Source organism: Adiantum capillus-veneris, chromosome 27 (assembly GCF_014529385.1).
Source record: "Adiantum capillus-veneris isolate H3 chromosome 27, ASM1452938v2, whole genome shotgun sequence".
Lineage (NCBI taxonomy): Eukaryota > Viridiplantae > Streptophyta > Polypodiopsida > Polypodiales > Pteridaceae > Adiantum > Adiantum capillus-veneris.
In genome coordinates this window covers 2,732,020-2,876,198 of record NC_140957.1, presented here as the reverse complement: position 1 = coordinate 2,876,198, position 144,179 = coordinate 2,732,020, and the positions used below count along the sequence as shown (strand labels likewise).

The 144,179-nt window shown below is 40.1% G+C and overlaps 1 protein-coding gene across 1 annotated transcript; it reads left to right on the top strand.

Annotated features, from left to right (window-relative positions):
- The first annotated feature begins 113,558 nt into the window (after positions 1–113,558).
- Positions 113,559–114,191, top strand: LOC147421410 (ras-related protein RABA4c-like). Its single transcript, XM_086503259.1, has 2 exons — positions 113,559–113,736; positions 113,809–114,191. Exons 1-2 carry the CDS (start codon positions 113,559–113,561, stop codon positions 114,189–114,191), a joined length of 561 nt encoding a protein of 186 aa, XP_086359385.1.
- The last annotated feature ends 29,988 nt before the right edge of the window (positions 114,192–144,179 follow it).

Here is a 144,179-nt window from a genome sequence, read left to right as displayed (position 1 = left end):
ACTCTGATGGCTTCAAATTAATGTTGTTGATGAAGGAGAAAGTGTCCAAATGCTTTGAAACTTTGTGTGGTACATGTGCATAGGGTATCCAAACTTTCCATATGGTTAAGTTTCATAATCAGGCCAAGTTCACACTCTGCCGAGTCTATCGCGATAGACTCGCTATCTTCTCATAGGAGAGTTATTCTTCACATGTGACTTCACACTCAGATTCCCCATGGACTATATATGAATGGATCCCATTTCCATCTCAAATGGATGTCAAGTGACCCCCTTTTGGATCAACTTTCATTTCTTCAGAATCCCTCCAAGGAGTTGTTGGTCTTTCTCCCTCTTTTTTGTTGTTTTGGGCTCAAACTTTGTGGGTAGCCTTCTTGCACCATGCTGAAGCCAACTGTTGATTCCAGTTTTTGGATCAAATGGCCCTGTCATTCTGCTTAGTCTATCGCAATAGACTGTAAGTTATGCTCAAATTACCCTCTTTTTGATCTGTGGTCCATTGTCTGCCTTCTTCTAGTTGATATAAGGTCTCTTGGCCTCTCACATGTGCATCTAGACTTTATCTGTCCTTGATATTGTCCTGTTCTAACTCTGAGCCATCTGTCAAGTCTATCTCCCCTTACCTTAAGAGTCCATCTTGTTTCAAATTTGGTGTAGTGCCTTCATCTGCTGTCATAAGCCTACCCCTGAGAGGATTTTTGAAAAGGGCCTCCCCAAGATAGATTGCTGAGTCTATCGCGATAGACTCATAAGTTTGTCAAGGTGGAGCAATATTTCCAATTTTACTTGATATCTGGGGTTAATAGGCCTAGTTAGTCCCATTGGTTAAGTCAAAATCAATTTTTCCTGTTTCCATGTGTATTGGTGAGTCTATCGCGATAGACTCACTAAGTTGTCATTTTTTCCTCTTTTTGTAGTTTGTTAGTTCTCCTGGTGTTAGTAGGCTCTCCTAGACACACACATTAAGTCTTAACCAATTTGGAAAAGTGTACTCCCTGTTGGTAGCACTTAGCTGTTTCTGGAGTCGGAGTAGACCACTTAGGTGATGGTCGTCGTACTTTCTGGTCATTCTATGACTCAGGCTGAACTTTTCTTTCCTTTTGACCTTTCGTCGGAGCAGTCGGTTGTTCTTTTGGTGCTTACGTCACCAAGAACGATCATTTGGATGCTTTTCTAGCCTGTTGTTGGCGTTTTTACTCGTGGAAGTGCTTCTTCTTGAGTGGCAACATTCCAACTCGTAGTTGACATCCTTAGGATGTACCCTGTCAAATTTGGTGTCATTTGGTCACCTGGTTGGCCCGTTAGAGCTTCGTGATGCTTTGCGCAGTCTTTGTCAGATAGAGGCTCTAAGTCTAGCTTGGATTAACTTTTCCATGGTCTAACCCTTCGGTTGGTTTGTCGAGGTTATTGGCCTGCTACCTATGAGTTTTAGCTCATTTCCGATCACTTTGGGTCAGCTGCCCTTCTGCAAGCCCTGTGAAATTAGGGTTTTTTGGGATGCTTCTTCTGCGCTATCCGGAGTCATAGGTTTGTTACCTAAGCTATAGGCATTGTGACTTTCAATTTTGGTTCCATTTGGTGGCCTCTAGGTCTTCCTAACAACCGGTCTACAGTATGTGTTCACAGGTTGTGATGGTGGTGCTGGCGAGGTTTTGCGACTAACTGAAGTAACAACACTTGGAGTCAATGTTGACGAGCATATCTCTCATATCTTATGTTGATCTGGTGACCGTGTGCGATGAATGAGCTCCTGGAAGTCTAAGATGCTGTAGGGAGCTCTCTCTCTCTCTCTCACAATGGAAATGACTCAAATGAGAGATTTCTTGCCTAGCCTCCCTATATGTGAACGAGGCTCTGACATGAAATTTTTCCATCTTTTACCTGTGGCCATAACTTTTTGCGAGATGCACTTTAGGCTCTCAAATTTCCTGATTTGGACCTCGTTTGCTCCAGTTCTACAGTCATGACGGTGGCCATTTTTGCCCTGTCAAATTTGCACTCCATATTTTTTATGTGTCTTCTTTACCTTATTCCGATCAGGTATCTCTTCTGTTGTGTTTTTATCTGGATTATGGATTTTTTTCTATATTTTGTGCTAGAAAATGGCTAAAATAAAGCAAATAAATCCCAAAATAACCCAAAAATAGCAATTCTAACCTATAAAAATATCAATGAATAACAAAACACTTTGTAGCTCACTTTTCTCTCGTCAATGTACATTCTCGCTCTCAATCGTCAACCTTGGCCTTTTTTTTTGCTGTTTTTCGACGGTTTTTGGTCAGTTTTGACTCGCTTTACAGTATATACACATCCCTAGGGGCCCATATATGATCATTTGGTCCCCAATCTTGATTAATTACGAGGGCATATTCTTTTCCCAAAATCACACAATAAAACGCAAAAATGGTTGAAAAATCAATCACAAACGTTGCCCTTCTAATATATGACGTGAGTCTGCATTTGGAATGCCTCCCCCCCTCCTGGTTGGAGTCCTCCCGGACGACAGGGTATCGTCAAGGGTATGTGCTATGCATGGGCGTTAACTCGTGCTAATGCAGGCCTTGTAAAGTAGCCTTATATGCATGCACAGTCAATGCATTTAGAAAAAAATTATGCCGTGTAAGAGGAAGGTATAAGCGATACGTTTATTGGCATTTGTCGTTGAGGTTTCCTATGGTAAGTTGGATGGTAGATTTTCTTGGCGATAAGAAGTTGTAATGCTGCCGCCCTTTGTTTGATGGTCTTCCAAGGTGTATGAACTTTTGGTTGTGCCTCCGCTGAAGTCAATCTGGTTGTATTCTTTGTTGCATGTTCTGGTTGAACTTTCTTTCGTTTCCATATCTTTTTGTTGACTTTGGTTGTACAGATCCTCGTGTTTGTTGTTGTGGATGCTACGTGTTTTCACGTGATGGCTGTATGGTCTAGCTTGTCATTGACAGTTGTAGACAACTGTTCGTTGGTCTTCTTCGGCATCCATACCTGTGTTGTTGGCTTGTTCTGAATTGGTAATTTTGGACGGAATACCAATATAGTGCGTTGTTGATTCTTCTTGTTAATAATTGTTCTTCGAAGCTTTGCTGCCTTTGGGTGTTTTGTCTTTTCTTCTGTCAACTCCTTTACAGGAATTAAGCTGTCTTGCTTGAGCCAAACTTGATATTTCCGCCCTTGATAAAATTGTGCCTCGGCTAGATCTGTACGTCGCACCCAAACTTGCCTGGTTCCCTGCATGATTGTTGGTTTTTGATAATACATTTCTTGCCATCCAAACTTTGATTGTTGTTGATTAATGCGCTGCGGATGTATTGACTCCTTTCTCCACATTGACATATATTTATCATATGATAAGAAGGGTTCTGAAAAGTTTTCATTTCTGAACAGTGCTTCATTAGTATCCAAATCAATGAATACCCTATTAGCTTTCATCCACGACACTACTAAGATACACGGCATTGCTGATCTAATTGGTGACAACACATGGAACTTATGAGTGTACGTGTGCCCTTGCACTGTGATTGGTAACATAATAGACCACAACATGGTCACCTCATCACCCGATGCTACTTTCAACCCGTGTGTATCTGGGAATTTCTTCATTGGTCCAAGTTTTTGAAAGAGCTCAAAGCTGATGACACTCAATTTTGCCCCAGTGTCAAGCAATGCATAGATTTCTACTTGTTCTGTGCCTGCATATGCTTTTATGTAAGGACTACACCACGTATTTTCTAAAGTGTCAATAGTGCTCTCGTCCTGAGCCATAAAGTTTGTGATTGTCTTTGCTAATTCTTTGCTTTGTATATCCGCTTCGATTGTTTGGAATGTTGGAAGAGGATATTCTTCAGTCATCATTGGTGTGACCATGTTTATTGTCCTTAGAAACTGCTTTCACTTAGCAATGCGTTCCTTGGCTTCTTGTTGTGCTTGGTCATGAACTCGTTGCTGTTCCTGTCTATAGGTTTTGCCATAATGCACTTGAAACAACATCCCAGGAGTTAGAGGTAGATGATATTTTTTCGAACGACACCCACTAATCCAATTCGGCATTTCTTTTCCATCTAGTGTCGACAGTTTTATTGCTCCGCTAAACGAGATTTCTTGGATCAAATAAGGCCCCAGTCCTCTTTTCTTTAGCTTCTTGGCATGCTGTTTAAGGGTGTATACCAAGACATAGTCCTCCATTTTAAAGTCCTTGTTTTTGACATGTTTGTCAAAAAACTCTTTTTGTTGTCTTTATTTTGCAAAAATGGCTGCTACCGCATTGAGTCGTAACTCATCTAGTTTTTCTAGGTCATCTAACCTTTCTGAAAGCTCATGGCCCGTCTAGTCCAACCGTTTAGGTACCCTTAGCATTAGAATAAAAAATTTAATATGCAGTATTGCATTTAACCCATACACCATATTAAACGGTGTAGCATTGAGTGTTGTTTTATATGCAACTCAATAAGCCCACAATGCTGAATATAGCATTTGATCCGAGTCCGTCCTTGTTTCACTAACCAGTTTTGTAAGAACTGTGCACAGTATTTTGTTGGTCGCTTCTGCTTGGCCATTGGCTTGTGGATGGTAGGGTGAATTACCATAAACTCAGTCAAGAGATGTTCGATAACTTCATTTACAAAGTGTGTCCCTCTATCACTCACCAGCTCGATTGGAAGGGCATATCGTGTAAAAACATATTCATATAAGAATTGTGCCGTGGTTCTAGCATATGCTTTCGTCGTGGCTTTTGCTTCCACCCATTTGGTCATGTAATCAGTGGCCACTATGATGTATTGTGCTTGTGAACGATAAGCTGGTGGAGTAATAGGACCAACAAAGTCCAATCCCCATTTAGCGAATTCTCGAGCACTCATCATTGGTCTTAAGGGCATGTCGTCTCTTTTAACTGGCACCTTAGTGCGTTGACATTCATCAAACCTTTTCACGAATTCTGCTGCATCTTGAATCATGGTCGGCCACCATATGCCTGCAACCATAATGATTTTTACGATTCTCTCCGCTGAAAAATGACCTCCTGCTATGCCTGCATGGGCTTGCTCCAATAATGGAAAGTAGCCATTAAAGCCTTTTGTTTGGGTTTAGACCAATCTTCTGGCAACTCCTTATTAGTCAAATATTCCACAATAGCATGACTCCATGCGGGTGCTATCGTCACTTGATATAATGTGGCATAATCCACAGTGGTATTGGTTGTGCAAAAGTTGCATTTCTTGATGTAATTAGCTACATCGCCTGCCATTCCAGGCCAATACACTCCAAGTCTTCGTAATTGTTCATAGGTTATTTGATTTCCTCGATGGAAACCCCCTGTTTGTGTATGTGCCGAGATGTTGTCACTTAGTGCTTATCACAGACAATTGCCTTTGTATACAAGTATCACAAGTGAAACTAGAAATTTGGTTATGAAAATCCGAGACAAGAGTTTCACCTAGCAAAAGGGATGTCTGTAAGCACATGATTGAAGCAAAATGTGTCATCAAACATCCCATATATATTCTAGACGACTCTCAGGTAATATGTTTTTTCTACAATGAAATCCTTGGTGGCCTTGGTTTTTTGTTGAAATATTATAACATTTGTAGTCTTTGGGAAACACTCACATTTGGATGTACAATACCAAATTGTTAGTTTTTTTAATACCAAAAATCACTCTAGGACAAACAATATCAATTTATTACTTTTTGGGCAGCAATCATTGTAGATACTAATTCCCAGCTCCATAGTACCATGGTACCAATTCCCTGCTCCATAGAATCTCTTAGCAGGTCGCTGTGATCGAACATCTGTAGCATAGCTGTGTGGCAGTAACATAATATCAATACGCAGGGAAGCGACTCTTTGAGGGTGTCAAACTCAAGAAGTGAACCTACAGAACAAAGCTATGTCTAGCTAGAAAATCTATCACGCTCTACTAAGGTAATCTCTCTATGTCCCATCTCACCGCTCTCGATCATCACGCCATTTTGGTACTGAAACAAAGTCAAAATGCAACGAAACTTTAGGAGGAGGTCTAAGATGTCTAGGGGCAGTATTCTACCAATTCTGGTCACAATTCGGCAAGGTACCAAAATCACGATCCATCATGATCGAGTTCCTAAAAAGTGTAGCAGAACTATCCAAAAGGATCTCCCTATGGTCTAGGAACATTGTCCTATGGTCAAAATGTCAAAAAACAACCATTAACGACCTCAAAATAATAGATTTATCTCACCGACATGTAGTCACAAACACAACAAAAATGAGAATGGTTACAATTAAATTAAAGAGCACTAGACAAGGAATGTAATGCAATTGTTGGAAAAAAAATTGGATTACGAGAGCTCAAGAAAAATGAATTACAAGTCGCATGAGAGTAGCAGCTCTCAGTCGTACGCTTCAAACTCTCCAAAAACCTTTGATAATGATAAGTGTTGTTTTCAAACTTACAAAATTAGGCTTTACACCTAGGGCTTCTTTTGTTTAGTGGCCGACTTACAAGGCTCAGACTCAGAATCAATCATTACAACTCAGATTTTACAAATTTCGGGCTTAATGATCACTCGGCTAAAAATCAGAGTTCCTCTTATTAACAAGGCTTTTCCCAAAAACTAATGGGGTACAAAATTAGTGGCTTTATGACGAGATGGCCAACTAGGAGGGTGATTGTGTGGTTCATCTACTAACAATATCATTGTAGGTACCAATTTCTACCTCCATAGTACCAAATTTGGTGCTTCTCTGGATTTTGCATAGTACCAAATAAGATGCATAATACAATTTTTTGGTTGCAATGCCCAAAAGTATGGATGCACACTCCCAATTTGGTACCTATGATCACCACTCATTCTTGATAGTGTATTACCAAACTGGGTTTTGAAAATACATATAGTACTTTCAATGCATCTTGCAAAGTACCAAAGTAGATGCATAGTATCAATTTTGGCGCTTTTCTATATCTAAAAAAGTTCCAATTTAGTATTATGGGTACAATTTTGTACTATATAGTATACAAAAAAGGTATCCAATTTGGTACTATACAGGGTACTTTAGGTTTTTCTGCATAGTACCTAAGGGCATCTACATTAATAATTTGATAACTTCTAGGTACTTCTTGCATTTGGAAGTAAAATACCAAATTGGATTTTGAAAATGGATTTGGTGCTTAGATCGTTTCCTGCAAAGTACCAGACTAGATGCATAATATTAATTTTGAAGCCTTTTTTGTATACTAAAAGTACCCCATTTGGTACTATTGATCCAGTTTGATACTACGTAGTATGCAAAATGTTTTCTATTTGGTACTATGTAGTGTACAAAAATGTAGACAATTTATTGTTATGGATCTTGTTTGGCACTATGCAGGGTGCTTTTAATGTTCCTGCATAGTGCTTTAGGGATCCACAATCCCAATTTGGTACTTTTGGGCACCACTCACACTTGGTAGTATAATACCAAATTGGATTTTGGAAACAAATTTGGTGCTTTCAGTGTATCCTGCAAAGTTCCAAACTGGATGCATAGTACCAACTTTAGCGCTTTTTTGTATCCAAGAAAAACACAATTGGGTACTATGGATCTAGTTTGATACTTATGCAAGGTGCTTTAGTGTACCTATATAGTACATTATGGAATCCATAGTACCAAATTTGGTGATTTTACTCAGCATAGTACCAAAGATTATATACATAGTTGAGCAATTTAATTCTTTTGGGGCCCAGTCACTCTAGGTAGTATATTACAAAATTGGGTTCTAAAAATAGAGTTGCTACTTTTAGGTACTTGCATAGGTTAATATAAGCAAATTTGGTGCTTCTTTGCACCATGGTTTGGTACTATAGTCTGATTTCTTAAAATATAGTGCCTAATTTGGTATTTAGAATGAGTGGATGGTTTACAATACCATGTTTGGTATTGTAAACTCCTTTGTTACTTTACTCTTTTTTTGTAATATTTTGAACTCTAACATGGATTCTTTTTTTAAATAGGTGGAGCTCTACAAATGATTTGAGAGCACGTATCCTACGGTGAAGTTTTCACTCAGGTCCTTTGAGACACTCAAGCCATTCCTTGTCCAAAAATTGAACGAGCTACTATATTCACCATGTCTAGATGGTATACTTTAAGGATTCTTTCAATCAAATGTGCCATAGTAAGTTTGGGAATCACACAAAAGAACATCCATGTAGATGCTCCATTTGTGAATCCTAAAGATTGGCCGGTTTGAAGGAAACCTAGGGATGGATTGGCTAAGTAGAAATGATGCAAAAATACATTGCAGTAAAGGAAGCATCTCTTTTTCAAGTTCAAAGGGCGAACAAGTTTTGGTACCAGGAAGAGCAGGAAAAGATCCCTTAAAGGTGGTTAAAGACAATTGTTTAGTTAAAGGATTAAAGAAAGAGATTGCCGATCTATGTTATAAAACTCAATAATCCAGAAATAGAATTAGAAGAATCAGAGCCTGAATGGCTTAACTAGTATCAAGATAATTTCCCTGAAGAATTGACAAATCTTCCCCCTGCCTAGATATCTAAAGCACAAGATCAAGCTAATTCTTTGGTGCCCAGCCAATAGCCAGGACCCCCTGCAAGATGTCGCCTTCTGAATCCATAGAGCTGAAGAACCAATTGACTCAATTTTTAGAACAAGGCTTCATCAAACCCAGTGTCTCTCCTTGGGGAGCTCCTGTGCTCTTTCAAAAGAAGAAAGATGGGACGTTCAGACTTTGCATAGATTTTTGAGGCTTGAATTAGTGTACTATCAAGAACAAGTACCCTTGCCTCGCATAGATGAGCTACTTGATCGGCTTGGTGGTACCAAATATTTCACCAAGATCGATCTTAGATTAGGTTATTACCAAGTAGGGATAAAAAAAGGAAATATTCCTAAAAAAACTTTCAATACATGGTTTGGACATTATGAGTTCATCGTCATGCCCTTTGGCCTAACCAATGCCCCTAACACATTTAACCGTCCCATGACTGACCTTTTTAGGACAGAGATAGATGATTTTGTTCTAGTCTTCTTTGATGACATCCTTGTGTATTCAAAGACCAGAGAAGATCATGAACTGCATGTACGCCATGTCTTGGAAATCCTCAAAAAAACCCAACTCTACACCATTTGGGGCAAATGCTATTTCTTTGTAGAGAAGGTTGCATATTTGGGATTTATAGTCTCTAGGGAAGGTGTCTCTCCCAACCCAGCTAAGGTGGAAGCTGTAGTCCAGTAGCCCATTTCCAAATCTATTTTGGAAATTCGGGGATTCATCAGCCTCACAGGATGGTGTAAAGTATTTATAGAAAACCATGCACTCATCACATGCCCTCTCATTAAACTCACCAGGAAAGAGGAAACATTTATTTGGTCAGATAAAAGAGATACGACCTTCAACAAATTAAAGGAAAACTGTAAGTGAACCTGTCCTCAAACTCTCAAACTTTCAAAAAACCTTTGAGCTGATAGCGGATGCTTGCATACAGGGTATAGGTGGGATCCTACAGCAAGAAGGACATCCCATAGCTTATGAATAATGAAAACTTAGGATTCATGAGAAGAATTATCCCACCAATGACCATGATTTACTAGCTATGGTTCATGCCTCAAGAAGTGGTGGCACTATCTTTTAGGTCAGATGTTCGAGCTTGTTACTGACCGAAAATCCTCAAGTGGATTTTTACCCAGTCAGATCTCAATATGCGACAAAGGTGATGGGTTGAATTTCTACGAGAATTCACTTTTGAAATCAAATTTAGACCGAGAAAGGAAAGTCAAGTTGTAGATGCTCTAAGCCGATGGGTAGTGGCTCTTGCCATTTCACTAGTTCATTCAACCCTACCAAAAGAAGTTCAAAATAGCCTCCGGACTGATGAGAAATTTGGTCCATTGATTCAAGAAATCAAACTCAAGTTCAAAAAAGATACCTAGAAGATTATTCATATAAAGATGGACTCTTATTCTTCAAGAACCGGCTATGCATACCTACATGCTTAAGGATGCAAATTCTAAAACAAACTCATGAATCTCCTCTTGCAGCTCACTAAGGTTATCACAAAATGTTTGATTCCCTTAAACAAAATTTGTGCTGTCCTAAGATGAAAAAGGATACCCTAGAGTACTTCAAGAAGTGCTTAATATTCTAGAAGAAGAAAGCGGAAAGAGTCAAAATACCTGGGAAGCTACAACCATTAGATATACCTGCAATGAAGTGGGAATGCATCAATATGGATTTTGTAATAGGGTTACCCAAGACTACTAGAAATTTTGATTCAATTTTTGTGGTGATGGATAAACTCACCAAAGTAGCTCACCTTGTCCCAGTCAAAACCACTACCTCTCCAACTGATATTGCTCAAATATTTGTAAAAGAGATTATCTGGAATTCCTCCTAGGATAATCAGTGATCGTGATGCCAAGTTTACCTCTAAGTTTTGGAAGGCCATGTTCCAATCTTTAGGCACTCAATTAAACCTATGTTTAGCCTATCATCCAGCAGAGACAGATGGAAAAACTAAAAGAGTTAAATCAAGTTATAGAAGATATGTCGAGATCATATTGCCATTAGGAAGAGGATGGGGTCTAGGAGGGCCTCTTTATTTTCCATGAGATTATGGAGGTGATTAGCATTTTGACAAATAGGATCATGCCATGTGTGCAAGAATGGTGGGCGTGTAAGAGAGGTGTAAGAGTGGTCAAAGGATACACTTTCCCCCCCAAAAAAGAGGGGAACTAATTTTTTTATTTTTGACCTTCCATAACTTCTATATACTATTTCTGATTTGAGTGGAGATTATAGATCCGTAATCTACACATTGAGCTCTTTCCATAGATATGTTTCATGATATGATTTTGCATGCTAGATTTTGAATTTCATTTTGGGGGGAAATTTGAATTCAAATAAACTAGCCGTTTTGCCTGTTTGAATTCAAAAACTGTCCTTTGATTACTTTCTTAGTACTAGAGTTTTGACTCCCTTAAACTGCCAAATAAAGAGACCCTCCTAGACCCCATTCTCTTCCTAATGCAATCAATAGCCTCGCCTTTGGATCAAATATTTTTGCCTATAATTCTTCCTACCATAGAAGTTTGGGAATGTCTCCATTTAAAGCTCTTTATGGACAAGATTCTCTCATTCCTCTCAAGATGGATGACCCAAGTCTCCCAGTGCCTACAGCTAAGAATACCCTTGAAGAAATGGATCTCCAATTAAAAATAATACGGGAGAACCTTAAGAGAGCAAGTGACATGCAAAAGAGTTATGCTGATTTGCATAGATCTCTCAGGATCTTCAAGGCAAGAGATAGTTTTTTTCTTAGGTTCAACAAAACAAAGAGAAGTTCAATTAAATTGGGAAAATACAAGAAGCTAGCAAATAGATATTGTGGACCCTTTGAGGTTTTGAGAAGGATAGGGGACCAATATCACGAACTTGCTCTACCCCCTCACTTGCATGTGCACAATGTCTTAAATCATGTTGGCTTGATAAAGGAATAATGTTACAGATCTTCTGCACATCTTAAATAATGAGGATACTCTTCTTATCACACATGAAGAATTCTAGATGGAGCTTGAGCAGATTTTAGACATAAAGGAGTGGAAGCTATGACACCAAACAATTCGAGAAGTTTTGGTCCAGTGGAAGGGTTATCCCATTGAAGATGCCTCTTGGAAAGATTGGGAACGTCTTATTTATCAGTTTCCTCATCTTTTTTGATAAGAACTTTCCTCTTTTTGTGTCCAAATTGAACCTTGCCAGCTCATGTTATTACAACTACAAGCTCTAGCTTACTAAACTTTTGGTATCACTCAAGCAATGTATCCAGACTGTTTTATTAGGGACGAGATTAGTGCTATCATTAATCTTCTAACTCACTATATGGAATTGAAAAATAAATATCATTTGCTATATCTTATTGTCTTTATCTTGATTTTTTCTTTCTTAGAGACTTCACTTGATGGATATAACTCATGTTTACAAGGAAAAACTATAACAAGCAGAGCCTAGGTAATAAAAAAAGCTACGAGATGAAAGAATAGGATAACAAAGGGAGTAACTTGGATAACCTTATGGGGCCAAGAATTGGAAATTCAACCCTATTCTTTAAATTCATATTAAGAAGGAGGAAAAACTTACAAATCAACCATACCTTCCATTGCATGGTCATATAGCAAGAGTCACAAGTTGGACACATGTTAGGTCTTTCTTCCATCGGAATGACCCAATGAGAAATGGCTTCACTAATCTCTCTGGTATGAGGGGAGAAGAAAAAGGGACCCCTAAGGGGTAAACCAAAATGCGGATACAAGTATATCTTAAAAGAAGGGATAAATTGAGTCAACAAGAATCACCTTTTGAAGAAGCCATGATTGAGTGGTCTTATTACATAGTAAAATTGGGGATCGAGGCCCAAAGCTTCAGCAACTCTAAAGAGTCAAACCTTGTTGCGAAAGTGTTCTCAACCCTAGAGAGTCACCCTTATGCTATTTTTCCAAGGCTTCCATATCGTCTGACTGACCAAAGAACCTTACTGTGGGAAGAGTAGATGTTTGTAACTCTCTAAGAATGCCCTCTTGACGGCTTCGGTTGAATTTTGCAAGTGCAAAATTCTTAAGGATAAGACCAAATCCTGTTGCCAAGATTCCATAAGAACAAGGGTAAAGGAAGTAAGGAAATGATGGACTACAAAGAGATAAAGTCTATAAGGAAGTTGAAGACTGTTTAAAGAAAGAGCAGATATGTCATAACTTATATAGAACAATGGCTTATTGATAAAGACAAACAAGGACAAATATTTTATATCAAATAGTGGTAGCTTGTGGGGGAAGCCTAAACTCCTTCATTTATTGTTACGAGCTGAGGGAAGCTCTTTCTTTTTGTTGGGGAGTTTGTAAGGGTCTCCTTCTAGCTCATGACCAACACCTCAAAGTCATCGACTTGAAAGAAAAAGAGTAAACATAATAATAATAAGTATTGGGGAAAAAAAATATTTGGGCCAAATCCCAACACCAAAGTTTATCCATGTGACATTTTCAATTGACATAGTGGAAACATGGACTTAACCAATGCATGAGAAATTAGCATATTTCTTCAAGAAAATTTGTAAAGAAAAAATAGAGATGAGGATAAAGAGAAGATAAGGATAAGGTGAGTAAGTAACTTATTGAAGAAGTTTTGAAAAGTAAGAAAATTTATCCTGATAAGGTTGAAAAGCTATCAATGATAAACTAAAGCACTTATCAAAAAAGCATAAAAGGAAGCCTTTCTCTGTTTTTTTTTTCTCTTTCATTTTTTGGAAGAAAAGCTTGAGAGTAAGCTTGGCGCAATCCATAGAGTTAATCCTTCTTACACACACACCCTCTACGCGCACATGGCCAAAACGTTTATTGAGATTTTCATTATGCTCTACCTCTTCTCTCCCTTAACATTCAAGCTTTCCATAGCTTGAATCACCCTTATCTCCTTTTCTCCTCTCATTGCAAATGATGAATTGGTGGTCTTCAAGAGAAGGAAAGAAGTGGAAAGAGCCGTCTATAACAAACATACTTCTTCAAATACTCCCCAAAATCAAGGAGAAGACTATCGCATACACCAAAGTAAGGTTTTGCATGTTTCTTCATCAATGGAGTTATTTCCCATCCTAAATCAATTCATGCTTAAGATCTTGAATTTCCTAAGCAAGATTTCTTTTTGTTCGGGAGAATAATTTACTAAATAACCACGTTGCTAACCGGAACTAATCGGATGTTATTTCAAGTTCCATTGTTTCAAGTTCTCTAGATTACCAAATTAACGGGGCATAGAGAGAGATTAGAAAACAATCTCTTTAACCATAGGTGACTAGAGATCATACTTATATTTCAAGTTCCGCTCTCTAGATTACTAGACTAATATGGCATAAAGAGAGTGGAAAGCACTCTCTTTAACCATAGGTGATTGGAGATCATACTTATATTTCAATTTCTGTTCTCTAGATTACCAGACTAGAAAGCACTCTATTTAACCATAGGTAACTAGAGATCATATTTCAAGTTTTGTTCTCTAGATTACCAGACTAATATGGCATAGAGAGAGTAGAAAGCACTCTCTTTAGCCATAGGTGACTGGAGATCATACTTATATTTCAAGTTCCGTTGTTTCAAGTTTTCTAGAATTAACAGACTAATATGGCATAGGGAGAGTAGAAATCACTCTCTTTAACCATAGGTGACTCAAGATCATACTAAAATAGCATGCATGTTGGATGATGATTAATATCTATGAGTAACCTTAAACCCCTCCAGAAATATCTTTTTGATTTTCAAGATGCACGAGATAATTTCCACATAATCACGGGCACTTAAGTATTGGAATTTTTTGGAATCAACCATTCTATGCCAAGTGGCATTATAGTTTACTCTAAAAAGAATGCTCTTATGAAAGGTTCATAAGTTTTTCTTTAGATTTAAGAAATAGGAATTTCCTTCTTTCAAAGAGAAAACGAGCATGTATGTAAGATCTGTTTAGTGATACAAACAAGTTAATACTAATTCTCTCAAGGAGAGTTAAGTTTTGAAGGGTAATTCTATCTTAATCAATGGAGTTTTTCCTTGGAAGTGGGAATTTCCTTCCAATTAAGGTTATCCCCTCTCTTATCAATTGGAAAGTCCCGAAACCATAAGCCTCTTCTTGCTATAAGTTTAATCCTCTCCACAAGAACAAAGGTAAGCCTAAATCCCATCGTACAAGAGGTTTTTTTGAGCTTTCTCAACATGAACATTTTTCCCTACACAAGCTTGTCCACTCTTAGGAATGTCACATTTTCTTGTCTCACTATCACTCATAAAAAGGGTCCTGCTCATGCATAATAACTAATCATCTCTTGCATAATCTATCAAAGAAAGTTTAAGATTATTTGCCTTAATAATTGAAGTCTTGCATTCTAAAGTCGAGTATTGACAACTCAAGAAAGGGCCAATGTAGAAAGCATATGCATTGCTCATCTCAAGTTTGTTTACTTTCAAGTTTTCTTTGTGATTGGGAAGGTGGGAGTAAGGGGATAGCTTCACAAAAGTGATGACCGTGTTTCTTGAACATAAAACTTGCAAGGACTCCATGGAGATGCCCCATGTATTGCAAATGATGCAAATAAAACCAATGGGACTCTTCCAAGACAGGGTTAACTTGAAACTTACATCGAGACAAAACTTTAACTCTCAAGAGACTCGTGGTTTTTTTTCATGACATGTTTGAGTAGACATTAAAAGGATATTGAAACCAAAGGATTTACCTAGGACTAAGAATTTACCGAGAAGGTTGGAGGTGGATAGCCTAGCATAACATAGAAGTTTACGTGTATAATTTTCTTCTACTGCTTGGTAAAAGGCCGGTGCAAGTGTTTGCATGTGGGATACAATGGGAAATGGTCATTTTTGCCTAGGACTAAGAACCATTGGTCTATATTTTGAGCTCACGATCATTCAATGCCCTGAAATTGGGAATAAATGGTAGTGAGTCCTGGCTAGGTGATAGGGACCCGTAGATACGTCTGGAAATCAGCCTAGTCTAGGTAGCCTGATGGCGAAGGGATAAGGAAAGAAGGAAAGGATCTTGGGAATGGATCAGATAAGGAAGGGAGTTGTGATAAATTAAAGAACACTTGTTTTTAATTTTTTTTGGTAAAAATGAACCTTGAAAAGGCTAGGAACCTAAATGGGCTATCCCGCACTCGTCCACATCAGCCGGACAGAGCTCTACTTCTCATACATTTTATTTAAAGGAGCCTAAAGTAGAATGTTTTAATGCCTTTTGCAAACAAAATAACCCAATGGAAATTGTGTGAAGGCGCCGCCTCAACATGTGATAGAGGAGATACAATACCCGAGTCCTAGGATGAGGATTGGGATATTCTTGTCAAGGTTTTTGTGATTTCTTGAAAAATAACTAGATATCTTTAGTATCACTAAAGGAAGAAGGAAATTAAAATATTTAAAAGGGTAAAGAAAGGTGGGAACAACCTGTTAAATTCACAATTGCAAGGCTATGCAATAGTTTGCATGCTGTTGTCAAATGCTTGAAATGTATTCTTGGATTGAAATAACTAGAAGATTGGTTTCTAGTATCATAGTACTACCTTCAAAAGGTATAGTTATCAAATGGTTTGGTGGGTGGTGGACTCCAAAGTGCTAATTTTTTGGCCGAAAAGTTGAACCCAATTTTATGTTGTCCAGTTGGTCGAGTCAAGTATGGGGAAAGGGAATCCGATCTACGGAGTGGGAACCAGCTTGGGAATGAGGGATTTGTGTTGCCAGTAATTCCACTCATCTTAGGGGAACGCACTGACGACTGTGCTTGGTCCTAATCAAGAAAAAAGCGCTAGTGACCTTGAACCACTGGTGAATTAGAGAACTCCCACTAGTTGACCCTGGTAGGTTGATGTTCTAATTTAATTTGATGATTTTGAATGGTAAGTGGAATTGATCAGGAAAGGTGTTTTTGGGTTAAGGGACCCAAGTGACAAAAGTGAATGTTAATACCCCCTTGAGTTGGCATCAAATAGCAGGAGGACCCCTGTCTTTGTGTCGGTCTCAAGTGGAAGGGATGTTAGGAATTGTGGTGTAGTTGAGGGAAGGAATTACAGCCGGTACCTGGCATGGCCCTCACAGTTTGCATTATCATTGGATATGGTCAAATGGTGCTGCTTCATAGTTCAAAGCACGATGACCACACTGTTTTGTAGCTAGGTATTGTCAATTGACAGGATTGCATAGGATGCATAACTTCTCTACTTTAGGACATGGAAAATGAGAGCATGATGGTGTAGGTGCTATTATCAAGAGAACCCTGACAAATGAGGAGCTAAAACCCTATGATTGGCCCATGAATTGTGCAACTAATGTGTTTAATTTTTTGAATGCAAGGTTTCATCCAACAAGGGAAGGTGAGAGTATCAACACAAAGAGGGTGTTTTGGTTGCCTTCACCAAACGATGTGCTGCATTCTTCACTTTGGGATTTATATACCAATTGTAGGATTTCAATCATTCTATTGTGTTGATGGTTACTCAATGCTGAATTAGAAACCATAAGTGATGATCCACTCCCATCTTGTTAGATCCATATGGTTCTCGATGGAGGCTATCCGTGGCCTGCATAACCACTTTAAACTATCCTCAATGATATATGAAAACAACTACAATAATATGCCATATGAAGAAGGAAGTGAGTAGAACGGGAGCTATACAATGTTTATCCCAACTACAATTCCAACCATATTGACAACATTTTTGATTCTCTTGAATAGAATCTTACAGGTGATCAACGCTTTCTAATGCTATTACTATGTTATCAATCTGGTACTCTATAGTACCAAAAATTGATACTATGCTTTATAGTGTTTAGCTGACTACTGTGTTACTGTAGTACCAAATTTTGGTATTGTTCTTTTTTGTTTTTAGATGAATGTTGTAGTACCAAATTTGTTACTTTATATTACCAAACTTTGGTACTGGTCCTACCAAATTTGATACTCTATAGTGTTTGTTGTACCAAATTTGATACTCTATACTACCCAACTTTGGTACTATCTACTACCTGTACAATCATTCACTTACTACTACGTTACACAATACCAATCTTTTGTGGTAATATGCCACCAAATTTGGTACTGTGCTAAATGGTTTTAGCTGAATGGTGTGTATAATTCTTTTTTAGCCAGAGTTAGAAATCCCAAAAATATGGTGGTAATAAGTAGCCTTTATAGTACTTTGCAATAACTATCCACTAGCTCTCACTCATCCCCCTTGTTTGGTAGAAATACTTAAGGAATACCCTCCTAGCCGACTACACCACCCCAATGCCCATAATTTTGTTATACTCATATTAGTTTTCCAAAAAGTCTTTGTATAAAAGAGACATCATGATTGAGAGGCATTTTGGGCATTTTGTACACTCTAAGATGTGTTTCTTTTATTTTGAGCCTGACAAGCCTTGGAAGCTGGCCATGGCCAAATGAGAAGCCCTATGTATAAAGCTCAAAATCTCTAGTATGAAAGGATCACAATAACATTATCTAATGTTTGGAAGAGCTTTGTACATATGATTGTGAGCGGCAACTCTGTAGCAAATTGTAATTCATTTTTCTCGTCCTCTGGAAATCAAAATTCAATCACATAAAGTGCATGTTCCTTGTTGCTTGCTCTTTTGTTTAAGTATAATCATTCTTAGTTTTGCAATGGTTTGTGACTACTTGTTTGCGAGATAAATCTACAATTTTGAGTGCAAAAATGGTTGTTTTAACACATTTTGGCCATATGAAAGTGTTAGTCTTCCTAGCAACCTATCAGAATTGTTTTGTTGTAATTTTTAGGACCTGGACCACGATGGATTGGGATTTTGGTACCTATTGAATGACCTCCAAACTTTGTAGGATAGTGTCCTTAGGACTATTATAGCTCCTTCTAAAGTTTTTTTACCTTACCAGTTCATTTGATCGACAAAATGGTGTAATGACCAAGAGTAGTGAGAGAAGAAATATACATATTTCCTAAATTAGAGGTGATAGATTTACAAGTGCTGATGATAGCTTAGTTTCTTAGGTTCACTTCTTGAGGTTGACACCCTAAAAGAGTCTTCATGCCCCATCCGAGTCACTTCCCTGAGTATTAACATTATGTTAGTGCGAGACAGCTATGCTGAAGACGTTCGCGACGACCCACTAACATTGCCACCATTGCCGAGGAATGATGCTTAGGTGGTGAGTGACCTAGTCATATTTGTAGCCTTCTATTCCAAAGATTTTGTTACCATTCCGTTTACACCTTAGGAATGAAGCAGCTAGACACAGGGTTTAGTGCTTGGTAGAAGCTAGGAGTCAAGGACTTGCTAGATCTACTCTTGATAGGCAAAGAGAGTTGTGAGTGCCATTCAAAAGGCATTTCATTCTGCAATTTTCTCGATTCTTTGAAAGTATTGTTCCACAATCCATTTCACCTTCAAATTGCATTGTTTTGTCTATTTTGGTCCGTAGATTCATTTCAACACCTAGGAGTAGGCTAAGTAATAGCTACTCATCAATTTTAGCCTAGAAGTTCAGGGCAAAAATGGTCAAAAATCATACGTTGGTTAAAGAGACCATAACTCTAAAAACTAGAAAATTTGATGGTCAGAGCTTGAAAATTGATCAAAACCCAAAAATTTGGTGCAAAAGGGGATCACCAAACTCACAAAAATCAATCTGAAAAATTTCATCCTGTTCGGTGGAGGAACATGGATCACGATCCATGAACCTATGTGACAATTTGACCAATAATTGATACGCTGGGATTGAGAGTGCTTCCAAGCAACATGGTCTAAAACTTTGGAGACACCAAAAACACTCTCTAAATCAACAAATTACATAAAACCTACACAAGCTTGGAAAATTCACCTAAAATTGTGGGTTTTCCAAATTTAAGGGATCCAAATTCAAAAAGGTTGGAAATTAGCCTGTACACGGCATAGACAAACAATTGACCAAATTTCATGCCAAAGTGAGGTAAAACATGGATCACAATTTATGTATCTTTTTATGATTTGGGACTGAGATTTGGGTAGTAGGTAGCTGATACCATTTGGAACAACCTTTCCAAAAGACACAAATTTAGTAAAAAGTAAAAAAAAGTTATTCAAAATAGCAAAACATTAAAAATTAACAAAAAATCGCAAAGCAGAGACTAAATTTTACTTTTGATTCGCAAAAAGTTGCCCAAATCCATTTTTTTTTGGGAGTAGACTATTGCATAAGTAACCAGGATGATTAATTTGGAGTCCAGATCTGATGGAAGATGGATTGCGATGGTGTGCACCACATTCGAGCAAGTCACTAGAGAAGTCTGTATCTACTTGACAATTACAAAATTTACGAGGAGGTATTGAAATATTGAGACACTACTATTAGAATGTCTCTCCAACCACCAATGAATCATCAAAAAAATGTAGTGCTCCTACTTCAATCACACCAAATAATGATCAAGTGGTTGAGGAAGTGATGCGAAGGATGAACCAACCTATCGACAAAATCTAAATCTACGACAACAATCACCACAAGAGGTAAATATATGTAAAGCATTGAAGTGGTGTGGAATCAAGAAGAAATACACCAACCATGAGACAAATAAGTGTTTTTTCCAACCAAAATTACTTGAGGAAAAGGCCATATGCACCTCTATGGGTGGAACCTTTTCCATCACCATTGAGGTACCAAATAGACCCAAGTAACACAGCACAAGTGGAAGATAAGCCACAACCTATGTTGGGCCAACAACCTCCTTTACCTCAAGACAATAGGACTATTGTTCAATATACATAGCCTATAGAGGCACTCACAAGTCAAAAAAAATTTCCACCAACTTCTTATTATAAAGAGCAATTGGAAACATATGGGAGAGAGCCTAAAGGAGTCGCATATACTATTAGGGATTATTTTTCTTGGGTAAGATCATATGAGGATGTACAACTTTCATACACTTCTAAACAAATAAAAAATCATTATACGATGGATGAAAATATGCTCATGTTCATTGCAAGTCAAAAGTACAAACCTAGAGGATATCCTTCTAGGATAGAATAGCCAATGGGGATACAACGAGCCGCTCACATTAGGAACGGAGTGGGATCTTAGGGGGCCTCTTTATTTGCCATGGGGTTTAAAGGGAAATTATGGTAGGGACAAATGGGTGGATGCCATGTGGAGTAAAATGGTGGGTATGGCAGGGCTTAAAAGTAAGTGGTCAAACTTGTGCTCTTTTATAAAATATAAAGAGAAAATCTCTTATAAATCCAAAAAGCTGAACTTTTCTCTATACAGATGGGTAAAAACCAATCTTTTCTCTCTCTAGTGGCTACTAGTTTCTCCCCCCCTCTCTCATAAAAAGGGGTCCCCCCAAAAACGTGCTAATCATTCCCTCCCTCTCTCTCTATTGTACTATCTCTCTCTTCTCTTCACTCAAAAAGTTGCTTCTCTTTCCTTCCTTTCACTTTTCCCTCCCAAAAGCTTTGCAGCAGAAGTTTGAACCTCCTTTCCCTCCTCAAGCTCATTGCATTCTACTTAAGATGAAGTTCTCCATTACTCCATGACCCTCACAAACCACCTTTACCTAAAACTAAATATTTGTAGCATATCCTTTTGCTAGATTTTCCCTCTTTCTTTCCTCAACCGGGTTACTGCTCCTTCTCCATTAACCTCTCTAGGGAGGATCTACTTCCCTTTCAAGATTTGCAACATTATATTTCCCATTAAGCCAACTTGCAAGTGGAGCAATACAACAATAAGTGACTTAAAGTGTCTTTGGGCACCACCAAGAATCTTGCTCTTTGTGCAGCTGAGAGCATGGATGTGCATAGGTCAATCATAAGTGTTTCTATGCAGGTTGTGCCACCTTTTTCCATGGCATCATCAGGTACTCGACGACCTGGGAGTGTCATTGACTCCATTTCATGTAGCAATGTACAAGACGACAATGGATGCTGGGTGACAATGGAGTTCAAATAATTGATATGGGTGACAATGAAGCCCAGCTCAAGAGGTGCACACAAGGTCTCAAGGAGACACATGGATTTTTGAGAACACCATTAAAAGGGAAAGATCATGGATTTAAGCAAACCCATGATGGAAATTGGCTTGCAAATGTGTAGCATGTGTATGTTGCTTCACAACTGAAGCTAGAGACAGTAGTGGCTCCATCGAGGTTTCTTGCAAACTGTAATTTCACTCGTCTGTCAAGTTTTTGGATTGTATATTTTGTTATTTTTCCATATATATTGCTTTGATGTCTATAAGGTTTTCATTGTTTGTTCATGTTTGGAGATGTTTTTCCATCCAATTTTGTAGAGTGGGAGCCAATAGAGTCCTTCACACGAACTTTTGAGGCCATCCACATTGACCTTGGCAAGCTGCTCTATGGTGGTTGTCCATCTTCAGATCTTGTCTCATAGGAGTCATCTCCTTCAACATGGAAGCGTTTGATTTTTCTTTCTTGCTTCTCTGTGCGATTATTTAGGCTTTTCAAGTAGCGGATTTTTATGTAATACGGGTCACGAGTCATACCTTCTCGAATAAGGTCAAATAAAAACGTAGTAGAGGTTGTGACAACCGCTACAATACTCTTCCTGCTCAAGCATCGGCCACAAGATTTTCCTTCCCAGGTTTATATTAAATTCCAAAATCATATTTGCATAACAAATCCATCCATCTTCATTTCCTCATATTAAGGTCAGGTTGGGTGTAGATCCACTTCATTCTTTTATGGTCAGTATGTAGTTCAAATCTCCTTCTAAGAAGATAATGTTACCATAGTTTAAGAGCATTCACAACGGCCAATTATTCCAAGTCATGTGTAGGATAATTTAACTCATGTATATATAACTTACGAGATTCATAAGCTACTAGTTTTCCTTCTTGAGACAGAACGCCACCAATTGCTTGTCCACTTGCATCATTGAGCACAATGAATGTCTTTGAAAAGTTTAGAAGCTGTAGTATTGGAGCATTCACCAAAGCTTCTTTGAGTTTCTCAAAACTAGCTTGAGCATGTTCATTACAAGTAAACACTTTAGCTCTCTTAAGAGTATTAGTCAATGGAGATGTAATTTTAACATAACCTTCAATAAATGTACGATACCATCCTATCAAACCAAGAAAGCCACGTACTTCTCGTACCGATTTTGGTATAGGTCAAGCTATAACATCTTCAATCTTACTTGGATCAGTAGAAACACCATCCTTAGATACAATAAATCCCAAATATTCCACCTAGTCAGTAAAGAAGGTGCATTTTCTACGTTTGGCATAAAGTTTATTTTGACGGTGTCGTGCAGCTCCGCTGCCATGATGAGAAAAAGAGCAGAGAAATGCAATCTAAGCTTATTGAAATCCTACTTGATTAATGGTCAGTGATGAGGGCTTGTTAACAGGCCAAGTTTAATGATTAATGTATGCCAGATGCGGCTTACAAGGGCCAACATATGCCTTAATGATTCCAAAAAGGAGTATGCTTAGAGTGAACACAGATGGGATATTATGATCTAGAACTGCAGTGCTTGAAGTGCTCTACCGGCCTGTCTTTACGGCTCGTCGATAGGAGCTACGGTGAAGATGTTATGGCAGTTTAAAGTTCAAGTCGATTGCAGATCCGTACCGGATTGGGCAACTGCAGCTGAGGTGACATAAATGAAATGAATGCACGGGCCTGAAGTGCTCACTTTGTGGAGCGCATCGGTGTTTACATATCAGTGATCAGAGTTCTGGTTGCCAAGATATCGCCAGTTTAAGTTTCCCCGGGGGCCGGTTCCGTGCCAGGTCGGTCGCCTCTGTCGGAGCGCCATCTAGAAATTTACAGCCTTAGCAGAGTTTGTATGCATTTTATGCAGTTTGAGAAGTCTAATGGGATTTACGGCTTGACAGGCAGAATCCACTGTCAATTGTCGCGACACTGCTGAGTTGGGTGATTTCGGGATTATTCGAGATGCTGTTACGGACAATAAAATTCACGATGACATTGTCAATCGAGGGCGGCTGAAGAAAGATGTGGTGATTGGTGATGCTTTAATCGATACGTATGCCAAAATTGATGCCTACTGCATTGCCTTGACTAGCATGTACGCCAATGCCGCCCTATGAAGGAAGCGCAGCGATGCTTAGCCGATATGTATGCCAAATTTGATGCCCTTCATAGGGCCGCCCAATGGCCGCCCAAGACAATCAAATGGCCAATGATTGCCCGCCCAAGCCATTAAGTCGGCCGCCCAAGCAACATAACAATGGCGGCCCGCCCAAAGGCTCACTGAATGGCCGCCCAATACCTTATTAAGCGTGTGAACAAAAGGAAAAAGGGGGACATGGCATCGTGCAACAGAAAACGAGAGGGTGGAGGGAGACATTTTTGCTCGCAATGGCCAGGGGACTACTCAGACGAGCGAGGCCCTGTGACGAGAAAGAATCAGCATGTCATGGCGTAGAATTTTGCAGCTGCTCCCGCGCGATTCCGTGCCGGTCGAAATCCCACCCTGCCACATCATAGAGACGATTCTTGCCACGTCAGTAGCGGTGGCGCTATTGGCTAATAATAGGACGATGCCTTTTGCATGCGGGGATTGCAAGCCAACGAGGGCAAGAGGGGGTGGAAGAAAAAAACGGGGAACGAAGGCAAGATAAAGGAGGTAAGCTCGAGGGAAGCTTGAACGAAGGCAAGGCAATTAAGGAGGAGCAGGAAAATGAGTGAAGAGGGGAAGCCGAGGAGGTGAAGGGAGCCAAGGGAGGAAGCATCTCTCTCTCTCTCTCTCTCTCTCTCTCTCTCTCTCATAAGCCAAGGCAAGGAAAAGTCTCTCACTCTCTCTTTCTCAGGACCTTGAGCCATAAGAGGAAGCCAAGACTCGAAGGAGCAAGAACACGGTGTTCTCTCCCTCTCTCGGCCATAATCAAGAGGAGGCATAAAGGAACTAGGCTCGGCTTCAAGCTCACAATTGAATCGGAAAAGCTACGAACTCTCTCACTCAAGAGTAAGAAGATCTCGGCAAGGGAAAGAGTGAAGTTTGGCAAGAGAAGGTAAGGTAGATCTCGGCAAGGTAAAGAGTGAAGTTTGGCAAGAGCAGATAAGCAAATTTCGGCAAGGGAAAGGATGCTTGGCAAGAGCAGATAAGCAGATTCCGGCAAGATAAGGTACTCAAGAAAAAGAGAGTCGGAGGACCAAAGGAGATCAGAGCAAATGGATTAGAGGAGATATAAAAATTCATAAATGACAGATAAGTAAGTGCATGCACACAAAGCAGGATAATTAATAACTACTGAAGCTTGATGATTGAGGTAGTGAGCAGAATTGAAGACTGCAGAATCTACGGGGCATTTGAAGCAGATGAAGCAACATGAGGAAAATTTCCATAACCGTCATCACCTAGAAATTGATTTAACATTCTGATAAGTCCTGTGTCGTTAACGGTCCAGTTAATTCTGTAAAGCGGGAGCTTAAACTCCTAGTGGGCAGATGATCCAAGTGACGGTGCTGTTAACAGCCCGCCTTGGCTAAGGATTAAGTTGTACTCAAGCATTAATCAATTGATTGATGATTACAGTGATTTCCAGATTCAGTTACATCAGTTGTTCTTGTTCTCTCTCTTTCACACCTCCCACAGCCAGAGGCCCGGCGCCTGCCCGGCTCACGTAGCGAACACATATCCCCCGATAACGAAGAAGTTCAAGTACTTGCCGCACATGTTGTTCATGTTCTTCTCTGTTTCTTGAGTAAACCACGATATCATCAAAGAAGACAAGAATAAAATCACGAAAGACGTCAGTCATAAGACGATTAAAAGTTCTAGGAGCATTAGTAAGTCCAAAAGGCATAATTGTAAATTCATAATATCCAAAACGAGTATTAAACCGTGTCTTTGGTATGTCCTCCTCCTTGATTTGGATTTGGTAATACCCTGACTTAATATCAATCTTTGTGAAGGTAGAAGCTCCATGTAATCGGTCAAGCAGTTCATCAATCCTTGGTATTGCATACTTATTCTTGACTGTTGCGTGGTTCAATCCACGATAATCGTACAAAGACATAGAGTACCATCCTTCTTCTGATTAAAGAAAACAAGAGTATTCCATGGAGAAACGCTGGTTCGAATGAAGTCTTGTTCAAGAAGTTGAGTTAATTTCTCTTTAAGTTTCGCAGATTCAGGTACTGACATTTTGTAAGGTCTACGAGCAACTCTCTATTGCATGATCAACATCACGCTTGGGTGGTAACTGCAACAATTCTTCGAGAACTACATCATCAAAATTCTGTTATCCATTTGGGTTCATGTGAATCTATCTTCTTCTCCTTAGGCTTAAGCTTTATTGCGTAAATCCTTTCCATCTTCCTATGACTCTTCATAAGTTTGGTAAAGTTCACTAGTCCGAGCTTGGTCTTCCCCTGTTTCCCACTAGCTGTAACCCTCGAGTTATTGTCATTTTTGAAAGTCAATTAAGAGTCTTAACATTGTGGAGGGTGAATATATGTGTACACTACGTTGCAAGAAGAGAGAGAGAGAGAGAGAGAGAGAGAGAGAGAGAGAGAGAGAGAATATAGTGGAGGGGGAAATAGAGTGCACAGAGACATGAGAAAATGACAACAAAGAATCTTTAAATGCCCCATCTAAATAAAATAGGCAACCATGTATTAATGCAATGACAAAAATCTGGGTATACCATAACATCAAAAGTTTTATGACAAAATAACTAGCAGAGCACGGGACCCTGTGTAGGGATCGACTGGTCCACCCATCCACTTCCGCTCTGCAACGGATAGAGAGAATTTCACTTCGCCAGGAGTGAGCCAAAACACCTCCAACCTACCTAAGCCAGACATAGGCTGAGGCCGCTTTGCCTCCCTCCATGAACCCGAGCTTTGAAAGGATCCCAAGTACCAGTAGGTGGTAGGGTATCAACGCCAACCATACCAATTTAGGTGCCACGCCTCTTTGATGCCTAGCACTGGGTGTTTAGGTAAAGACAAGGCAAAATTCCCAACGCGTCAGCCGTGTAGGTCATTAAACCCCCGATGCACTAACCGTGTAGATGAACCTAACAAAAAGAAGAAGACCTAGGCAACACCCCGATCCAGCAAAGCCCCAGGTCAATGACCCTTTAGGCTAAGGCTAAGCAATTTAGGTGATCCTAGTCTTGTAGCGACACTGCCATGAGAAACATAACACATGAGTCCAATCACAATAGCACTTTCCATATGCACAAAAAATCTTTTCTAAGCAGTTAGACTGGACAGGGTCTCTATCCTTATACGTCTAACATAAACCATCTAGATCACTTCATGATCCATTCCCAAAACCATAAACCATAATCCAATCACCTCACACGGGCGAGCACTCCACCCAACTCGGGTGAGGCATGACCAATCCTGCATAACCAGTTTAGAACATAACATTCCTGCAAAAAATTCGGCAGCATAACCATATCTAAAAAAAACCATGAGCCATACCGGTTTACACCATAGAATATCAACCATAATCCATAAGGGAATCTCAGCCCTTAACCATGAATCATAATCACACTGAACCAACTCCCACACTTGGAGTTTGACCTATCCCCTGCAATCAATTGGAGTCCATACACATGTAAGTCTTAAGACATGATTCTTTCATTCATAAAAGGAGTCTTACTAGAAACTAATCATGATATAAAAATCAAATTTTGACAACATTCAACCACGCATGTATCACATCTGCACTTCACCTCTCTAGCACATAGAGCTAGTTTTGACCTAGAAAGGTGGGAAGCAATCATAACCATGCATATGAGGCATCCACATCAATCCATGAGTTCCTATACATCATATGATAAAATTGCATCACCATAACCATGATGCAAAACAGCTCCCACCTATAGGTCAACCATAAACCATAACTTCACACACATGCAAAAAACAACTTTTTGGCATTTTTGGGAGCATGCAAAACATGCAAATGAGAGTATTTGACCTCAAACCAATGCATTAAGATCAGATCCATAATATAGACTAACACTCTATCACATCACTTCACCCATATCGTACTCTCACAACAAATGGTAACCCCAAAAGAAAACCACTTTAATCGTATTTGCCTATGTGGTTTTGGATGTCTAACCGTATACCTTCACATAAGTTTATGGCCATCTAATAGCTGAAATCAAATCACCAAAACAAACCATAAAACATATAAAACAGCTCGGTTAACTCACGATCATATGGTACCCCCCCGGTAGCGCCTCTACACGTGTAGGTAAAACCGGTTATGGAACGATTAAATAACTCGCATTCCCGAAGTGACAAAGGAGACCTAAATATATTTATCATCAATTTTCATCAAGTTTTTCAATTGGTTAAGTGGGTTTTCCCATCCGATGAATCTATATAGTGGTTCTCCAAGGAGCTTGGAGCCAAAAAAATTGGTTGTGCAGTGGACAGAAAGTTGTTTTTGATCATATCTCTTAGCTCGTGCGTGTTTTTCACATGACATCAAAGAGAGAAAATATTCTAAATGGTGTGTTTTATCTCTGTGATAAAGGGTTCGGACTGATTTATAACGATTTGTGATTTATGACCAAACCAGTGTTCCTACCGTCTATATGACGTGAAACGAAAAGCGTTTTTTATGCACGCACGTAATCGTAAACGCATCATGTGCATAAATCTGTGTGTTAAACATGATGGAATGGGTCAACTTCATACGTACTCGGTTAATCCATACATGCACTTGTATGCAAAAAACAATCCTTGAGAGGGTGACTACTCAGAAAAAAAAAAAAAACACACACACACACACGCACGCACACACACACACACACACACACACACACACACACACACACACACACACACACACACACACACACACACACACACACACACACAGAGATGATGGCTATGGAGTTTAGAGCTTCTCACTGTTCTTTAGAACCGATTAGGGGCTGTCGAAAGGCTTCTTGCTTTGCCGCAAGAGAGAGGTGATGAGAGCTACGTAGAGGTATTCACCACGAAAGCTTCCGGAGAGCGCGTACACCATGAAATGAGAGAGAAGATAGTAAGCAAGTAGAGAGACAGTATCCTTCGAGAGTATCCTGAGAGAGAGAGAGAGAGAGAGAGAGAGAGAGAGAGAGAGAGAGAAGAGCTTATGGAGATGGTGATGAAGAGCTTGCACCAGTCCGTATGATAGATACGTATAGCCTTGCGGTAGTAGACGCAAAGACGACACTTAAACTTGAGCACTCCCTGTCAATTTATAGGCACTGCAACAATCCAGAGTGATGCCCAAGGCAAGCTACTAGCATCCCCTCTCAGCCTAGATTAGCTGCAAACTTTTGGGAAAAGACTAGAGTCTTTTCTAAAAATATGGCACAGGTTTTGGCAATCAACTCTCCCACTTACCATTCAATTTTTGCAAAAAGAATTGACTAAAATTAATATTTTTATGCTCAGGTCATCATAAAAGCACGTTGCTTTTCGAAAACACCGAAAAGCTAAAAATAGCGTAAAAAGAATAGAAAAAAGCAAAATTTTCTAAAATTGAACCAAGGGCTCTCCTCGTCCACTTGAATAAGAAAGCAGACTCGCTTTTCACTAAAAAGCATTAAAAATCATGAAAAGCTAAAAATAGAGTGAAAAGCACTTAAAAAGAATATTTTTATAAAATTGAACCATAGCTTTGTCGGGACACGTAGATCAAGGATCCGACCTTGCTTTTTGCAAAAAAGCACCTAAAAGCATAAAAAGCATGAAAAAGCTAAAAATAGCGAAATTTTCCAAAACTGAACCAAACGTCTGTCTAACCTACCGGAACATGGAACAACCTTGCTTTTTACTTTAGAACCTTCCAATACTGTCAATCAAGCATTTGAACACTAGGTTGGTAATGGGACACTTTTATGTCCTATTAAGTGACCATTTTCCTTGAATTATGTCAAGGGTTTCAAAATGGATTTTGAGGTGCTATCTGTCTAGAAAGTTGTCTCATGAGCTGAAAAAAACTCGACATTTTTTTGGAATATCAATTCCATCTTTAACCTTGTCCTTGCACAACATTTCACAACCTAAACTATGTGAAAAAACGGGTTCTGTTTTTGGCTTTTTTCAAATTTTTGCAACTATACCACCCTAGAATTCATGTTTGTGAGGTCTATAACGCTAGAGAACTATCTTTAGTAGTCCTCAACATGTCCTGATGCTTCTAGGGAGAAATAAATGTTAAAGTTGTAAGTTATGACCAAATTACAAAAATTATCAAATCCTATTTTTTAGCCAATTTTAGCTCTTCTATCATTTTTTTGGTGACTTTCATGATATCCAAATGCAGTTTTGATTTTCTATGTCGCATATTGTAACATAAAGCTAATATTCCTTGAGTTTTGGGGCACCTAATACCCTATTTTGCGTAGTAGACAACGATGGTTGATTTTTTCAATTATAGAAGAAAACTAAACATTCTAGTATATCAAGTATAGCTTTTTCAATATTGTCAGTTTCTTGTGAAAACTACATGCATTTTGTAGGTAGTAACCATATCTAGTCATAAGTATCAAATTTGGCTAGATATTGAATAATTTCTATGGGATTCTACAACTCATAATGTTGAACCCAGTTTTTTCATGTTTGCTGTATTTAGCACTTCATCTTTGTCCCCAAGATTCCCCTTGGTAAGAGATGTATTATTCTTTTGACATTCTCCATGGATCCTTATGAACCTAAAGGACAATAGGGAACTAAGAAAACATGCATATATTATTTGTATTGAGCGTGGCTATAGAAACTTTGATGATAGGTTTGCAGAATGGTAAAAATTCAACTTTTTTGTACCTATTTCTTTTGGCAAAACAAAAAATAGTGAGTGAGAAGCAATCATATGTTCTGATCACCAACCCATTGAAGTTAACTAGGGAATTTATCTCAAGTCCTACAAAAATCTCTAATCTTATTTTTATGCAACAAAACGTAAGAAATGACTGTTTTGATGAAAATGTACTGGTCCATCAACTTTGAAGGCTTGGTGTGACCAAAAGATGAGAAATTTTACAAGGTTCTTATTTTTTCCATGGGTAGTAGGCCTTGAACTATAACCTCATGAAAAAATTTTACAAAATGAGTGGATCTACTATGGTTTTGGAGGTTTTTTCCAAAACCCTGAAAGGACACTTTTTTGTCCCGTTAGGTTACCAACCTAGTGTTAAGTCAAAATTTGGTAGAATAGATATTGAAAGCTTTTTTTTTTTTTATAGAAGAGATACAAAAATTGGGGATCTTACAGATCCTATGGACCTAGGGCCATAGGGTGCTAATGCATAATCTCAAAGACCATTGGTTTCTCTTTATTGTAAATAGAGATCCTATGGTCCTAGGGCCATACTAGCTACCATAATGTATATGTTAGTGTTCTTGAATGGTCCAAATTCTCTTTGAGAGCTTCTACATTGACCCCTAGGTCATCCTCTAATCTTAAGGCCATGGGTTCCTCTCTAGTATGATGTGACACCGACCCTTTGGCCTTAGGGCCATAGGGTACCAATGTATAAGTTCAAGGGACCAAAAGCTCTTTGAGAGCTTCTACATACACACTTAGTCCACCCTATGGCCCTAGGGCCATAGAGTGCCCTTTAGTATAATGGCGAGATCATATGGACTTAGGGCCATAAGTGCCAATGTATAAGGTAAAGGGCCATAGGTTGTTTCCCTCTATTCTAGTGAGAGATGCTATGGACCTAGGGACACAGGGTGCCAATGCATAAGCTAAAGGAACATATGTTTCTCTCAATTGAAAATTGAGATCCTATGTTCCTAGGGCTATTGTAGTGCATATGTTGGTTCCCTTGAATGGCCCAAATGTTCTTTGAGAGCTTCCACATTGACCCCTAGGCCATCCTCTACCCTTAAGTCCATGGGTTCCTCTCTAGTATGATGTGAGACCCTATGGCCTTAGGGCCATAGGTTACCAATGTATAAGCTCAATGCCCAAACGCTCTTTGAGAGCTTCTACATTGACACCGAGTCTACCCTATGGCACTAGGGCCATAGAGTGCCCTTTAGTATGATGTGAGATCCTATGGACTTAGGGCCATAGGTTGTGTCCCTCTATTTTAGTGAGAGATCCTATGGACCTAGGGTCATAGGGTGCCAATGCATAAGCTCAAGGGCCATAGGTTTCTCTCTATTGCAAATAGAGATCCTATGGTCCTAGGGCCATAGGGCTATCATAGTGCATATGTTGGTCCCCGTAAATGGCACAAATGATCTTTGAGAGCTTCTACATTGACACATAGGCCATCCTCTAGCCTTGAGGCCATAGGTTCCTCTTTATAACGATGTGATATCCATAGGGTACCCATGTATAATCTCAAGGGATGAAAGGCTCTTTGACACATGGTCATAAGGGCCATAAGGTGCCAATGTATAAGGTAAAGGGCCAGAGGTTGTTTCCATCTATTCCAGTGAGAGATTCTATGGACCTATGGACATAGGGTGCCACTGCATAAGCTAAAAGGCCATAGGTTTCTCTCTATTGCAAATAGAGATCCTATGGTCCTACAGCCATAGGGTTACTGCAATGCATATGTTGGTGCCTTTGAATGGCCCAAATGCTTTTTGAGAGCTTCAACATTGACCCTAGGCCATCCTCTACCCTTAAGGACATGGGTTCCTCTCTAGTATGATTTGAGGCCCTACAAACTTAGGGACATAGGGTACCAATGTATACACTCAAGGACCCAAAGTCTCTTTGAGAGCTTCTACATTGACACATAGTCCAATCTATGGCCCTAGGGACATAGAGTGCCCTTTAGTATGATGTGAGATCCTATGGACTTAGCACAATAGATTGTGTCACTCTATTCCACTAAGAGATCCTATGGACCTAGGGCCACAGGGTTCCAATGCATAAGCTCGAGTAGGCTGCTCTCTATTCCAAATAAAGATCCTATGGTCCTAGGGCCACCATAGTGCATATATTGGTGCCCTTGAATGGCCCATTGAGATCTTCTACATTGTCTCCTAGGCAATCCTTTAGCCTTAAGGCCATAGGTTCCTCTCTATTTTGATATGAAATCCTATGGCCTTAGGGCCATAGGGTACCAATCTATAAAGTCAAGGGCCCAAAGTCTCTTTGAAGGCTTCTACATTGACACATAGTCCCACCCTATGGCCCTAGGTCCTTAGAGTGCCCTTTAGTATGATATGAGATCCTAAGGACTAAGGGGCATAAGGTGTCCATGTATAAGTTCAAGGGCCATAGGATGTTTTCCTCTATTCTAGTGAGAGATCCTATGGACCTAGGGCTACCATAGTGCATATGTTGGTGCCATTGAATAGCCCAAATGCTCTTTAAGAGCTTCTACACTGACCACTAGGCCATCCTCTATCCTTAAGACCATCGGTTCATCTCTAGTTTGATATGAGACCCTATGGCCTTAGGGCCATAGGCTACCAATGTATAAGCTTAAGGGCCCAAAGGCTCTCTGAGAGCTTCGACATTGACAATTAGTCCACCCTATGTCCCTAGGGCCATATAGTGCCCTTTAGATGTGAGATCCTTTGGACTTAGGACTATAGGTTGTGTCCCTCTATCTAGCAAGAGATCCTATGGATCTAGGGCCACAGGGTGGCAATGCATAAGCTCGAGGGCCATAGGTTTCTCTCTTTTTAAAATAGAGATCCTATAGTCCTAGGGCCATAGGGCTACTATAGGGCATATGTTGGTGCCCTTGAATGGCCCATTGAGATCTTCTACATTGACCCCTAGGCCATCCTCTAGCCTTAAGCCATAGGTTCCTCTCTGTTATGATGTGAGATCCTATGGACTTAGGGCCATAGGGTACCAATGTATAAGCTCAAGGGCCCAAAGGCTCTCTAAGAGCTTCTACATTGACACATAGTCTACCCTATTTCCCTACTTCCATAGAGTGCCTTTTAGTAATATGTGAGATCCTATGGCTGTAGGGTCAAAAGGTGTTAGTGTATAAGGTCAAGGGACATAGGTTGTTTCCCTCTATTCCAATGAGAGATACTATGGACCTAGGGCTACAGAGTGCCAATGCATAAGCTAAAGGGACATAGGTTTCTCTCTTTTTCATATAGAGATCCTATGGTCCTAAGGCCATAGGCCTACTAGAGTGCATACTTTGGTGCCTTGGAATGGCCCAAATGCTCTTTGAGAGATTCTACATTGACCCCTAGGACATCCTCTACCATTAAGGCCATTGGGTCCTCGCTAGTTTGATATGAGACCCTATGGCCTAAGGCCATAGGGTACCAATGTATAAGATCAAGGGCCCAAAGGCTCTTTGAGAGCTTCTACATTGACACACACCTAGTCCACCCTACAATCCTAGGGCCATAGAGTGCCCTTTAGTATGATGTGATATAATATGGACTTAGGGCCATAGGTTGTGTCCCTCTATTCTAGTGAGAGATCCTATGGACCTAGGTCCATAGTGTGCCAATACATAAGCTCCAGGGCCATAGGTTGCTCTCTATTCCAAATAGAGATCCTATGGTTCTAGAGCCATAGGGCTACCATAGTGCATATGTTGGTTCCCTTGAATGGTCCAAATACTTTCTGAGAGCTTCTACATTGACTCCTAGGACATCCTCTAGTATTAAGGGCATAGGTTCCTCTCTATTATGATGTGCAATACATAGGATAGAAATGTATAAGCTCAAGGGCCCAAAGGCTCTTTGAGAGATTCTACAGTGACACCTAGACCACCCTATGGCCCTATGGACATAGAGTTCCCTTTAGTATGATGTGAGATCCTATGGACATAGGACCATAAGGTGCCAATGTATGAGGTAAAGGGCCATAGTTTGTTTCCATCTATTCTAGTGAGAGATGCTATGGACATATGGCCATAGGGTGCCAATGGATAAGCTAAAGGGCCATAGGTTTCTCTCTATTGCAAATAGAGATCCTATGGTCCTAGGGCCATACGGCTACTGTAGTGTATATGTTAGTGCGATTGAATGGCCCAAATGCTCTTTGAGAGCTTCTACATTGACACCTAAGCCATCCTCTACCGTTAAGGCCCTGGGTTCCTCTCTAGTATGATGTGAGACCCTATGGACTTAGGGCCATAGGGTACCAATGTATAAGCTCAAGGGTCCAAAGGCTCTTTGAGAGCTTCTACATTGACACATAGTCCAGCCTATGGTCCTAGAGCCATAGAATGCCCTTTAGTATGATGTGAGATCCTATGGACTTAGAGCCATAGATTGTGTCCCTCTAATCCAATGAGAGATCCTATGGACCTAGGGCTAGAGGGGGGATGGGAATGAAGAGAGCTTTTGGAGGGAGATTTTGAGGAATCTTTTTTAATCCTTTCACTGGAGTAGTGTTTGCATGGAAAAAGCTTTCCACACCCTCATGGAGAGAGCTTCTGGAGGGAGCTTTCTATGGTATTTCAGAATTCAATTGAACCTTAAATGTTACATGTACATTGAAAAAAATTATGCTTTGAACTTAGGGCTAGGAAAAGAAGATACATGCCACCCTATTAAATCATGAAATTTGAACCCAAAGACATTTTGTTGTCTTCATTTTCTTCTTCTAGCCAGACATCTTGCATTGACTCATGGCAAATAGAAAAAGTTTCTTGAAGTTTCTTGGTCGAGTTTCCAGCCAAAAAACCTTCTTTTTCATCATTGGAGCTGTCATACAACTCCAAAATTGAAACATTGTGACCAACATAAACTTTGTGGACAAGGTTGAATCCAATAAAATTTAAAATTGATCCCCTAATGTCACACCATCTTTCACTTGAGTCTGAATGTCACCATTTGGAGCAGAAATGATGGAAAAATATCGTTGTTACTACAACCCCTATAATCTCTAAGATTGACCATGGAAAATCTTGCACGGCAATCAAGTACCAAAGGTTCACTGCTATTAGTATTCAAGAACAAACTCACCTTGCGTAACAAAACTGAAGCCATCACTGGGAGAATTTATTAGAGCTTGTACGCTATCCAGATATATTTTAGCTGACACCCAAGCCTATATTTATAGACAATATCTATTTTCCCAACTGTCTCTCTCCCCTTTATATATCCCTTTTCATCTCTCTCTCTCTCTCTCTCTCTCTCTCTCTCTCTCTCTCCCCTCCCCCTCTTTCCTCTACCACTCTATATATCTCGCTCTATTTGCCTCTCTCATCCCTCAATATGTCTCTCTCCCTCTTTTCTCTCTCTTTATAGCTCTCTACCTCCTTTATTCCCTCTCTCTATTTCACCTAATTATCTTTCTCTCTCTTTTTTCTATGTGCTTCTCGCTCTCTTTCTTTACATCTGTCCCTCTTTCTCTTTCTACCCACCAATTCTCTTCATCTAACTCTCTCTATCCCTCTCCCTCCATTCCTCTCTTCTTCTTCTTCTTCTCTCTCTCTCTCTCTCTCTCTCTCTCTCTCTATATATATATATATATATATATATATATATATATATATATATATATATACACACACACACACACACACACACACACACCTTTGGTCTCCCCTCCTCTCTCTCTCTCTTCCCCCCCCCTCTCTCTCTATTTCTCTTTCTCTCCCTATTTTCCTCTCTCTATCTCTATGTCTTCTTCCGATTCCTTTCTCTATCTCTTTATTCTACCACTCTTTAGAGACCTCTTTATCTTTGTAAAATTTTCCAATGGAGACTTTCTTTTCCAACTCTAAAGTATATTAAAGAACATAATCTAAAGAGCTTGAAAAATATAGGGAAAATTACCAAAATATGTTGGAATTAGGGTTGCAAGAAAACACAAATAGCTTGGAGAAGATGAAGGAAGCTCAAGAAACACAATAGAGAGTGTATTACTTAGTGTGAAATGGAAAGATAGATAGATCTAGAATGAATGGGCGTATATACAATGCATGGGGGGAAAAACCTCCTAGTGAGGGAAAAAATGTCCCGACGGTCCCAAGTGTGTTCACGCACATCACTACCACATGTATATGGTAACAAATCCCCCCTGAAGTGATGCCGTGAATGAGAGATAACACATGGGCAAAGGGAAGTGTCATGCTCTGAGGACGTGATCAATCCACAAAGGGAGTAAGCCCAAAGCTTTGCCAAAAGCTTTGGACTTCTTACGAGACAATGCCTTTGTGAAAAGATCTACAAGGTTGTCCTGCGTTGGCACATAAGCCAAGCTCATCTCTCTTGTTGAGAGCCTCTCCCTGAAATAGTGGTAAGACACCTCAATGTGCTTTGTGCAAGCATGAAAAAATGGGTTCCTCGCAACTGCCAGTGCTCTCTGACTGTAAGTGTAGATAGTGTTGTCGATGTCCTGTCCAACACCCAAATCACCCATAAGGGGTCTAAGCCATACACACTCAACCGTAGCTGTGAAGACTACCCTGTAATCATCCTCACAACTAGAAGTGACCACAATAGGTTTCTTCTTGCTCAACCATGATATACATGAACTGCCAAGCATGAAACAAAAACCACTTGTGGACACTCGCATGTCAAAACAACCAGTCCAATCTGAGTCCAAAAAAGCATGTAAGTTTGGCAGCAATGATCCCCCCTTGGAATAAAACAAGTCAAGATGTAAAGTGCCCCTCAAGTAAAAGGAAAATCCCCTTGACATCCTGTCAATGCATAAACCCTGGGCTATGCATAAATTTGTTGACCTGTGAGATTGCAAATTGAATATCTAGGCTTGTGTTGCATACATAAATGAGGCATCCAACAACAATTTGGTAAAGAGTGACATCCGCAGGATCACCAACATCATGAAGACTCAATTTCAAACCTATTTCCATGGGAGTGGTAATATGTTTGCAATCCTCAAGTCCAAACTTACATAGCAATCTCTCTATGTAACTTTTTGACACAAGGCAATACCACCATCACACTGCTTGAATTGTATACCCAAGTAATGATGCAACAACCCCAAATCTTTCATCTTGAAAGTAGCATTAAAATCAGCCTTAAATTCACCAATATGTCTCTCATTTGGTCCAATGATCAACAAATCACCTACATAAAGAACCACAATGAGAAGTACATCACCCTCACGCTTTACATACAATGTGCTTTCTGTTGGACTATTACGAAAGCCTCATTTGAACAAATGAGTGTCAGCCTTCTCATACCAAGCACGAGGAGATTTCTTCAACCCATACAAATCTTTGTTACATTTGCACACCTTATCCTCTTGTCCTTTCTTGAAAAAATCATGAGGTTGCATTACGTAAACTTCCTCAAATATGTCACCATTCAAGAAAGCAATAACAATCTCTGACTAATGTACATCCCAACCCAAATGAGCTACCAATGTACATAGAAAACGCATGGTAGTCGTACGACAAGTGTGAGAAAAATTTTCTTCATAATCTATGTCTTTTTGCTATGCATAACCCTTTGCAATAAGTCGAGCCTTATAGTGATCAATCTCAGTATCCCGCTTGCATTTTAACTTGTAAACCCACTATATACCAATGGCCTTTTTGCCAAGAGGCAAATCACATAAAGTCCATATGTCATTTTCAATAAGTGCATCATATTCTTATTGCATGGCAGCCATCGAATTTTTTGAATTTTGTGCTTCATCAAAAGATAGAGGTCCCTCAATATCATGCAAGCTAGACATAGCCAAAGCATAACAATCTGATGGATAGGATGCATGGCGTGAAGCTGAATGAGTACGACTAGACAAAGGTGCATCCAATTTATTGGCACGCAAAGTATGCACCAACCATTTAGGCATACCTCTAGCCTGCATTCTCAGCCTTTTCCTCATCAAGTACATCATGTACATCTGCATCAGTAATAGGCTGATTTGCAACATTTTCAAAAACCCCCATAGGCTGTATATTTGCCTCATTGGAATTTGCATTTGTACTTCCACCAATAAAGAGGCAACAAACTATCACAAACACAACATCTCGTTAGACCAAGATACGCTTTTTTTGTGAATGATACAACCTGTAACCTTTGCTTTCAACACTATAACCAACAAAAATACATTTGACAGTGTTATCATCCATAATTTTTTGCGTTGTGTTTGTGGCACCAAAGCATATGCCAAACAACCTAAAACACACATGTGCTCAATAGAAGGTTTTCTATCATCCCATGCTTCATATGGAGTAATATACTACAAAGCTTTCTTAAGACATATGTTTAGTACATAAGTGGCACACATGATGGCCTCAAGCCAAAAAAATATGCGGCAAAGCTTGACTTTTGATCATACATTGTGCCATTTCTGTAATTAACTTGTTTTTCCTCTCAGCAACACCATTTTGCTAAGGCATATAAGGCACTGTAGTGAAGAAGAAAGAATCCATGAAAGTTGTAGGTTTGAGTGAGCGATGGAGAGGAATGAGTGTGTGTGTGTGTGTGGAAGTGGGAAAGGAGGTGAGAGAAGACTATGGGCTACTTTGTGAGAAAAGCGGGCAGACTGGGATCCACTCAAAAAATCTTATCTCACCATTGGTAGCTCCAAAAAACATGAAAAATGTGAGGTGATTATTCAGCTTGTCGACTACATTTTCTTTTTTGACCATGTCTTCAAATTCTAAGCAGAGATAGGCACCAAAAATCTCACCAAAAAGCCTGTTTTTAATGCCTGCAAAAGTCTTTGAGTGGCCCCCTCCGTTGTTGAATTTGCACAATGCATCCAAGAGTGAGCCCCTCCTTTGTCGTATCATGATACAAAGCATCCAAGTTACCTTTATACATGCATGGAGGATTATTATTGATGAAATAAGAAATATATACATGGTGGGAATAGTGTATGGACTATTCATGGATTTAGCTCAATGAGGACATGGTGTTACAATAATGAGTATATGATTAAAAAATATATGAAAGGATTATGGATATGAAAAAAGATATTGGGATCATATGATATGGTCCCTCTTTTGTTTTATTTTGGGTGAAAGAGGAAAAGGTATGCAAGTAAATGAATATAATAAATGTAACTAAGGGAGTAGAAATCAATTTTTTGTTTTCACGAGGGTGAGGGTGAAAATGTGGGGGGTGATTTGTATATAAGAAAAATATGAGGTTAGAGTATGTACACATTGACAAAAAATATACTTATGGTGTAAGAGGATTGAAAAGGTGTTTATAGATTTAATAAAATACACACCTAGGTATAAATATTTAAAAAAAATACCAAAATATTTATAAAAAATCCCTATATTTAGGCCAATATATAGTGAAATATTTACAGACAAAAATGCCATAATATACTTTTCTTTTTTATTAATTTTTAAAAAATATTTTTTTGGCTCAACTAGCCTAGTGACTAGTTAATTGAGGGTTTTAAGAAGATATGGAGAAAGTCCCCTAACTCACACACGTCTATGTACAGTGAAATGGTAGGGATAGCCACATTGTTTGGGTGATTTTGGTAGGGTGAGGTAGCTCACTATGGAAATTTGGATAGCCAAAAAATGGCTATCATTCCCCCAGGATGATGGTATATTCATGTACCATTATAAAGCATCTTTTCCAAAGAGAGTGCTTTAGAGTCCTTGACAAGATTTCATTGTTTGGCCCCTTGAAATTTTGGCTCGAGTTACACTCATGCTTCATATAACAAAACTCACATGGGATATCTGCCTTTTGACAAATCTTTGGTAGATCCTTTGGTAGAAGGCAACTCAAATAGAGCTTCAAGCGATACCCATTTACCTTCCTAGAGTGCTCTTTCCGATTCAAGTCCATAAGTTGATAGTAAATTGAATTGAAAGCCTTATTAACTATGTATGGCCCGTACCATCTAGTTTCAAACTTGGCATCAAAATGATTATCGAGTCGATTGTCATACCTTAGCACATGATCTCCTTCATTGATGCCTTTTTCCTTCAGTCTCTTGTCAAGCTTCTCCTTCACTTGTGTAGATTTCCTCTTGTAGCACTCATATGCAGCTTCTCTTTTCCACTCAAGCTCAGCTAAGGTAAGAAGTCGATCCATCCATGCTTCTTGATCATCTTGTGCTGCTTTGCCATGAAGTCGCATTGTTGGAATGTTGAGCTCAATTGGCTATAAAGCCTCTTGACCATAGACCAAGTGAAATGGTGTAAACTTCGTGGCCTCCCTATACGTGGTTCGATATGCCCACAATGCTCCATCCAAGAATTCATCCCACAACTTTGTCTTTTTTTTTACCATCTTTTTGATGATGCCTGCAATGACACCATTAGCTTTTTCTACCAAACCATTTGAATGTGGGTAGTAGGGTGTATTGTGGCGATGTAGAATGTGAAGCTCTTCACAGACTTCTATGAGCAAGCCCTTTCTAAACCCTAGACCATTATCAGAAACAATCTCCAAAGGTGTGCCAAATCTACAACAAATGTGAGTGTAGACAAATTTTCTCATTGTTCTCTCATTTACCTTTGCCACACTTTGGGCTTCCACCCACCTAGTCATATAATCTACAACCACTAGAATGTAGAGTTTACCATTTTTTGTTCTATGCAAAGGACCCATAGCATCAATGCCCCACTTTTCAAAGGGTCCATTTGCAAGTGCTTGGACCATAAACGAATCTTCTATTCCCATTTGACAATTGCGAAAACTTTTACGCCAATTTTGGACATCCACATGCAAACTTAGCCAAACATACCCCGCAAGCAATATTTTCTTCACAGTTAACTCTTGGGCAAAATGACCACCACATGCTTGTTCATGCAAAACTTTTAAAATGGTTGGAATTTCCTCAATAATTGGTACTCTTCTGCACACTTGATCCTTCCCTCTTTGATAGAGGGAGCCTTCTAGGAAGAGATAGACACTTGCCTTCTTCATGAGTCTTCCTCTTCTGAGCTTTTGTGAAATCTTGTGGAAACTCGCCCTCCAAGATGTAGCCAATAATGGGAGCCAATGACTCCAATCCCTGGTACCTTGGTTGCTTCACAACAATCACCACCATGATGACCTGCACTTCTTTCTCAACACATGCAACTACTTATTGTGCAAGTAAATCAGCATCCTCATTTTGTTTTGTAGGAATATGATATAATTGCACCTCCTCCAATTCATAGGATAACCTACAAATGGCATGAACTTGGGCCCTTAGTCTTTAATTTTTGCATGCCCAAATGCCTAAAATCTGCTTCACAATGAGAAGTACATCCCCTTTTACCATGAGACGTTGTATACCTTGTCTAATGCACGTCTTTAAACCATGAAGTAGTGTGTCGTATTCTACTTCATTGTTGCTAGCTGAACTTGGTAGATTGACCTTCTCTTTCATGACCACCTCTCCACTTGGGTTGAGCAACACTAGCCCTCCCCCTGCTTTTGGCTGGACAAAAAGCTCCATCAAAGAACAAGGTAAAAGAATTAGGAATACTTTTTGGTGGTGGCAATGGTAGGGTCTTTACTTCACCCACCTTAATCTCCTTCTCATGTACCCTATAAGTGAGAATCTCTACCAATTGTGCACGCACACTATCTTACAACTCCATAATCCACTTTCAGATCCTAGTACTAAGATTCATTTGAGATGACACCCAAGGGAACAAATTTTCTACAGTGAGGATTACAAAAGGTTTTGGTAGTAAGTAGGATCTAAAATTTCTCACCGCAAACATAAGAGAAAGCATCATGAATTCTGCCTTCATGTAGCCTCTCTCCAAAGCATTAATGACCCTACTAGCAAAGTAGACAGGCCGCATCCTAGTGCTAAGAGGATCTTGCTATACCAATAATGCACCCAATGTCTCCTTACCCACACTTGAACTAACAAATAATGTAAATTCCCAATGTGGAGGCATGAGCATCAATAGTTCCAACAAAACCATTTTTATACAAGAAAAGTACTTTTCAAGCTAATTTGACCATGCAAACTCTACATGTTGTGTCAACTTTTGGAGGGGGTGAAGTAACTCTGATGCCAAGTGAATGAAGCGTGACATGTACTTCACCTTTTGAATAAATGAAATTACCTCCTTAAGAATCTTTGGTGATGGTAGCTCAATGAGAGCTTTTGCCTTTGCTGGATCCACCTCCATGCCTTTGGAAGAAAGTGATCAAGCAAGATCACTTCATCCTCACCTATGTGACATTTTTTGGGATTGAGATGACCTCCCATGTTGTAAAGTTGTATTAAACCTTCTTCTACCTTTTGTAGATGCAATGATTTTGAGCTATAAATGCAAAAATCATCAATAAAAACCCTAATGGACTTTCATTGAAACACCATGTTCATGAAGCATTGGAAAGTTGCAGGAGCATTTGTCAGGCCAAATGGCATGACTCTGAAAGCATAACAACCCCAAGGAGTGATGAAGGTTGTTTTCAATCAACTGATCCTCCAATGCAATACTTATTTGAAAGTAACTTGAGTAGCCATTGCACACAATGTACCTCTCGTGACCAGCTACCTCATTTAGTATCTCATCCTAAAATGGGAGGGGAAAGTGATCTCTTTTTGTTGCCTCATTTAGTGGATGGTAATCCACACACACCCTTCACTTGCCGTTCTTCTTGGGAGTGACAACAATGGGAGAGATGCACTCTAAATTCTCCACTAGATAAATGAAACCTGCTGCTAGAAGCTTTCTTACCTCCTTGAGTAAAGCCTGCTCCTTGATGACTCCTAGCCCCTAGCCTTCGTAGCTTTTGAGCCTTAGGTGCGGCCTCTGGCTTCAACTCAATCTTTTGCTGAACAGGATATACTCCACGCACATCGATGTAGTCTTTAGAAAAAATCCTAGGAAATTTCCTTAACACACCTTTGAACTCCTCTCTTTCATCCTTTGTAATTGCTATAGACAACATACCTTCTAACATTCCTTCATCTTCCACATTTTGGTTATCTTGAGTACCTACCTCCTCCAAGCCTGGGCAAGAGGTCTCTTGGTTGGTTGGCTTAAACCTTACCCCCATGACTTCGATGGAAGACTCCTCTTCACTAATGCTACCGCTACTTTCTTCTTCTAAAGTGTTATCGGTCCACTCTTCTTCCGTCTCACTTTGAGATGATTCTTCATGGAGATCCTCTTGGCGTTGCTCCTTCATGTCGAAGACAACCTTCTTACGATTGTCATTCCTGCAAATTAATTTTCCACTCTCCCAATCCTGCAAAGCTCGCATTTTCATTAGACATGGTCTTCCTAGGATAAATGGGTAACCATTTCCTTCGGTAGATATAACATAGAAATCTACTGTCTTTTTAATGCCAAAGGCTTTCACAAAAACATTCTTACAAATGCCTATGCACCTAGCCTTGATATTGTTTGCCATTTTCAATTTGATTTCAGGCGTCTCATGGATGTGCATGCCTAGTCTTTGCATGAGTCCCTCTATCATGATACAAATTTGTGCACCCCCATCCACTAGACCTTTCCTAAGCGCCTTTCTTTAATGTAAAAATCTTGCATAGACTTAATATCCTCATTCATTTCAGCATGTGCAATTTTTACAACAGGCACACTCTCTTTTACCTTTCTCCTAGTGCTAACTGCCTTTGTTAATTCTCTCCTAGCTTGTGGACATAATGCAAGAAATTGAGTCCATGAGATATCAGGACCCTTACCTCTCATGTCTTCCAACAGGTTGTATGGAGCCATACCTTGTCCAAGAGGTAAGTCTTGGAGGTTGATACGACGTTGAGTCCTCTTAGGTTCCTTGGTCTCCTTTGCCTTCTTTTCTCATCCATGGTCACTTTGTAACATAACTCCTTCTTTCTCCTTACCTTTTCCTTGACCACGCTTCATGCCATTTTCTTCCATGTCAACCTCTTTTGAATTTGTCACCTCTACCACATGCACATTTGGGTTTGGCAAGGTGGAACTCCTTCCACTCCTCGTGGAGGTGGTCTTTCTCTATTTGGCCTTTGTAGAATCCTTGGTTGTTGACTAGTTTCTTCACCTGCATTCATCTGGGTAGTTCAAGTTAGTCTTCCCACGGGGCCAAGGACAATTATACATATACATCCCATGTCCAAACTCTCCGCAGTTCCAACATTGCAAGACTCTCCTAGGTCATGGATCTCGATCCTCATCTTTCTTTGTTTGTCTCTTTGGACCTACAACTTGTGCAAGGTGAATTGACAAGCTGCTTAAAGATTCATTTAACTTCTCTTCACTTCTGCTGTTACCTCAGGAAGCTCCATAGATGTCGATTCTTGTGACTTAACTTTGGGTCTAAGACCTTCTATTGGAACCTCTCGCCTTAGGCAGTTGAGTTTTCTATACTTCTCAACAGCCCTAGTTTCAGTTGCATCAAAGGTAGGAGGTGCACCCACCTCCACCTTTACCTTAAGATCAGGGAAGAGCCCAACAATGAACCTCTCCTTCTTTAGAAATTTTGCACCATCACTAGGGTCAGTAACATTTTGTATCCATAGAGGCCAAAGACGTAGAAGCTCTTGCTTGTACAAGTACTAGTCATCTAAATCATTTTGCTTATGAGAAACAATGTCTTGCCATAGTTTTCGAGTGTTTTGGGGATCAAAGAAGTATCTCTTGAAATAATTCAAAACTTCCATGTAATTCCCCTGAACTTCCCCTGTTAAAGAGTCAAACCAAGTGCTAGCATATTTCCTAAGGACCACCTCAAACATTTCTACACGTTCTTGATCAGTTACTATCCTCTTAATACGGCAAGACATCTTGAAATTTGCTAAAAATAATTCTGCATCCTCTCCAGGCTCTTCAAAGAAAGAGGATATCCAGACATATGGAGTTGGCTTTCCATTGAATTGATTTCAAAGTAACGCACATTTTTTTTCTTAAAAAGATTTAGACAATAATATTATCTAAATTGAAATCTGTTCTACAACAAAATAAAAATATGCACATCAAATGATCTATGATAATCAACAAGAGGCAGGATGACAGGGTTTTGTGATGCAAGAATTTCTCCTACTCTTTGGGCACCAAACATGAATACCATACGTTGTTGAAAATGGAACTTTCTACTACTTGCAACGTTTATTCTAATGTGTGGAGTGAAATGGAAGGGAAAAACCTCTATTCTTGGGCCATTATCCATGGTCTATGCATGACCTAATGCTTAAAACAAAACATAAATATAGTCGTCCAAACTAAGTTTGTACCTAATGAGAGGCAAAATAAAAGGATTTATTGAAGCGTTTATCTTGGCCAGCCTAAGAGGGCCCAATATTCTATGAATTAATCGTTGAAATTGCAAATTAGTACTAACAATTATGTGCACCTTTTGCCTTGCAATGGGAATGAAAGGATCATACAAATTCTTTTGATTCATGCAAACTACTTGACTATGCTAAAGGTTGAACCTACACAAAAAGATACACAAACCCTCCTCCATGGGTGCACCAAAATTGAGGCGGTCCTGGGTGGGTAACCAGAGAGATGACCTCTAAACACCCCTCAAGGCTCTCGTGTTGCTCAATTGGAGCTGGGGCAACCACAAGCAAGAAACAACAACAAAAAATCCACAGCCAAACAAGTGAAGGGGCACCACCTAGTTATAGAGCGAACTAGGACGCAAAAGAGGAGAATCTCTGAGAAATACAAGTGAAAAGAAAGGTACACTATCACTAATATCAATGCTACAAATACACACACCAAACAAAGAGAGAGAGAGAGAGAGAGAGAGAGAGAGAGAGAGAGTTAGAATCTGGACACACCCCACGGCATCTAACTACTCCGAGGACTATTATTTTTGTAATTATTCATTCATTGAGGAAAACCCGATTTTTCACCTTGTAAATATTGGGACTTACAGAAGTTTCCAGATTGTATCCCAGTTTTGATAGTTAGATTGAGTAGATGGTTGATTTTGGAACTTTAGGGTTTGAGAAGGTGTAAGGTATATATACCACTTTTTGACCTTAATGAAAAACCTTTTGTCATTTTAAAAACAAGTTTGAAGTTTGTGAGTGAGCGTACTGTGTACGAGAGAGAGAGAGAGAGAGAGAGTGTGTGTGTGAGCTTCATCTTGACGCTACGTGTGCTACAGTGGTCAGAATCGAGTGCGGAGAAGTGCAGCGTGCTGCCCCCGACTAGAGCTACGCGCCGATACCAACATTGCGCGCGTACGGTCCGGCTTTGCAAGCTTCTTCTACGAGCTTCATCGGTTGTTTGGGTAAGCATACGTTGTACGATTTTTCATTGCAGCATATCCACACGTTCACATTGAGTAGAACTACACATTAGGCACTTTGGATTTCGGAAACGAAGACCTGCAGATTTCGGCCAGACATCCTACGTGTTTCTGCACCGGGTGTTTTGGGTCGTGATTTTGGTGCACAGACCCTAGGGAGAGCGGCCTATTGGTATTAGTAGGGTCTCCTTCAAGTTCTATGGTGTTTGAGATTGTTTGATGGGTGTTCGGCTCTAGAAAGCGTTGTAGGAAGTTTCCTCTTTTGCACTCTTGAAGGCTGTGACTTAGACATTTGGTAGAGACCTCTGTAGGAATTAGTTAGGAGTCGGTCGAGTGTAGGTTGACACCTTATGCTTGCTTCCACGCGCGTGCGGGTGGAGCTTCGTCCTTAGATGACATTACATGTTAGGTGAGTTCTCACTGTGCTGACGTCCATCGTGGCGTATCCGTCCAACATTGGTGCCGCTGCCGGGGACGAAAACCTTAGGTATAGACCGAGACTAGTCCTTGAGGATTGGGATTTTTGGCTTGCCAAGAGTCTCGCTTTACATTTAGATAGGATCAGAGGGTGGAGGACTCTCTAGGTCTTAGAGGGAGTCTAGGAAGCGTGTGTCTGGCCTAGATCCTTCGACTTAGGTAGACGTGGTTGACTTAGGTAGTTTTAGGTAGTAGTCGAGTTCTAGAGTAGGAGTCGGAGTGGTAGAAGCGGTGAGAGGAGAGCTTGAGAGTTCGGAGAGGCCAAAAAGCAACCAAAAACACCATTATCACCATTTCTTCATGATAGGTAGGAGTAGAGTAAGTAGGACATCATGATTCAGGATCTAGAGCATCTCATGTATGTACACTTGCTTGGTAGGATCATTACAAGTTTGTAAAAGAAGCAAAAAGATGCAAAAGTATGTTTGAAAGCCTAATTGAAGTCCAAAAGTTGCTGTGAGTTTTTCTGATAGATCTACAGAGCATCAGGAGCATTCCTGTCAGAAAAAACTTTAATTTTAAGCCAGGAGACATCCTACGTGTAGGATGTCTACAGGCCAATCTGGGAGGAGTTCAGGAGGTAGGGTTTACCCTAATTTCAATTGGAAAGTGGAAATTTGGCCATATCTTGACAGGATAAGGCCAGATAGACTGAAATTGCAAGACATCCTACCCAAATAGTGCCAAAACATTATTTTGAGACCAAAACCATAAGATGGCTGCATGAGCATGTCTTGCATGATATATTGACTAAAAGGGGTTTCACCTCATTTGGGCAAGAAAATTGGATTCAAAGTGGACTTTAGCACTTTTGACTGAAAAAGCAAAAACAGCTGAAATTTGGGACTTTTGACATCCAAACCAAAATCTAAGCATACCACTAGGTTACTGACATCAAGGGGAAGGCGTGGGACAAATCTGGGGTCAAACAGGCCAAAAAGACATCCTATGCGTAGGATGTCTTCTGAGTGATTTGGGACTCCAAATTGAATTCTGAGTATACCAAAGTGATCAGCAACTCAAGGGGAGCCTGGGCTTTGAGTTTGAACCCATTCTGAAGAAAAAGACATCCTACGTGTAGGATGTCTAATGCAAGAAAATGAAGCCAGACTTTGACTTTGAGCATAGTAAGGTGTTATATAGCCTAAGGCAAGCCTCCTAGTCAGTTTTGGTCCAATTTGGAGTTGATTAGACTGATCAATACCATCAACAGGCCGTCGGAACATATTTTTGACTCATTGACTAGCTAATAGGTGTCCAAATCAAAAAGTAAAAGCAGCTGTAAGCTTAGCACAACAAGAGGAAACAACAGTGCAAAAATCTAGGCAAAACACAGGAGGAGACATCCTATGCGTAGGATGTCTATTGGGGCATACTGCAAGGAAAACTTGACCTGGCATAGATAGTGAGATTCTATTTGGCTTAAGGGTTCCATAACTTCTTTCAGAAGTGAATTTGGACTTTGTTTGCCCATTTGACTAAGCAAAGACTGAATTCAGACTTTTTCGCATAAATTGACCAACATCTGAGGGAAGTACTGTTTCAGATTAGCAAATCTCTAGCAGCTAAATGCTTTGATTCAATTGCCGAAATTAAAACGCTTGTATACAGGTATATTCAGCAACAAAGCAAGGAGTTGTGCAGAAACTGACCCATTGCCAGGTGAGTGGTTGGATTTGTGATAAATTGCATTGATAAGTTTGATGAATTTAAGATCAGAAAAATACATTGTTAGAGACCAGAAGGTGGCAGGTGACCAAGGTAGCTTAGTGTTCACCGAAGAGAGTGTAACTCAGGCAAGGCTAGATCCTCTAGCACCGATTATTGAGGAAGGTAGTGATACTGACACTTCGTCAAACAAATCTTTCTTCATGATGGGTAGTCAACAAGCAGGAGGTTTCACCTATGATGGACCAATGCGAGAAGGAAGCACCTCCCAAAATCCTTTGAATGATTCCAGGCTCACGGTGATCTTTTTAGAGGGAATAAATTCGAGAGGAGCCCTAGTCTATTTAGACTATCGAGGCCGTAAGTGAATTTGTATCGAAGAGAGGCCAGCTCAAAGATTGGAGATAATCCGAGTGTATGATGATGGAGATAGATTCCGAGACGAAAAGAGGAACCACTATTTAATAGTTAGTAACCCTGAAGATTACAACAAATATGGAGATAACGTGGCAAAAGGGAAAATGGTTTCAGAAACTCAAGAACTGCCACCAAAGATTGATCGGCCCGACGCTATTTTTATGTATAATAAGAAAACAACCAGGGTTCCAACTTATAACGATAATGTGGGAATCTACAAACATGAGAGTGAGGGTATAGTCTCTTACTTTCGCAGCAAAGAACCATACGTAAACGAATTAAGCAAAGACAAGGTTCTTTACTTATTCTCTTATGAAACTGCTACTGGGAAGGGCATAGTTTTTGTTGATAGATACGGGCAAGAATACCAACGTATTCTCCCATAGGAAGTAGAAAGAGCAACAGGTCCAGGATCATCAGCATATGCCCCTGAGGAAGTGCAAAGAGCCGCCCACACCCCAAGCAAGTAAACGAATCCTTTTTCAGATGAGTATGACACTACCTCACATTCCACCCGACCGCAAGCATTCAACAACCAGGACCAACCAGCAAACTAACCATCATTGCAGGCATGGCTTCAACAGAGTGCAACAATGGAACCAGACCGAAACCGAGATGGTTATCAAGCCGCACGAGGGCTTAGGGATTTGCAAGAACCACCACACTATTCAAGGTATCAGGCAGAGAGTAAGCCAAAAACACAAGGGTCAACAGAGCCTGGAGGACCACCCATAGAACGAGTTCGAAGAGAAGAACCACCTCCAACGAGAACCGTTAGAAATTATGGCTTAGGAGCACCATTGGGAGAGGAACCAGCCTATTAAAGAAGGCCTGAGGAGGTGTATCGACTTGGACGGGGTGATCCAATGATGAGGTTTGTAGACCATCGCAGAATTAGATCTTCTCAAGTGCAAAAATGGGTAAACAAGAAATACACAAGAAACAGAGACCCAAGAGATCATGTAGCAGCCTTTGTGCGTGTAATTAGAGGCGAAGAGGTGTTAGATTTTCCTACCCGATTTGCAGGGTTTGGACTAAGCCTAGAGGATGATGCTGCAACTTGGTTTGACTCTGTAGAGTGTAGAGACTTTGAGTCGATGAAGGAAGTGTTTGACGAGTTTATTGAGGAATTCTCTCAAAGAGGAATAGCTCATAATACTGTCTCACAAATCCATAAATTCAAACAGAAAGATGGAGAATCTGTACGAAAGGCATCCCTAAGACTAAAAAGATATGTTAAGTTCTATCCTATTGCCAACTCAGTCCAGACTTATGCTGATATTCATCCAAGGACTAAGGAATGCAGATCTCCAGAAAGACTTACATATGAAGAGGAGCACGACGTTGAATGAGTTGACCAAGGAGGCTCTGTACCTTGTGGACAATTGTGCAGTTTACAAAGAAGGGGAGTTCAAGGACCTTGATGACAATTCATCTTCACAGCAAAGTGGAAGCAAGTCGTCCAAGACAACACCGAAAGGAGAAATAGCGGTAAACCAGGAGCAGCTCATAGATGAAGTGCTAAAAAAGATCAACTTGTACGCCAAACCCTAGGCTAAACAGCCCAAGTGGTGTGCTATTGAACAAAAATGTACAAACCATGGGACCGAGGAATGTTATTATAACAAGGGATATGTGAGAGAGAGACCTTATGCTCCCCAAGCTCCAGTAGCTTCCCCTCAAGTTCCACCAATGCCCAGATATCAAGCAAGCAACTTACCAGGACCTGTAGGTGTAAAAAGACCACAATCGGTGTTGGGGCAACAACCACCCCTACCAGGATTACGACCAGTTGGTATAAGATACACACCAACAGTAACTGAATCAGAAGAAAAGGCTTTGGTGCCTATGCATGCGTATTATGAAGATCCCAATGGATATGAGACAAACCCTGTCTATTATCCACCGGAAGAACCCTCGACACTAGAACCATGGAGCATGATAGGGAATCAAAGACCACCAACTGTTGCACACGCCGCAGGAGAAGGAAGATATAGCTTAGATGAACGAACACTGATGTTCATAGCCAATGGAGGCATAGACGGACAGAGACATGCTTACCAACAAAGAGGGACTCAAGGAGCACCTCAACAACCCAAGGGACCCTATTACAAGTGTGGTGGAGACCATTGGCTGAGAGACTATCCTCATGATGAAATCATTAGAGTCAATGCGTATTGCCCACAATGTGGAATTACTCATTTGATTCCCGATTGCCCTAAAAACCCGAGCAAAGGAGCAAAAACCACCTTGAACATGTTAGAAACAGTACCTTCCAGTGGAGGATCGGAAAATGAAACAATCATACCTATTCAGGTGGTAACACGGGCCCAAGCCCAAAGAAGGATGAACAAACCCATAGTTGAAGAACCAAAAACCGATGCTCAAAGTTTAGAAACGAAAAATCAGAGAATCAATTAGAAAGCTAGAAAGGCGCGTAGGAAAGCCAGGAAAGAACGAGAGAAAACAGCCCCATCCGAGGAGTTGAAACATACAAAGAATAGATTGGAGCGGTTAGAGGATCTAGCTAGTTTAAGCTCACACACCACAGCAGCCATAGCACCCAAGGAAATAGTAGAGCCCAAAAGTGCAAGGTCAGGAGGATCTGTACTGGCAGACAAGGTAAATGAGCAGTTGGATGCGCTTCTAAAAGCTTATGAAGCTCGACTTAAAAAGAACCAAACCCAGGAGCAAAGGTGGATGACTTACCCATATGCAGAAATAGAAAACAGAGGTTGGATATGTGTAAAAAGATGATTGAGACGGCTCAATCATTGATGGAAGAACCACTGGGTAAACCTGCAATTTGGCATGAGGCACCAGCTCCAACCCCTATCCAACCAACACTAGAGAAACATGAGGAAACAAAGGAGAGGCTCACTAATGACTACGAGTCCAAAGGAGATCCTATCATAGTGCCAAATACCATCGATGGGGCAAGTGACGAGTTCTAGCCTAAAATATTGGCAGAAATGGGTAAGGACAGTAACGGTCTAGATGATCTGTGGAAGCAAATCCGTGAGGCCAACGAGGCTAATAGGATGAGTAACCACATGAATAGCACGAGAAAAGAAAAGAATGTGATCTTACCTCCTATTGAAGAATTTGAGGCAAGATCGTAGATGGAATTTGAGATACATTCACAAGGGGGAGACCAAGGATCTATTAGTTCAGGGCACAGCCAACCAGACTCTTTGAGAACTTTACCCTCTTACCTGGGAGAGTATGAAGCTAATTCGGAAGTGAGAGCAATCCCATCTCAAAGACTTTCTTCTAACAAGGTGATGGATTCACAAGGATTGATTGAGTTGTTATCCACCCCGGTGGCATGCACAATCACGTTAGAGAACTCCTAAGGTTAAGGCCAAACATGTGGACCATAGTAGGAAAATGCCTAGAAAAATTTGGAGTGAAAGACCCCACCTTGAAGCTATAAGAAGGGATCAGGGAGTTGGACAGGCCTAATCTAAACACTAGGCCAGTACCATTGAATAAGGTTGGAGAATATTGCGAGGAAGAGGGCGGAAACACCACACTACCATTAGAATTCCAAGGAGTAGTCTCCAAGGGTATTCTTGAAAGTGGAGCGGGGGTTGCTATCGCCACCAAGGAAATCTGGAAAAAATGGGAAAAACCAGCTTTGAGGGCTACCAGAATGAAACTGCAATTGGCAGATGGGTTCATGGAAAAGCCTCTAGGACTCTAAGAAAAAGTAATTGTCACTTCGTGCAGAATCGAGTATGAGCATACATTTGCAATAGTCGATTTTGACAAAAAGAAAAATTATGAGATAATCTTGGGACGACCATTCATGAGACAATTGAAGATGGTCCAAGATTGGGGTTATGACCACATATACCTCAGACATGGCTAGACAACAACTAAAATACACCTGAAAGACCATAGTTACAAAGATGTAAACCAAACACCAGTGGAAGAGTTTGATTCGGCTACAGTAGCAGGATCGGAACTACCAGCATGGTTTGGGAAACCAAAAGAGCAATGGATGTGCGGAGCTTCACATTTTGGAAGCTTAAGAAGAGAGGATTGTGTCTTAGAAAGAGCAATTAAGGACAAGGAGTACATTCCGGAACCTTTCCCTAAAGATGCCTTGGAACCTCTAGAATGGGAACACATACTGGCAACATTGGATGTCTGTACCATTACCGACAGTCCAACAACAAAATTTTGCAATAAGGATGGCTATGATGTGTTACCCTATTACATGGTAAGCGTTGTACCAAAAAAAGAGACGGTAGAACCTCCAGAACAAGAAGAGTTCTTTAACTCCTCTGAACAATTGGAAGTAAATGATGATGCAGATAATGAGTGTTCAGACACCTCAAGTGAGCGTGGAAATGAAGCCGAGAATATCAAGTTTTATGATTTTGCTAATCAACACCCTAGACGTCAAGAACGCTATAGGAGGAAACGAGCAGGAAACAAAGCGAGAGAGAACCTGATGCCCAGGATAAATGGTAAAACTCACTATTTGATGCTTGTAAAAGCAGAGGATTGTGTGAAAGATCAAATATCAAAAAAATTCTCAAAAATTCGAAAAGAAAGAACGCGAGAGGAAACAAAACAGGTACGAAAAGCTTAAACCGAAACAAAATTACAAGAATCTGAAAAATCAAAAATAGAAACAACAAAAGACCAAGAGTGGACCAAACTGGAGCGTAAACAGAAATACCAAGAACTGAAACGGTCTCTGAGAGAGATATGGACTACTGAAGAAGATAGTGATGGTAAAGGTGAGGGAAAAAAGGGCAACATGAACGTACCATCACACTATCGAAAATTTACTATCCAAGACAGAAAAATCATCATGACACCACCAATCAGGGAGAGAACCAACCAAGAATCTTACGATGGGCCTAAAAATGCAAAAAAGATAGACCTCGCAGAACCAGGTGAAAAGCCTCAGTCGGTCTATATAGCTAACGATTTAGAGCCTGAGGACGAAGCGCAGCTAACACAACTTCTCAAGAAGTATAAAGATGTGTTCGCATGGTCCTATAAAGACCTCAAAGGAGTTGATCCATTGATATACCAACATACAATTCCTTTGAAATCGGATGCAAAACCTAGCAAACAACGTCCTTATACATATAATGACACATTTGCTAAACGAATCAAAGAAGAAATTGATAAACTGATGGAAGCAGAATTCATCTATGAGATTGAACATACAGATTGGGTGTCACACATTGTGGTAGTTCCCAAAAAGAATGGAAAACTGCGAGTGTGTGTAAACCTCAAAAAGGTGAATGCAGCAACCATAAGGGATAATTATCCCTTGCCAATCATAGAACATGTCCTTGAGCGAGTAGCCGAGAAACGAGCTTATTCCTTTCTGGATGGGTTTTCAGGATACAACCAACTGGCAATAACAAGGGAGGATCAACACAAAACAGCGTTTGCCACAGAATGGGGGATTTATGCGTATCGAGTTATGCCATTTGGCTTAACTAATGCACCAACCACTTTCCAAAGGTTAATGACTCACGCATTCAAGGAATACCTAAGAATATTCTTAGAAATTTACATGGATGACCTGTGTGTACACTCTCTTCTGCGAGAGGAACATATAGACCATTTGCAAAAGGTCTTTGAAAAGTGCAGGACATTTCGAATCTGTCTTAACCCGGAAAAGTGTGTATTTATGGTTAAGCAAGGAAGAATCTTAGGACACATTGTCTCAAGAAATGGTATAACCACAGACCTAGACAAAGTCAAAGTCATTGTAGACCTGCCTAGACCTACTAATGTGAAATAAGTGCAATCCTTCATGGGACACTGCGGTTATTATCGAAGATTCATATACATGTATGCGGTTATCTCACAACCTCTGTATCGTTTGCTAGTCAATTTTGAGTGGACCAAGGAGTGTGAAACTTCATTCCAAAATCTGAAGGAAAACCTTATATCAGCACCTGTACTAAAGGCACCAGATTGGGAAAAGATATTCCATGTGCACATTGATGCTTCAGCAGATGCCATTGGAAGTATTCTAGCTCAACCTGGAGACCGAACAATGGATTTTCCGGTTTGCTATGCGAGCCGACAGTTAAACAGTGCAGAAAAGAACTACACAACCATCGAGCGGGAAGGGTTAGGAATGATTTGCTGTAAAGAAATTTCATCATTATTTGCTTGCAAACAAATTTTTGTTCTTCACAGATCATCAAGATCTTTTGTACCTAGTAAATAAACCTTGCAATACAGGGAGAATCGTACGCTGGTTTATTATATTGCAATAAACCTCTCTTGAAGGCCAAACCCTCAACTCTCTTCCTCTCTTGAAGGCCAAAACCCTTGAGGGTTTTGTGAAGAAGCTCCTCTCTCCTTCCTCTTCACCATAAATCCCTTCCTTCCTCCTTGAGCCTCACATCTCTTCAAGAAGGACTTCAACCCCACATCCCTCTTGCTTAGAGGAGGTAATCCTCATTTCTAGTAGGTTTAATTAAATGTGTTTTAATACCAGAAAGGTTTATGTGCATCATTTTAGGCGTTAAGCTTTAATGGAAACCTTGCAATTAGGGTAAGTGATAAGAGTATATATGCATCATAAAGCTAAGCTTCAGAGGTATATTTGCATTCGTAAGCTAAGCTTTAATGGTAAATTTGCTCTTAGATGTAAGCTTTAGCGATTACCTTGCATTTTTAGGTTTTAAGCTTTAATGGAAACCTTGCAATTAGGGTAAGTGATAAGAGTACCTATGCATCATAAAGCTAAGCTTCAAAGGTAGATTTTCATTCGTAAGCTAAGCTTTAATGGTAACTTTTCTCTTAGATGTAAGCTTTAGCGATTACCTTGCATTTTTAGGTTTTAAGCTTTAATGGAAACCTTGCAATTAGGGTAAGTGATAAGAGTATCTATGTATCATAAAGCTAAGCTTAAAAGGTAGATTTTCATTCATAAGCTAAGCTTTAATGATAACTTTGCTCTTAGATGTAAGCTTTAACGATTACCTTGCATTTTTAGGTTTTAAGCTTTAATGGAAACCTTGCAATTAGGGTAAGTGATAAGAGTACCTATGCATCATAAAGCTAAGCTTCAAAGGTAGATTTGAATTCGTAAGCTAAGCTTTAATGGTAACTTTGCTCTTAGATGTAAGCTTTAGCAATTACCTTGCATTTTTAGGTTTTAAGCTTTAATGGAAACCTTGCAATTAGGGTAAGTGATAAGAGTACCTATGCATCATAAATCTAAGCTTCAAAGGTAGATTTGCATTCGTAAGCTAAGCTTTAATGGTAACTTTGCTCTTAGATGTAAGCTTTAGCGATTACCTTGCATTTTTAGGTTTTACGCTTTAATGGAAACCTTGCAATTAGGGTAAGTGATAGGAGTATCTATGTATCATAAAGCTAAGCTTCAAAGGTAGATTTGCATTCGTAAGCTAAGCTTTAATGGTAACTTTTCTCTTAGATGTAAGCTTTAGCGATTACCTTGCATTTTTAGGTTTAAGCTTTAATGGAAAGCTCGAAAACTCATAAATTATAGGATGACCTTCTAGCTTCCTAAAATGGAAAGCTAGGTACCATAACAAAAGAGTAATTGTCTAAGCTCGATAGAAGTAGTTCAATTTTTGGTATTGAAGAGTATTTCTAAAGTTTTCAATTTCAAGTTTGTTTGCAAATACGGGGTGGGGGAGATAGGGGATAACTTCGCGGAATTGATCTCCGTGTTGTTTGAACTGAAAACTCTACATGCTTCCATGGAGATGCCCCATGGATGGCAAAGAATTGCAAAAACCTGGGAATCAACAAAAACGGGGATTGAACTTAAAAAGTTGGCATTTCCGAAGAGACATGAACCATCAAATGCCTATGGCAAAAACTCGCTTGTATTTTTTAAATAAACTTGGCTGATAGATAATTAATGAAAGTAGGAATTAAGGTTGATAAATGAATGAACCTGGAAATTACCAACGAGATGTTAAAAGGAATCTCGAGAGGTGATAGGGATAGCCCATTGCAAAACATAGATTTAACTACACGTTTTGAAGATTGTCAGGAAATGACCGGGAACCAAGATGGATCTTCTTGGGGTCAATTTGATTGAAAGACCGGCCCATTGAGTGGATTCCCTTGGGGAACTTGTCGGAGATTGGTCCTTTTCGGCTAGGGCAGCGTAACCGGCAAGTTGTTATACCTAGGTCATTCATGCCCGAGGGACAAGGGATGAATGGGTTCGTTTTATTTTTGTTCGGCCGGGTGAAGTACCCGCGGTATCTTATTGGAAATCGGCCATAATCCGGGTATGGCCTGATGCCAATGGTTGGATGAGAAGGTTATACTCACGGAGGATGATGTGAATTTAATTAAGGAAATTTGTTCGACATGGTTGCTTAAAAAGGAACTAGAAATGCTAGGGATATAGGGGCTATCTTGTGCATCTATCACCAGATAGTGCTATACCTCTCGAAATAAAATGCTTAGGAAGGAATGATTAAATTACTTGATGAGCCTTTCCCAGACACTTAATTCTGGGAATATTGTGAAGGTGTTGCCATTTTGATGGTTGTAACCGATTATCTTGGCCTGAATGGGGAGGTAAGATGAATTGGTTGAAACTAAATGTGTTGCATGATTCGTAATAAAACTAGTTACAAGCTAATTATAGCAAATAAAGGAAAGAAAATGAATTAAAAGTTTCTAAATAAAGATATGGTGGGAACAAGCAGATGAATTTCCCTGAACGAGGGTATGCAACAGATTGCATGTTGCTTGTTGTTTGCTGATGTCTGATAGACTATTGTCTTCCTGATTTCGTAGTAGTTAAGTACTACCTCGAGAAGGGATTTTCATGAAATGGTTCGGTGGGTGGGCGAATCCGGAGGGTCAAATGGCCAGATGTTGATTTAAGAATTTTTTGTTAAACGCTAGGACTACGGGGGATATAAATGGGTAATCCGGGACGAGTGAGACCAGGTAAGATTGCAAGATCCCTCTTCTTAGGGGAAAGTGATAAATGCCGTGCCTGCTTGTCAGGAAAAAGGGATTATCGCCATGAACCAAGGGAGAACAAGAAAGCAAGAGCAGATCCTCAAGTTAAAGATCAAGAGAATCAAGACTAAGGACCACGATTTTGGGTGCGGAAAGCTGTCAAGGACAGATTGATTATGAGAAACGGATAGAATCATTGAATGAAGGGATGTACCCCCTTGCGTTGGCAATCGAGATAGGCAGGAGTCCTATCTGAGTGTCGGTCCCAAGTGGGAGGGATACTTGCAGATAGATCTACGTCATCCACTGGAACAGTCTAGAGGTCTGAGGGAGCTGAGCAGGGTCGAGTCTGGGTATGGCCCTCACATTGGGTTGGCGTTCGAGATAGACCGGAGTCCTGTCTGAGTGTCGGTCCCAAGTGGGAAGGATATCTGCAGATAGATCTACGTCATTCCCTGGAACGGTCTGGAGGACTGAGGGAGGTGAGTAGGGTCGAGTCTGGGTATGGCCCTCTCAAGTGGTATCAGAGCCTAATTTTGAATCTTGGACCTTGGAATTTAGAATTTTGGATTTAAGATTAATGCATGAGAGAAAAACAACTCAGTCTAGCACCCAAATTTCAATTATATTACCAAATGAAGTCTTGATGTTCCAATAAAATATTCAAAAAATTTCAAGATGGCTTGGGATCTGCCAGAAGAAATTCAACGGATTATCTATGAGAGGATGGAAGCAGCTACGCTAGAGTGAAAGCTTGCTATGCTGGGACATTTTAGGGAACTCTTACTTCCAGAAACCTATACTTGTCCCTAGGATTTAAGCAAGTGAGAAGTGTGAGTAAAGCTGGAAATGAAAGATAAGAAAATTTGTGAAAGAATAGGTAATGCACTTGTGCGAAGACGCATGGAAGTGGCATAAATGAATGAAGACGCATGCACTTGTTTGAAGACACATGAAAGTGGCATGGATGAAACTTTTACTGAGCTTTACTTGTCATTCTCCCTTAAGCTTAGTAATAAGGAGCAAGATTGGGTAAAGTAGCTGCCACATGAAGAATTAATTTTTGGGACATTTTTGGAATATAATTTTGAGTAGTAATGAAGAAATCCAAGAAGGTCTTGTGATTAGCCACAGATAAAGCTATAAGTATATATAGCAAGACTCGTTTTTGAAATTACTAATGGCTTGGAATATTCAAGAAGAAGAAGTTTATAGAATAGTCCTGGAAGAATGGAGATAGCCGAACCAGAGAACATGTTAGTCATGTTGAGACACCTTATCAAACTTTTCTCTCCTAAGAAAAGTGTCATTTCTACTAAGAAATGGAGAACATGTGGATCGAATTGAGTTACACGTTTAACCCTATGGGGACGCGTACAAGTATTGAATAATTTATGGATTCCAATGATAAGAGAAAGCTGGGATTGGAACCAAAGAGGTATAGTATGGTCCAATCCTTATTTCCATATTTTGAAAGTAAACTTCTACATATAGCATCTAATTTGCCCCATGAAAAGATGTTTATTTATCCAAGCTAGAATTCTGTCTCAGAATTGTGCTAGTCTCTCTTGCTAAATAAAGAATATAATATTGAAAATAGTAACCATGCCACCCTATCAAAAGCTGAGAGGACGAGTTGCTCCTACTGTTGTGTCGATAATTGGCCCTGAAAGACCTGAAAACCTTTCGGAGCAAGTGTCACTTGAAGTTCCAATAACCTTTATACCTAAAACCACCATTGTTGATGCTACTCCGTATCCAGCCTCAACTTATTCCAAGATATATCTCAGGTCATGTTCCTACCAAGTTAGGATCAAGGAGGGAGACATTCCCAAGATCACCTTCAACACCAACTTTGGGCATTACAATTTTACAGTTAGGCCTTTTGTCCTAACTAACACCCGTGCTACCTTTAATCGCGTGGGAACAGATCTCTTCCAAAGAAGTTAGAGATATTTGTTTTGGTCTTCGCGGATGACATTTGGTTTATTCAGAGCCAAGAGGATCATAGACAATATCTATGACGATGTCTTAGAAAGTCATTGAACCTATTTTGAAGCTTCCAAATTTTTGATAAGGTTTTTGAATTTCCAGTAGCGGATGTCATGTCCCCTATAAATACGAGGGATTCTACAGCAAGCAGTTTACCCCGTAGCCAATGAATCTTAAGGGTTTAGGATCCAACGCATGTTGTAAACACTCCTCTTTTAGCATTACTATCCCTTTGCGATGTGTAAGCTCGTGATACTATAATTTTTGGAAAAAGAAGATCAATCCAACCTTCTACTTTCAAGTTCTGGAAACTAAAGAGAAGCAACTGCGGCACAGGACGATTCAAGAATGACTAATCAAGTGGAAGGGCTATCCTATTGAAGATGCTTCCTGGGAGGAGTGGGACTAGCTAATTATCCAATTTCCAAGTTTTGGAGGATGAGCCCATATAATTCATCTTTTGGGATCAAATCAATATCTCCCTTTTTGTCCAAACCCTTGATCATATTTTGGTTGGTTCTTCGGAACAACTTAAAATTATTTTTCACGATATAGATGACACTTTTGATGTAATTTTTATGCGGATGTAATCAATCGTCATATTTATGGAATCTCTAGTTAGTCATTTCTTTAGAGATTCAAATCGTCTATGGTGTTTTACAAGTCTAGTTGTTATGATACATGAAATGTCTCATTACCAAGTGAAAGATGAGACAATAAGCTATAGATATAAGAGAAATAAGGATGGATAAAATAAATTGGGTACAGAAGCAAGGAGATATTGCAAGATTAATTGAAAGAATAGTATGAAATCCTTGACTGTCAAGAACATGGTATCAGTTGGATGATATTAATTGAGAAATGAGTCGACGCTCAAAACGGAAAAAGTTAAAGTCAAGATAAGAATGGTAAGATTTTTACAAAGCGTATTGAGGCTAGATAGAGAGCAAAGTGAAGAAATGATCTTCAAACCTAACAAGAGAAACACAATCAGGTCACACTAAAGGAAAAATACCTAGTTGAGTAAGATCACACTCAGTAATTAAAGTAACCCCGAGTCATTAAGACTTCTTTATGATTAAGATTTTTGAGACAGCGCTATTAAAAAAAAAAAACAACGAACTTTACTGTCCTTTAAGTCTAAATACCCTAAATTTACTGAACATCTTCAATCATGAGTTGACAGAAGATCGAGTCTGACTATTCTCTAAAGCATATCTCGAGCTGAGGACATCTCTTTCTTTTTGTTGGGGAGTTTGTAAGGTCCCTCCCGAAACCCTAGAACCATTTAGAACTTTTTCAGCCTAGAAAATAATTTAGAAAAAGCAAGACCGACAAAGAATTTATACGGACAACGAGACTTTCCTCCAAAATAAAAAGACACTGATATTTCAGATAAGAAATTACGTCATCCCTATATTTTTCATTTAAGGCTAAGATTATTTTTATACTTTTTCGTGAAAATCCGTGTGGGGACTGATCCAGATCGAGAACTAGGAGAAAAAGGGACTAACTTAATTGAAAGGTAAAGTTAAGAGATAAGAACTAAGAAGAAAATTGGGGTCCAATAGCATTTGAGAAGAGAAATTGGGGTCCAATAGCCTTTGAGAAGAGAAATAGGGTCCAATAGCATTTGAGAAGAGAATTTGGGGTCCAATAGGAATTGAGAAGAGAATTCGGGTCCAATAGGAATTGAAAAGAGAAATTTAGGTCCAATAGGAATTGAGAAGATAATTACACACACCTTTTTCCTATATAAGCAACCCTTCTCCTTTGTATTTTGAAAACAGACACACACATATTGCTAAGCTACTTGCATACTTGCCATGCTCAAGACTATGCTTAAGTAACTCAAGGTTTCCATTAAACCTTGCTCTTGCTCTCTCCCTCTCTTGAAGGCCAAACCCTCAACTCTCTTCCTCTCTTGAAGGCCAAAACCCTTGAGGGTTTTGTGAAGAAGCTCCTCTCTCCTTCCTCTTGACCATAAATCCCTTCCTTCCTCCTTGAGCCTCACATCTCTTCAAGAAGGACTTCAACCCCACATCCCTCTTGCTTAGAGGAGGTAATCTTCATTTCCAGTAGGTTTAATTAAATGTGTTTTAATACTAGAAAGGTTTATGTGCATCATTTTAGAATTTTAGCTTTTATGGAAACCTTGCAATTAGAGTAAGTGATAAGAGTATCTATGCATCATAAAGCTAAGATTCAAAGGTAGATTTGCATTCGTAAGCTAAGCTTTAATGGTAACTTTGCTCTTAGATGTAAGCTTTAGCGATTACCTTGCATTTTTAGGTTTTAAGCTTTAATGGAAACCTTGCAATTAGGGTAAGTGATAAGAGTACCTATGCATCATAAAGCTAAGCTTCAAAGGTAGATTTGCATTCGTCAGCTAAGCTTTAATGATAAATTTGCTCTTAGATGTAAGCTTTAGCGATTACCTTGCATTTTTAGGTTTTAAGCTTTAATGGAAACCTTGCAATTAGGGTAAGTGATAAGAGTATCTATGTATCATAAAGCTAAGCTTCAAAGGTAGATTTTCATTCGTAAGCTAAGCTTTAATGGTAACTTTGCTCTTAGATGTAAGCTTTAGCGATTATCTTGCATTTTTAGGTCTTAAGCTTTAATGAAAACCTTGCAATTAGGGTAAGTGATAAGAGAACCTATGCATCATAAATCTAAGCTTCAAAGGTAGATTTGCATTCGTAAGCTAAGCTTTAATGGTAACTTTGCTCTTAGATGTAAGCTTTAGCGATTACCTTGCGTTTTTAGGTTTTAAGATTTAATGGAAACCTTGCAATTAGGGTAAGTGATAAGAGTACCTATGGATCATTAAGGTAAGCTTCAAAGGTATATTTGCATTCGTAAGCTAAGATTTAATGTTAACTTTGCTCTTAGATGTAAGCTTTAGCGATTACCTTGCATTTTTAGGTTTTAAGCTTTAATGGAAACCTTGCAATTAGGGTAAGTGATAAGAGTATCTATGTATCATAAAGCTAAGCTTCAAACGTAGATTTGCATTCGTAAGCTAAGCTTTAATGGTAACTTTGCTCTTAGATGTAAGCTTTAACGATTACCTTGCATTTTTAGGTTTAAGCTTTAATGGAAAGCTCGAAAACTCATAAATTATAGGATGACCTTCTAGCTTCCTAAAATGGAAAGCTAGGTACCATAAGAAAATAGTAATTGTCTAAGCTCGATAGAAGTAGTTCAATTTTTGGTATTGAAGAGTATTTCTAAAGTTTTTAATTTCAAGTTTGTTTGCAAATACGGGATGGGGGAGATAGGGGATAACTTCGCGAAATTTGATCTCCGTGTTGTTGGAACCAAAAACTCTACAAGCTTCCATGGAGATGCCCCATGGATGGCAAAGGATTGCAAAAACCGGGGAATCGACAAAAACGGGGATTGAACTTAAAAAGTTGGCATTTTCGAAGAGACATGAACCATCAAATGCCTATGGCAAAAACTCGGTTATATTTTCTAAATAAACTTGGCTGGTAGATAATTAATGAAAGTAGGAATTAAGGTTGATAAATGAATGAACCTGGAAATTACCAACTAGGAGTTAAAAGGAATCTTGAGAGGTGATAGGGATAGCCCATTGCAAAACATAGATTAACTAGGCGTTTTGAAGATTGTCTGGAAATGACCGGGAACAAAGATGGATCTTCTTGGGGTCAATTTGATTGAAAGGCCGGCCCATTGAGTGGATTCTCTTGGGGAACTTGTCGGAGATTGGTCCTTTTCGGCTAGGGCAGCGTAACCGGCAAGTTGTTATACCTAGGTCATTCATGCCCGAGGGACAAGGGATGAATGGGTTCGTTTTATTTTTGTTCGGCCGGGTGAAGTACCCGCGGTATCTTATTGGAAATCGGCCATAATCCGGGTATGTCCTGATGCCAATGGTTGGATGAGAAGGTTATACTCACGGAGGATGATGTGAATTTAATTAAGGAAATTTGTTCGACATGGTTGCTTAAAAAGGAACTAGAAATGCTAGGGATATAGGGGCTATCTTGTGCATCTATCACCAGATAGTGCTATACCTCTCGAAATAAAATGCTTAGGAAGGAATGATTAAATTAATTGATGAGCCTTTCCCAGACACTTAATTCTGGGAATATTGTGAAGGTGTTGCCATTTTGATGGTTGTAACCGATTATCTTGGCCTGAATGGGGAGGTAAGATGAATTGGTTGAAACTAAATGTGTTGCATGATTCGTAATAAAACTAGTTACAAGCTAATTATAGCAAATAAAGGAAAGAAAATGAATTAAAAGTTTCTAAATAAAGATATGGTGGGAACAAGCAGATGAATTTCCCTGAACGAGGGTATGCAACAGATTGCATGTTGCTTGTTGTTTGCTGATGTCTGATAGACTATTGTCTTCCTGATTTCGTAGTAGTTAAGTACTGCCTCGGGAAGGGATTTTCATGAAATGGTTCGGTGGGTGGGCGGATCCGGAGGGTCAAATGGCCGGATGTTGATTTAAGAATTTTTTGTTAAACGCTAGGACTACGGGGGATAAAAATGGGTAATCGGGGACGAGTGAGACCAGGTAAGATTGCAAGATCCCTCTTCTTAGGGGAAAGTGATAACTGCCGTGCCTACTTGTCAGGAAAAAGGGGTTATCGCCATGAACCAAGGGAGAACAAGAAAGCAAGAGCAGATCCTCAAGTTAAAGATCAAGAGAATCAAGACTAAGAACCACGATTTTGGGTGCGGAAAGCTGTCAAGGACGGATTGATTATGAGAAACGGATAGAATCATTGAATGAAGGGATGTACCCCCTTGGGTTGGCAATCGAGATAGGCCGGAGTCCTATCTGAGTGTCGGTCCCAAGTGGGAGGGATACTTGCAGATAGATCTACTTCATCCCCTGGAACAGTCTAGAGGTCTGAGGGAGCTGAGCAGGGTCGAGTCTGGGTATGGCCCTCACATTGGGTTGGCGTTCGAGATAGACCGGAGTCCTGTTTGAGTGTCGGTCCCTAGTGGGAGGGATACCTGCAGATAGATCTACGTGATTCCCTGTAACGGTCTGGAGGACTGAGGCAAGTGAGTAGGGTCGAGTCTGGGTATGGCCCTCTCAAGTGGTATCAGAGCCTAATTTTGAATCTTGGACCTTGGAATTTAGAATTTTGGATTTAAGATTAATGCATGAGAGAAAAACAACTCAGTCTACCACCCAAATTTCAATTATATTACCAAATGAAGTCTTGATGTTCCAATAAAATATTCAAAAAAATTCAAGATGGCTTGGGATCTGCCAAAAGAAATTCAATGGATTATCTATGAGAGGATGGAAGCAACTACGCTAGAGTGAAAGCTCGTTATGCTGGGACATTTTAGGGAACTCTTACTTCCAGAAACCTATACTTGTCCCTGGGATTTAAGCAAGTGAGAAGTGTGAGTAAAGCTGGAAATGAAAGATAAGAAAATTTGTGAAAGAATAGGTAATGCACTTGTGCGAAGACGCATGGAAGTGGCATAAATGAATGAAGACGCATGCACTTGTTTGAAGACACATGAAAGTGGCATGGATGAAACTTTTACTGAGCTTTACTTGTCATTCTCCCTTAAGCTTAGTAATAAGGAGCAAGATTGGGTAAAGTAGCTGCCACATGAAGAATTAATTTTTGGGACATTTTTGGAATATAATTTTGAGTAGTAATGAAGAAATCCAAGAAGGTCTTGTGATTAGCCACAGATAAAGCTATAAGTATATATAGCAAGACTCGTTTTTGAAATTACTAATGGCTTGGAATATTCAAGAAGAAGAAGTTTATAGAATAGTCCTGGAAGAATGGAGATAGCCGAACCAGAGAACATGTTAGTCATGTTGAGACACCTTATCAAACTTTTCTCTCCTAAGAAAAGTGTCATTTCTACTAAGAAATGGAGAACATGTGGATCGAATTGAGTTACACGTTTAACCCTATGGGGACGCGTACAAGTATTGAATAATTTATGGATTCCAATGATAAGAGAAAGCTGGGATTGGAACCAAAGAGGTATAGTATGGTCCAATCCTTATTTCCATATTTTGAAAGTAAACTTCTACATATAGCATCTAATTTGCCCCATGAAAAGATGTTTATTTATCCAAGCTAGAATTCTGTCTCAGAATTGTGCTAGTCTCTCTTGCTAAATAAAGAATATAATATTGCAAATAGTAACCATGCCACCCTATCAAAAGCTGAGAGGACGAGTTGCTCCTACTGTTGTGTCGATAACTGGCCCTGAAAGACCTGAAAACCTTTCGGAGCAAGTGTCACTTGAAGTTCCAATAACCTTTATACCTAAAACCACCATTGTTGATGCTACTCCGTATCCAGCCTCAACTTATTCCAAGATATATCTCAGGTCATGTTCCTACCAAGTTAGGATCAAGGAGGGAGACATTCCCAAGATCGCCTTCAACACCAACTTTGGGCATTACAATTTTACAGTTAGGCCTTTTGTCCTAACTAACACCCGTGCTACCTTTAATCGCGTGGGAACAGATCTCTTCCAAAGAAGTTAGAGATATTTGTTTTGGTCTTCGCGGATGACATTTGGTTTATTCAGAAGCCAAGAGGATCATAGACAATATCTATGACGATGTCTTAGAAAGTCATTGAACCTATTTTGAAGCTTCCAAATTTTTGATAAGGTTTTTGAATTTCCAGTAGCGGATGTCATGTCCCCTATAAATACGAGGGATTCTACAGCAAGCAGTTTACCCCGTAGCCAATGAATCTTAAGGGTTTAGGATCCAACGCATGTTGTAAACACTCCTCTTTTAGCATTACTATCCCTTTGCGATGTGTAAGCTCGTGATACTATAATTTTTGGAAAAAGAAGATCAATCCAACCTTCTACTTTCAAGTTCTGGAAACTAAAGAGAAGCAACTGCGGCACAGGAGGATTCAAGAATGACTAATCAAGTGGAAGGGCTATCCTATTGAAGATGCTTCCTGGGAGGATTGGGACCAGCTAATTATCCAATTTCCAAGTTTTGGAGGATGAGCCCATGTAATTCATCTTTTGGGATCAAATCAATATCTCCCTTTTTGTCCAAACCCTTGATCATATTTTTGTTGGTTCTTCGGAACAACTTAAAATTATTTTTCACGATATAGATGACACTTTTGATGTAATTTTTATGCGGATGTAATCAATCGTCATATTTATGGAATCTCTAGTTAGTCATTTCTTTAGAGATTCAAATCGTCTATGGTGTTTTACAAGTCTAGTTGTTATGATACATGAAATGTCTCATTACCAAGTGAAAGATGAGACAATAAGCTATAGATATAAGAGAAATAAGGATGGATAAAATAAATTGGGTACAGAAGCAAGGAGATATTGCAAGATTAATTGAAAGAATAGTATGAAATCCTTGACTGTCAAGAACATGGTATCAGTTGGATGATATTAATTGAGAAATGAGTCGACGCTCAAAACGGAAAAAGTTAAAGTCAAGATAAGAATGGTAAGATTTTTACAAAGCGTATTGAAGCTAGATAGAGAGCAAAGTGAAGAAATGATCTTCAAACCTAACAAGAGAAACACAATCAGGTCACACTAAAGGAAAAATACCTAGTTGAGTAAGATCACACTCAGTAATTAAAGTAACCCCGAGTCATTAAGACTTCTTTATGATTAAGATTTTTGAGACAGCGCTATTAAAAAAAAAAAAACAACGAACTTTACTGTCCTTTAAGTCTAAATACCCTAAATTTACTGAACATCTTCAATCATGAGTTGACAGAAGATCGAGTCTGACTATTCTCTAAAGCATATCTCGAGCTGAGGACATCTCTTTCTTTTTGTTGGGGAGTTTGTAAGGTCCCTCCCGAAACCCTAGAACCATTTAGAACTTTTTCAGCCTAGAAAATAATTTAGAAAAAGCAAGACCGACAAAGAATTTATACGGACAACGAGACTTTTCTCCAAAATAAAAAGACACTGATATTTCAGATAAGAAATTACGTCATCCCTATATTTTTCATTTAAGGCTAAGATTATTTTTATACTTTTTCGTGAAAATCCGTGTGGGGACTGATCCAGATCGAGAACTAGGAGAAAAAGGGACTAACTTAATTGAAAGGTAAAGTTAAGAGATAAGAACTAAGAAGAAAATTGGGGTCCAATAGCATTTGAGAAGAGAAATTGGGGTCCAATAGCCTTTGAGAAGAGAAATAGGGTCCAATAGCATTTGAGAAGAGAATTTGGGGTCCAATAGGAATTGAGAAGAGAATTCGGGTCCAATAGGAATTGAAAAGAGAAATTTAGGTCCAATAGGAATTGAGAAGATAATTACACACACCTTTTTCCTATATAAGCAACCCTTCTCCTTTGTATTTTGAAAACAGACACACACATATTGCTAAGCTACTTGCATACTTGCCATGCTCAAAACTATGCTTAAGCAACTCAAGGATTCCATTAAACCTTGCTCTTGCTCTCTCCCTCTCTTGAAGGCCAAACCCTCAACTCTCTCCCTCTCTTGAAGGTTTAATTAAATGTGTTTTAATACTAGAAAGGTTTATGTGCATCATTTTAGGTTTAAAGCTTTAATATATGGAAACCTTGCAATTAGGGTAAGTGATAAGAGTACCTATGCATCATAAAGCTAAGCTTCAAAGGTAGATTTGCATTCGTAAGCTAAGCTTTAATGGTAACTTTGCTCTTAGATGTAAGCTTTAGCGATTACCTTGCATTTTTAGGTTTTAAGCTTTAATGGAAACCTTGCAATTAGGGTAAGTGATAAGAGTACCTATGCATCATAAAGCTAAGCTTCAAAGGTAGATTTCCATTCGTAAGCTAAGCTTTAATGGTAACTTTGCTCCTAAATGTAATCTTTAGCGATTACCTTGCATTTTTAGGTTTTAAGCTATAATGGAAACCTTGCAATTAGGGTAAGTGATAAGAGTATCTATGTATCATAAAGCTAAGCTTCAAAGGTAGATTTGCATTCGTAAGCTAAGCTTTAATGGTAACTTTGCTCTTAGATGTAAGCTTTAGCGATTACCTTGCATTTTTAGGTTTAAGCTTTAATGGAAAGCTCGAAAACTCATAAATTATAGGATGACCTTCTAGCTTCTTAAAATGGAAAGCTAGGTACCATAAGAAAAGAGTAATTGTCTAAGCTCAATAGAAGTAGTTCAATTTTTGGTATTGAAGAGTATTTCTAAAGTTTTCAATTTCAAGTTTGTTTGCAAATACGGGATGGGGGAGATAGGGGATAACTTGGCGGAATTGATCTCCGTGTTGTTTGAACTGAAAACTCTACATGCTTCCATGGAGATGCCCCATGGATGGCGAAGGATTGCAAAAACCTGGGAATCGACAAAAACGGGGATTGAACTTAAAAAGTTGGCATTTCCGAAGAGACATGAACCATCAAATGCCTATGGCAAAAACTCGCTTGTATTTTCTAAATAAATTTGGCTGGTAGATAATTAATGAAAGTAGGAATTAAGGTTGATAAATGAATGAACCTGGAAATTACCAACTAGGAGTTAAAAGGAATCTCGAGAGGTGATAGGGATAGCCCATTGCAAAACATAGATTAACTAGGCGTTTTGAAGATTGTCTGGAAATGACCGGGAACCAAGATGGATCTTCTTGGGGTCAATTTGATTGAAAGGCCGTCCCATTGAGTGGATTCTCTTGGGGAACTTGTCGGAGATTGGTCCTTTTCGGCTAGGGCAGCGTAACCAGCAAGTTGTTATACCTAGGTCATTCATGCCCGAGGGATAAGGGATGAATGGGTTCATTTTATTTTTGCCCGGTCAGGTGAAGTACCCGCGGTATCTTATTGGAAATCGGCCATAATCCGGGTATGGCCTGATGCCAATGGTTGGATGAGAAGGTTATACTTACGGAGGATGATAAGAATTAAAAGTTTCTAAATAAAGATCTGGTGGGAACAACCAGATGAATTTCCCTGAACGAGGGTATGCAACAGATTGCATGCTGCTTGTTGTTTGATGATGTCTGATAGACTATTGTCTTCCTGATTTCGTAGTAGTTAAGTACTACCTCGAGAAGGGATTTTCATGAAATGGTTCGGTGGGTGGGCGGATCGGGAGGGTCAGATGGCCGGATGTTGATTTAAGAATTTTATGTTAAGCGCTAGGACTACAGGGGATATAAATGGGAAATTGGGGACGAGTGAGACCAGGTAAGATTGCAAGATCCCTCTTCTTAGGGGAAAGTGATAACTGTCGTGCCTGCCTTTCAGGAAAAAGGGGTTATCGCCATGAACCAAGGGAGAATAAGAAAGCAAGAGCAGATCCTCAAGTTAAAGATCAAGAGAATCAAGACTGAGGACCACGATTTTGGGTGCGGAAAGCTGTCAAGGACAGATTGATTATGAGAAACGGATAGAATCATTGAATGAAGGGATGTACCCCCTTGGGTTGGCAATCGAGATAGGCCGGAGTCCTATCTGAGTGTCGGTCCCAAGTGGGAGGGATACTTGCAGATAGATCTACGTCATCCCCTGGAATGGTCTGGAGGACTGAGAGAGCTGAGTAGGTCGAGTCTGGGTATGGCCCTCACATTGGGTTGGCATTCGAGATAGACCGGAGTCCTATCTGAGTGTCGGTCCCAAGTGGGAGGGATACCTGGAGATATATCTACGTTATTCCCTGGAACGGTCTGGAGGACTAAGGGAGGTGAGTAGGGTCGAGTCTGGGTATGGCCCTCTCAGGTTACCCATAGAATTTGTCAGTGACCGTGGAACACATTTTCTCAATGAAGTCATTGAATATCTTCTAGAGAAATTCATGGTCATACATAGGAAATCCGCACTATACCATCCACAGGCCAATGGGCAAGCTGAGGCCACAAATAAAACACTATGCACGGTTCTCGCTAAAATAGTGTCAGAATAACGAACAGATTGGGATCAGCAGCTACACTCAACACTATGGGCATATAGGGTAGCTTACAAAACATCAATAGGAACAACACCATACAACATGGTATTTGGGCTGAATGCTATACTACCCATAGAGTTTTTAATCCCAACTCTACAAGTAGCAAAAAGCTTGGAATGTACAGGACATGAGCTCTCTTCAAGGATTGATGATCTTGAAAAGCTAGATGAACTCCGCTTACAAGCTGTCGCTTCAATCTGTGCTAAAAAGAGAAGACAAAAGGAATTTTTTGACAAACATCTGCGTACCAAAGAGTTTAAAACAGGTGATTACGTACTTGTTTATACCTTGAAAGAACATGTCAAGAAACTTAAAAAGCGAGGGATGGGACCATTTGTGATTAGTGATCTATCACAAAGTGGAGCTGTCAAGCTTGCTACATTAGCAGGTGACGAAATGCCAAACTGGATTAGTGGATGTCGACTGAGGGAATAAAACGACTCCAAATACGACTCCATCAACAGTGTTGGCAAAGCAATTGCCTCTTGCCAAAAAGACAATTAAACAGAGAGCAGTAGAGTTACAGCTGCTACTCGTAAAGAAAGCAGAAAACCTCGACAGCGAATGCCAATAAGCATCTTGCTTATTCCCTTCTCTTGCACCGCATTAATTTTTCCATGCATTGACCGAGTATGCATAAAATAGGGCCACATTAATCGGCCAGGCATTAGCACAACTTTTTCAACCTATGCACGGCACATACTCCGAGGCAAAACCTTGTCGTCCGGGAGGACTCCGGCTAGGAGGGGGGGAGGCATTCTAGAGGCACTCTCAAATGCGGAACCAATGACAGAAACAACAAAAAAGGGCATGATTTTTGACTATTTTAAGGGTTGTTGTTTGATTGCAAAATTTTCTAGAGTAACCCAAGTATATATGCCCTTATACAACATGAATCTACAGGTATATGGGGCCAAACGCCAAATCAAGCCCCTAGGTGTGTGTATATAAGTAGAAATAGCCATTTTTCAGGCAAAATATTGGTAAAACGAAGAAATCCGGCCATAAAAATTGCATGTGAGTGTATATAATGTGTTGCGGTGATGTTTGTGATTTATTATGATTTTTGGAGATTTTTTGGGTTTGAATTGCTATTTTCCTTTTAATTTTGCTAATTTTCGGCAGAAAAATTTCAAAAATACAAAAAACAGGTGAAAAACAGTCGTAATGAAAAACAAAAAATATGGGGATGACCAGTGACTATACGACAACCTATGGTACAATGGGGGTGTAATTATGAGACTGGAGCGCAAAGCGTGTTTTGGCTAGGTTTTGACCGAAATGCCAAATTTCTGGTAAACAGAGCAAACTGAGTCCAAATCAAGAAATTTTTGAGTCTAAACCACATCTCGCAAGAAGATAGGAGCACATGTCAATTTTCATGAAAAGTGGTTAAGGGACCTCCATCATAAGAAATTTTAACCCCATTTTTAGCTCATTTTCACTATTGACTTGTGGAGAGAGCTTCTGCCACCTAGAGCGGATCGACCTTCCAGCAGCTTCTACGACGCGCACGACTACCCGACCAGCTCCAGACATAAGAGGTAGGCTCACCACCTTGAGCTTTTCGCGCATGTTTGTCGTTATGGCGCGAAAACTAGCGTAGGGGTCACACACAAAGCGAGCGGTAGAGACCTGCAAGTAGAGACGGCGGCCTAACGGCTAACCCAAAAGCAACAAGACTTCATCGGCAGCTTACCCTAGTCTAGGAGACCAGTCCTGGATAGCCAAAGGCAGTGGGAAACCATCGAGAAAAACCCTAATTCCCAGAAAACCGCAAGAGGCCACCAAATGGGAAATCGGCAACCAAATGCTACCAAAATTCATGGGTAGGAGCATCTCGACATGCTCGACAAGTCTATATGACCCGCGTGACCAAAAAGTGACCCGAAGCAGCACTAAAACTCAGAAACGGCATCAGACACACAAAGCGTCAAAATGAACTTGCGGCCAAACCGCAAGTCCGTTTGCCACCAAACTTCACGAGCGGCTTTCCTAGACCATCAACAACCAATTCCTATGGTGGTAGAACACCACAAATCATCGAAGGTATGTAAACGCAACCACAGGTGCTTCTAGAGTGACAAATTGCCAAATGGAGCTCCGATGAAGCCAAAGTCGACAAAAACCATACGGCAAGGATCCCCAAGGGATCGGGAAGCTATGGAGAACAACATCGAGAAATTTCATCGCCAAAATGCACTCCAAAAGTCAGAAAACGGCTCGGAGGCTCTGAAGTCCACACAAGGAGTTATACTCTATCCATTTGACTTTTTTGTTGAAATTAGGCTCAAAAGGGACTTAGGGGGGCAAAGGGCAAGCACTGGGAGCACCAGCACTGAAAAAATCACCAGGAGACATCCTACGCATAGGATGTCTCAAGGGAATTTTTTGGCACAAATCCCAACATTTTTTGTCATGCACATGTTCTGAATGACATTTACAAGCCATACACCAAGTTTCATCACATTTGGACCAGTTTGACCTCATATACATGGAAAAATGCAAAGTTACGGCATACAGGCAATAATGGGCCAAATACCTACCAAATCTTGTCCAAATCCCATGAAACTTGCACAACACATTCGTATACACATCAGCAAACAATCTGTGTGGTCAGGGAGAAAAAATAATGAGATAGACATCCTACGTGTAGGATGTCTAATTGACCTTTTTGGCATACAAGGGATGTTTTATCATTCTAGATCCAATTACCTCATTATCAAGAGCCCATATGTCAAGTTTGAAGCCATTCTAATCACTTTTGACCCCCAACACCCTCAGGATACATTTTTTGAGTCCAAAAACACCTCACAGAGCCTTACAAGCATCAAATCTTGTCCAAATTCAAATCCAAGAACATGGCCATGTTCCATAGGCCAAGGACAACCCACAGAACAAGTTTCATGCAATTCTGATGAAAAAGACATCCTACGCGTAGGATGTCTCCAGCATAAATTTAGCTTCTATGCAAGGAATGACATCATGGGAGCCAATACCATGGTGCATTGAGCCCATATACCTATTTTTAACCCATTTGGACATCAATTGCTACCTATGATGGACATTCTACCCAAATTGTGACCTAAAGCCTGAATAAGCCCCAAAAATCCACTTTTTGATATCCAAATTCAAATCCAAGCATATAGCCATGTTCCATGAGCCTTACACTACATGCATGTCAAGTATGAACCAATTCTGATGAAAAAGACATCCTACGCGTAGGATGTCTAGATGGAATTTTTTGGCCAGATTTGCACTGTGGGCACATGCACAGCTTCACAAGTTCTTTTTAAGCTTTAATTTCAATTTTCAAGTCATTTGGATAAGTAAAACTCAGTTTCGCAGCTTATATGGAAAAAACGCTAACTTTGGACTACTGAGTGCAACAGGATCTATGGCAGCCTCGAAGTCACCGGCAAAGAAGAAAAGAATGACAATCAAAGATTATCTGGACGAGGTGGAACCTTTTGTCATTCCAGAGGGAACACTAAAGCCCACCAGCACCTGGATACAAGAGGATTTGTTAGAGTCCAATGACCTAAAGATCTACCAGGGAGTGTTCAAAGACAATGAAGGCAATGTAGTAGAGCTACCAATGCTGCCAAGAGAGCTCAATGAATTTGTACGAAGCAAAATGGCCGGCTACTTGGAGAAAATTGACCTCCATAACTACTTCGAAGCAATACCAGCAGGGGTGGACATCAAAAGAGTATGGGAGTTTGTAACAAGCATCAAAGAGGATGGAGTGGCCAAGGTGACAGATTTACAAGGCAGACCAGATACAAAGATCATAATCATAGAGCGGGTTGTAGCCCATGCACTAGACCTCTCCAATGAGGGGGACAACGTAACAAAAAGAAGGGATGAAGTCAAAGTGTACAAAGAGAAAAAGGAAAATTACACCTTTGAAAGCATTGCCAATCCAAAGGTGGCAATTATGAGCCAATTGTACAACTAGTACTTCCACATGTGCACTAAGAGGCCACAGAAGTACAGGATGCCGCCAGGTGCAATTGCCACAACGTTTACTTGGGCAATGACAAAGGGCACCCCAAAGACAATCAACTATGCGGCATACATACATGACAGCTTAGTAAAGATGGGCAAAAAAAGCCAACCTACATAGTGCCAGGAGAACTGATCACCAAGGTGGTATATGGATCCCTACACGCTAAAGGAAGGTGGCTTGACTCCCCATCTCAGAATGATTGGCTGAGAGTAAAAGAAGACAAGGAAGATGAGCCGCAAAGGGCACCAAGGGTGGCTACGAGATTGAAGAGACGGCTGGAGCCAGTTGAAGAGGAGCAACCCGAGCAGAAAAAAGGAAAGAAATAGTTTGCTCAAGTGCCGGCAAAAGAAACCAGGTCCCAGAAAGCGGCAAGACTCGAGAGGCTGATGGAGAGTTTCCGAGCAGAAAGAGCCCTCAAGGGTGATTTAAACGAACTCTGGAAGCCATCTCTCGAGTCTATGTCCGGATCATCCAGAAGAGTGCAAAGGGACCGCTTTGAAGATTATATCAAGAATTTTGAGATTCTTGATGCTGCAGCGGAAAACATTCCCCATGTCCCTTTCATCGAGGAGGAAGTGGAGCAGATAAGGCAGACACTACTAGATGAACAAGAAAGCCAAGAAAGGGAAAGGAAAATAAAAGCAGACAGGGACTTAAAGGGCAAACCGGCAGCTTTACCAGATATCCCTAAACCCAGCCCATAGCCATCACCACCGCCATCACCACCTCCTAGCAGCCCTCCACCAGAAGATAAAGAGACTGAGGACAAACAAGATGAAAGGCAAGCTGAGAAGCAAGAGCAAAGGCAGGAACCTGAGCCAAAGGAAGAGGCCAAGCCTGAGTCTGAGCAAAAAGGATTGACTTGGTGAGAACATGGCATAAAGAACAGATGCAAGGCATCCGGCTAGTGGAACTTAAACAAATTGCTGCAGACACTGTAGACCTGCACCCGCCCTCCAATGACTGGGACGTGGTGATGACAAAGCTAGCCGGATTGCGAGCACAACCCATGGCTTCAGAGAAAGAGGTGATAACTCTTAAAGACACCGAAGAAAAGACTAAAATGGAAATGGATTCTCTGCAGGCACAAAGCCAAGGGAAAAAAGAGAGAGAAGCTGACCTCCAAGCCAGCTTGGCAACGACTCTACAAAACTGCCAAGCAATGGAAGAAGCAAATGAGGCAGTAGCAAAAATAATACAAGCATCTGAAGAAGAGTGTCTGCAGCTCAGCAAGTCATTGCGAGATGCCGAAAGAGAAAGGGCTAATCTAACACTACAGCTGGCCGAAGAATCGAAAGAAGTAGAGGCCATGAGAAATGCCAAGGAAAAAGCAGAGATACAACAAGAAGCAAGCCTGGATGAATTCCTTGAGCTCAAGGACCAATTACAGGTCAAAGATCAAACCATCCAGAGGCTGCGAGCATCACCTGCTAGAGTCAGAGCTACAAGCTCGACTCAAATCATTTCCGAGAGTCAACTATATGAAGAGAAAATGCAAGAACTTCAGAAGGAGCTGACTCTCGAGAAAAAGTAGAGGTTAATGATGGCTGAAGGTTCTATCGTAATGCAAACAAGAATGGAGGACAGCCAAAAAGCCCTACAAGAAGAAGTGGAAAGCATAAATAAAAAGCTCGAGGAGGCGGAAAGAGTAAACGCTGAACTTAATGACCTCCTCGTGAATATGGGTGGAGAAGCTGAAGCGGAAAAGCAAACACTCCTCAGGCAAATTGAGGAGTTAAAAGGCTAGCAACAAGCAGAGGAAAAAAGCTCAGGGCCAGCCGCCAATGAGGGCATCGACCTCGAAAATGTGGAAGATCCTGTGGACACACCCATGCAAGAGGAAAGCATACCAGGATCCTCTCAAGAGCCGCAGGATCTAACACAAGAAGAGGAGGAAAAATTGCATAAGGCAATAGAGGCAGAGCTAAGAGAAAGCACAAAGGAAGCCTTGGAATGGGAGCAGAGGGTCTTCAAATCTATGACAATTCAGAAGATCAACGCCAACAATCTCAGGTGCGAGTGGCTTCAACCCTCTCTCCCATATCCATTGCTGAAATATGAGGCAGCAACAATCAACAAGCGGATCAGAGAAGAGCCAACGGTACCTCTCTACAATGCAGACACCTCGAAGCCAGAAGGAGTTAAGCTTATAGTAGATTCTCAGCCAAAGTGGAGGAAAGCTTGGCTTACCAAGTACCCACAATACCTAATCCACTTGGTAGATGCACCTAAACATATCAGGGACAACCTCAGCTTCTGTCCTCTACCAAGGGTTAGGACGTAGAAGGCACAAGAAATTTTGCAAAGAAGCCAACCCACTTGGCTGAATTACCCAAAGCTGTCGGACGTGAAGGCAGGTGAGAGAATAAGTGTCCAATACATGGTGAAAACCCTAACGGGTGCCATAAAGTTGTTCACTCGCTCACCTGACCTTACATGCATTATGATGAGAAAAATCTGCAGAACCATCCTAGCAGTGTTCGAGACCTTCAAGCCAGGCCAATTGACCGACAACATATTCTTCTTCCAGGACACATACAGATGTGCTTATGATCTGTCAGGTCAGCCTTCCAAGGAGGTGATACATGCACTGTATCAAAGAATCATGTTTCTACCATCCTATCACCTCTAGGATTTTGAAGAAGCATTCTATACGGGGTTCTTCACCATGAATACAGATATATTTGGCCCGACAATGCTAAACCTACATGCAAGGTATGAATCACTGCTAAAGATGCGGGAAACGATAAGATGAAGCAGCAGATCAAGGCCATGTAGGGGACGACATGAACAAGGAGGGGGGGAATGTTAGAAGCTGGACACACCCCACGGCATCTAACTACTTGGAGGACTATTATTTTTGTAATTATTCATTCATTGAGGAAAACCCGATTTTCACCTTGTAAATATTGGGACTTACAGAAGTTTCCAGATTGTATCTCAGTTTTGATAGTTAGATTGAGTAGATGGTTGATTTTGGAACTTTAGGGTTTGAGAAGTTGTAAGGTATATATACCACTTTTTGACCTTAATGAAAAACCTTTTGTCATTTTAAAAACAAGTTTGAAGTCTGTGAGTGAGCGTACTGTGTACGAGAGAGAGAGAGAGAGAGAGAGAGAGTGAGCTTCATCTTGATGCTACGTGTGCTACGGTGGTCAGAATCGAGTGCGAAGAAGTGCAGTGTGCTGCCCCCGACTAGAGCTACGCGTCGATACCAACATTATGCACGTACGATCCGGCTTTGCGAGCTCCTTCTACGAGCTTCATCGGTTGTTTGGGTGAGATATGTTGCCCGATTTTGCATTGCGTCATATCCACGCGTTCACATTGAGTAGAACTACACATTAGGCACTTTGGATTTCGGAAACGAAGACCTGCAGATTTCGGCCAAACATCCTACGTGTTTCTGCACCGGGTGTTTTGGGTCGTGATTTTGGTGCACAAACCTTAGGGAGAGCGGCCTATTGGTATTAGTAGGGTCTCCTTCAAGTTCTATGGTGTTTCGAGATTGTTTGATGGGTGTTCGGCTCTAGAAAGCGTTGTACGGAGTTTCCTCTTTTGCACTCTTGAAGGCTGTGACTTAGAAAATTGGTAGAGACCTCTGTAGGAATTAGTTAGGAGTCGATCGAGTGTAGGTTGACACCTTATGCTTGCTTCCACGCGCCTTCCGGTTGAGCTTCGTCCTTAGCTGACATTACATGTTAGGTGAGTTCTCGCTGTGCTGACGTCCGTCGCGGCGCATCCGTCCAACAGACAAACACACACACACACACACACACACACACACACACACAGTTTTGTGCAAGAATTATGCTTCAATTTAAATGATTGACTTGGGTGTATAAATAGCTTGGAAGAGAGTCAAGAGACACAATTAAGTTTGATGATGTTGCAATCTACACATTATCTTAGGGCTATGGGAGCCCTCTCATCATACAACCCTCTTATAATGTTTTCCCAAGCAACAAAACAAACACAAAAGCTCTTGAGTCACATACAAGCAAATACTATAAAAGAATCTCAAAATGAAAACGTGTCACCTTAAACCAAACAAGATGAGGTTGCCAAGCGTGAATTGGAGAGACTCAAGAGAGTTTTGAATCGTGGCTGCACCCAACGTATTGGTTCAATTGATGCGCAAGAGTAGGTACAACTTTGATTGGAAGTTATGAATCACTCACTCCCTTGCAATGCTACAACTAGCTCAAAGAAGCTTTCCTATACAGCACGAGTAATGGTGCATAGAGAGCTCACTCTCTCTCTCTCCCTACAACTAAGATGGCGAATGTTTTGCTCAAAGTAGTGAGCAATAGTGTAGAGATCATGCTATTTACAAAGGGAAAAGGGCTCTATTTATAGGTGAGAAGAGCCCTTATTAGGATTATATCTTGATTAACATTTACACAGAAAACCATGTTTATGAAATTTTTTATATATTCCTATGAGAGAGGGGCTCTCTTGTCTCTTGAGTCACATGGATGTGGGCTCAAGAGGAGAGAAATATTGAGGTGAAATAGAGAAGATTCTAGAGAGGTGAGTGATTTTTTATGTGAGGTTACGTACTCCAAGGTAGAGTAGAGTGGGTGTGATTTACTAGAAGGGTTAATCATTAGTGTTAGTAGTTTGTAGTTAGTAGGATGGGATAAAATGACATGGCATATGCACTCAAGATGCATTACATGATTTATACAATGATAAGAAGTAAGAGAAGGATGAAAATATACACAATTTGATGGAAACCATAAGATGGAAAGGAAATTTCCCACCTATCTCCTCCAGTGAATGAAGCGATTGTAGAACTCTGTCGGTGTAGTTCTTGTGACCATGGAAAAGTTGAATTTTCCATGATCAAAAACCTCCTTTTGCAGAGCTTGAAATTGGTTATTTGCTGATTTTTTCTCTTTTTGTGAAAATATGAAGAGATTATGGTAATATGAATTTGATTCTAGAGAGAGAAATTGACCTATATGTGTGTAGAGATGATAATTTTTGAGCTATGGAGTAAGGGAGAGATGGAATTAACCTATATGTGTGTAGAGATGATAATTTTTGAGCTATGGAGTGTGTAGAGATGTAATTTTTGAGCTATGGAGTAAGGGAGAGATGGAATTAACTTATATGTGTGTAGAGATGATAATTTTTGAGCTATGGAGTAAGGGAGAGATGGAATGAATAGGTCAATTTCTCTCTCTAGAATCAAATTCATATTACCATAACCTCTTCATCTTTTCACAAAAAGAGAAAAAATCAGCAAAAAATCAAGCTCAAGCTCTGAAAAAGGAGGATTTTGATAATAAAAAATTCAACTTCTCCAGGGTCACAAGAACTATACCGACAAAGTTCTACAACCGCTTCATTCACTGGAGGAGATAGGTGGGAAATTCCCTTTCCATCTTGTGGTTTCATCAAATTGTGTATATTTTCATCCTTCTCTTACTCTTTATCATTGTATAAATCATGTAATGCACCTTGAGTGTATATGCCATGTAATCTGACCCCATCCTACTAACTACAAACTACTAACACTAATGACTAACCCTTCTAGTAAATCACACCCAATCTACTCTACCTTGGAGTATGCAACCTCACACAAAAAATCACTCACCTCTCTAGAATCTTCTCTATTTCACCTCAATAATTCTCTCCTCTTGATTCCACATCCATGTGACTGAAGAGACAAGAGAGACCCACTATCATAAGAACATATAAAAAATTTCATAAACATGGTTTTCTATGTAAATGTTGAGTAGGAGATAATCCTAATAAGGGCTCTCCTCACCTATAAATAGAGGCCTTTTCCCTTTGTAAATAGCATGATCTCTACACTATTGCTCACTACTTTAAGCATACCATTCGCCATCTTAGTTGTAGGGAGAGAGAGTGAGCTCTCTATGCACCATTACTTGTGGTGTATAAGAAAGATTCTTTGAGCTAGTTGTAGCATTGCAAGGGAGTGAGTGAATCATAACTTCCAATCAAAGTTGTACCTACTCTTGCGCATCAATTGAATCAACAAGTTGGGTGCAACCACGGTTCAAAACTCTCTTGAGTCTCTCTAATTCATGCTTGGCAACCTCATCTCGTTTGGTTTAAGGTGACTCGTTTTCATTTTGAGATTCTTTTGTAGTATTTGCTTGTATGTGACTCAAGAGCTTTTGTGTTTGTTTTGTTGCTTGGGAAAACATTATAAGAGGGTTGTATGGTGAGAAGGCTCCGTAACCCTAAGATAGTGTGTAGATTGCAACATCATCAAATTTAATTGTGTCTCTTGACTCTCCTCCAAGCTGTTTATACATGCACATCAATCATTTAAATTGAAGCTTAATTCTTGCACAAAACTCTCTCTCTCCCTCCCCCCCCCCCCCCCCCTCTCTCTCTCTCTCGGTGCTTGATGTGTGTATTTGTAGCATTGATATTAGTGATAGTGTACCTTCCTTTTCACTTGTATTTCTCAGAGATTCTCTTCTTTGCGTCCTAGTTCGCTCTATAACTAGGTGGTGCCCCTTCACTTGTTTGGCTGTGGGTTTTTTGTTGTCGTTTCTTGCTTGTGGTTTCCCTAGCCCCAATTGAGCAGCACGAGAGCCTTGATGGGTGTTTAGAGATTGTCTCTCTTGTTGCCCACCTCGGACTGCCTTAGTGCATTTACAATGGAACCACCCTCTTTTTTCTTAGCCTCTTTGGCCTTCCACTTAGGACATTGCTTGATCAAGTGATTATTAGCTTTATAGTAATGACAACACATCTTCTTTTTTCCCTTATCACCAGAATTTCCAGATGAATTGTTGTGAGGAATCTCAAAGCTCGAGCAAGATTTTCCGAGCAATCCCTAAAACGAGCGAGATAGGGCAAGGCACATATACAAAACAAAAACCAAACATGATTTCTTAGGTGACTTCAAGCACAACAACAAAAAATTAATTCAAGATTGCACCTATTTTTAATGGTAAATCAACCACAAATTTTTGACCGACAAAACCCTTTGAACAAGGTTTAGGTAGAGTGTTTCCTTTGATGGGCTAGAACACTTGGAACCATTACAATGGCATGTTGATATTCCAGGTTGAAGGCATAAAAGATATCTTGAAGAAGCTGAAGTTGACCACCCATGGGCTTATAGTCTTAGTCTTGATTATTAATTACGTGCAGGACCAATATTGATGACCTCATGAGCACAGTTTGCATTGCCAAATGGTAACAACATCAACATGGGTAAGAAAAAGCAAGAGAGCCACTCCAGGGTCGTGTGCCGGAGGTCAACAACTTTTACCTACTAGAATGTATTGGGTTGCCAACACCATCTCCATGGGCTGTTTGATAGAGTAGCCCTCCATGTTCTATAGGTCTCTCTCTCTCTCTCTCTCTCTCTGGACATGTGAATACACTAGTAAACCTTTAAAAAAATGTGGATACAGCACAAAAGACCCTTACTCGCATGGATCACGGCACAACATTGCGATGAGAAAGTGGCAAGTTGAGGAGGTGGGGCCAAAGGGAGGGTAGTACTTGAATGAAAAGCATTGGGAGGCATCACAATAGGCGACAAATGGAGTATCAGCAACATCGCCATCGTCATTACCAACAAGCATGAAGAATCGAGAACATGTTGGACCAAGCAAGGTAGGGAAGGGAGAGTAGGCATTCCTAGTGCCACTTCCCCCAACTTGCGAGCCCCGTTTTCATGTGATTCTTCGCATCCCTTGTATTCGGAACTTTCTTGCAATATTGATCATTCGTTTTCGTCCCTCAATCTCGTGTCCCTCTTGCATCCCGTTTTCAAGTTGCGTTCTTGTGTATGCGTTTGCTTGCCTGCAGGTCCCGTTTGCAACGCAAGAAAATTGGTCTCAAAGACTACATAGAGTTGGAGCCCTACAGTGTGGACTACAAGAGGGCTTATGAGCTCTTGCACAACATCAGAGAAGAAGGGGGGGCAACCATTTCAGATTTGAATGACTCTTTGATAGAAGTAAACATCATAGAAGAACAGGTTGCAGATGCCCTAAAGTTGCAGAAAGGTGGAAAAGCAATGAGAGATCGACAACTACCCACAAATGGCATCTTCACCAGCAGATCAACCTCATTCTCAGACCTAAAGTAAAAATAAATAGAGTGGGCACTTAGGCTCTAGCACCAGCACTTTCATTTCACTACAAAGTGACCTCCCAGATACACGGTTTTGAATCATGCCGTGGCTTCCACATTCACTCAAGCATCAAAGAAAGAGGGAATGAGTGAAGTAAACCATGCCCAATATGTTTACACAACTCTCACCCATGTGAAAAAGCTTGAGAACATCACTCTGTTGGGAGCTCCAAAAGTACTAACACGGATAGACTATCATTCTATTGGCCAGGCAAAGCGTCTATCACCTGCCTCAGAATAGAATTTATGGCTACTAAACAAGAATGATGATGAGGAAGAACTATAGACCAGAGCTCCACCAGTTTCCACAAGAATGAGGACAAGATTAATTAATGTCCCAACCCAATAAATCGCTACTACAGCAAATGTAGCTAAAAGCGACAAAGAGAAAGAAGAAAAGGAGGAGGATGACACCCCTCTTGACAGAAAGAAGAGAGAGAAAGGAAAATATTGATAGCGAAGCTTCCCAAGCTTTCTCATTCACGAGTGGGAAATCTAAGAATTCTCAATAAAATACACGATTTAGCAAGGCCGATTCTCTATGCAAGCTCAATAAGGTCCATTTTCTTTTACCTTGACATCTCTGTGTCAACCAGAGCACCTGTTAGCTAAGAGCATTCAAGCTCCGTTCGATCTCATTTCCTTGATGAACTCAGGCAAAGCAAAGCTTCATTTTAGGGCATATTGCCTACAAGCTTCTAAAGTTTTGAATGTCCTATTAGCAAACAAACTTGAAGAAACTTGGCAACATATGAAGCTAATACTTTCTTGGAGGTTGTTATGAACCAAGCCACGCTGGGATGAAAGGTACATCCGACCGCTCAAAACTTCTCAACATATATGGCTACGAGCCACTTCCAACAACGGTAATTGCTCTTAGATGGGCGACAAGGTTAGACCATTTTAAGTTCTACTTGTATTTTTGTCTTTTCATTTGAATAAGATTTCTTTGTTGTGCAAAGAAAAGTGCTTTGACACACTTACCACAAAGCAAGGCTTTTGTTCTGTGCCACAGTATTATCCATTGATTTAGGATAAAGGATAATGGCATGCAAGTTTGGCAATAAGAGGATGAAAGCTCACGGTTTTGGTTTGTAATGACCAACTCGGATGTATCCATGCCAGTATACATCGTGCAAGGCACATGTGGCATATGCTCACATTGTGAAGATTGTCATTGAAACCAAGGGCTTATCACACTATTTTTCTGATATGCATGCATGGCATGCCAGTATCGTGGACTCATTCCATTAAAGAATGGTTTATGCTTTTGTTATAACATCAGATACTCTCGTCAAAAAGAGTTGAGGCTAGTATATTTGCTTGTGATCGTTGTATATATCTACAACGGCAAGCAATTTCTATGCACAAGGTGCTGACAATACAAATAATGATTTTTGTGGATAGCAAGTAGGCATGGCCTCACTATCAAGAAATTATTTCATGGAAGGACATAAATATATTAAGAGAGCCCCCTAGTAGGTAATCTCTTCTTGCACACTAAAACACTTGGTCAAGCCCAAAGTTGGAAAAAAAACCCGTAGATTGCAGAGAAAATTACCAAAAAAAGTCAAGTTTGGCCAAAACTTGAAACCATGGTGTGGATAAATCCTAAAACTTGTGGGAAAATCAATATGCGAAGAAAAAGGTGAAAATTTTTAAAATCTGGTAGAGTTTTACCTTAGGCGCACCGGAGATAAAATTCTCTCTAGAGGGGGTATTTTGCCAATTTTCAAACTCATAGAGTTTATTTAGATCATAATACAGCTCCTAAGCAAGTTCCATCAAATTTGGAGTTGTGCAAGGGTTAAAAGACCAACAGACCTGAAAAACCAGACTACAGGATCAAAAAGGGTGACAAAACACTAGTAAATTATCAAGACTTTGTGAAACTCATTGTACAAGCTTGAAATCACAAGTAGAGACCAACCCAAGTCATATTGGGCAAAAACAAGTTGAAACAATGAAGATTTATTTAGGCGGGCTGAAGATAAGATTCTACCAAAAAGACCATTTTTTCATTTTGAGACCTGGGAAATATTTGTCAAGCTATGGGGACTCCATCTTTGTAATAAAACTTGAAATTACTCTCACCTAAGATAGCCATAGCAAATTTTCATAGCTGGGAAAATTGGATGTGTCTAGTGCTTGTACAAAAGGATTTTTAGATATTTGTGACAACAGATTGACAATTGTGGAATCACATACTGTTTGAAGTGCTTGTGTGCAAGGAATTACGACTTTGCAAAAAAGGCAAGTCAAGGAGTGAAGCACTGTATCTGAAGCCAAAGACAACTTTCTAGGTTTGAAGTATCTATTCAATTAAGTTGTGTGAGTCCATATATGAACTTGAGATCTTGTAGAGTTCTGGGAAACCTGCTTACCTTTGGAGAGAATAGGAGTAGAGCATCCACAGAAGAGAGTGCAAACCAAGGGAGACCATTAGAAACTATTACAAAAGAAGTGTCCGAAACTTATTCTGACTCAAGCTCTAGTATGAAGCCCATATTCATTTGGATCCTAATGAGGAGTTTGTAGTGAAGATAAATGACCATACTGTCAAGTTTGAAGAAGAGGTTAGAGCCAACAAACAAGACAGCTACTCTTTAGGAATTGTTATAGCAATGATTTTGTTATGATGACTCCAAAGGAGATTGAGCAGACTAAGTACCAAGGACACTCAATCCAAGAAGATATTGTGAGAACAATACATGAAACTGAATAGAATATAGGCCCAAATGATAGAGCCTATGACAGCATGTTCAATCAAAGAGAAGCACAGCAAGGGGCAGCCACCTCAATGATGGTACCAAGGATAGAAATGCAGAAACCACCCTCAGCAGGGAAATAATGGGTGACACAAGGACGAGGAGAGGTCCACATGAGCCACATCTACCAAACAACTGGTTTGAAGGTCTAATGGGAGAAACACCAGCTAGAAGAGAAAGAACAAGTGATGAGCATAACCGTAGAGTCAGCCTAGCACACTTTCAAGATTGGGTCAAAAAATACAACGAATCAAGGAATCCATAAGACCATTTAGTGAGCTTCATACAAGTTTTGAGAGTTGAGCGCATAACCAACTTCCATACACAGTTTGAGGGATTTGGGATGACCTTAGAGGGCAAAGCTTTAATCTGGTTTTAGAGCATACCTCCTGGGTTGATAACCAATCTACCAACTTTGGCAATGCAATTTTTTGCTGCTTGTTCTAAAATGGAAATAAAGCATAGTACGATTGCACAAATCTATAGTCCAAACAAAAACAAGGAAAAAGTGTCAGAGATAGCATGAGTCAAATGAGAAAATACATAGACAGATGTCCGGAGTTGGAGATTCCAATCGAGGAAAGGCTTGTCTCATTGATTTTAGAGGGGTTATTAAACAAATATTTTCATACTTTTTTGTATAGCAAAAGCATATGACTTGGGAAGCATGCAATTTAGATGTGATTGACTTGAGTGAAAATTGTGAGATCTTCAATGAGGCAAGCAAAGCTAAAGATACACAGAGCGAGTGAACTAAATCCATAGTACCAGCACAAGTAGGACCAGTTGTTGGAGCTCTCGTCAATGCTATAGAGGACATATTTAAACGCATGAATGAAATGATGACCAACATGCAAAGGATGCCGATGAGAGGCCCGGGATAGGGACCAAATCAAGGACAACAAATACAACTGAAATGGTGTGCCATTGAAGGAAACTGGACAAATCACAAGACAAACGAGTACTACTACAAGCCTTAATATGATGGAAATGTCCAGTACGTGTCAATGAGGCCACAAGGGAAACCCATGAATAGATACCCTCCGAATGTGGTACTAATGTAAAGATCATCGATGAATATGGAGAGACCATAGCTAGTATTAAGTCAACAATCACCACTCCCAGGGAATAATGTTATACCAGTCAAGTAGATTTTGCATGAGGGACATGTGAATGAGCATGCTCTAGTTCTTATTACTCCATAGCCTGAACCAAGTCCAGTAGCAATGGGGGTAGAAGAGGAGTGGTATAATCAACCGACACTAGCACCTATAGAGCCAATGTACCAAGCACCTACGGATACAGCACTTATGTACTTCATTGCAAATCAGGGACCTAGACCACCTATGATCAAGCCAATGCTCAAACCAAAAACTAAAATTTCCATAAGTTTGGAGTGGATAACCATTGCAAAAAAGATTGTCCTGAACCATATAAGAATGTAAGACCAATAGAGGCATATGTGGAGCTTGTGGACACAAGGGTGGACACTTTCCTGAAGACTGCCCTAGGAGCCCAAGGAACAAAGGAAAAATTTCCATAAATGTAGTTCAAGTCGTGCCAAGTATTTCACCAGAAGGGAATCCGACAATTCCATTTTGAATGATGACTAGAGCACGATCCAAGGGAAACAAATAGAAAAATGCAATTGGATATGAAAATCCAACAATTCCTCCAAAAACTTCTGGAAAGAAAGACGCAAATGATACGAACTCAAGAGACTAAGACTACGGAAGAAAGTTGAAGAAAAGATACGGAAGGAGGTTGAGGAAAAGATGTATATTCTTTCAACAGATTTTAAGGATCCCACACCAAAATCAGCTGGATCGGTACTGGTTGATAAAATTTACGAACCAATGAATGCAGCCTTGGAAGCTTTCCAAGCTAGATTAAAAGCCGGTCAAACATTGAAAAACAAATGGAAAAACTATCCATCATCTGGTATGGAAACAATCAAATTAGAAGCTTATAAAAACCTGATGCAAATCATGCAAACCATGCTGGAAAAACAAAAACCTCAGTTAGAATTTATAGGAAAACCCAAAGAACCTAAAACTCAAGCTATTAGAGAAAAAGCTCAAGAAAAGGGTGAGTTGAAAACCTTAGAGAACAATGACACACAATCACCTTCACTAATAGTTACTGATAGTGAAGAAGGATGGGACGAAGTGCTTATAATCAAAGAAGATTGGTCAAACCACCTGTGGAAAAGACTTGGAGAAGAAAAAGACGGGAGTTTGACATTGAATATGAGCACCAATTGAAGAAGTTCAGCTTGATATACCACCCATAAAAGTAGATAAATAGTCATTGTATGAAGATTGGGGATCAGAGCAGTCCGGCTCTACAAAAGCTGGAATGCTGCAAACATTACCTTCTTACCTAGGTGAGAATGAAGAGAAATTGATGGTTTGCGAAACAACAAAACTAAACCAGCCAAAACAAACCTTGTATATGGCTAATTTGCAATCCATTATGTCAACACCAATTCAGTGCACAATCACTTTGGGGAGCTAGTGAAATTACAACCACACCTATGGAGAGATTTTCAAACCACCATTGAAAAGATGGGATTAAAGAGAGAATCTCAAATGAAATTGGAAAAATTACAAAACAAAGAGGCAGGAACAAAACTTGTCAATTATGTGCCTATGAACGAGGTAGGGGACTATTGTGAAGGGAACGAGGGAAACACTACCCTTCCAGTACAATATAATGATGTAACAACCATAGCAATTTTAGAAAGTGAAGCAGGCATTGCCATAGTGACCAAAGCTGTCTAGGAAGCATGGGAAAAGCCAACAAACAGACAAACAAGAATGTAACTACAATTGGTAGATGGACACATAGAGAAACCAATGGGACTACTAGAGAATGTGATAGTCAACTCATGTGGGATTGACTACCAACACACTTTTACCATTGTAGACTTTGGAAAGAAACTCTATGAATCATTTTGGAAAGACCGTTCATGAGACAGAAACAATTAATCCAAGATTAGAGCAATGATTATCTCTACCTGAAACAAGTAGGAATGATTACTTGAGTGAACTTGAAAGACCATTCTTACAAGGATCCTAAGGACACATATACAAGAATTGGACTCTAAGACCTCTGCGGAGACTAAACTATCATCATGGATACATAAAAACACTCCAATTTGGATGTGTGGGGCTTTTGAATCTGGTAGTTTATGACAAAAATATTGTGTCTTAGATAGAGAAGTGAATATTTGTTTGAACCTTTTGAGTGGACCTAGATTTTGGTCACAATGAATGCATGTATTAATGAATCTACAACTACACACTTTTGTGACGAAGAGGTCTATGATATAGTCCCAGTCTAGATAGTATTTATCAAAATGATCGAGGAGCAACAAGTCTAATATGATCACTACTATGATGCCATGGAAGAGTCAAAAGAGAAAACAATTACAACAAAGGAATCAAACTTGGAAAAAGAGCACATAAGAGCCAAACTTCTACTCAAGAGAGGAGAAGAAAAAAAAATTGAGTTTCCAAACCAACACCTAAGATGCCAACGAAGATATCACAAGAAACGAGACAAAAACTTAAGAAATAAAATCACAAAACCTGCATTGGACAAGGAAACTCAATTCTTGATGAAAGTAGATGCAACAGACTGCATAAAACACAAGATAATTGGAACAAAACAAAAACAAAGTCGCTCAACCCTAATAAGACCAAAGGAAAAGAACCTTTGATGACAAAAACGAAGAGAAAGAACTAAAATGGACCTTGAAAGAAGTGTGGACCACAGAGATGGATTTGAATAGTGACGAACCAGGAGAAATCAATGTTCCATCTCATTATAATCAATACACTTTGCAAGATTGCAAGATCATTGTAGAGCAACCCATGCGACAATCAAAAGAATTAGGGAAATCTTATGAGGGGCCTGAGAATGCCAAGCAAATTGACCTTGTAGAGCTTGGAGAAGAGTCAAAACCCGCATACATAGCTACAAATCTATCACAAAAGGAATAAGAGATTCTCATTAGAACGTTAAAGGAATATAGAGATATCTTTGCATGGTCTTACAAAGATCTCAAGGGGGTGGATCTTGCCATATGCCAGGACACTATCCCTATGAGAGATGATGCTAAGATGAGCAGACAAAGACCATACACCTATAATGAGACATTCACCAAAAAATTTAAGGAAGAGATTGAGAAACTCAAAGAGGCCAAGTTCATCTATGATATAGAACACAATGATTGGGTATCACCAATTTTTGTAGTTCCTAAAAAGAATAGCAAACTTAGAGTGTGTGTAAATCTCAAGAAGGTAAACGCCACCGGTATACAAGAAAGCTAACCTCTTCCTATCACACATCATGTGCTAGAATAAGTAACTGGTAAAGAAGCTTATAGCTTTTTGGATGGCTTCTCTAGATACAACCAATTGACTATAGATCCCAAAGATCAATATAAAACGGCTTTCACCATGTAAGGGGGGATTTTTGCTTATCGAATCATGCCTTTTGGTTTGACCAATGCACCAACAACATTCCAAGGCTCATGAGCCATTATTTTAAGGAATATCTACGGAATTTCTTAGAAGTATACATGGATGATCTTTGTGTGTACTCCACAAAACAAGAAAGTCACTTTGAACATTTATGATGTGTCTTTGAGAAATACCGTCTTTACAGTACATATTTGCTTAAATCCTGAAAAAATATGTTTTTATGGTTAGACAAGGCAAAACTCTTAGACATATTGTGTCAAAAAATGGTATAGCCGCAGACATGAATAAGGTGGCAGTAATTGTTGAAATGGCTAGGCCAACATCAGTCAAATAAGTTCAAGCATTTATGGGACATTGTGGTTACTATCATAGATTTATTTGCATGTATATAGTAATTGTTAAACCCATTTATAGCCTTATCACTCACTTTGAATGGGCTGACAAATGTGAGGAATCATTCCAAAGGCTTAAGCAAGCTTTGACCACATCACCAATATTGAAAGCTCCAGACTAGAACAAAGTGTTCCACGTGCATGTTGATGCTTTGAGTTTTGCTATTGGCTGCATCTTAGCTCAGCCAGGAGAAGGAACCATGGATTTTCTATCTTCTATGCTAGTTGACAATTAAACCTAGTAGAAAAGAACTATACAACAACTAAAAGGGAAGGTCTTGGTATGGTGTATTTAGTCAAGAAGTTCCAACACTACTTGCTAGCTAACAAGTTTGTCTTTTTCATCAACCATCAAGACTTACTCTATTTGGTGAATAAATCATGCAATACAGGAAGGATAGTAAGATGGTTCATCATTTACTTGAATTTGACGTCACAATTGTAGTAAAAAAAGGCACTATGCACCAAAGAGAAGATCATTTGTCAAGACTCACCACTAAGGAAGCACCTAAAGAGGTAGATGATGACTTATCAGACGCATATCTATTCTCTATGGAAATGGTTCAAAGATGGCTCGAAGATCTTGTGTCCTTAATGACCATAGTGTAGGTAGATTCCCAAATACCAATCCCTATCACTCCACAATTGATTGAGCAATCCTCCCTATATCAATTTTTTGCCAGAAGGTTGTATCACAAAAACAAGGATGGAATCCTGCTCTTGTGCATTAATCCTGAGGAACCAGAAGACTACTTGAATCAAGCTCATACCACAATAGCAGGTCTACATTTTGCATGAAATCAAACCTTATGATGGTTAACTTGGTTGGGAGTTTACTGGCCTACCATGAAGAGAGATTCTCATCATTATGTGAATGATTTCTCTCAGTGTAAAAATAGAGCCTCCATACTCCATGCCATGTTATTTTGGATTTTAGTGACACCACAGTGGAGTATATACCTGGTAGAATATCTGACTAACAAAATATTCTCGAAAAACATGAGTAAAGGATGAAGAACGCAATAAAGACAAAGGTGACCAACTATACAATGATTGGGAATCAACTCTATCAACGAGGGAAAGATCAGCGCCTCAGACTATGTGCCAATAAACAAGAGTATCTTCCTATCTTGGAACAGGCACATGCAGATCTAGCACTAGATCACTTTTCTCATGAAATTATATCCAAAGCTATATTGATGGAAGGCACTTGGTCACCAACTTTGTTTGCAGATAAGGATTTGCTCAACAATGCAATGCATGCAACGAGCAAAAATGCCAACAAGATTTGGTAGTATGCCATTGCGACCTGTGATGGAGCACACGCATTTTCTAAATGAGGTATAGACATTGTGGGTCCAATACAACCATTGGAATACAAAACTCAGGCACAATATATTATTGTGTCCATAGATTACTTGACCAAATGGATCGAGACATGAGCCACCAGAGAGAATGATGCTAGAGCTACTATTGCATTCCTGTATGAATGCTGATACAGACTTCCTATTGAGCTTGTAAGTGATCGTGGATCGTATTTCCTCAATAAGGTGATAGAACACCTACTAGATGAGTTTATGGTAATCCATAACAAATATGCACCCTATCATCCTCAAGAGAATGGTTAAGCAAAACATACAAACAAAATTTTGAGCTTTGTACTAACCAAACTTATTAGTTTAGGCAGAACGGACTGGGAAATGCATCTTTATTCTACCTTGTGGGCTTATTGAGTTTCATTCAAAACGGCCTAGAATACAACTCCTTTTAATTTGGTCTATGGCCTGGATGCAATATTGCCAATGGAATTCTTACTACCCACTATCAGAGCTGCAAGTGAGTTGGAATGAAATGGGCACAACTTGTCAAAACGACTTGAAGACTTAGAACGACTAGATGAACAACGTTTAGCGACTATTTCCCATATATATGCACAAAAACCAAACAAAAACAATTTTTTGACTCACATTTGCTGACTAAAGTTTTCAAACCCGGGGATTTTGTCCTAGTAAACGCGTTGAAACAACATATACCCAAGTTCAAGAAAAAAGGACATGGTCTTTTTGTCATTGAAGATGTTTCATCGAGTGGTGCAGTCAAACTAGCAACCCTAGGTGGGCAAATTATGGAAACTTGGATTAGTGGATATTGACTCCACAAATATAACCTTCCCTTGAGTAATGATCTTTTGCAAAGAATGCAGGCAGCCAAGGAAAGAAATCTTAAACAATAGCAAGTGATTGAGGAGGCCCAAGAGGAATCATGAATTTGAGTTTTAAAACGAAAAGTTGCAAGACAATCGGTCCCTCAAGCTATACCACTTGATACTATCTAAATTCAACCCCTAGAAGAAGATGATCTCGAGGCTGATGACGAGTGGATGGATGGTCTTGAAATGCTTATCGCGAATCTAAAATAGGACTCAAAGTAAAGGCTTTAGCAGATTCAGGAGCACGCATCAATGCAGTCAGCTATTCTACATATTGCAAAGCAGTTAACTACTCAACCACTTGAGAATTGTTGAGCCATTTTTAAGGCCTGCAACAAAAAAGTCACTCCAACTCTAGGGAAAATCAACCTGAATGTTATGGTTCATGGATTCTCTTGCCTGCATACTTTCATATGTATAGCGGATGAACATATGAATGAATACTATTAAGTGTTCCTTGGATGAGAACATACAAAGCAATCGAAGATTGGGATGCTAGAATTCTGGAACTTTCACTTAAAGGAGGACAGCTAAAAATACCATTTTCATACAACAAAGAGGAATGTAAAGAAGCTCTTGGTGATTTCCAATGAACGAAGCATGAGTCATCAGCCACAATTACAACTACTACTTCACTAAGGATTTCTTCTCATCAATCTATCATGCAAGGAACCAGGCAAATTTGGATACCCAAAAGTCAACTGACCTTAGCAAATCTAGGTGCCTAAAAACTTGTTATACACCGCCAACAAGCCTAAGGTAAACCCATCGTAACTACGTACTCAACAAAAATCACAGTTATCAAATATGAAATGGGTATGGCATCCAAAGAAGGAATATACAGCTGAGATCAAAAGGCCAAATGCCCAAAGTAGACAATTCAAAGCATAGTACCAAAGACTCTACCACAACTAAAGTCCACCTCAATCAAGTAAAAATGGGTACCACAAGTCAAACCCTCCATTACAATTTGACCACGGCTTTCAATCATCATACTATGGATAGTGCATACCACACAATAAAAGAAGGAGCTCAATTGCTATAGAATTTACTCTTCAAGAGAGTTCAATCACAGGATACCTTGCCATCAAAAACCCTTGAGTGCAATACTCAAGACCCACCTCTTGCATAGCATAGTGTGTTTACATGCATTGACCTCAATAGCATATAGGGACAATCAGGGCCATGCATAGACACAACCTTCTAACCCATGCACCGGATAAACTAGACGGTACTTTGTCACCCCATAGGACTTGAGCAAGGAGGGGGATGGATATTCTGAATGTGGACCCAAGCGTATAAGTCTGGAAGAGAAAAAGGCCAATGTTTTGAAGTAATTGTGTGTGAGTCACGAATTTTTTTCAAAAAAATTAGATGATATGTCCTAATAACAAGATGAATGTGGAATGCGATATGATAACCCCTAGGTGTGTGTATATATTGTACATACATGGCAAAAAGGCAAAAAATAGTGCAATTTTTACTTGTATTGTGTGTTTTCATGCCAAAATCATGATGAAAATGGAGCAATCTATAAAAATATAGCCCAATAATAACAATAGAAGTGTAATATTTTTTAGTGTAAAATGGAATATTTTTTAGTAGTTTGATTAATTTTCTTTATTTTTTGCTAATAAAAGATTTAAAAATCCAAAATAAATAAAATAAATAAGCAAGAGTGTCAGAATTGGATTTCGTCAGCAAACGCCAAATCTTGAAGCTCAATGGAAAGGCCAAAAAAATTTTGGGGCAATTCTGATCAAAAGACTCGACGGCCACTTTGACTCACTAATCATCTGGAACAAATTGCGATATGGATGGTAGTATTTATAAATTTTTTATCAGGGAGTACATTGTGAGGCCTAATGAGCTCGTTAGGTAGGTATTGGATGGGGTTTACTGAAAAAAGTCCAGGTATGTATAGTCCCACAGGCCATTTTCCCTCTCATTTGCAATCTAAACTTTAGAGAGAGAGAGCTCCGGGTTGTGGATTTTGGCGACCTTCCACGCTCTCCTATGCACTATCTACCTACTCTTACTCACTACGGCCATGAGGGGTAAGTTCCTAACTGTGTCTAGAATCATTTTGATTATCACATTGCCGACCACAAGAGTTGTAGGGGGCACAACTGCACAGAACAATCTGGGAACTTTTGGGATCAGAAACACTAACACTGGCCACACTAAACATCCAAAATGCACCAAAAATGAGCCATGGGTTCATCACTAGTGCCAGAACACATTGCTAAGCTCAAAGATGAAAATTATGCCAAAAAAGATGACCTAGTATCTTCAGCGCGCCAAAGATGAAGGGGTCAAATCTGGACCAGATTTTACATATGGGTTGGGGCCACCATGTTGGGGAATTGTCGAGAATTGAGGGTGCATTGGATTCCTAATTATCAATATAGGGCAAAATGACCATAACCTCACCGCAAAGCGACATTTTGCACCACATTGCAAAAGATTGATCCGTTTGACATCAAACTCGAAGGGGGCACTTTATACAATACATTGGACCTTTACCAACCTTTATTGGGCACACAGCTAGTGGTTAGTGACTCCAAGTCAAGCCCGGCTCAAAAGAGGATTGTCAACCTCATCGGGGGCAAGGCCAAGTGCAAGAAACACAACCAAGGGCTTCAACTTTCATAATTAAGTAGAAGCTAGATGGGGCAAGATTAGGGCCTAAGTAACAATAAATTGTAAAGTTTATCTTTAGCGTGCAGAAGATGTTTTGCTAGGTTAGAAGCATTTTTTGCACACATTTTCACATTGGCATGATCCCCTTACCCATCACAAAGCCTACATCATACGGGTACACTTATTTCATGCATAAATACTTTCACATGCACTTTACAACACCAAAGAGACTAAAAGTGGCCATAATTGTCTTTTATCCTGTCAAGTAAGACCAAACTTCATCAAACACCAAGAATCAACACTCCATAGCCAATCAAGTTGAGAAGAGCACAAATTGGCCCAAAATCAGCCATACCTATCTTAGGCACACCTAAGATAGAAATGATAAAAGGAGGACCTGACTTGCCATTTAGGGAGACAAAAATGTTTATAGGGGTCAAATTAAGCACCTTGACAAGTTTCATCAAGTTTGGCATAACATAACTCCATCATTCACCAAAATCTATGAAAGCGATAAAGCAGACACAAATTTGTCCATAACTCTCACCACAAGTGTCCAAAAGCTATCAAAATTTTTGTAGATCACCTACAACTCATACACTTCCTATGCATTCAATCTTTTGTTGGTGAGCCCAAATAGTTAGAAATCCATTCTTTGAACCTTGGCTAAGGTATAAAAGCCAAATTTTGTGACTATTGACCTAAGTTTTTGGATAACGAAGTGAGCGTATGTTGCAAAATCTTATTGCGAATCTACTTTCTTCAACTCTTTGTGTCTCTCTCGTACGATGTTGCATTGCTATTTCAAGCACACCAATGCATTCACATGTGAAAGACCTTTCATTTAACGTAAGTTTCTTTCAATAAATGTGTATTTTTAGTCATGCCCATTTACGAGTTGTTCTCGCTCCCTATGCACAATACACACACCAAAATGATTTTTGACTCTAGGAATACATAGAGCACATCTAGAATTGTAAGGGCCTTCTCTAGGCCCTTACGTAAAGGCCAACACATCTAAGCCGTTGACTTAAAAGATGAAAATAAAAAAAGAAAAGAATTTTTTAAAAATGGCTCGAGTAAATTTGGGTTCAATTTAAGCATCAAAGTATACCAACGAGCCACTTTCGGCTTACGCCACAGGCATAGGGACATAACCAATGCATGAAATATTAGTTTTTCATTTTAAGAAAATTAACATAAAGATAAAATAAGGAAAACAGAAAAGAAAAAGATAAAGAAGGAGAAGATAAGGATAAGAATGAGGTGAGTAAGTAGCTTGTTGAAGAAGCTTTGAGAAGCCAAATAAGTTAACAAGATAAGTTAAAGAGAACTTATCGGATAAGGAAGATAACCTATCATGATAAGTAACACGCTTATCATAAATATGCATAAAAAGAGTGCTTCTCTTCTCATTTTTCACTTCTCTCCTTCATTTTTCTCAAGGTGAAAGCTTGAGAAAGCCATAGCCAAACCTCTTTCACACACATTCTCTCCAAAAGAAACCATGGCCAAAACCCTAATCAAATTTATCAAAACTTGATCTTCTTCTTCCCATTACCCTCTCCCTCACCTCTCTCATAATTCTCAAGATTTACATAGCTTGAATTCCCTTTCCCTCTTGCCATCCTCTCATTCCCAGTAGCCAAATTGGTGGTTCTCAAGCAAAGTGAAGAGGAAAAGAGCCGACTACATCAACACACTCTTCCATACTCTCCCAAATTGAGGAGAAGACTCTACCATATGCACAAGATAATATTTTCTCGTTCTCTTTATGCTATTGTACTTTCTTGAAATTGATTTACTTTCATGCTTACTTAAATTCATGCTTAAGCTCTCACATTTTATAAGAAAGCCTTTTTGCTTGGGAAGAAGAAATAACTTCTTAATTTTGTTGTTTTTTTATAAATATAGTTCATTAACTAATTATAACTAACCATGTTGCTAACAACTAACCACGATGTTATTTTAGGTTCCGTTATTTCAAGTTTCCTAAAGTACCATACTAATATGTCATAGAGAGAGTAGAAAGCACTCTCTTTAACCATAGGTGATTGGAGGTCATAATTATCTAAGTATTTCAAGTTTTGTTATTTCAAGATCTTTAGATTACCAGACAAATATGGCATAGAGAGGGTAGAAAGTGCTCTCTTTAACCATAGGTGACTGGAGATCATATTTACTTCGATAGTATGCATGAAGAATGGTGACTAATATCTTAAATTATCCCTTAATCTCTCGCATAACCCTTTTTATTAATTTTTAAGTTACTTTTATACTCTTACCTAAAGTTACTCTTATAGAAATAATACCATAAATCAAAGGCAACTAAGTAATGGAATTGTTTTTGGAACTAACTTTATTTTTCAAAAAGAGGAATTATAAATTCTCCAAAAGAAATGCTCTCATGACAGAGGCACACAACTTTTTCTTAATTTTGTATGAATTATGTGTGTAAAAGCTTAGTGACCTACTTAAAATTAATATCTAATTCTTCTAAGGAGTTAAGTTTTTGAAGGGTAATTTATTCATAACCAAAGGAGTCCATGGATCCTTTGTATGTTGTTTCACATGGAGTCTCACTGCGGTTGAGTCGACGAGAAATATGTTTAGTTTCCTAGACCTAGCTCTACTTTCTCTTGGAGACTAGCCTACTTTGGTGATGAGCATGATGAAAAGTACACCCTTGACCTTGGTCATTAGTACTACACCATTACCTAGTAGCATAGTGCCTATAATGGTACCTACAAGCGTGCATCAATCATATGTACATGTCGCCACTCATGCTCATGTAGCTTGTATACCCCCAATTATATCAATTTCTTATGCTCCATGATGGCATTATTTGAGCTCGTATTCAAGTGGAGTTATGTCAGTAAACAATAACATGTCATATCCCACATCTGCTATGCCTATGGCCACACCCGTGAACTTTGGCCCCCATATGGTGCAACATTGTACCAAGCATGGGACCCAAGGACCATGCGTACACCAAGTCTAATGCCAATTCCCATTCCACATGTAGTTATAGAAGCACCTGCACCTGCCATATCTGCTCATTTAGGTTATTTGGTAGCATTTTCTCAAACTATTGATCGATATATTATGGAGAATATACATAGCAAAGAGCTTAGAAGCAAGGCGATACAAGTCACCAAGTTCACACAAAAATTTAGCAGTGGATGGAGATGTTAGAAAGCATATTGAGATATTCAAACAGGTATGCGATTCCCTGGAAGAGAACAATGAGATACATAAGCGTAAGGCCTTAAAGCTTGACCCTAATTGGAAAAGTTGGAGATTGGTTTACGACATTAAGGGTTGAAGAGTACACACATTACCCGACTCTTAGGAGATTGTTCTTGAAAGAGTACATACAAGGTGTGTTTTGGGGCATAGCATCTCAACTCCAAAAATCCAAATGGGAGCAAGGGGAGTCAATAAGAGATGTTATTAGTCATTTGAAGCATCTGAATTCTTGTTGTACCCCAAATGATTGTTTCAACAATAACCAATTGCTCAATAGATTCATTAGAGGCTTGCAATATGAGAATATCTACAATGGTCTAGTCACACTAGAGGCATCACTACTTGGGAAATAGTCTTACCAATCCAATCCAATTATAAGACAATTTAATGATTGCAAGAGAAAGGGTGTCTACTGAACAAAAGTCTAATAGCTCACAAGCATCAAAACTCGATGACAATAAAGCCTATCATTAAAGAGAAAAAGATATTTTAGATGACTCTAGTAGATCCCACTGAGGCTATTCAAGAAAGCCTTAGAGATAATCGTACTCCACAAAACAATCATATGTATCCAAGAAGGGAGCAACAATGGTGCTTAGTTTTCTTGGATCCACATAGCACCAATGAACTCCCTACCTTTAGAGTAAATTTAAAGGGGAATTTCAATGCATGTGGTAGGTATGACCATCAAGCTAAGGATTTCCTAGTGCTTTAACATATAATGTCAAAGAGACCATCATTAGCCGAGACATACTCGCCTTGAGTTCTTGTATTTATTCATGCCCCACATGTTGAGCAAGCATCATAGCACATAGTCCCTAGAACCAAAAATTTTGTCCAAACCCCACCATTACCACCTCCAGTTCCAAGATATGCATCCAAGATAGATTGTGAGCCATCTAGTACTTGTTTGGATTGCAAGGATGACATAGACTCTACTATTACCTTTGACATACTCGCCTTGAGTTCTTGCATTAATTCATGCCCCACATGTTGATCAAGCATCATAGCACATAGTCCCTAGAACCCAAAATGTTGTCCAAACCCCACCATTACCACCTCCAGTTGCAGGCTCTGCATCCAAGACAGGTTGTGAGCCATCTAGTACTTGTTTGGATTGCAAGGATGACATAGACCCTACTATTACCTTACGCTTGAGGAGTGTCCCCCATACTACATGGAGGACCATTGGGGACAAGTCAAGTATGTATATCAAGCAACTGCTCTTGTAGCAAGAGGCCAAATCATGCCAGGAAACTGTGTTTTCAATGCTATGAATGTGGTGGACAAATTGTATATCTGAGTGTCCTCTTAGAATGCAAAATAATGTTGCACTAGTGCAAAAGAGTTAAGGGAGCACATCTACAATGCCAATACTTATTTGTAGTTGTTGTGGCATAGATCATTTGATTGCTCATTGTTCCCATGATCCAAATGCACCAAAGATTACACCATTGAACTTGATTGAGGTTACCAATGGCACACCAGAAACTACACTTGTTATACCAATGAATGCACTCATATGGTTGATCTTCCAAAATCAAAATCATATCCTCAAAGAGAGAGATGCTACATTGATCATTAGAGTAAGGAAGAAAAAATGCAAAGGAAGAAAACACTGAAATCTAAAAATTTAAACCCTCGGTCAAAGACTTACATAGAGATAGGTGGTATATGAACCACCTTGAAGATGATTCAGATTCAATCAAAACCATGTAAAATTAAGGAAAAAATCCAATGGGAATCAGTCTTGGATCACCATAAGAGGAAGTCAAGCAAGGACACCATTAGACAAGGACATAGTGAAACAATTCCCATACCACCAACAATTCAACATGTTTCTTCAAAGCGAACCAAACTGGATGAGAACCTCTAAGAGAAGCCACAAAGGCCAAACCCAACGAAACCACGAAGAAGATTGGGGCCCACCCAAACTTTATAGATGTGATTGGCGAGTCAAGCATTCAAGGAATTTGATAGAGGAGACGCAAAGGGGGACTTGAGCCAGGACCTAGATAGATTTGGATTACAGACAGTGTTTCCCACCCAACCTCAATCTCACATAAACCACAACCCGGTAGCCATACCTAGTATCATCTGAGAAGAAAGTGAGTTCAAGAAATCAAAAAGTGGGCATACCTTAATCAAGGAAGGAGTATGCCCACTTTTTGATTTCTTAAACTCACTTGATTAAGGTATGCCTACTTTTTTATTTCTTAAACTCACTTTCTTCTCAGATGATACTAGGTATGGCTAGCACATCTTGTAAAAAAATCAAGCACATCCTTTAGGGAAAACTTTATAGTCAAAAATTGAAAAAAAACCACGATTTACTTAGTCCCATTCTAGTATTGTTATACCTATTAAAAAGCGATAGACATTGAGAAGGACTCTCCTTATATGGATGTCTTACATGGAATGGCTGAGTCCGGCAATGTTACTTGGGTACACCTAGCGGCAACCATAGACACTTGGGGAAATAGAGAAAAGACTTGGGTAACACCACCAGAGAGGGGGGGAAAGCACCACAATTTATTCTAGTAAAAACATTAAGTGCAATGCATGTCTTTGATGACATAAAGGATGAAGACATAAATGACATCAAAACTAGTAGTGCCTCGGTAGATTGTGATCAATGTGACTCAAATATTGAATCACCAACATAAATTGACTTCGAGCGTGGTGAGCAATTTGAATTTTATATGAGCTCAAGTTGGGAAAGAAAACACTCAAGGCCAAGTACAACACCCTATAACAATTTATCCTGGAACGAAGAGGATATGAATGAGGTGAATCTAGTGAGTCTAAATCAGAAGTAAACCAAAATTGAAAATTAGACAAGATAAGTAAGAGATATAAGAGGTGATGATACTAAGAGCAAACGTACACACTAGGATGAAAGAAAAGAGATCCAGTATAGAATGGCTCGGTTTCGTCGGAGCATTGGTGGATGCTCATTGAGAAGGTGGTAGACAATTGGGGTGAATACCTCCAAAGTGTCATGTGGTGTAGTCTGCAATCCCTTTGTTTCTTTGTTGATTTTTCTTACAATCATGCTCGGTTGTTCCAAGAGTGATAGGTAAAAATATATATATAACAAACTTGCTTAGTATTTTGCTTTAGATTCAATATAATTTTACCTCGTAGTCCCTTGTTTAGGTTTGTTGATTAGGAATTCCAAATGAGCTAGTTTAACGAAGGTAGAGCATTAGAGATCTTCTTTTATTACCTTAGGAAGATGGTTCCTTAATTCTTAGTGGTTACTTTAGGATCTTAATCCAATATTATGCAGCATTGCATATAGTGTGTCAGTGCTAACTAGTGGGCTTAATCCCTCTTACCCTTTAGCTTAAGAATTATAAAGGAAGTTTTGCTATTGTGAGAAGATTGGGGAGGGTAACGGTGTGAAGATGACCCCAAAAGATACACAACTACAAATCAACAAGGAGCAAGGCCACTCAAAAATTAAAGAAAAAAGGAATAGAAAAAAAAAGAGCGCAATGGCAACAAAGTCTATAGCAAAGTCACTTTGGGAGGTTAACCAAAGGGAATCTATTTAGACGATTTAATTTGTCATTTTTTTTATCGTATCTCAACTTGAGGGCCTAGGTATAGCATCTAATGAGCCCTAAAACAAGAAATATTTTTCTTTCATGATTAAATAGCTTAATTGACTATAGGAAATTAGGAGGGTTCACTATGGGATTAACAATTGACCTTTACTATTGTTAAACTTGTGAAGCTAGAGTCCTTAATTTTTTGACCTCTACAAGTTCCAATGAGATTAATTATATTGTGTTTTGAACTATAATGCTCAAACACATTTATTTTATAATTTGTTGGCGATTAATCATTTTGCTTACTCACCGCATATATTTTTAGTTAGCCATGTTATGCTCTACAAGTGCCAATGAGATTAGTTATATTGTGTTTTGATGTATAATGCTCAAACACGTTTATTTAATATTTTGTTGCCAATTAATCATTATGCTTACTCACCGCATATAATTTTTAGCTAGCCATGTGTCTATGTGAATGTAGTTATTGTGCTATATTCTTGTTGATTTTGCAGTAATCAAGTAAAGCTAAGGAGTCAAGTTTTTACAAAGGACATATTCATTGTCATTCAACGTTAAAAAAATTTAAATGTCATTACTTTCGTGGGATGCTACTCTCATCAAGATGTTTGCTACTACTTACCATCCTCCTATTCCAATTTACATATTCATAGAGAGTATGGAATCTCCATCAAGAAGGGGACATGTTAACCCATGGCGTCACTCTTATTATTTATCATATTCTTAGTCATGGGTTGGGCTTGTTGGTCTTGTATGTGCATGAACATTGATTGGGTGATTTGGGATGAGAGGGCACCATAAGCTTTAACATATAAGGATAACATGTTTTGACCGATCGAGTACAGGCGTCCATATGTAAACAGAATGATCCAATGATAAAAATCCATTGTAACCTAGTTTTTGGGGCATTATCAAGCTACTAATGAAAAGTTATCTTGCTCTCCTTAGCTCTCCCCTTATCCTATTGCTGTGTGAGTGAGCGCAACAAAGGGAGGGTGTGCGATCGAGCATCAATAGCAGTACAACAACAACGAGGTTATCGAGTAGCAGAGGCGAGCTCCCTCTTCATTGTAGTGCAAGGTTACCTCTTTAATGGTGATTCAAAGAGGTGACCAACACACCACCTACATTTACTGAGCTTGTTTGTAGCAAGGTTGTATGTTGGGGACCTTCGTGTCTTGCACACGACACACAACAAGGCCTCCGCAGTTGACACAACCCAACTTGAGTGATGAGTTGGATTAGAGAGAATGTGCTTAGGCCTATCTTCTTTGTAAATTCCACATACCTTCCTTCATCATGGAAGCTACATCTTTGTCTTCCAAAAAGAAAAGTCTATACCTAAGAACATATTGGTTCATAGTCCGCAGATCAAGACTTCAAGAGTGGCGATGACAAAGATAAGTATTTTGATGAGAATCAACTTGTGAGAAACAAATTCTAAGAGCCTTAGTAAAGTTTAAAGGTTATGAAGGCTGATGAATACCCTATAATAAGTTTATAAAAAATGACATTGAATGCAAAAGAGTACGAGAGGCTTGTTAGAAAGTGTGAAAGGCAAGCTAGGGCACAAAAAAAGATAGGGCTAGGATTTTGGATGGGTGTCAAGGCCATGTGTAGGCTCGAGGAGCACGAGGGTGCAAATGAGCTACCAAATGGGAGAAGCAATACGGATGGAGCTAGAGGGCTAGCACATGAGATGAAAAGGGTGCTTGTGTAGCTAATAGGGGGTGCTAGCTCATGAGGGCACTACGAGAGTACATTCTGTTCACAGAGGAGCTCTTGATAGTATTCGTAAGTGCCTAAGAAGAAAAAATACATTGGGTTTTAAATAAGATAAGTATTAACTCATAGAAGATAGCCCCTTTAAAAACTTCTCAAGTAAGTTAAATCTACTAAAGAGACATAAATTTGTGGTCTCTTAGAAAACCTCAAATAGGTAGAATTTTTGTCATGCGTTACCAAACTAAGCTATTTTATTGGCTAGTAAGATTATTCATAATGTCGATAATAAGATGAACTAATTTATAAAGTTTTACAGTTAAGATTAAAAAAAAATACTAGAAAAAGAATAGATTTACATGTCCCACTCTAATACCATGTTAAATATTACAGATACACAAGATACAAGATTTAGGCATAAATAAAGATGGCTATAATGTGTACATCAAATGAGACATAAGCTATCTAGCACTTTAACACTAGGTTGGTAACCTAACAGGACATAAAAGTGTCCTTTCAGGGTTTTGAAAAAAACCTCCAAAACCATAGTAGATCCACTCAATTTGTAAAATCCTTTCATGAGGTTATAGTTCAAGGCCTACTAAACATGGAAAAAATAAGAAACTTGTAAAATTTCTCATCTTTTGGTCACACCAAGCCTCCAAAGTTGATGGACCAGTGAATTTTCATCAAAACAATCATTTCTTACGTTTTGTTGCATAAAAATAAGATTAGGGATTTTTGTAGGACTTGAGATAAATTCCCTAGTTAACTTCAATGGGTTGGTGATCAGAACATATGATTGCTTCTCACTCACTATTTTTTGTTTTGCCAAAAGAAATAGGTACAAAAAGTTTGAATTTTTACCATTCTGCAAACCTATCATCAAAGTTTCTATAGCCACGCTCAATACAAATAATATATGCATGTTTTCTTAGTTCCCTATTGTCCTTTATGTTCATAAGGAGCCATGGAGCATGTCAAAAGAATAATACATCTCTTACCAAGGGGAATCTTGGGGACAAAGATGAAGTGTTAAATACAGCAAACATGAAAATACTGGGTTCAACATTATGAGTTGTAGAATCCCATAGAAACTATTCAATATCTAGTCAAATTTGATCCTTATGACTAGATATGGTTACTACCTACAAAATGCATGTAGTTGTCACAAGAAACTAACAATATTGAAAAAGCTATACTTGATATACTAAAATGTTTCGTTTTCTTCTATAATTGAAAAAATCAACCATCGTTGTGTACTATGCAAAATAGGGTATTAGGTGCCCCAAAACTCAAGGAATGTTAGCTTTATGTTACAATATGCGACATAGAAAATCAAAAATGCATTTGGATATCATGAAATCCACCAAAAAAATCATAGAAGAGCTAAAAATTGGCTAAAAGATAGGATTTGAAAATTTTTATAATTTGGTCATAACTTACAACTTTAATATTTATTTCTCCCTAGAAGCATCAGGACATGTTGAGGACTACTAAAGATAGTTCTCTAGCATTATAGACCTCACAAACATAAATTCTAGAGTGGTATAGTTGCAAAAAGTTGAAAAAAGCCAAAAACAGGATCCGTTTTTTCACACAGTTTAGGTTGTGAAATGTTGTGCAAGGACAATGTTAAAAATGGAATTGATATTCCAAAAAAATGTCGAGTTTTTTTCAGCTCATGAGAAAACTTTCTAGATAGACAGCACCTCAAAATCCATTTTGAAACTCTTGACATAATTCAAGGAAAATGGTCACTTAACAGGACATAAAAGCGTCCCATTACCAACCTAGTGTTAAAGAGATACTAAAGAGAGAGTAGAAATGAGGCTACTGTGGTGATAGTTCTTGTATTTTCTAGCTTGTACCAATGATAATATTGGTGAGAAGTCACCATGTGGAGAAGGGTCTTGCATCAAGAAGAGTTGGTACTAGTTCAAGGGCTATATATAAAAGTATCCTATACATAGGATGGAGTGTAGTAATTTTCTAGACTCTATGGATTAAGGGATGAGATCTCAAGGAGCACTTGGGGGCCATAATCATGGAGATGCAATTGGTATTACATTGCAATCAAAGCATGCTAATGTCAAAGGAGAAGAAAAACATAAAGCAAGCATAGAAGCATGGAGTTGTATCCGATCTAAGTTGCATTTATACGCCTGTATATGAAACCATATTTGAGCATCGAGTACACTCACATCCAAGGTTGACTCTACTCTGTGGGGCGACATCGAAGACTTTGGCATCACCATCACAACTAATATAGATCTACACTCTGCCTATCACATAAAACATGAAAAATGTGAGTTAATGAGTGCGAAAGATTGTAAGCATGCAAGAGGGAGGTCAAAGAGATGTCAATCTTCCAAAACACAATGCCACACATCCACTGGTAGTTATATGTATGTGGCATTGTTTGTGAAAATACATCCACTATGTACCACTTCCACATTTCATATCATAACAGCAACGAGCTGTTCTAAGTTGTAGCATGCACACACCTAGGAGCTTGTCTCGGGTTTTGTATAATATGCTTTTATATGTTTGTATTTCCATATAAAACAAAGATCAAGCAAAACATAGTTTGATTGAACATAATTTGATCAAAAAATTATCTTTTGTAACTACTATTAAACAAGCGACCATATGGCTTGAAGTTTCATTGTTAGCAAAGACCACTACACCTTCTTAGGAAGTAGATGGTGAGCTACAAATAAAGAAATATAATAAACCAGTTTATCTATAAGAAAATTTTAAAGATAAAGTTAGTTTTGAGATAAATCTCAAAGACTATCAAATAATTTTAGAAAAATCTTAAGGATTGATGTAGTCTTTAAGAAAATAATGAACTACTCTTAAAAATGTTTCTGATTTGAGAGAGGTTTTAAAGAGAACTAATAACCAATAAAAAATTTAAATATTGGTTCAATATTTGAGAATCCAATATTGGTTCAATATTTGAGAATCCAAAGAATAGACTATTTTAAGAGAAATGCCAGTTAACACTAGTTTGGTATCAAAACAAGAAATATAAGTGTCTAAGTTTAAGAAAAATGCTACGCAAACTCTAGAAAGCATCTTCGGAAATCCTCTTGTAAGAATAGTGTATGCTAGCCAAAGTACCCATTAAAACTATATATAGTCACTTTTGTATGCAGGCTCATGGATAACCACTCTCTATGTTTATTGTCATCCCTTTGTGGCCACCCCATGTCTCCACCTCCTCCCTCGCTTGCTTTGAACTAATTGTCTCCACCATCGCCAACCCTCTACTATCGGCTACACCTATGACCCTTAGCAACTACTACAACTCATTTACTAATTTATTGAGAAGATAGAGAAAGATAAGAACAAAGAGATGATATGCAGAGAGTGCAATCCCAAAGTGTGTAGAATGCGTACACATGATGGTGGTATATATATAGAGGGGACCCAATGCTATTTTTGGAGTAGCTTCATGTATAAGATCATCAATCCCGTTCAAACAAGGGTCCCTAATTGTGGATGGAGAAACCCTTGGCAGCTCAAGGGAAAAACCCACAACTCTATATATAGCCACTGTTATATTAGTATATTGTTCAATTTACAAAAATGGTTTATAAGGAGCTACATCACTCCTACTACATACAATGATGGCCTCAAAGGCTCAATACGATAATCTGATTCAATCTTCAAATACTTCAAGGAATAAATTGGATCATCTTTAGCTTTGATGAATGTACACCATCTCTAAGATATTTCACTTTGTCGCTGAGTTGTGCATAATCTGTCAATATCACAAAAGCAAAGAGCATAAGATAGAAATCATACCAATGTTAGAGAAATACATGGACATAATATTTCTGGAGACGGTGTGCAACACCTCAAAATTGATTCACACAAAATATATTAAATCAAAATTAAACCCATGAATATATTATACAATTTTCTTAATAAAATACATGTAATATGTGCACATATACACAAAGCCGATACACAAATTTGACCATGGAGATCTTTTATTTCTATGAACTCTATCCAACATAATATAAAATAATGAATAATAAATCATTATGAAACAATAATCATAAATTATCATAGAACAACACAATGTAATAATAGTCATGTTATTCATAATAAATGATAACAAATCATCATGAAATAACATTCATCATGGAATAACATTACAGCATTATGAACACCCATGAAATAATAAATATAGTAAATACAATATATCATGAAATAATTACATGACATCATGCAACAAGCATCTAAATCATTGTGAATCAATGTGAAAGAGTTTCATGAAATAATGAAGAAACTCCATAGAGCAATACCTCTTTCAATCATAACAAATTATCATAAAATAATACCATGGCACAATAAAATAATTGAGTTTTACCAAACACCGAGCAAAGTTTTCCAAGCAACCTATAGTCCGAGCGAGTCTCTTAATTGGTGAGCCTCCTATATAATACCATTATGCTTTTACGGCGCTTCCCATCAGTCTATGTAAACATTTTGTTGGTAAGGTCACACAAGGCCTCCCTCTAAGTCCCATCCATTGCAACATTTGTAGTTCGTGACGGCTTACCTTTGTAAGATTGTGAGCTACAATTAGTCCTACACATTGTTAACAAAAATTTGAGATGTAGTGTATTTCTAACTAGCTAAACTTAAGAAATCCAAAGGCTAGATTTGGGCTTTCAATTAACAAAACATTTAAATTTTACAAGCGCTAGTGTAAAGTCAAGTAATGCTTCAAATTTAACCTTAAATTGGGAGGATTTCAAACATTATTTATAAAATATGGTGGTGTAATTTATTTTCCATGGCCTAAATTGAGAAATCTTGGATGGACTTGAGCTTACCCTTGAAAAAAGTGCTTAAAATTTAAGAGTTTTAGTGTAAAAATAGGAAAATGCTTCAAATTTTAACTTAAAACTTAGAGATTTTCAAGTGTCCCTTTTCTATATCAATGGGGAACGTCCTTCTTTTGACCCTACAATTTTGAAGTATGCCTTTTTTCACATTGGTTGTTTTTTTTTTTGGGAAAATTATAGAACTTCCACAATAGTTTTAATGAAAATTATCTTTAGGAGCGTGCATCGGCTTCAACATGACTCGAGAAAAGCTAGGTTCAGTTTATCCAAAGCCCCCTCAAGCGTGCTTTGAGAGGGGGGGGGGGGCTAAAACATAAGGGAGAAGGTTAGTGAAACCTTCTCAAATTTTTGCCCAAAAGGCTTTAAGCGTGTTCACTTCAGCTACAAAAGAAAAAGAATAAGTTGTATTTACGTTGAGGACGCTTATATATATATATATATAAAGAGTGCAGGATTCAGTGAGACTCCATATTCAAACATTTTTTCAAAGTAATTGTCCAATGGCAAGAGGCTAGACAAATTAGAATGCTTTAGAATTCTTCAATCTAGATAACGTACACTCTGTGTGTGCGTGTGTGTTTTATCATGTGCCTCGAGAGGCGGTCACAAGATGCGGTCGCAACAAATTTGCACACTATCAAGTTACGGTAGAACGTGAGGCGATGTCCCCCTCACAAAAAAAAAACTCTTACAAGTTACATCCTCAAGTTTAAATAACGCTACTAGTGTCAAGTTGTGTGGCTTTAATTCTATTGGTTTTCGTCCTCAAATCTTAAATCAAACGGGTTCTTCTATTCTTTTATGCTAGGCGTATTGAGTTACTATCGTCCTTATGTGAATAGGAGCTCAAACCTTTAATCAAAAAGGTTCTTTTATTCTTTTATGCTAGGCGTATTGAGTTACTATCATCCTTATGTTAATAGGAGCTCAAACCTTTATTCAAACAAGTTCTTTTATTCTCTTATGCTAGGCATATTGAGTTACTACGGCCCTTGTGTGAAGAGAAGGGTGGAATGTAGTGCTTGAGAAAAGTGTGCCTCAACTTAACCATATAATAGAGAAGGAGAAAATCCACTTGAAAAGTTTAAGAAAATGTAGTTAAGTTGCAAAAAATATAGGTTGAATTTCCTTTACTCGAACACTGGTGGAATGCAAGGATAGGGAACCTTGTCTGAAATGGACTCTCCTTGCGCTCAAAGTTGGCGGCCTCCACATGCGTTGCCAAAACTTCCCGGCACACTCTTGTTGCAATTCATCTTCCCCAACGATTTGTATTTGGCAGCATTTCTGTCGCAACACATGGCTGCCATCTAAACTGCCTTCAAGGGTGCACGCCGACGTGTGGAGAGAGAGAGAGAGAGAGGGCTCTCATGGCGGTTTGTATTCGGCAACTTTTTTGCCGCAACACCTGACTGCCATTTTAATTGCACCATCTAAAGTATCTTCCAGGGTGCACGCCGACGCGCAGTGGTAGAGAGAGAAAGAACGGAGGAGGCGGCATTGGGCAAGCAGAACAAGAAGAAATAGAGCAAGGGAAAGAAAAAGGAGAAGGTCCACAATATTATGCTTTTGTTTGATGAGGTTACTTATGATAAGCTTCTTTCTGAGGTTCCAAAGTACAAACTTATTAGCCCATCCATCCTATCAGATCGACTAAGGATGAATGGTGGGTCACTTTCTCGCAAAGCTATTAGGGACTTGATGGCCATAGGCACCATATTTAGACTTGTAGCTGCCCATACATACAAAATTCATTTCCTTGAATTTGCTAAGAGGAATTTTTAGCAAATAAGGTTATCTTTTTGGGTTTTTGCACTATTTTTCTCTATTTTGGGGTAGAATTTCTCCTTTTCCTCTTGCTCTCAACCAGCATTTTTGAAATTGAAAACAGCACGATATTAAGCTGAGACACATTTTTCCAAAACATTGCTGCTCATACAAATCAACAAAATTTTTTTACTAGTTCCTCTATGGAGATTTTAACTTTGTCAGTCTTGAGAGGCAAAGGTTACTGGCAGGATTTTTCTTTGAATTTTGAATGGAGATGGTTTTGCCTAAAAAGAGAGACAAGAAGAAGAAGAAGAGAATTTTAACGTCGTAGGAAACTATCCAAGAGACCTTAAATATCTATTCGACGAGGAGAGTTGAACTCAAGACCTGATATTCAAGTGGGAAATGGCATAACCAATCTACCACGCTTGGGTGATTGAAAAGCTATACCATTTTCCTCTTTTTATTAGCGCGCACACACCCACACACACCCCCTGAAAAGAAGAGAATTTTAACGTCGTAGGAAACTATCCCAAGAGACCTTAAAGGTCTATCCGACGAGGAGAGTTGAACATGCCCTTGAATTGCTATAAAGTGCGAGAGAGAGAGAGAGAGAGAGAGAGAGAGAGAGAGAGAGAGAGAGAGAGAGAGAGAGAGAGAGAGAGAGAGAGAGAACCTACCTTGAACGAGTGCTAAAAAAAAACCTAGGTTTACTGTAATCACACCTATAAATTTTAAAATATACCTCTAAATTTTATATTTGAAGGTGAGAAAACCTACAAAATTTCAAAAAAATTAGTGTAATTCGTTGTAAAAACCTTCAAATCTTATCAATTTAAATTTTACTTTTGTTGTTTCACATACGTAGTAGGTCGTACCCATCTTGAAATTTCTCATTTATAGGAATCTTGCAAGATCCAGTGTGGAAAGGTGAGTCCATGTTGCCGGTAGGGACAGCCTCAAGCGCGGGTTAGCGATCGGAGCAAGAGCATGCGTTGGAGCAGGACACATTAGGCGAAGATGCAGGGGGAGCCGTGGTGTATTCTGTTTTTTTATTAAATAAAAAACTTCTACAGAGCGGCTTCAAAGGGCGGTTGAGTGGCTACTCGATCTAGCACAGATTCAATCACACGTATGTGCGCTCGTTCGAGAACCATGTTTGACTTTTGCAATGCCCCAAGATTCCTGTTGTGTAAACTTAGTAGCAAAAGGACTATGCAGAGATTCCATTGAATGAAACCGAAGATGAGCCATTACGTTACGTAGTAGGTCTGCTAAGTTTTTGGAAAAAAGCTGTTTTCGAGCACTGCCTTGAACTGCCGTAAAGTGCGCGTGCCTACGCGCGGTACTAGAGAGAGAGAGAGAGAGAGAGAGAGAGAGAGAGAGAGAGAGAGAGAGAGAGAGAGAGAGAGAAAGAGAGAGAGAGAGAGAGAGAGAGAGAGAGAGAGAGAAAGAGAGAGAGAGAGAGAGAGAGAGAGAGCACGCGGCCCGTTGCTGCTCTTCCCATTGATTGCCTTATAGCGCCCCCCCCATAGACCCGCCACAAGCGATTCTAGAGGAGTTAAAGCATCACTTACCCATAGGTTGGTTTTGCAGTTCCATGAAAGAAGCCGTCTCCTGAGGCGCATCTAGGCTAGGGACCCTCCAGAGGTCGTGATTGAACGTCAACGTGTCGTCTCTGTGTGTGTGTATTTAAATATTGCAGTCGTCGCTGCAGCGTGCACTCGAGTTGGTGTGCTACTTAATTAGTCATGAGGATCAGCATCGATATCGATCACAGTGGGTCATGTGATTGAGCTGTCAAAATCATGGCTTGGGGCAGCCTGCTAGTGGTGTATATGGTTTGTGTCCCGCTAATATCCGGCAATCTCTACACAAGCAGCTCTAGTAGTCGAGGCCGTCAATTAGACGAGGGTTTGGAGAGGCCAAAGGGTATGATGAATTGCGGGACTGCATGCAAGAGCGAGTGTGTGGAAGCTTTCAAGCTTTCTGTGGAGGTGAACGTGACCTCTGGCTGGTCTAGTGTTGAACCTTGCTAGGTGTGTAGGGGAGTGCAGAACTGGCACCAAGAAGATTGCCAATTATGGAGCCTAGTCCGCTTGCCAAGCACTGGACTTGCAAGGGAGCCTTTCTCATCAGTGGGCCTCTCCAAATGCAACAGTACCAGCCTTCAAGATCTAGAGCTCTCCTCCAACTTCTTCTCTGATCGTCTCCCTTCTGACTTGTGCCTCTGCTTTCCCTATCTCAATGAGCTCGGCCTCTCCCACAACAACTTCTATGGCCCCATTCCCTCCTCCCTTCAGGACTGCCTCTACCTCAACTCTCTCAATTTGCAAGGCAACCGTTTCAGTGGACCAATCCCCTCAACCTGCAGCACCTCAATCTCTCCAGCAATTCCCTCTCAGGGCGCATCCCTCCCTCCTTTTAGCCGTCAACTCCTCACCGTCTGTGTTGTAATTTAGAGTAGGGAGATAATGTTGTAGTTTAGAGTAGGGAGATAACTTTCATTTAAATGTATTGGAGCACTCAGAGATTGAGGCACGCGTGCGTGTGCGCACACACTCACACAGAGAGAGACGACACGTTGACGTTCAATCACGCACTCCAGAAGCCTATGTGTTTGCTGTATGGAATTTTATGTTTTGGACACCCATGGATGCTTAATTGTTCTTGTGCAATAGATATAGAGTAGTAACAAGTGCATGCTACAGAGGTGCAGTTGGAGCTATGTTGGTATATGACATCACTGAAAGGCAAACACTTGACCATATTGTTCGATGGCTAGAAGAGCTTAGGAGTCATGCTGACAATAACATTGTGATTATGCTCGTTTGTAACAAAACTGTTCTAAGCAGCCTTAGGGCAGTTACGTCAGAGGATGCAAAGGAGTTTGCTGAGAAAGAAGGTTTGTTTTTTCTTGAGACATCAGCTTTGGAAGCTACTAATGTGGAAAGCGCATTCTTGATGGTGCTTTTAGAGATCTACAGGATAGTCAGTAAAAAGTCTTTGATTGCGAATGAAGAACATGGCAATGCCAAGGCGTCTTTGTTAACAGGTACCAAGATTGTCCTTCCAACCGAGGGCCAGCAAGTTCAGGTTGCAAAGAAGGGTTGTTGTGGGACAGTGTGGGTGATTGTTGAGGCAGACAGTAATTGTGTGCTGCAGCTATATCTCTATACATTTGTTGCCATTTTAAAGGGTTTTGCAGAGCAAAGCCCCTTGTTTTATATTGATTATGTCAACATAATCATGGAAATAATTTTTAAAAGAGGTTTGCTAACAGGCAAAGTCAAGGTATACCTCACTACTGTATCTAATTTAGTTCTAGCTTTATACAATGTGCAAATGGTGCAAAGTTAAGCATAATCTATATTAAGTTGTTTTGTTTGCCACTTTTCATCATGAATAGACATTTGCAGGAAAAATTGTGCCAATATCTTTGCTACCGTATCACTGGTCATACCTAGCTATCTAACTGCTACTTGGCATGGATATGGGTGGTTCTACTATTAGCCCCTCCCAACCATGAGAAATTTGATTTACGCTTATACATATTGTTTCACTAGAAGTCTGCGTTTCCTTCTGATTTATGGCTTGCAAGGTGCCACATTGATGATGGGATTTTGAAGTCAAATATGTTCTTAATCTTAGATATGAATCTAGTAAATTGTTTCTTATTTTTTCTATTTGGTGAGCATTGAAGGCTGACTTCTTCTGTTTGGTGAGATGCAAACGCCAAAACTCTGTCAGAGAGAGAGAGAGAGAGAGAGAACGTGATAGAGATAAAGACAGAGAGATTAGCGAGAGAGAGTATGCCTATCAACAGGAAAAAAGGCAAGGAGAAGTAGTCCAGTAACGTTGATTTTCAATCATCTCAAGGTTAAGCTGAGGTAGACCTTTCCCAAACATGGACCCAATAGAGGCGTGACATTGGAGGTAGGAGGACTATCGGCCTTTGTAGCCCTCGCACAAAAATGTACTTAGCTAAGTTTGCAAACGGCTGACATTTGTGTACGAGGGCTACAAAGGCCGATATTCCTCCTACCTCCAATGTCAAACCTAGCTAGCTAAGCAAAGACAAGACAATAGAAGCACATGATGTTGCCATACTTCACAATGTGGGAATAATAGGGGGAGGAATGATGGCTTCTTGTGACAAAATTACTCACCCTATCAATAGAGGCAATAATTTTGCGCCCAAACCAAACCTAGTTGTGTCAATCCAGTAGAATGTTATGATGTTTAAAAAAATAGAAAAACTAAGAGAATGAGGAGCTCTTTTTTGTAGGAGAATTTGTCAAAACCGTTTTGTTTTTGTTAGTGTGGATCTAACCTTGTGTTCTAATACTAATTTTTTTATTTATAGCTATTGTCCATGGACCCTACATTTGTAACTACACCTAAAACAGGAAAATTTATTCTTTTTGATGGGAGAGTTCTACCACTACTCTAAGAAAGAGGTTTTTAGCTTTACACAATTCAAATTGGTCTAAAATTGAGAAAGAGGTTTTTAGAATGGACACAATTAAAAGTGTTTGTAAGACTCGTGCTTGTGCAAAATTACTAGTATCTTTATAATTGTTTATTTTAGTCCTTATGTTATTGTAGTCCATAGCAAAGATTTTTATTTTACAATCATCACTAGCTCATTAAACTTGCATATTAGAGGACTTGCAACTTATAGACAATCGTCACAACTTGTAATAGCACTATATATCTTTCTATTGACATGTCACAAAGTTTCAATTTTGGGCATTGCTAGCTTAGTGTCTACTTATTAGTGATTGTATATATATAAGCTACAACAAAATATTGAAATCACGTGAAAAATAACACCTCTACGCGCTCCCTTGGTTTGTGTGCTAAAAATTAAGAGAGCTCCTTGCTTTTTTGTTATTGTAGCTTGCTCTTTTCTCGGTTTAGAGATTGCTCGGAAAATCTTGCTCGGAGTTAGGGATCCTTCAAAATAATTAGATAGAAAAAATTTCATAACATCATAACAAATCATCAAGAACAACATCATCATAACGAATTATCATGAAACAACACCATGAAATAAAAATTTTCTCGATGATGAATGAATGTTCATGGAATAATATTATGACATCATGGAAAAAATCCATGAATTAATAGATATCTCAAACATAACAAAGTATCATGAAATTAGATAACGAAACAATATTATGACATCTAATTTCATGGTGGCGTCCACGGTTCTCACCACCCGGCCGGGACTCACTCCCATTCAATCCCATTTCTAGGACACTGAATGAACCCAAGCTCAAATCATAGACCAACAATTATCAGTTCTAGCCAAAAAGGACCATCCCCCATTGTATCCCATACGTAAACACCTACGGTGGCCTTTTCCAAACATGTAAGACAAAGTCCACACTCAAATCTTCTATGTTATGCTAGGGCTATCCACGTTAAATCTTCTTGGTAAAGTTTTTAGTCCTAGTTGAAATTTAGAGTGAGTTCCTTGAGTTTTAATCTCTTAGTTCCTATTTCCTTTTAATGTCTACTCAAAGAAGACCTTAAGAAATACAAAGAGTCTCTTAAGAGTTGAAGATTTTGTTTCGACGTAAGTTTCAAGTTAACCCCGTCTTGGGTGAATCCCATTTGTATTCTATTGCATCATTTGCCATCCATGGGGCATCTGCATGAAAGCGATGGGAGTTTTATGTTCAAGCAACATGGTCATGAAATCCGTGAAGCTATCCCCTTACTCCTCCCTTCTTCCTAGTTGCAAAACTAACTTGAAAATAGAAAAACTTGAAATGAACAATGCATGTGCTCTACGCAATGACCTTTTCTTAAGTGTGTACTATGAGTAGTAAACTCTAAGATTTAGAATGCATCAACTTGTGATTTTTAAGACAAATAATCTAAAACTTCCTTTGATTGATTGTGCAATATTAAATGATAATTTATGCAAGAGTTGATGCTTGATTGTGTAAGAGTAGAACCTTGTAAAATGAATGGTAATGCAAGAGTGAAAATGCGACATTCCTAAGAATGGACATGTTAATGTCGTGAGAAATGCACATGCAATGAAGTACAAATGATTTAGAAGTTCTTCTTTGAAATAAGATTTAGGCATACCTCGCTACCATGGAGAGGATTATTTTTATAGCTAGGAGAGGTTTAAGGATTAGGGGTGTTCCAATTGACAAGAGGGAAGGGAGGGATAACCTTACTTGGAAGGGAAATCCTCTTTCAAATAATCTCCATTTGTGACATGGTTAGTTGTTTGGCATTTTGTGTATCCAAGAATCTCATAAGAACCATAGAAGTCAAGTTAAATCCCTTTGTTTTGCTTTTGCAATTGGACAATTTTATGGATGACATCACAAATCATTTGTTTTTTCATCTAAGCTGGTGGCACTAGATGCGGGTTGTACAACATCTAACCAACCCACATGGTATGTGTAGCATGTATATAGGTTAGTCAAAGTTTTAGTTTGTAGGTCATATTCCAAATTTTCATTGAGAATTACCACTTCTAGGATTAGTGTGTTGGAGGTTTCCCTTGAAGTGGATGCATTGTGGCTCTCTACGGTTTGCCTCTTAGTGATTGCTAATTTGGGAGAAGTTGATTGATTGACTAGTATGGCTACTTTCCTATGGGCCTTTGCCTTCATTGTTTGACATAGTTCTCATACAAGCTCAATAGATGCAGAAGGTGTGTCACCTCCTTATGTCATTGTCAAAGATGCAATCTCGTGCTATAGATGCAATCTTGTGCTATAGTGAAGAGGGAGCTAACCTCTGCTACGCGACCGCCTTGCCGCTGCCATATTGGCACCAATGCTCTCTGTGTGTCTGTGTGTGTGTGTGTGTGTGTGTGTGTGTGTGTGTGTGTGTGTGTGTGTGTGTGTGTGTGTGCGTTGCACACACTCATACTCAAAGGCAGCAAGAGGATAAGAGGAGAGATAAGGAGAGTAGGAGTACTTTGCATTAGTACCTTGATAATGCCCCAAAAACTAGGTTACAGTGGCTTTTATGTGGATCATTTTGTTCACATTCAAGCGCCTACACTTGGCCCATCAAAACATGTTATCCTTGTTTGTTTACTCTTGTGGTGCGCCTCTTATGGATGATCACCCAATGAATGTTCATGCACATACGAGACCGACAAGCCCGGACCATGATTAAAAATACAAAAAATAATAAGAATAATGTCATGGGTTAATAGGTTGAGAAAAAAAACAACGTTTACTCTCATCAATCTTGGTCTAGCTTATCTACTCCATCATTTGGATCTTACTAAGATGACAAATGAGGTGGAAGGGGAATCCAAGAACCTTCTTTCTATCTTTTTACCCAAAACTCCTTTCACCTCTCACCATCTCTCTATGTCTCTCAAACACTTACAAAGTGAAGATTAAGACACTTCCTTGCTACAAACACATAGATGTAAACATAAAACTATACATAGTAGGTTTTTGCATGCAGAGATTAGGTTAGAGAACAGGTTAGAGAACGAGAGTAGAGAATCACACAACAATTCACCTAATTCTATCCCTTAAAGTGTATGTCACACTCTACACTTGAGTATTTGATATATTATTAAAAAGTAACACTAGTGCCAAAAATTGAGGGGGCCCTCTTTCGACAAAAAATTTACATGAAACCATAACAGTTGGTTTCCACATAATTGAAAAATAGTCTTTGATTTGACCGTGCAAAAATGAGACGTTGTCTGCTTTATTGAACCAAATATAAAAGCTCATGAATGCTAATAAATGAGCAAAGTCTTGACTTTTCAGTCGCTTCCTCAACTTCCAGAATTGCAATCTACATAGATATCAATCTCAAATGAGTTAACTACTAATCAAACAATACAACAACAAAGTAATTAGCCATTATAAAGCCCATCTATGCCATCTTGTTTTACTAGTTAACCACTAGTAGAACAAGACAACAACAAAGTAATTAGCCATTACAAATCCCATTTATCCCATACACATGCTTATGCTAACCACATGCATAATAAAATTCCGGAGAGGTGAAGAAAAATTCAAACCCTGTCTTGAGGATCGGAATATCTTGGCTGGACAGCAACCAAAAAGTGATCGAAAAACAAGGCTTCCTTGGAAATACGCTAAGCCATGCTTACATCCCAAATATATGTGGCATTACATTGGTAATGAGATTATTTGGTTAGGGGATCTTCAATAAAAACATTGTAGTTGGCATTGTTTTTATAGAATGTATGCAATCAGGAATGTCATCGGGCATGCGCACCAAGTGCACTGCAAAGAGTGGATCGTGAGGCAATGGGTGTTTTAAGAAAACGTGGATTGAGGGTTTTTCTCCATGTGCATCTAGGGTAAGGGAGCCAGTTTAGAGGCATTTTGTGGAAACATGATATTTTTGGGAAGGATTTTGTAAATCTCATCATTTTTCATATTTACACATTGCACAAGACTCCTCATGAAAAGGTGAATTAAATGATACCAAAATAAATATTTTTTTAAATTTTGTTTGAAAGCTCCATTTGAAAAAATTCAGCTTTTGAGGCTTTTTGAAGCATTAGAGACACTCAAGGCCCAATAATGGTACACTTTTCAGCAAATCACAACTTGACACATAAGCAAGATTTTAAGAATATTCCAAATTTTTTGCCTCTAAATTGGGGGTGGATATGTGTCTAACTTGGGGTCAAAAATTACTGTCTCTCTTACCCTACCTATGCTTGCATCTTGAAGGTATACTGCATTGTGCAAGGGTGGTTCATCAAACCTTCAATGGTGGCCTATTGCGTGGGGTTTCACAATGCATTGGTGAAGAAAGGAGCAACATGCGAAAGCAAGAGTACACGTGGCACGCATGTAGCTCAACTTGCATACCTAACAATCTTTGCTTATAGGACACCATGTGGAATGCACCCACAATAGACCAAATCCAGTTTATCCTCCCCCGTTGCTTTCACTAGCACGTTCATTCAAGTTAGCTTTAAGTTTCTCAAGAAATTCCTTGGAAGGAAGCCTAGGAATCTTTGAGTAAAGTAGAATGTCTACCCTTAACTTATGGATTATGGAACTTTATAAAGATATATCTAAAGGGATTTTGCTTATGACAGGATGTTAATGGGACTTGAGACACCGTGATATCATTTTGGGACATTAATTGGGATTCAAGACACCGCGAAATCATTTTGGTACAATGAGACCATGGTAGAGCATAGGGGGACACATGCATGATGGACACGGAAAATTTCAAAGTGAATTGCTTTTATAAACTTTGAAAGGTTATCTCTCCTTTTAATGGTGAATTTCAAAATTTTACAGCACTAAACCTAGTTTTGTTTTTAGCATTGTTGTGACAATGGAGGGGGCAGGATGATCATTGATCCATGAAATCATCCAACTTCAAAATGCTCACCAAATCAGAGGGCGCCCCCCCCCCCCCCCCCCCCCCCCCCCCCCCTCCCTTTCCTCATACTAGTCTATAGGATGGGCTGCCCACTTGTATCTATAAAGTTTCTTATGGCTGGTTAAAAGGGTGTTACATGTCAATATTCTCTCTCTCTCTCTCTCTCTCTCTCTCTCTCTCCAACAAAAAAAAAGCCAATCCGTGATAATTGTAGAGGCAACCTTGACCGAGAATCTATTTTCTACTAATTCGTGTACACATGAAAAAATTTAAACTCTTAAAAATAGTTATATGGCCTCAAATGTCTCTTTATTTCAACTTGGAGAAGTTCTAAAGTTGGCACAAAATCCAGATCATGGGTGACTCGGGCGGGCACGACATCCGAATTTCTTGGCCAAACATGTCTCACTCTCTCTAGTGTTCTTGTGTGATGCCCCCCCCCCCCCCCCCCCCCCCCCCCCCCCCCCCCCAACACATCACTATTTGACATAGGGTCCTAAATAAATTGCAAGCGATGGGATCGACGAGGAGATGCTCGGGCACAAAAACAGAGGTGCAAGAGGATGTTGAATATGAAAAGGTAAACAAGGACACAAAAAGTAAACGAGGATATAGAAAGGGGTAAACAGGGACTAACTTTATAAACATGTGAACTCACAAAGGTAACAACAAACTGCACGCGCCTACATGGTTAGGTCATCATGCTTCCATCCTCACGGTGGTGGGCAGATTTCCACTGGCCGTTTCTCTAGCTAGGCACTGGATCTCTGCTTGCGTCCTGAGGAAGGCGTTGCATGCATTATAATCACAAGTTGACTCCCTTATTTGTTTTGCAAGGTGTTTGTAGCTTTGAGTGCTAACAATTTTAAGAGGCCTCTCCTCTCTGCATCTCTGTTCCTCCTTATTTTCCACATCCACTGTCAACTTTTTCATGGTATTTTTACATCATGCAGATTTTGTGTGTGTGTGTGTGTGTGTGTGTGTGTGAGAGAGAGAGAGAGAGAGAGAGAGAGAGAGAGAGAGAGAGTAGGTAGCATAACTTATTAAGTACTAATTTTGCCAAGAAAATGTGAAAATCATAAGCATTTGCTCAAGAATTACTCAGACCAAGCCTCATTTTCCATTCATGCCTTAATAATTACATGTGATAAGTTGTGATACGGAAAAGAATGCACCAAACATATGGAAAGAATGTCACCAGAGCTTGAATTAGAGAGGTGGATGTCATGTTACCTGTCACTATCACCACACATAAAACATGAAAATGTTAGTACATACTGTGGAAGACAGGTGTCTTAAGAAACCTACACTTGTTATTGATGTCACCCTAATGCAAAATAACTCTAAGTGACATATGACTTGAGAGGATGATTCCATGAGGTGAAAGTGTTGGAGTAGAAGGACCCTTCAAAGAAAGCTTAGCCTATCTCTTCTTTGCTCTTGTCTTTTCTCCCTTGTCTTTTATAGAGGGGGGTCCTTTTTTAGCCTTTGCTTGCCCAAGGAGTTGTAGAGTAAGGTGACAATAATGGTGGGGTCCCTATTGGGAGTGGGAGGTGGTTTTGGGAGCCTAAAGGTTCTAGTCGGTAAGTGGAGACTTGCATCTTTTGCCCAAAAAAATATCCTTGTTGATAGCATACCCACTCTCCTCTCTTAGCACCCTTTCATTTCAAACCAATTTAAAATCAAATGACTAAGGAGAAAAAGGTTTAGAAAGAGAGAGAGAGAGAGAGAGAGAGAGAGAGAGAGAGGGAGGCCCTCCTCCACCCACACTAGGTGTTTTGTAAGAGTATCCCCAAAATATGGGGGGCACTAGGACCCCCATAGCTAGGACCCCTATGGCGTCCTAGTGCCCTCCAATTTCAAAAGCCTGTAGTATTCTTTGGGGATCACAAGTATGTGGGGAAGCTATGCAGTTCTGAAGGCATCCTCTCACTAGTCTCCATAGTTTGGCACGTTTGAATCCATTAAGGCAGAAGGCTTGAATTAGCTTTTTGATATCAACAGAGGAATCATTGGGAAGAGTGTTGCAAAATAAGATGGGGCTTTAGCTTAGATATGTTTACTTTATGTGCCCAGTCTAAGGGTCTATTGCTAGACCTTTTGATGAATTTGATAGGAGGAAAGGGTAAGTTCTCCTCTTTCTTTGCCAGTTTCTTTATTAGTAGACCATTGTCTATGGAAAGATTGAGGTTGAGAAATTTGGCCGAGTCTTTATTCTCATGTTCTATTTCTAGACAATCTGGATAAATTTTTGTGGTGATCCATAAACAGACTTGGATCTAATGAGTCTATCAGGAAGATGTCATCAAAGTATTTGAAAGAGGTACCCAACTTCCCGATGATAGATGGGGCATTGGGATCTCTTAATGTCTGTGCTATGAAGTTATATTCAAGGGAATGGAGGTACAAGTTCCTCCAAAGTGGAGAGCACGTGAGTCCCATAGGGATGCCATTAATTTGTTTATACACCATTTTTTGGCATTGGATGAACATGTTAGCCAGGTGTTCAATGCAATTACTTCATCCATAGTGAAAGAGAGCTCATATTTATATGAGTGTGAAGACCATGTACCATGGATGCAATGGGTGGGGAACTTTTTGAATGAGATAAATTTCTCATGAGTAGATGTGAAAGCATGTTTGATTAGCTTTGAAAGGTTCAAGATTAACCCATTGTCTCCTTGGTGGGGGATATTCTCATAACATATCTTAATATCACCGCAGAGGAGAGACATGGCATTTTTAGGTAGGTTCAGGATGAACTCGTAGATTGACTCCACAATCCACCATGATTGGACATGGATGTTATGGCATAACAATGCTTTTTGGTTGAGTTGCCATGCTCGGGTCTTGAGTATTGGGAGGCATGTTTTAAGGAGGCATGCCATGAGTAAAGAGATTCTAGAGTAGCACCAGGATGCTCCACAAGTTCTCCATCTGAAGGCATTCTTGTGCCTTTTGTATATCGCGGTGATGTAAGGGAGTGAGTAATGGGAGGGATGTGTGACAAGATTTAGGTGTGCCCAGATGGATGGGAGAGTTTGTTCCACACTCATTTCCCATGTTTAGAAATCTTCTCCATTGAGTCTTTTCTTGGCTTCTCTGATAATGAAGTGTTTGCAAATTAATACAGGATTATTTGTTGATTTATCTAAGCATGTGATAAAGAATTCCTCCATTTCTGTATTGTGATTAGATAGACTTTGGTGTTGTCGTTTGATTGGCAAAATTTTGAGGCAATATGGAGAGAATAGTGTATGGGTTTGATTGATTGTGAGATGTGAGGGTAAGCATACACACTGATTCTCAATAAGGTGATCTAACAATTAGTGAAGTTCATTCATGGCTTGTTCTAGATTAGGAGTTTCTAAAGGGATATATATGCCCCAAACCCTGTTTGCATATCATAGAGAGAGGGTTACTCATGAATGTTACTAAATTAGATAAGAGGATGTGTCCCCAAGTGCCATCTTTCATGAGGATATGTAAAGCGCGCATTGGCATTCTTGTTCAGTGTAAGAAGTGAATACTTCTTTGGTGTTACAAAGCGCAAGTTTTCGAGGTGGGTCAAATGACCAGCTTAACATGCATTCCTCCCAGAGGGGAGTGGTGATCACACATAAACCAAAGAAGAAGAAGCTAAAAAAACAGTTTCCAATTAGGAATGTCTAGAAGAGGGTTTATTAAATGAACGGGAATGAAGGTCCCTCCATTTCTTTCTTTTTGAGACAAATGCAATCGACCATGCCGGTCCCTACACACCTGTAAGCCAAAAAATAATTGACTTCAAAACTAGGTGCATCACATAAGGGTAACTCAGTCATACAATAAAGACTTGGAAGCATTGCCTAAGTTAGTGTTAAAAACAGGCCTAATCCTAGGCAAAGGGTTAGAGGCTTGTGTGGGATTAGGGGAAAAGACAGGCTTGCCTTGAGAGGGCCTATTGCTACTAACAGATGTTGTTGGTAAGGGGTGGCCACACCTAGGAGTGGGTTGAGAGGTGTAGGAGCGTGGAGGGGTTATGTAGCACCCTCAACCTCGTGTATGTCGGTTTGGCTTGCCTCGAGATCTCTTTCGCCCATCTCTAAGTTCTCGAGCTGGTGTAATGGCATGTTTTATGAAGTTATCCACTTCATGCTGCATATTAGCAATCGGAGGTGGTTGATTGAACAATATTGAGAACTTGATGGCTTCTTTCAACTTCTCACGGTAAAACATGTGAATTAATAAAGCCTTCAGAGCTTCCTGAGCCTCCTTTGCCAACCAGTTGAGAAAGAGTATGGTAGAATTTTTAAGAGAGGAACTGGGGAAGAAATCTTGTAGATGGTGCATTATCATCCAAAGCGCTTGATCAAACCAGAGGACATTTCCGTCCTTACACTGGTAACCCAGCCCTAGCATCTCACAACCGCACATCAAGAAAAGCATGTGAATGTTCCACACCTGCGTCATGTAGTTAGCATCACAACCGGTCGTTGAAATTAATCCCTTTACCCCTATTGCACATCCAAGCACTGCTCTGAACCTGTTGGTGTCAAAGATTCACATGCTAAAGGGTGTTGCAATCAAAGTATTTTCCAAGACATTAGAAGAATTACTCTCTAAGATCTGCATCAACCCTATTTGAACAGCCTGCTTGTCAGATTGTTTAGCAGAGTCAAAACTCAACCTTCACTGGAAGGGGCCAGCACAGTAGAATTTCCCAGAGCCCATGGTTTATGGTGAGCATCAGCAAGCATGATTTTGAAAAGCCTGCAGGGTATAATTGGGTCTGTGTAAGACTCAAAGGGTTTTTTGGTTAAGGTAGGTGATGGGCTTGAGAGGGAGAAAATATGCTCTACCATCTGTTGCTCCTCCTCGTCTAGCTCAGTGGGTAGGAGCGAACTGTGGGGCTCTGTAAACCTCTTTGTGTTTCTTAGAGAGAGATGATAGCCTGTGTGTATTTGAGAGTGAGAGAGAGAGAGAGAGAGAGAGAGAGAGAGAGAGAGCCTACACACATGCATCTTGTTTCCAAGAAATGATCCGTGGAGTCTGTGCAAACGCCCCCATAGGCCCACAAATAGCGCAAGAAATCCCTTTACTAAGCTATTGAACTATCACTGCCACCATCAAAATATCTAACCTCATGCCTTATTGATCAAAGAGATGACGGGCCATTTGCATGGCAGGAAGCAACCTAACCGATCTGCGAGCTATGTGAGAGAAGTGATTTGAATCTAATGCACAATGTTTGCCCATGTCCATACCATTATGCATGTGCTCCAGCAGCCGATGGTTTCTCCTTCACACTTCCTCAATCGGAATGCCATTGTGATAGGCGCATGTGTGTACCATAAGAGATACACTACGCACATGAAATGGTGCCATTGAGAGGAGCGATTGGAGTGATGGGTTGTTAAGAACCCTGCGAAAACATGTACATGCAGTGTGTTGTAGAGAGAGAGAGGGAAAGAGAGAAAGTTTAAAAGGCGCGTCAAGTTGTGCACTGCTTGTAGACGAATGACACACTCTCCCATCAGTGAAACGGCTACAATTGCAACTAACCATTAATGCGATGTGAGAGGAGTTCCAATACAAACGGTTAACCATGCGGTGGATTTTGATAGGGGCATGGGAGATATTGGTAGGCCAACAATGTTTTTTCACCGCTTACAACATCGCAAGGTGCATATGTGCACACGTGCGTGCACACACACACACACACAGACATAGAGAGAGAGAGAGAGAGAGAGAGAGAGAGAGAGAGAGAGAGTACTATCTTGTATGCCTATGAGCTGATGTAATGCCTTCCGGCTTGCAATTTTGATTACGTAATTCAAAAGCGTACCACATCCCACTTCTGTTCAAAAAAAAGAGAGAGAATTTTGACTTGATGCATAACTTTGTGTGTGTGTGTGTGTGTGTGTGTGTGAGAGAGAGAGAGAGAGAGAGAGAGAGAGAGAGAGAGAGACAACAACCTGTGCATGTTTCTTAAGAAAGAGAGATGACACCATGTGTGTGTTTCAAAGAGAGAGAGAGAGAGAGTCTTAAAAGTTATTGCAATGACATGTATACACACACACACACAAAATCTTTCACTAAACAAAAAAGCTTAGCTGATAATTATTTAAGGAGCCCTTCACCTACATCTCTATTATGCCGCCCATTACATGATCACACAAACAGATGTCACAATAAAAGCAGGTATTTGGACGCTCAGCTAATGGTATGATACGAGTCGCCAAAGCTAACCCACACTCCCGAGTGCGGTGAGTACAGTTAAAATATCCTCTTACTTGATGACCATAACTATGGTACAAGAAAATCTTATGAGGAGGTAGGAACTGGGCTAGCAGGTATAGCCGATCTGAAAAACCTGGCTTTATTGAATGCTTGATGTAATAATACTTTGGCCCTAGGCCCACAGCCTCAATAACCATCGCCAATCGGATATTGTTCTTGAAATGTTCACGACCCCAAAGGGTCACTCATGTCACTCGGTCCTGATATGTCCACCACTAAGTTTGACAAACAGAGGTTCCTAACTACGAAAATAGATGAAGTTCATAGTGGTGTAATGTTGCTCTCCGAGTAGATTCATTTGACATAAAGAGATGTGCAGTTGCTATGGAAAAAACCTGGTCATGACTGTATGCCATAATTTACTAAATACACCGGGTAAGCAAAATAGCTAAAGACTGCTAACTCCAGAAAAGATACTCTGGACTCGGATTTTATATATGATCAACCATCTTGTATAAACCCACTTTTTGACTCCTGGGCCAAATTGGAAATAGAAAAGATTACATTGATTAAACTCTCACCTTGTAGATCGGCGCATATTTCACACTAGTGGATTGCTAAAATACATAATCTTAATGTAGGGTTGGGATAGTAAGTGTAAAACCTTCTGTGTATGTATATCCAAGGCTTGATACAATAAACTCGCTACAATTCTACGGACCAGGCTTTGACTATGGGAATAGATGCTATCTATTTGCCTTGGCGTTGGGGTCGACTCTCTGACCTGGCTTTGCATTTAACTTAACACTATCTTTTCATTGTACTAAAAATACTCTGTAGCGGGGTAGTATTCTCTGCATTAAGTCTTCTTGCCTCTACTCCACGCCACCGCCTATGTACTGGGGTGTGGGTATGCTACCGATTATAGTAGCAGATGTGGCGCATCTCGCCTGTAAACCTCCGGATCTTGGGTTGTGGGGGATCCCATGGTATTTGTCCGTGCTCGCATCCTCGACTGTGAGGTAAACCTGTCCAACTCAGGTGTCGCGTCTTCTGCAGAGGAGCATCAACTGGTATAAATAGACTCATAAGGTGAGTAATCATACTCACTTAGCTACGTGCTTTGTTATCACCTCTGTGTGTATAACTTCAAAACTGTGTGTTATTATCTACTGGCTGTTGTGGGCTCAACATGCCGAAAAAATCGGAGAAGGCTATTGTGGAGGCTTCGTCGTCTCCTAATCTACAGGTGAACAGAAATCTGTTTTTGATTCTTGAATATGTTTTAAAAAGTTTGAGCTGGATGATGTAGCTGTAGCTTATTTCGGTGGAAAATAAAAATGTAGAAATTAAACATTGGTCAAATCTATCTGTTTGTTAAAAATACCAAGTTCAGAAAATAGGTTTCTTTCTTGATAAAGATCAATGTGTATTTTACTTGAGGTTTACTTATGACAATTGTGAAGTAAGGATCCTCTAATAATGCTAGTTCTCTGTGGAATAAGTGGTGGGGTGAATAATATCTAGGTTCTAAAAACCATTTTTTTAGCTGAGATTATATCCTATGGTAAGAAAAACGGCCTGGTTTCGAAGATCGGTTAATAAATGACTATACTGATTGCTATATGGCACAATGTCTAAATGAAATTTAGTAGCTCTATGAGTTTTTTTGACTTCTCAAAAGAAGGTGAGCACTGATGAAGTGGATACTTTAGGGCTGGAAAAAGCCGGAACTTCATTAAAAAATTAAGCTATAAACAATGAGGTGGAACGTTCGGTTTCCTTGGTAAGTTGGAATACAAATTGAATTGTAGTACTCTTTGTAATGTAACAGATCCTGGATTGATTTTTTTAGAACAGACGTCTATCTTACTGATTCAACAAAAAGTTGTTCTGGAAATTACTAAATTCTTCGGGTGTGTAGCCATAGCTTCGGATTTTTTGTAGGAAATAAGTGGCAACATATACCGGATTATGGTAGATAGCTGGTTGCAAACTTACTTGGACTTTTTTTACTATAGTACTACACAAACTGATAAGATATATCGGGTAGTTGTAATACTACAGGTCTATGGTACTTTGGGTAAGTGGACAGACCCCAGACAGATTTGTGTTCTAGCTAGGGTGCTTATTTTTTAATCGGCTAAATGAAGGGGATCGGGGAGCACCACAGACGGAGAGTGAGAGAGAGAGAGAAGGAGACAGACACGATGTGGGTGGGGAGACTCAAAAGAGTGAGCAGCCCCCTATACACTTATGCTATGTATAAGGTATACAAGTCAGTGGGCGCCCAGACTCTGGGCGGCCGGGCAAGGCACAGACGCCTATACCCCAACAACCTCCCACTTAAAGGCGACTGTGCCTTTAAGCAAGGGAACCTAGTCTAAAGACTACAAAAGGTGAGAGAAAACCGCTCTCAACCAATGCCCACTGGCTGGCTGTGATCGTGTGCATCCGGCTCTACTGATAGACAAACATCCCGCTGCGGAAGCCACACAGAGCTAGCTCCAAGCTTTGCAAATGGTCTATAAGAGCTCATGCACTCTTGCAAGTATCGATCCAATACCTGCAAACCTCCCCTATGCTCTATGCCGAGATCAGTCATCAAACGACTGATCAACCCTGCTGCAAATGCTCCCACTGCAGCTGCTATGTCGCGCCTCGAGATCAACATCTCGTACATAAGGACACCGAACGTTGATGCAACCCTGGCAACCTCTGCCACCTCCAACTCAGAACTCAACTCATGGAAATCCTGTCCCCTATCATAGAGACCATGGCACTCTGACTCCGAGCTCTGGAGTGACTCCTCGTGCCCACCACATATCACATGTGTACCAAGTGTATCCATATGTCCTGAATCTGCATCAAGCTCTGGCATAAGCATATCAAGAAATGACTCCACAATAGTCGACATCTCAACATCCATGTGAGTCATCTCTGTCATCACCTCTGATGACTCATCCTGCTGTGACTCACTAGAGCTGTCCCGCTCTACCTGTGCATCCGTAGACGCAACCTGCACAACAAGGTTACTGCTCTGCACTCCATGCAAAGCATCCTGCAACCCACAAGCAAAAGAGACTCGCCTGCTCTCTCGCTCTCTACCTGGCTGCATGATCACAGAGACAACACCGTCTCTCGCGTGATCCACATGCAATGGGTAACCTGTACCACTCCTGGCACCTCTCGCAATCACTAGCGAACCCAAATGCAACGCAAAAGATCGCTCAAGCAGCGATACCCGACATCCACTATCCCGTAACTGTCTGACTGAGATCAAATCCCATCTCAAATCTGGCACATAACGCACATGACGCAGGGTAAATCTCATACCAATGGGCAAGGACAAACATACGTCTCCTGCACCCTCAATGTCATACACAACACCATCAGCCATGTGCACACAACCAAGTCTCCCACTAGAAAACGTGCTAAACCACTCACGATGCGACGTGACATGGAATGTAGCATCTGAATCTAGTAACCACTGTGAAGACAATGTGCAATCCGATATGCAATCCGTAGACATAAGATCATATGAAGACAAGCTAGATGTAAATGTGACATCGCCATCACAAGCATACTCAGTAACCACCGTACTGATCTCACTAGCATCTGTCATGCCCAAATCTGCATCATGCATCTGTCGCCTCCGTTGTCTCAAACGCCTGAAACATCGACGCCGAATGTGCCTTCTATGTCCACAATGCCAACATGTCAAGTCTCTATGCCGTCGAGACTTGCGTGTGGGACCAATCTCTCCCATGGACATAGAAGTGGGACTAGACTCGCTAGTAGACATGGATGCCGCGTACATAGCATGTAAACTCTACCATAAAGCATGAGTTGTAGTCTCCCTCGAGACCTGCCAGTAAACAGACTCAACCAGATGCAAACAAATCGTAGACATGGCTAACTCATCAAGATCCTGCCAATCATCATCACGCATAGAATTGGGTTTCGCCGATAAACCATGCAAGGGTTTATCCTGCCCCAAATCCGCCAATGCAACAAGCATATGCTCCTTCCAAGCAACAAAATCTGCACCATCAAACTGTGTCAGACCATAACGCTGGAAGTCAAATGAAAAATCAGCCATAATGCTCACAAAAGAGCAAGCAACAATGAGTAGCAAATGTCAACCAAATCAGCCCTAAACTGGCTCGAATTGCATCAACAAAAGTCTGCAAGTATGGCTGTAAGATATGGCTGCAAATCAGCCCCAAAATTCAGCTCTTAAACAGCTGCATAAACAAGTCACAAATGTGTCCCAAATCAGCCTACAACTGAGCCATACATGGACACCTGCAAAGAGGAAACAATGGCTGAAAATTCAGCGCCCAAATAAGCCCTCAAACCTACCTGTAAACTTGTAAACCTGTAGCTGAAACCTGCTGAAAAACCTCAAGCCATTAGTGCTCGAATCCGGCTACCTAGCTCGTAGCCACACAAGCATACATCACAATACTCACTCCTGTGAGTGTGCCAAGATAACTGTACGCCTGTCAAACCCGTGAGCTAATCACCAAGCCCACAATGTGCGGTATCGATGCATACACACGCACAAATCTCCCACCTGCAGAGAACACCGCACGCAAATGTTGAGTGCAACCCGCAATCTCTACCTAGATCACAAAAATGATGCGCATAAAACTCCTGGGAAAATTTCGCCAGAGTTTCGTCAGTAAAACGGCCACAAAACCAGTAACCAAACTGACTGCACGCTCAAAACCATGAGCAACCAAAGCGCGTCAAATCACACTCCAAATGCATGCACCAATCTCCACATTTTGCATACATCATTGCAAACACCTGCAAATCTAGTACACAAATATCTGCTCTACCTGTGACTGCCAAAAAACATGCTCGAGGCATACATTGCCGAGGTCAAAATGCAATCACATTAGTCTCCTTGAGCATCAAACCACATAAGGCATACATCGTATCCTCCCACCTGTGAGGAAACTTGCAGCAAATATCACTCTCACATCTGAGAGCAAACCATGTGTGGAATCCTCGACACACAATAAACAACTGCTGCTGCAGAAAATTCAGCGTTCAGAATTTTAAAATTCTGATATGATGAGCGCGTCCGGAGCATGCCAAAACCCCAAGGTAGACTCCTGGATCATATGTATCCGAGTCCGGGTGTGAAAGCTATGCCAAAAACAGTGTTTTTGGGACCCGAAAGTGCACAAATAAACTTGCTGCTGTACCTGTTGTAATTCAAAGAATAATTTCAGCAAATAGACATCACCATCGCGTCCGGAGCGTGCCAAAACCCTGACCTAGACTCCTGGATCATGTAGATCTGACTCTGTATGACGGAGCTACGCAAAAAACTGTGTTTTAGAGCCCGAAAATGGCAAAAACGAGCTGCACACAGTCTTGAACCTGCTCCTGCTCCACTCTGCGTGATGCAATGTCCTCTCAATGCAAGCTCCAACACAAGAGCTCTGCCACAACAGCATCCAAGCACTCGAATGTCAAACTCTCCTCCACCGAGCACTTCTCTAACGAGCTCCACTGAGCTCAAAAGCTCCTCTCACCAAGGAAGCCGCAACCGCCTCCTCGACCAAGCTTGACCACACCAAGCTCCTAAGCTCCAAAGACAATGCTCCTCAAGCTAAAATCGCTCTCCGTGAAACTCCGCGATCGAACTCCACCGTCGAGAGCGAGCGAGCTATCGCCTCGAAGCTCTCAAAGCCGTCGTGCTCTCCGCGGTCACCATAGCTCTGATACCAATTGAAGGGGATCGGGGAGCACCACAGACGGAGAGTGAGAGAGAGAGAGAAGGAGACAGACACGATGTGGGTGGGGAGACTCAAAAGAGTGAGCAGTCCCCTATACACTTATGCTATGTATAAGGTATACAAGTCAGTGGGCGCCCAGACTCTGGGCGGCCGGGCAAGGCACAGACGCCTATACCCCAACACTAAAGAGGTCACTGTATACTGATTTCGGAAAGTGTTGCCCTGTCTTCTTATACTCTGTAGGTAGTGTGTGGCATCACATAACCTAGTGTGGGAGTAAATATTGTTTTTTGCAAATTGACTCGACCTTTTTTTACCAGATTACATCACCTACTAGAAAGATTGATCTTTTTTGCAGTTGCCTATCTTACTGAATTGGCAAATAGGTGTTTTGAAGTCGCCAATTACTGGCTTCTGATATGTTACCTTACCTTTTGGTATTCTATAGAAAGTGAGATGTATCACAGACCGTATTGTGGTAGTGAAAATCTTGTGTCAAATTTACTTGATCTTTTGTTACATCACATACTAGGATGTTTAGTAAAAGTTTCTGGTAGATGATCACTAAGTCAGCATGTGACTAATTTCTGCCGGCCATGGTTGGTTTGAACCTCGGCTATTCGATTAATTATGCTTGCCATCATCTGCTTGCTTCTTAGTATCACTCAAGTATATATGATCTGGTCTTTACCTACAAATCTTGTAGTATATACAACTAAAAGCTTCTAATTAGTTGAAAAAGTTCTCGAATCTATGAGGAAAGTCATTTTTTTCCCTTTAGCTGGTCCGGGCTGTTACTCTTATGTCATTTCTTCCTCGGATGAGGGCTGAGCTGGCTCTAGGTACTGAGTCGTCGATGGTGTTATGGTATGAAATACAGTGTATAGCTAGCTTGGGCTACAGTATGTCAGACATGAAATAATAACATAGATATTTGTTGATAAAAGGAAGTGAATATTAAAAAAAAACATTAAAAGGGGAGGAGCTCTGGTTTGTAAATTGGTAAATTCTTAGTTTTTTGGAATATCTCAGCTTGTTTATAAAAGGATTCTTGAAGTAAGTTCTCTTCCAAAAGATTGTTTTTTCTAGACTTCAAACTATAAGGAAGAGGTGGTCCGTAATAAACTGAGTTCTGGCTCGAGATTACTTGTGCCTACCTCTATAGAGGAAAATTCTCTCCAGTCTAATTAAAGAAGAGGTTTCTTTTTTTAATCTACCTAAAGATCTCCCAAAAAAAAGCTTTTTATAATAGAAGAGAATATGTATATTCAAGAATTAACCAGATATATAAATGCTCTATGTGGTTTTCACTCTCCTTTTTCAAGTTGGCAAATAGCCAAGGAACTTTCTTCTAAAAAAAACAACAAAATACAAGTTAAGAACTGTGTTTTTTTTTATGGTGACGTGGGTAACAACTGGGATGCCCAACATCACCTGCATACAGTCACGTGCTAACGAATTGTTTTCTTGTGGCTATAGGTGCAGGTGAGGGCTACCTTCCTTGATTAAAACATTCTGTTCTTAACATATGGAGGATCTAATGTGAAGCAAAAGTTCCCAGACTTTGGGTTGGCGGTTTCCCGAGCTATATTCTATTTTCTTCATTACCTTGTACAAAATTTATTTTCAATGCAAATAAATTATTGTACTAATTCATTGTACTTTTCTAGAATTGTTGGTCTGTGAACAGTTAGTGTTCGTTTACGTATATATATATATAGATTTAGAATTGCTACACACACACACACAAGATTATGGGGGGACGATTCTCGTGAGGGAGGAGACCACATGACAAGATATGTGGCTCGTGGCCTCCCCGTCAACCGGAATCCCTCTCTCCTTTTCCAGACCTTATAAGTTTGTTATAGATCAAACTTCAAAGAGCATTTGACGACCCTCTCTATGGACGGACCCATGGTGGAGCCCAATGGCACCCTCACGTATATCTCACACGGGCATGGGAGGTTGGGGGAGGGGGGCCTCATCACTATATCACATGGGCATGCTCAAATGGGATCAATGGGGTGGAGGAGGAAAACACGGGGCGCGCCAATCATGGACCGTCAGATTCGGTAGTTGCCCCGAATTTACAAATTTGCCCCGAGTTTACTAATCAGCCCACATTTACAATAAAACATACTCGAATCCCCTATATTTCAACGAATGCATGCGGGCATAGTGGTTTAGAGTTAGATTTTGAGTTTTCCTTGAAGAAAACCGGGAATTTTTCACAAGTTTTAGTGTAACTACTGGTAAAGCTTTAAATTTAAACCTAAGAACTGAGAGAATTTCAAGCTTGCCCTCATTTTCTTCGGTTAGGAAAAATGTATTTTTTTAGCTCTGATATAACCTAAACTTCTAGGGGAAAAAGTAAACTAAGACAGAAGAAGTAAACTCTTCAAATCGGATGGCCGAGCCTACCTCGTGTTTTGGGCGCGTAGCTGCACGCCGTGGATCCCATAACGAGACCTTCATTGAAAACCCCGTGTTACTTAGTCCTGAGGGGCTGCATTTCCAACAGCCCGCAGTCCACGTGTCAATCTTCCCTCACTCGAACCGATCCATGTCTCCCAAGCTAAGCGAGGTACGGATGCACCGAGCTTGGGTTAAAATCGACACAATGGTGCACCGTGCTTGTAGCGGAGAGAGAGAGAGAGAGAGAGAGAGAGAGAGAGAGAGAGAGAGAGAGAGAGAGAGAGAGAGAGAGAGAGAGAGAGAGAGAGAGAGAGAGAGATAGAGAGAGAGAGGGAGGGAGGGACGGAGGTGTTCTTCCACAAGAAGATTTAGAAATTTTCTCATGTAGGAAAATGGAGTCTTTTTCTGTGTTTTTCATACAATGCATAACATCATGAGCTTCTGCTCGAGAGGCACCACATACCTAGCTAGGTACGATTGGGGGCAGGGGACCACCAGCCCCCCCACCGGACCAGCGGTCCCCTGTCCCCAATCATACCTAGCTAGGTATGCGGTGCCTCTCTCCCAGAAGCTCATGATGTTGAGGTAAGTCACAATGTGAGAATTATTGTGAGAATCTGTCCAAAACTTCTTGTGAATTCCTTTCAACGGAGAGAGAAAGAGAGAGGAGAGAAGCAGCCAGCTATGCTATCACGAGAGAGAGAGAGAGAGAGAGAGAGAGAGAGAGAGAGAGAGAGAGAGAGAGAGAGAGACCACAACCAAGAAATAGATGGACACTGGGCAGTGCTATCGCCAAGACAGAGTATAAGATATATGCACAAAACCAAGTTCGGCTTCATGAAAGAGATGCTTGACAGCTTTCTCTTGCAACTCAAGGTTCTTTGATCAAGGTATGCTTCAACCAGGCATCACCAACAGGCATCTTATTGTAGATTGTAGAGCTGCCATAACCCGATTTGTTGCACTCACTACTACACCCATTTTTCTACTACTACTAAGTGCATGTCTTGCCTTTGCACACGGGAAGCGTGAGCACACATAGAGAGAGAGAGAGAGAGAGAGAGAGGGGGGGGGGGGGTCTTCGAGGTCTCGGCATTGTATTAAAAGTCCTCTTCTCTCTCTCAAGCTGTAGGTAAGCAGGTCAATTTTGCACACACAGGTGATAGAAGGGAGGATGGGACAAAGACATTCTTGTGATGGCGAAAAGTGTAAGTAATGATGTTGCAATTAGTCACACGTCCATGGTCGACGAGTATATCAATAGTACAAGGAGGTTTCCTACTCTGTATATAGGAGCACACGTTTGTGAGATTGTTGGAACTTTAATCCCCTTCTCCCTAAGTTTCCACTGTATGGCTTAACCTGGAGAAGACGTTTGATGTATCTATTGAGCTTAGAGGTGTAATAAGCAACATGAAGTAAGGAGTGAAGGGACATGCAGATGAGGAATCTCAAAGCTCGAGCGAGGTTTTCCGAGAAATACCTAAAACGAGCAAGATAGGGCAACGCACATATACAAAACAAAAACCAAACATGATTTCTTAGGTGACTTCAATCACAACAACAAAAAATTAATTCAAGACTGCACCTATTTTTAATGGTAAATCAACCACAATTTTTTGACCGACAAAACCCTTTAAGAGAAATTTAGTGGAATGACCTTCTCTTAAATTTTCCATGTTTATATGAGCACAGCTCGAAGTTCGTAGACTGCTTGGGATTCCTAGTATGCTGACTTGTCCATCATGCCTCAACCCAGATTACTAACCCAATGTGCAATGCCCTTATGCTGAAAGGATTTCTGGGCAACTTCTAACTCTAACTATAACAATGGAGAGAGGCACCTCTTGAAACTGCCACATGGCAACAGGAAGTGGGTCCGGGTCTACGATTCTCTCTATTTTCTTCACGAGCGTTTAGAGATACCAAACGTCGACTTTGAACTGAGCCTGCCCTTGATGAGAATGGCACCCTCCTCATCTATGCTACACAAGAATGGATAGGCGTCATTTTCTCTCTCTCTCTCTCTCTCTCTCTCTCTCTCTCTCTCTCTCTCTCTCTCCCCTTTCTTTTAATGGGGTGTAGTCATTGCCATTCGGCATAGCAACAAAGAGGAAATCGAAGGAAGAATCTTTGGCAGGGAAAGGATAGCCTCTCTGCCTCTCTCTCTCTCTCTCTCTCTCTCTCTCTCTCTCTCTCTCTCTCTCTCTCTCCCCCCTTCCTTTTAATGGGGTGTAGGCATTGCCATTCAGCATCGAAGGAAAAAGCAACGAAAAGGAAAGTGAAGGAAGAATATTTGGCAGGGAAAGGATAGTACATGCAACATCAGTTCCCAGCCCTCTTTGCCCAAAAAAAAAGTTGCAGGTTTGGTCATCGAAATAGAACTCGGTACATGCACCGGTAGGGGCCTCGAAACAAGCGTCGGTATATTAAAAACAATACCGGTGCATGTAACAGCATGTGTTCCAGCCTATGTAATAGCGTGTTTTTTGACGATGTATATACCAATGCATATATCGATGACACCATACCAGCATGTATTCTGATGCTTATTCCAACTAATTTTAGAAGAAGCTTTGTCTCGTCGATATCTGCACCAATTTTTGTGTGATATGTTGCAGTCTCTCTCTCTCTCTCTCTCTCTCTCTCTCTCTCTCATTTGCATACATACAAGGCATTGATTCAAAAGAAGAGAAGAAGATGGGAAGTAAAGCAACAAGAATTTCAAGTCCAAGAAAAGGCACATGCATGTGGAAGATTTTGGAGAAACTTGAGAGGCAAGCGGGTTGAGAATTTTGGTAACTTGAGTCTAGTGGATATGTACACACATTGTAGGCAATTATATGAGCAAGAAAATACTGAAAAAATGCCATTTTATGGTTCACTCCCATGTATGCCGTCTTTTTTTACTATTGAGGATGTATGCGGTGGGCTTGAAAAGTTGGCCACTCGCAAAGCGGGAGATCTTCAAGGTATCAAGCCGGAGATGATCAAATGTACGGGAGATTTTACCCATGAGTGGATGTGTGATATGTTCAACCTTGCACTTCAACATGGTATGCCTTATGATTGGAGCACTAATTGGGTTAAGGCTTTGCATAAAGGAGGGGATGTAAAGAATGTAAGCAACTACCGGACTATAATGATTGGGTCTCTTATGGCAAAGTTGTTTGGGTGCATAATGGAGATGAAATTGAGTGATTGGGCTGAAGAGAATGACAAGCGTGCAAACGGACAAGCGGGTTTTCGTCGATGCCATAGCACCATTGATCATCTTGTCACTCTTCGTGTTCTCATGGAGGAAAGTCGGTTGAAAGGCAAGCGTGGACTTTAAGAAAGCCTTTGATATGATTCCACGTAACAATGTGTGGAGAAGGATGGAAGAACTCCAAGTTCCAAGTGAGTTTATGCTTGCGGTTTCTCGAATCTATGAGAAGGTGATTTGTCAATTGCGCATGGGAAGAGAAATTTCAGAAATTTTTGTAAGCACTATTGGGGTTAAACAAGGATGTCCATTGTCACCAACTCTCTTTGGTCTATGCATCGATCAATTGGAACAAATGGTACTTGACTTTATGCAAGAAGAAGGCATTGAAGAGGTCACTATTTGCAATGCGGTAATCATGCTTTTGTTGTATGCGGATGATGTAGTGCTTCTAGCACACACTTTAGAAGATGCACAAAAGCTTATGGTTGTCCTTGAGAACTTTTGCTTGCATAGTGGGCTGATTGTAAATGAATCCAAAACAAAGGTTATGCTTGTGAAAACCAACCATAAGGAGAAGCCATGCATTGTGTACAACAACGAGACACTTGAAGTTGTTGAGAGCTTTAAGTACCTTGGCCTTGAGGTTTCATCCAATCACAAGTGGCATGAATGTGCTATGCGTCGTTTGGAAGCGGGAAAGAGAGCATATTATGCACTTGAGAACATGTGTAATGCGGGAAACATCAAGTGTTGGGTTCTCAAGAAGTATCTTTTTGATGCATTGGTGACACCGGTTCTTCTTTATGGAGTTGAAGTGTGGGGCGGGAGCATCTCAAAGTCTACTTGGAAAGAGTTTGAGAATGTCCAAAAGCGTTTTCTTACAAACTTTCTCCAAGTTAAGACACAAACACCATATATGCTCCTACTTCTTGAGTCGGGATCTCTTCCAATTGAGGTTATGGGCATGGAAAGGGTTGTGGAGTACATGATAAAGATGCGTCAAAACCCCTCACATCGACTTCCTACAATTGCATGGGAAGCGAGCAAAAAAGTTCAAAAGACGCATAAAAGCAAGATCTTGAGCACGGGATGGATGCAAGACATAAAGAAGTGGTTTGGGAGATGGGATGCATTACACTTGCTACATGATGCTTCAATTGACTCTCAAGTGAATGAAGCTTTTCTACAATGCCAATGTATTACGGCTTGGGAGAAATCCGGTGGGTCACGCTTCATACATTACACCACCTATATTGCCCCCAACTACAAAACCATGTTCTTCGCTGAGAGAGGAAACCGTACTCACACTTACATGCTTGAGCCTATTCCCTTGTCCGCGATACGCACTATCGCAGCAATTCGGCTTAGCTCCCATTTCCTTCGATGCGAGATAGGGCGTTGGGGCAATGGAGAAGAGTCAAATGGATTGTGCACATTATGCTCACTGCAAGTTCGAGAGTCTGAGTACCACACACTACTAGAGTGCTCAGCTTTTGATCACATCCGAACTTGCTTCTCTCACATTTTTAGCCATAACTTAGACCTACACACTTTCCTCTCCCAGCCAAAGTGTGGGCTCTCCATTGCGACTCTCATCACTACAATTTTGGAGCATCGAGAGTCACTCATCAGCCATACACATACTACATCACATGTAACTTTGGTCCCATAGGTCATATTTGACCTCCGAGGACGATAATAAAATCTATCTATCTATCTATCTCCCCCTGAAAACTGCCTTCTGCTTACTGTCTCATCGTGCCTGGTCGGGAACACCTCCGACATCTACCTCTTAAGCTATGTCAAATTGCCTCGCACAAAGCTAGGTGCGGACACATGTGCATGAGCGATGCCAACACACTCTTCAAAATTTTTGTGGGCATATCCTCGACCAGCACGTTGCATGCATACCTCTCCAACCATGTAGACATGCGGATGACCAAAATCATCGTGAACTCCTTACTGCCATTCTCTTTGTCACCATCTAGCTGCATATCCACCATTTACTCCTGCTGCAGCTACTTCTCTATGAAAATCACATTGGACCAGGGGTCCAAGTTGTCAAAATTCCCTAACGCATCATGCACTATACTGATGTACGTCTGCCATGGAAGAATTCGTCACATAATCCTTTGCACATGGACAATATCATAGCCGGCCTTGGCGAGAAGAGGAAGAACCTCATGATGAGCACACCAATGGGCCATGTGCAGGAGGAAGCTGTATTTCCACATGGGAGGATGCCCCCCTGGGAAAATCGGGTATGCCCATTCTCTCTGGCCCAAAAGAAAAGGGAGTCATGGAGAAGGTGAAGCATGGCATGCTGTAGCCATTGCAAATGTAGCTCCAAGCGAGCCAACGTGGACATGTCCACCAAGTGACCGAGTCAATTAATGGCCCTCAGCAAGAGCCCATCATTGACACCGGCCAATCAAGGCGCAAACAACAGGGTGATGTGCAGGTTGAAGGCTGAAAAGATATCTTGAAGAAGCTGAAGCCGACCACCTAGGGGCTCAGAGTCTTAGTCCTGACTATTAATAATGTGTAGGCCCAATATTGACCGCCTCATGAGCATAGTTTGCATTGCAAGATGGCAACAACATCAACACGGGTAAGAAAAAGCTGGAGAGCTGCTCCAGGGTCGTGTCCTGGAGGTCAACAACTTTTACCTACTAGAATGTATTGGGTTGCCAACACCATCTCCATAGGTTGTTTGATAGAGTAGCCCTCCATGTTCTATAGGTCTCTCTCTCTCTCTCTCTCTCTCTCTCTCTCTCTCTCTCTCTCTCTCTCTCTCTCTCTCTCTCTCTCTCTCTCTCTCTCTCTCTCTCTCAAAGGGCAGGTGGATAGACTAGTACACCTTAACAAAAATGAGGATACAACACAAAAGACCCTTACTCGCATGGATTGAGGCACATCATTGCGATCAGAAAGCGGTAGGTTGAGGAGGTGGGGCCAAAGGGAGGGTAGTACTTGAATGAAAAGCATTGAGAGGCAACACAACAGGCGGAAAATGGAGTATCGGCAACATCACCATCGTCATTACCAACAAGCATGAAGAATCGGGAACATGCTAGACAAAGCAGGGCAGGGGAAGGAGAGCAAGCGTTCCTGGGAGTCGAGAGTCCATACTTGCTAGTGGGGACTGGCAGAGGGCAGCGATGGAGACTAGCTTAGATCTCTCTCTCTCTCTCTCTCTCTCTCTCTCTCTCTCTCTCTCTCTCTCTCTTTGCAAAAATCAGCATTTTGGCATAGTTATCGAAAGAGTTGCATAGTTGCATGTAAGGCAAATAACTGGTATACGTGCAACTATGCATGAGGCACAATTGTTTCAAAAAGTAAATGATAAATATGACCCAAGTCTGTCTCAAAAAACAACTCTACAAAGATCCAAAGAATACATAGGCGTGCTATTTCCATGGCAATAGATACCACCTACTCATGCAAACTGACCGAGAGCACCCAACACTCCTGATGCAGTAAACCTTGTAGGAAGACCACAAAGGGGCGACTCATCTATGATAGGCTTAGACAAGACACAGATTGGCAATCGATACATAACTTCTTTTTCCATTTTTTCTGACAAAGCAAGACGCACATTGACGGCCACTATACCATTTCCTTTTTACATTTTTTCTGATGAAGCAAGCAACAACAACAACTAGCACATTAAATAAGGAGCTAGCTTTGTTAAAGCTTGCTTATAACAGGCACATTTTTGGGGGCGGATTTCACTTGGTGTCTCTTAGGGATAATGACGATTAGTACACCAGCTTCAATTATAGCTTTCACATCATCCAATTTGACATTATCAGGCAATTGAAATTGTCGAACAAAACGGCCAAGCAATCTCTCTACAGCATACCATGTCACGGGTCCTTTCTCTTCCACATTCTTGAACTCCCCAATGATTTCCAAGGTACCATATTCATGCACATGCACTTGCAGATCCAATTTGAAGATGTGGGTGTTGGAAGTCCTCTTTAAAATCGATGGAACGTGCTGGCAATAAAATGCATTAGTTTGACATATTCCTAGTACATTCAGAGAGCCCTCGAAGCCCACGATTGCACTCTCATCTGCTTCTTCGTGCGCATATGGCTGACCCTTCCCCAAATCCCAACACACACACTCTCTATCTCTTCCTCCCCTAACTAGAAATCTCATCGCATGCCAAGGTCTTGCAGGCTTTTCGAACTTTCACGACAGGGCCAGAGATGAACCGGGAGAGGTAGCTTTCATGGATGCGATATCAACAAAAAGAAGCAAGAAGAAAGCAAACTTTCATCCACAAAGCGTACTAAAATGCTTGCAACGCCATGCAATCGGCCTATGCTTTATCTGCCATGACATAGGAATCATTGAGAGATGCTCATGGCGGCCTATGCTTTATTTGCCATGACACAAGAATCACTGAGAGATGCTTATTTAGGACTTGTGCTACCATGTTGGAACTGGGTACTATTGCTATTGCGCACTCTTTTAGTTAAAAAAAACTCTCTCTCTCTCTCTCTCTCTCTCTCTCTCTCTCTCTCTCTCTCTCTCTCTCTCTCTCTCTCTCTCTCTCTCTCTCTCTCTCTCTCTCTCTCTCTCTCTCTCTCTCTCTCTCTCTCTCTCTCTCTTCTGCTTGCGCTGCTGCCTTCTGTTTCTGCTCTCGCTTCTGCCGACAGCTTCGGAGCGCACTGCCCCTGATCCCCTCTATGTTTCGCGTTGTCCCTAATCCCCTCTGCGCACGTGAGGGTACTCTTTCAGTTTAAAAAAAAACTCTCTGAAAGAGCGCGCGCCGGCACGCGCTCTTTCAGAGAGTTTTTTTAAAAAAAACCTCTCTCTCTCTCTCTCTCTCCTGCTTTCTGTTTCGCTGCTGCTTTCTATTTCGCTGTTGTCGACAGCTTCTGAGCGCGCTGCCCCTGATCCCCTCTGTGTTTCGCGCTGCTCATGGGGTCTCTGTGCATGTGAGGGAGGATTGTTTGCTGCCTGCGTCAGTGGTTAACAACAGGTCCTTTTTCCTGTGTACAGCAGGTGTTGCTTCTTGTGTGCGTGAGGGTGCGAGTGTGTACGGTCGCGCCGGGTGCTACCTCTGCACGCACTGAGCCTTGCATGAGTAGCAGCACCTCAACATCCTTAAGCCTGCGAGTCCTCCACACTCTCGGCAACGGCTGATTTTAGCTTCCTCTGAGACACACACACACACACACACACACACACACACCACACACACACACACACACACACACACAGTTTTTTTATAAAAAACGCTCTTGCAGGCGCACAAAGCTTTTTGTAAAGGGAAAATTACCTCTAATTTGTGGAAATTCCCAATATACCCCTCAAATTTCAAAAATTCCCAAAATACCCTTGTATCTATTTTCGTTGGATTCTTCAAGATTTTCTAATCTTTATTCTTGTTTGACAATTGAGATCGGTTTTTGAGAGATTACATGTAATTTGTCGCCAATTACCTCGCAAAAGAAAGCGATATATGTCTTCAAAGCCTACATAACCGACTCAAATTTTAGTTTTAGCATCGTGTATGGTAGACAATCACTCTTCTTATCAAAAGCTACAATTTTTTTTGTTTTTGGAGAAATTTACTCTCACAATCAGGGGTAATTTGGGAATTTTGGAAAATTTGAAGGGCATTTTGGGAATTTATGACAAATTATGGGGGTACTTTGGGAATTTTTGAAATTTGAGGGGTATTTTGGGAATTTCCACAAATTAGAGGGGTATTATGGTAATTTTCCCTTTTTTTAAAACTAAGAGAGAGAGAGAGAGAGAGAGAGAGAGAGAGAGAGAGAGAGAGAGAGAGAGAGAGAGAGAGAGAGAGAGAGAGAGTGTTAAGCCACTCTCCATCGTTCTTTTTTGCCAAAGAGAGATTACGCCGAAGCATGCACAGATAAGAGAGAGAGAGAGAGAGAGAGAGAGAGAGAGAGAGAGGGGGGGGGGGGGGGGGGGGGGGGGGGGGGATACTCGCCTCCTCTCTCCTACCAAGCCAGCAGTGTCGACGGCGTGTGTGAGAGAGAGGGGGAAAGGCGGGGGGAAGAGAGGGGCAGTTGAGGCCTACAAGAAGATATTACGTGTGTGTATTTAGGGCGTATCTTCTTGACGTAGGACTCCCTCTATATTTTGCGCACGGCTTGACGCACAGTATCCACCATGTTGACGCCTCCGCTCACGATCCGTATCCCCCTCACCTGACGTTTGAGGCCTCCACTAGAGGCGATGATGCTACACAGAATAAAATTGGCCGCTCGCATCATCTGAGGTTCTGAGTTTTTTTTAAAGCTAGTACCCCCTACTCGGTTCAACTATTTAGGGAAAACCATTTTTTCAAACATACAAATTCCTTTCCTTGAAAATTGCCAG

Bases quoted from the DNA above. Each gene is read 5' to 3' on its own strand.
- LOC147421410 (XM_086503259.1), top strand. From the start codon at position 113,559: ATGTTGGTATATGACATCACTGAAAGGCAAACACTTGACCATATTGTT. The intron at 113,737-113,808 runs GTTTGTTTTTTC...TGGTGCTTTTAG, and splicing joins GGAGTTTGCTGAGAAAGAAG to AGATCTACAGGATAGTCAGT.